This window comes from Artibeus jamaicensis, unplaced genomic scaffold (genome assembly GCF_021234435.1).
Source record: "Artibeus jamaicensis isolate MK-2021 breed Jamaican fruit bat unplaced genomic scaffold, CSHL_Jam_final contig_648, whole genome shotgun sequence".
Taxonomy (NCBI): Eukaryota; Metazoa; Chordata; class Mammalia; order Chiroptera; family Phyllostomidae; genus Artibeus; species Artibeus jamaicensis.
Genome location: NW_026521912.1, coordinates 584,762 through 696,681, shown reverse-complemented (window position 1 = coordinate 696,681; position 111,920 = coordinate 584,762). Strand labels below are relative to the sequence as shown.

Below are 111,920 nucleotides of genomic sequence, written 5' to 3'. Positions count from 1 at the left end.
CCGTAGCTAGCTCGCTCTCGATCAGCGCTTTCGGCTGCTTGCGCGCTCACCTCGCACCACCCGGGAATTTTTTCTTGCTAACCTGTTTCGCTGCTGGCTTCGCTCCTCATACTGGTCCAGCTGAGTGTCTAGTTGTCCTTTGGACTCCGTATTGTCGATTTTCCGTGTGGCTTGGTTGTGACTGCTGTTAAAAATAGTTGTTCTTAGATTTGGTTGTGCACAGAGGCAAGGTGGTTCCTCCACCTACGTCTCCATCTTGGCGGAATTGAGTACAATTTTTAATTGTGGTAAAAAATATAAAACATAATACTTGATATTTTAAGTGTATAAGTTGGTGGCATGAATTATATTCACAATATTGTGTAATCTTTGCTATCTATTTTCAAAACGTTTTCATCATCCCCAAGTAGAAAGATTAAATAGTAACTCCCCATGCTTCCTCCACTCAGCCCCTAATAACCTCCATTTCTACTTTCTGTCTCTGAATTTGCTTACTTTAGGTAGCTCACATAAGTGGAATCACACAATATTTGTCATTTTGTGCCTGGGTTACTTCACTGAGCATAATGTCCTTAAAGTTTATCTGTACTATAGCAAGTATCAAAAGTTTATCCCTTTTTATGACTGAATAATATTCCATTTCCTGTATTTTTGTTTCCTTATTCGCTCATCTGTCGATGGACTCTTGGGTTTTTCCCACCTTTTGGTAATTGTGAATTATGCTGCTGTGACTATGTGTACAGAAGTACTGTTTGAATACCTGCTTTCAATTCTTTTGATTTACACCTAGGGTGGAGTTGCTGGATCCTGTGACAATTCTTTGTTTGGTTTTTTGAGAAAATTTCAAACTATATTCTTGCAGGGGCTGTACCATTTTACATTCCTCCCACAGTGCACAAGGGTTCCAATTTTTCCACATTATCACTAATACTTGTTAATTTAAAAAAATTATAGTTATTGCTCTGGCTGGAGTGGCTCAGTGGATTGAGTGCCAGCCTGTGAACCAAGGGGTTTCCTGTTGGATTCCCAGTCAGGGCACATGCCTGGGTTGTGGGCCAGGATCCCAGTAGGGGGTTTATGAGAGGCAACCACACACTGATGCTTCTCTTCCTCTTTTTTCCCCTCCCTTCCCTTCTTAAGAGTAAAAAGTAAATAAATCAAACTTAAAAAAAAATAAAATTACAGCTATTCTAGAAGGATGAAGGTGTTATCGCATTGTGATTTTGATGGACTGATAATGTTGAGCATCTTTTCATGTGCTTATTGGCCATTTATATGCCATCTTTGGAGAATGCCTACTTTTTAAACTAAGTTGTATGTCCTTTTGTTGTTGCTGAGTACAGGAGTTCTTTATATATTCTGGATTCGGAATCCTTATCAAATATATAACTTGCAAATATTTTCTCCCATTCAGTAGGCTGTCTTTTCACATTTTTGATAATATTCTTTCATATACAAAGTTTTTATGAAGTTCAATTAACCTGTTTTTTGTAGCCTGCACTTTTGATTCCATTTTAAAAAATCCATTGGCAAATCCACTGTCATGAAGATTTACCCCTATGTTTTTTCTACTAGTTTTGTAGTTTTAGCTCTTATATTTAGAGTGTTCATTTTCAGTTATTTCTTGTATATGGTATGATGTAGGGGTCCAATTTTATTCTTTTGCATGTGGAAAGCCAGTTGTCCCAGCCCCATTTATTGGAGACATTACTCTTCCCTGTCCTGCCCACTGAGTGGATTAGGCACCATTATAAAAAATCAACTGGTCATAGATGTGTGGGTTTATTTCTGAAATTCCATTCTATTCCATTGGTTAGACATCTATGCTTATTCCAGAACCATTCTTTTTTGCTTACTGTAGCTTTGTATTAATTCTTGAAATTGGAAAGTGTGAGTCCTCTGACTTTGTTTTTTGTTTTTAAAAAAACATGATGTTTGCTGTTAGACAGAATAAGAGCCTGTAAAAGAGGCAGAGGAGGAGCAACCTGGAAGGTAGGAAGAGTCCTAGATGACTGTGGAGTTCAAACAGGGAGGAAGAAGTGGCCACCCCTATCATGAGTGGACCAAGACAAAAGTGAATTTGTTGGTTTTCTCAGGGGGAAGGTATATACTGTCGTTGGTCATTTTTTGGAGAGTGGTGGGAGGTGGAGCAACCAAGAAAGGGGAATAGGGAGATGAAGGCAGAAATGACAACAACCCTTTCTGAGATATTTGGTGACACCTACAGAACTGAGAAGGTTTTCCCCCCAAGATGACAGAAGCATATCTACGTCCCTGGAAGTCTCCTTGTTCCAAGACATGAGGCACAGCTCATCTGCAGCACCAAGAATGGAGCCTTTGAGGCTGAAACAACAGCTGACCCAGGAGCAGAGCAGGACTCTGGGAAGGCTCCCCTTCCCTGGGGCACTCAAGGGCAACAGTGACTAGGAGGGGCTAAAGCTCAAGATGAGGAAAGAGTGTAAACCTGGAGGACCACGATGACACTCTCAAGAACCTATAAAATGTCGGAGAGATGAGGGAAGGTCAGGATCCAGGCAGAGGGTCTGGCCAGTGCAAAGGCAAGGAGGCAGGAAGGTATGCTCTGTTCTGTAAACCCATGTAGAAGACACCTTGAGCCCCTAGGTGGCGATGTCCAGAAACCCAACGGGCTATCTAATTTTTTAAAAAAGATTTTATTTATTTATTTTTCAACACAGGGGAAGGGAAGGAGAAAGAGAGGAAGAAAAACATCAATGTGTAGTTGCCTCTCAGGTGCCCCCCACTGGGGACCTGGCCTGAAGCCCAGGCACATGCCCTGACTGGGGATCGAACCTACTGCTCTTTAGTTTGCAGGCCGGTGCTCAATCCACTGAGCCACACCAGCCAGGGATGCTTTATTTTAAGGATTTTATTTATTTTTAGGGAGGGGGAAAGAGAGGGAGAGAAACATCAATGTGAGACAGACACATCAATTGTCTATGCACCTCAGCTGGGGACCAAACCTGCAACTCAGGCATGGGCCTGGGATCAAAGGGTGATCTTTTGCTTTGCTGGATGGCACCCAACCACCTGAGCCACACTGGTCAGGGCCAGGCTGCCTGATTATTGATTCCTGCCCAGTCCATGGGGATCTCCTTCCGGTCTGTGGATGTTAGCTGAGATTCTGGAATTCTATTATGGGCAAGTTTCTGAGTGACCAGTCCAGCCTGGCCCACATTTCAAAGTAGGAGAGACATTCCTCTAAAGCAGCAGGTGGTGCTTGTCTAAGAAAATTGGGGAGGTAAGTGGGGTATGACCTGGAGCCCATTTTGGGGGAAAACCTCCTGCTGCAAATGAAAGCTTACAGAGTGTGGACCGGAAGTGGCCAGGACAAATGCACAAGCCTGCAACCAGGGAGAGTGCACACTGAGGAAGGCCCCCTGTGCTCACACCCATAGCCCTGGGGAGAGTTTGAACCTGAACCTGCGGGACCAGAGGTTGCTGGGAAACTGGAAGGCTGAGTGACTGCCAATCAAAGGGAGAAAATCGAAGCCAATCACCCCTCAGCCTTCTGCAGCCAGGAAGAACAGCAAAACTAGCTTGGCCAGTTTGAAGCCAGCAGGAGGCTTTTTTAAATAAAGTAATTCTTTATTTATTATTATTATTTTTATCTTTTAACTCCTTTTCCTCTCTTCCCTTCTTTCTTGTTTTGTTTCTTATTCCTTTCTTTCCTTTTTCATCTCTTCTTCCTTCCTTCTTTTTTAAAAAATAATTCCCACAAGAGACAAAAAAACCTGGAACAGTGAAAAGACCAGAGTTGGGCCTGAAGAGGGGGCACCCCAACAGCTGAAAAAGTGAGACAAATTTCACTTTGCTACTACAGAGAACTTGCAAGTTATTGCGTATTTGTATTATTTTCATTATTCTTACATCTTTTATTTTATTAGTATTTTTGTATTCCTCTTCTTTTTGTTTAGTCTTCTTTGCTTGGCTGGTTAAATTGCATTGTCTGACTGGTTTCCTGTGGCAGATCCTGGCTGGAAAGATCCGTGTATGTTGTGGCTGCTCATGAACAAATACACATGGACTACAGGAATCCTGTGGGAAAAAAGGGATGGCACAGCCTCTCTCTAAGTCAGAGAGAGAGTGTCCCGACCTTTGCCTGGGCAGGCTTTTATTGTTTCCCTGGGTATATTACATGGAGGGTGGTCCTCATTTACTATGCACAGGTTTGCATTAGATGGTTACCTTTTACAGACAACAAAGGAGAGGATGTTGCTAATTACATCAAAGAAGAAGGATATTTGCAAATGTAAAGGGAAGAGTGGTTGGATTGTTAACACTCCATACTTGGGAGGTTTAGCTCAGATTTTAGGAAGTTGCAGTAAACCCTTTCTCCTCAATCTAGGGTGAGGGATTTTTAGCAAAAGCAAGCCTTATAGCAGCCTAGGTACAATGCAGGCCTGATTCCCCATGGGAAAACCTATCCATGGGCATGGTCCTGTGTGCTGACTCACACCGCACTGGTTTTTCAATATAAGGGCTGAACTACATTTCCATGACACGTGAAACAGTTCCCTATAGTTTCTCTTGGTTCTCTTTTTCATAGTGTATTATTAATTTACTGTCTTTCACTTCACTTGTGTTCCATTAGCACACTACTCTAGGTCCTATACTTACTATTCTGGTTATCCAGATCACATAGATTCTGTCATATAATTGTTGCTTCATTATTATTGTAAGTAATAGCTGTTACATACAATTGTAAATACTACACAGCACCTCTCCAGATCTTAGCCCACTTCATGGTTTCCTGAACTCTATTACTGTTGTGGTTAACTCTATTCTCTCACATACTACACCTATTTTTCTATCCTTTACTCTCACTTCACCTTATAATCTGACCTTCCATAAGCTCACTGCTTTTTAGATCCAACTCACAATCATTCCCCCCCCCAACAAGAGTCTTATCTCCTTTCCACCTTTCTTAAAAAATGGCTAAGTGGGTGAAATATCATGGTTAACACTATACATATCAAAAAGATCTCCTATCTCTTCTCTATGCATTGGTACTGTAAACATCATAGAATAGATACTTACTGTCTTAAACCATTTTGCCTTCCCCCTCCAAATGATCACAAAAAAGAGTAGGTGGAAGCTGTGAACACCATGATACCTGCTGAAAGAGGAAACCCACCAACAAAGGAACCACCAACAGATAACAACAGAAGAAAATGAAGGAGGGAGTGGAAACCACATTAACTCAACCCAGGACCTATCTAAAAATACAACTAAATAGTACAGAAATTACCCAGAACAAATGACTGAACAAGAGCAAGAGAGAATCTTCAAAACCTTGTACACACAGAAGGACCAACTTCATCACAACCTGCCCACACCTGCACAACAAAATACAAGAGGTGGTAGACAGAGTGATCCTCAGTTAACCAGCTGGTTCAAAGGACCCACCAAGGAAAGATCCAACAGCAATCAAAACCAAAGACATACACAGAGCCAGCCCAAGACCAGTGAGCTCAGGAGATGAAGGAGAGAGCACCAATCAATCTCATAGGTATTCTACCACAGAAGTTCACACCATAAACCCAGGGAGCCAGAATAGATAAATTTAAGAAGCAGAGGCTAACAAGAAGAGTCTCACAAACAATGGGAAGATGAAGAAGCAATTCCCTAGTGAAAGGAAAGGAGGAAGTCTCAGAAAAAATGCTAAATGAAATAGAGGCAAGTCAACCATCCAATATTGAGTTCAAAGCAATGGTTAACAGGAAGCTCAATGAGCTCACAGAGAATTACCAAAAACTACAGGGAAACTACAATGAACTCACTGCAAGCTATATCAACATGAAAAAGGAAATAGAAACTATCAACAAAGGCCAAGAGGAAATGAAGAATACAATGTCTGAACTGAAGAACACAGTAGAAGAAATCAAAAGTAGGCTTAATGAAGCAGAAGATCAGATCAGTGAGCTGTAGGACAAGGTAGAAAAAAACACCCAGAATGAGCAAGACAAAGAGAAGAGGCCCAGAAAGAATGGAGTTAAGGGGAATGCGGGACAACATGAAATGTAATAATACCCATATAATACAGATACCAGAAGGAGAAGAAGAGCAAGGGATAGAAAACCTGTTTGAAAAGTAATGATGGAAAACTTTCTGAATTTGATGAGAGAAAAATTCACACAAATCCAGGAAACACAGAGAGTCCCAATCAAGAGGAACCCAAAGAGACCCACTTCAAGACACATCATAATTAAAATGGCAAAATTCCAAGATAAAGAGAGAATCTTAAAGGCAGCAAGGGAAAAACAGGAAGTAACATACAAGGGAGCTCAGATAAGACTAGCAGCTGACTTCTCAATAGAAATGTTCCAAGCCATAAGAAAATGGCAAGAAATATTGCAAGTAATGAAAACCAGAGGCCTGCAACCAAGACTGCTTTATCCAGCTCTCAATCAAAATGGAAGGCCAAATAAGGAGCTTCACAGACAAAAGAAGCCTTGAATAATAGACCTCCTCCAAACCAGCTCTGCAGGAGATACTAAAGGGACTCCTTTAAGAACAGAAAGAAAAACACTGAAATAGAGAGGAACACAGGTATGAAAATATGGCAATGAATAAGTACCTATCAATAATAACCTTAAATATGAATGGATTAAATGCCCCAACCAAAAGACACAGAATAGAAGAATGGATAAGAAAACATGACCCACACATATGCTGCTTACAGGAAACCTACCTCAGAATAAAATACCTACACAGATTGAAAGTGAAGGGATGGAAACAAATATTCCAAGCAAATGAAAAGGAAATAAAAGCTGAAGTAGCAATACTCATATCAGACAAAATAGACTTCAAAAAGAGAACCATAAAAAGAGACCCAGAAGGTCACTTCATAATACTCAAGAGAAGAATCCATCAAGAAGACATAAACATTGTAAATATATATGCACCCAACATAGGAGCACCCAAATACATAAAGAAAATCTTGGAGGACTTCAAGAAAGATATAGACAGCAACACAATTATAGTAGGAGATTTTAACACCCCATTTTGCTTGGAAGATGGGCAGATCCTCCAAACAAAATATCAACAAAGATATTGTGGCATTGAGCAATGCCCTAGATGAAATGGACTTAACTGATATATATATATATATAGAGAGAGAGACTTTCATCCCAAAGAAGCAAAATACACATTCTTTTCAAATGCACATGGAACATTTTCAAAGATAGACCACATGATAGGACACAAAACAAGCCTCAACAAGTTCAAGAAAATCAAAATCATATCAAACATCTTCACTGACCACAAGGGACTGAAACTGGAAACCAACTTCAAGGAAAAAAACCCAAAACTGTCAAAATCATGGAGATTGAATAGCATGCTATTAAACAATGAATGGGTCAAGAATGAAATTAGAGAAGAAATCAAAAAGTTTCTGGAAACAAATGAAAATGAACTCACAATAATCCAAAACTTATGGGACATAGCAAAGACAGTCCTAAGAGGGAAGTTCATAGTGATACAGTCCTACCTAAAAAAAAGATATAAACATTTCAAATAAACAACCTAATCCTACATCTACAAGAACTCGAGGAACAACAACAAAGACAGCCCAGAGTAAGTAGAAGGAAAGAAATAACCAAGATCAGAGAAGAATTAAATGACATAAAGACTAAAAGTACAACTCCAAGGATCAGTGAATCCAGGAGCTGGTTTTCTGAAAAGATAAACAAAATAGACAAGCCTTTAAGCAGGCTCATCAAGAAAAAAAGAGAGGGGATCCAAATAAACACAATTAGAAATGATAGCGGAGAGGTTACAACTGATACCACAGAAATACAAAGGACTGTAAGAAATTACTGTAAAGAACTACATACCATGAAATTTGAAAACCTAGGTGAAATGGATAAATTTCTAGAAAAATATAATCTTCCAAAACTCAATGAAGAAGAAGCAGAAATCTGAACAGACCAATAGCACCTGATGGATTGAAACAATAATTAAGAAGCTTCTGACACCCAAAAGCCTTGGACCAGATGGTTTCACAGGATAATTTTACAAAGCATTTAAGGAAGAGCTAACCCCCCTCCTTCAAAGATTATTTCAAAAAATTCAAGAAGATGGAAGACTCCCAAACTCTTTTTATGAAACCAACATCATCCTAATCCCCAAATCAGATAAAGGTATAACAAAGAAAGAAAATTCAGGCCAATATTGCTGATGTACATAGACACTAAAGTCCTCAACAAAATATTGGCAAACTACATCCAGTAATATGTTAAAAAGTTCATACACCATGACCAAGTGGGACTCATCCCAGTGGTGGTACAATATTCACAAATCAATAAACATAATACATTACATAAACAAAATGAAAGGCAAAAATCACATGATCATATCAATAAATGTGGCAAAAGCATTTGATAAGGTACAGCACCCATTTATGATAAAACACTCAGCAAAGTGAGAATAGAGAGAGCATTCCTCAACATAATAAAGGCTGTATATGACAGACGTACAGCCAACATCATATTCAATGGACAAAAACGTAGAGCTTTTCCACTAAGATCGGGAACAAGACAAGGATGCCCACTTTCACCACTCCTATACAACATAGTACTGGAAGTCCTAGCCACAGCAATCAGATAAGAAAAAGAAATAAAAGGCATCCAGATTGGAAAGGAAGAAACAAAACTGTCACTGTTTGCAGATGACACGATAGTGTACATAGAAAATCCTATAGACTCCACCAAAAAATGACTCAACCTAATGAATGAATATGGCAAAATAGCTGGTTACAAAGTCAATATTCAGAAATCAAAGGCATTTTTGTACACCAACAATGAAACATAAGAAACAGAAATCAGGAAAAAAATCTCATTTGATATAGCAACAAGAAAAATAAAGTACCTAGGAATAAACCTAACCAAGGAGGTAAAAGACCTGTACTCAGAAAACTGTACAACACTGAAGAAAGAAATTAAGGAAGACACAAACAAATGGAAGCATGTACCATATTCATGGATTGGAAGAATTAACATCATCAAAATGGCCTTACTACCCAAAGGGATTTATAGATTCAATGCAATCTCTATTAAAGTACCCATGACATATTTCACAGATATCTGAAAACAAACATTTCAGAAATTTATATGGAGCCATAAACAATCCCAAATAGCTGCAGCAATTTTTAAGAAAGAAGAACAAATCAGGAGGGATCACAATACCTGATATCAAACTGTATTACAAGACCACTGTAATCAAAACAGCCTGGTACAGGCATATGAACAGGCACATAGACCAATGGAACAGAACAGAGAGCCCAGAAATAAACCTAAGTCTCTATGGTCAATTCATATTTGACAAATGGGGAAGAAGCATTAAATGGAGCAAAAATAGTCTCTTCAACAAATGGTGTTGGGAGAACCAGACAGCTACATGCAAAAAAATGCAACTTGATCACCAACTTACACCATACTTAAAAGTAAATTCAAGGTGGATAAAAGACTTAAATATAAGTTGTAACACCATATATATCCTAGAGGAAAACATTGGCAGGAAAATCTCAGACATTCCATGCAGCAACATCTTCAGGGATATGTCCCCTGAAGCAAGGGACATAAAGAAAAGAATAAACAAATGGGATCTCATCAGAAAAGCTGCTGCGTGGCTAAAGAAAACAGCATTAAAATGAAAAGAGAGCCAACCATATGGGAAAACATATTTGCCAATGACACCTTGGACAAGGGCTTGACCTCCAAAATATATAAAAAACTCACACAACTCCACTCCAGGAAGACAAAAAACCCAATTATAAATGGGCAAAAGACTTGAACACACACTTCTCCAAGGAGGACATACAGAGGGCCCAGAGACATGAAAAGATGCTTGGCATCACTAGCCATCAGAGAGATGCAAATTAAAACCACAGTGAGATATTACCTCACACCAGCATGGCCAACATAGACAAATAAACAAGTGTTAGAGAAGATATGAAGAAAAGGGAACCTTAGTGCACTGTTGGTGGGGATGCAGCCTGGTGCAGCCAGTGTGGAAAATAGTATGGAATTTCCCCAGAAAACTAAAAATAGAAATGCCTTTTGATTCAGCCATTCCACTGCTGGGATTACACCCTAAGAGCCCTGAAACACCAACCAAAAAGAACCTATGCACACCAATGTTCATAGAAGCACAATTTATAATAGCCAAGTGCTGGAAGCAACCTAAGTGCCCATCAGCAAATGAGTGGATAAAAAAACTATGGTACATATACACAATGGAATTCTATGCAGCAGAGAGAAAGAAGGAGCTTATACCCTTTGCAACAGCATGGATGGAACTGGAGAGCATTATGCTAAGTGAAATAAGCCAGGTGGTGAGGGACAAATACCATAGGATTTCACCTTTAACTGGGACATAATTGACAAAAAAAAAAGCAAACAAAATAGAATGAAAGTCACTGAAATTAAAAACAATCTAATAATAGCCAAATGAGAGTGGGGAGGGGACAGTTGGGAGAGGGGTTTTCAGGAACTACTAGAAAGGACACGTGGACAAAACCAAGGGGAAAGATAGAAGCAAAAGAGGGAGGTGGGTTTGAAGGGGGTAGGGAGAAAATATGGACAACTGTAATTGAACAACAATAAAATAAATTAAAAAAAAAGCTTACAAAGTGTGACAAAGTCTGTGCAGCCCAACAAGTCTGGGAAGGAAGGCTTACTGGAGGAGGTAATATTGAAAGATATGACTGTGTGTGATGCAGAAGTTAAACTGGGCAGTGGGATGAGCTAACATTTGCTCACTTACTTTATTTGTTCACTAGACATTTGTTGAACTCAATGTACTCATGTGGAATTCATAGTCTAGAGGGCGAGACAGATGTAAAGCATCTGGTTTCTGTATGCCATGTAAAGATGGGGTTAGGGGAGCCCAGATGAGGCACTGACCCAGTGTGGAGGAGATCTATGATAGTTTCTGTGATAATAAATACACATGATTTGGTCTTTGTGTTCAGTTCCTGGCTTGGAGTTTCTGAAACCCTAGTAATTACCTGAGTGATAGAGTGTCTTTTGTTATTCATAAGAAGGCTCTTTTGATCACACCAGAGTTCATCATGAGATGGCTTAGAGTAGGGCCCCTCTATGGCCTCAGGTCAAGTGATTTGAGGGTTGGAGGTTAAACTCTAAAAATTTTTGAACAATGAGTTGATGAGCTGGTTGGCAATGAAGAGGGTAGTGCACCCACAGAGCTCTCGTGGTTGGGACTCCTCTGGACCTCAACCTATGTACCTCTTCATCTTGCTGTTCATCTGTATTCTTTAGCATGCCCTTAGTAATAAACCAGTAAATGTAAACTTAGTGAATGTTTCTTTGAGTTTTGAGAATTGTTCTAACAAATTATTGAACTCAGGTGAGTGTCATAAGAACCCCTGATTTATAGCTATTCTGTCAGAAATATGGGTGGTCTGGACTTGCAATTGGTGTCTGAAGTTGGGGACAGTCTTGTGGGACTGAGCCCTTAATCTGTGAGATCTGTTAAAGACAAGGCAACAGTCCCAAAGTGGAGTCACTTATGCTAGGCCTTATGTCACCAAATTGAGACTTAAATTAATGATAGTTTTGGCTCTCCCAGAAATGGCATTTTTCAGTTTTTTAATTGTAATTTTTTCCATTACCATTTAGCTTCCTTATACTCCCTCCACCCCTACAAGCACCACACTGTTGTCCCTGTCCATGAGTCCTCTTTCCTTTTTACTCAATCCTTCCTCCTCCTACAATCCTCCCCTTAGATGTCATCCTACTCTCTATGAGTCTGTCTCTATTTTACTTGTTAGTTCATTTTGTTCATTAAATTCCACATAGAGTGAAATCATATGGTATTTGTGTTTCTCAAATCATAGGGTAATTGGTTTACTTCACTTAGCATAATGTTCTCCAGGTCCATCCATGCTGTTGCAAAGGATAAAATTTTTTTCTTTTTTATGGCTGAGTAGCATTCCATTGTGTAAGTGTCTCATAGTTGTTTTATCCACTCATCTACTGATGGACACTTGGGCTGTTTCCATATCTTGGTGATTGTAAATAATGCTACAATGAACATAGGGATGCTTATGTTCTTTTGAATTGGTATTTTTGAAACAGAACCTCTCATTATATTCCTCTGGGTTCTATTGCCCACCACCAGAAAATCACGACTCCCAATGCCAGAGTGTTTTGAAAAGGAAAGAAACTATTTATTCAAAAGTTAGATAGATTTAGAACAATGGCAGAATTCTGCCACTAAATCCCACTCCCTTTAGAAACAAAAAACACCCATAATGACACAGTCCTGCCTCCCCTTGCCAAACTAGGGCAGTCAGGGGTACTGTCTCTCAGGAAAAGAAATAGAAGTCTGCAGCTTAGCTGGGCAGATTCCTGTCTGTATTCTGGCTTCTTTCAGTGGTCTGTGTTTGGCCAGGCTCCTGCTTTTAATCCAAAACTGTATGGCCCCTTCTCCTGGTGAACTGGTGGGGGTCCTTCTGCCTCCTTTCAAACCTTGTGGCTGCCCCATGCAGGAGTTTGAATTCCAACATGGATATTCCTCCGTAACCCTATTTCCAACTCCTCCCACACTGGGTTACATCTGCCTTTCCCCATATCTCCTGCCCTTCTTGGCTGCCATTGTTAGGTCTGGGCAGGCATGGCCCCATGACATAGGAGCCACCTTCAAGCCTCTCTCACAGGCACAGGAAGCACTTCCTATACATCACAAGTTAGAGTTGTAGGAGGGTGCAGCCAGGGGGCCCTCAAAAGAAGGATTTGTAAAGGGGTCCAGAACTCAGAGTGTCCAGGAAATATTAAAAATATGGGATGTCCTCACCCCCGCAAGTCTGAGCTGGGGGCATGGGATACATGGAGCAGGGCCATTGAGTTATTTTGCATAGCAACAGTTTCACAGATAACCTGTAGAATGGTCATTTAACATATCTGTAACTTTTAATTGGTTTCGTAGATATGTTAAATAGCTGTGCCCATGCTTTGAGCCAGCGAGAAAGGAGTGACTTCAATGAAAGATGAAACTGGGAGGCAACTCCCAGTCCCCGTTACATCACCTGAGAGCAGGGAGATGATTGGCTCCATGCCATGGGGCCACGCCTGCCCAGACTCACTATGGCAGCCCAGTAAAGCTGGAAGAATATGGGAGTCTGGCAAGTGTAGCCGATTGTGGGAGGAGTTGGAAATGGGGCTGCAGAGGAAGATTGGCATGGGGATTAAACATAGACAGGCAGTCATTGAAGAAAGCATCGTTCACTTTTGGCCAGAATGGGGACTCCCGTATCCACGTGAGAGAGAATCACCATGCTGTTACAGAAAACAACTCAGCTGCTTTCGGGTGTACGGAGTGGAAGTTCATTTTCACGTGCGCAGACCCAGAGGAGTCAGTCTCCAAATTCTGGGCCCCAATCAGTGGGGAGTAATGGCTTATATAGGGTGAGGGGGCAGTGTGTCACTCAGACCCTTACTTCTGGCGCGAAAGCAGGAAGCAGCTTACAGAAGCAAGAAAGCAGAACTGCTGATAGGAGTTAATATGAATTTCTTTGTTCTTACTCCTCAGTTACTTAGTTACTTGCTTTCCCTGATCCTGTGGACTCACCGGCTAGCTCCCCTCCTGGGCAGGCCATTAGCCATTACATTTATCTTATTGATTCACTGGCTAGCTTTCCTCCTGGGCAGGCCACTACATTCCCCTCTTTTGATGCTTGACAGTGCTGTTGACTGCTCTAGCATCACTTTATGGTTATTCTTGTAGGTCAGGGAGCTGTTGTAATATCTGATAATCACTGGAGGGACAGGATCCTGGCAGTTGCCCTGCAGGTAACTGTTGCTTCTAAGTTCTGGACTATGATACACAGGGTACAGGGGACGAAGCTTAAACCTAAGAAGAAAATAATTAGGGGTCCTAGAAAGGGAAATAGCTACTGGAGCCAGGCTTGAGGATTTATTCCTCAATTTCTCTAATTCTAACTTTCTGTTTCTTTGGTGCAGCGGTTTATATTCTCTCTGATTTCTTTAACTTTCTTAGCTAGGATCCCTGACTGATTTACATAGTAGCAATATTCCTCACCTAGGAATGTACAGGTCCCCCCTTTCCCTGGATTCAGAGTATTAATGAGGTTTCTTTCCCTTCTGGAATTATATACAGGACAATGGACGAAGGTCTCATCTTCTTATAACTGCTCCCGGATGGACATGGATGTCGTCCTACCTACCCTTGGGTCAGGGGTGCCCTGAAAGAGGCGGCGGTGCAGCACGGAGGGAGTCCTTCCTGCAAGGGGAAGGACCTTACAGGGTCCTGGTCAGTTGGCTGTCACCTGAACGTCGAAGGCTTGGTGTCCAAAGGCTGGCATTACTGGACCGCTGGCATCCTGGTCAGGTCATATTCTGGAGGTGACAGATTAGGCAAGAAATTGGAAGCACAATTAAATTATAACTATTAAATGACAAAGGCAGGGACTTCAGTAAAGAATGGCTTATCTGGAGGAAGGTGTACAAGGCATGCTACACCTGTCCCAGACTCTTGTGGCCTACTATACTTTACTCGGGCTGAGGGGAATACATTAGGATTTCCCTCCTTTTAGATTTCTGAGCCCTTTCTGTCCAAGCTATCAAGACAGAAAAGGGAAAATCAGTTCTAAAGTAAAGCCCACAGACTGACCCAACCCTTTATCAACTTAACTACTTAGTTCAACCAAACTGTTGAGTCTCAGGGGGCGATGACAAAGATGGGCTCCTTAAGTGAGGCCTATATTGTAACTAATTACTCATAGGCATAGGCAGGTCATAGGCATATGCCCTATGAAAACAGAAGAACACACAGGTTAATTCACATAACAATCTATAAACCAGTCTCTGCACCTGTGAGACTGTCTTTTGGGAAGACATTCCACTGCAAGGTCCTTCGTGCAATGACATTTAACAGTGGCAATTTGACAGGTCTTTTGCACCTGTAAATTGTACATTTTCGGTGACATCACAAACCTGGTTTCAACTCTAATGAAAACAAATTTTCAAGACAGCTGTGCCATTCTGATGTCCCATACTGAGCATAGTGATTTTCCTTGAACTACAGTTTTTCTCCTTAAGATCACCCTCATTTTATTACAGGGACTCCTTTGGGTCCCGCTTTTGATTTCGACTGTTCATTTGCATAAACACACTAAGAGCAGCCTGGATCACTTATGATCCTTAAGTCCACTTTGCTGGAATTCACAGAGGGAACTCTTAGATTGACTTCTCAGTCTGCCCCTCAGGGCACAGAAGCAGAGCCACACATCTGCCATCTGGCTTCGCCTGTACCAGTTGTTTCACTCAAATCCTTGAGCCTCTATTGTGCCTACAGGTTCCTTTTTAGCCACCTTTCAGGAAAGCAACCTTCGTTCCTTCCCTGAAAAGATTGGCATGAACTGCACAACCAGCCAAAGTACCAGGCTTTTCTCGTGGGCTTTCACTAGCTTCACAGGTCAATCCTAGTTCCTCAGGGCTTTCTGGTAACGACCAGAACCCATACATGCCTCCTTCGGGCGTGACATTCCAGTCAAAGTCCTGGTTAACAAAACCACTATTAATGACTGGTCTTATTGGTTTTATGCAAAGAAACCTTATGTTATCATTCATTCCTTCAGAGTGCCAAATTTTGGAGGGATCAGGTAGGGAGAAAAAAAAAACCCCACAAAGCGTGATGGAAAATCTTTTTCCTTCTGATACCCACTAAGATTGCATCTCCGTGCCTTATACCTTCCATTACTAACCCCACATAATTTCTTTCCAAAACTTTTGCAAACTTCTATAACCTTTTACACACCCTCTTCTATCTGCACAGCTTTCCACAGACCTTCAGCAACAGCCAAAAACCTTTTACATCCTTTCATATACTTCTTTATTTACATATCTTATACTTTCTGTTGTTCATTTTCTTACAGAGTATGAAGTTTCAAACTTTTCTGGAATCCTCAATTTCCTTTCTCAGAGGAGGTACAGAGCCAAACCTGAAACACAGAGTTCTGAGACAATACACAGGTAGAGGCATTCTCTTGCACCAATGCGTCCACTGGTGCCTGACAGAGACATGCTCCTTCAGACCCAGTCTCATGGCAGAGACATGCTGCTTTGCCTCAGGCTGAAACACTTATCAGCCCCAAATGACCCTTCCTGGGTCCCGGGTGGCAAAGGCATCCTCTCCAACTGGCTACAGTGACCTTTTCTAGGTCTTCAGTTACACAGGGTTTCTGATCAGAAATAATCAATGGCAGAGAAATTCGCTCTTTTCCCATAAAACCAGAAAACAAGTATTTAAGGTTTCCTTTACTTTAGGTTTAAAACTTTCATATGCTTTATACATATTTCTACTCATCTAGATTTAACCATCATTCTCTTTTAATCTTGGTCCTTTTCCCACACTGAGAAGGACTGTACTTAAACTCAGTATGTGGCAGCTAAAAGTCCCTAGCGTTATAGGTACCTTCCACTAAATGTCCCAAGATTCACAAGGACATTTTGCACCTTTCTGAAGCTTAGACCTTGCAAATACCCTATAAATCAGTTGGTCACTCTTGGACCTCAGTTCATGACCTTCAAAACCAGAGCCATTACTATTAGAACCAGTTACACAGAGAACCTGACTACTGCAGTGCCCACATAGCAGTAGCGTGCAGCCTGTAATCTGAAGAGAAGCCTTATCCAGTTCCAAGATGGCAATGTCTGTGCATGCTCTGTCCTACAGGTGGGGTACTCATGTGGCTCATCTATTTTACCTACAATGGCAGTGCCCCAACTCTGGTTCTGCCCACCTGCGAAGGTTCCAGGACTCTGGTTTCAGGAACCCCGGAAGCCCCTGAGGCCCTTTCCACCTGTGGGTGTGGAGGCACCACAAAGCCACTCTCCACCCATTGGGGTGGTTTACTGAGGCTGCAGTCACCAGTGGAGGCGGGGCAGAGGTCCCGCCCACCTCTGAAGGTGGGGGCCCTGTGGCTCCATTTTTGGGAGTCAAGGAAGCCCCTGCCAACCCCTGGTTCGGCGGGTGAGCAGAGCCTACTTGCAAAGGCTGCAAATCTATGGTAGAGACTTCTTCCACTTGCAGGGCAGGAGAGGCCATAGTGGGTCTCATCTCCCTAGAAGGCAGTGTCACCACCAGAGTTCCCACTCTCTGAGGTCCCCCATTGTCTATTCTGAGGATGGGAGGAGGTCTCCCAAAGACTAACTCATACGGGGTGTAGCCTGAAGGGTTAGTGGCATTTCTAACTCTAAGTAGTGCCAGCAACAGCAAGTCAGTCTAAGGCAGTCCAGTCTCCTGGTGGAAATTTGTTAGAGTTTCCTTGAGAGTCTGGTTCATGTGCTCTACTTTTCCCGAGCTCTGGGGTCAGCACGCAGTGTGCCCACCCGGCCCCGACCTGTGCCCCTTCTTCATGGACATCCGACACCCTGTCTTGGTTAGCAGTTCAAACAGCTGGCGAGGGCCCTCCCAGTGCCAGTCTCAGGTTGATGTGGCTGAAAGGAGGTTATCTACACACCGATAACACTGAGTCAGTCTCCTTCTCGGTAAGTGATTTTAGATCTCTGGCCAGGGCCTCTCCGAGGGGAGTGGGAGAGTTTCTGAAGCCCTGTGGCAGTCTGGTCTGGGTCTAAGCCAGCTAACCTGAGGACTGTAGGCGCTTGTAACCCTGGTCTTTGTCGCCCGCCAGTGGGCTTTTTTCTTTTTCTTTTTTGGGGCACTCTGTTTTCTAGTACCTCTTCTCTCTGTAGTAGGCGCACTGGTCTTGTTTTATGCTCCGGTGTGCCAGTCTATTCCCTTTCTTAGGCAATCTGGTGGCTCCCTGCTCCCGGGAGGTATCTGGTTTCCTAAAGGACCCACTGCCAGGGCCTCCAGCATAGGCCCAGGAGGCCTTCACAGCTCGCTCCTGGCTCAATCACGGGGTCTCGGCTGGGGCAGCCCTGCTTGTCTCCTTGGCAACCTGTTTAGCAGGACCAGGGTCAGGGGGCCATGTGGGCCTCAGCCACCTCCCCTCCCTCCGGGGGCGGGGATGGGGTGTGTGTGTGTGTGTGTGTGTGTGTCACTGCCTGCTGCCTCACTGCTCTGTTATACTGGGGCATATTTTAGAGAGGCCGACCCCTTTAACAGGGTCTCTACTCTGCCGCCAGAGACCGGCAGGAGCCGGAATCTTGGTCGCAGATGAGGGTCTTTGCTTCCCCAGGTCTGGTTGAGAGTTTCCAGAGCATATAGGGGAGGCAGACTGATAGGCGGCTCTTCCTCTGGCTCTCCTTTGAAAATGGGGGGGGACGGGGACGGTGGAAACTCAGAAAAGAATTTCTTTGTTTGGAAAAGCGCGCACCCGGAGCAAGGGCTGCGCGACTCCCTCCCCTTCCCCCCACCCCCCACCGCTCCCCCTCCCAAATCCCAGAGACAGGGTAGGCGGCGCGGCTGGGGGCAGGGTGGACTGTCCACAGTGTGCCCTGGCTGGTCGTGCTGTGGGGCCCAGAGGAGGAGAAGGTGGTTTCCTGAGGGCAGGTATGAGGCGGTGGCCGCCACTTCTCCGCCTCCTCCACCTTGCGCTGCACGTGCCCCCCCCCCCCCGCCGGGGTCAGCTCACGCCAAGGCCGAGTCTGGAGTGCACCGTGCAGAGGCATTGACTCTGTTGTCCTAATAGCTGAGACTTAAGGTGTGTTTCTTTCTGAGGCAGAATATAACAGAATCTTAGTATCTTGCCTTCAAAAAAATTCTATAACTTCAGCTAACATCCACGTACTGGTGTGTAGAGGAGAGAACTCTTCCCAACTCAATTTGGGAGGCTAGCACTATTTATTTATGACTAGAAGTAATTCTATGACTTCCAGTCAAGATGGTGGTAGGTAAATGTGGTACTTGGAACCTCCCACAACTACATCAAAATTGCAACTAAATTATTGAACAACCATTATTTAGAATGCCTGAAATCTAGCAGAACAGAATCCTATAATCAAGAATATAAAGAAGAAGCAATGTTAAGCAAAAACGTGGAGGAAGCTGTTCTCAAATTAAAAATTGGGAGAAATACGTTGGCTCCAGAGTCCCCCGTGAGGAGCAAGGGGTCCCAGCCCTAAATCAGAGCCCCCAGCCCAAGGTTCCAGTGCCAGGAAGGGAAGTGCCCAAAGCATCTGGCTATAAAAACCAGTGGAGATTGTGGCTGAGTGAGATAGAGACTTCTAGAGTTCCAAGTGTTTCTCTTAAAGGGCCCATAGATGAATTTATTCTGATACACTTGTCCTAAGCTCTAGTGCTAAGGCAGCAGTTCAAAAGTCAGTAGGGGCACAGAAGAGGAACTGAATTGTCTGGCTTCAGGGTGCAGGATGTAGGTTGAGCTTTCTCCCAGACAGAAGTGCTGACAGAGGCCATTGTTCCTTTTCTGAACCCTCCCCTTACAGAGCCAGCAGGTGGGCACTATATCTGAGTCTGTATCAACTTGGCTAGCCCTGTTCACTCCACCTTGGTGATTACCTGTGACTCTGACCCACTTAAATTGTGGGCCTATCCAAGACATTTCCAGTGGCTTTTCAATGCAAATGCTCTTTCCTGGCTTGGTGCACAGCCTGGTCTTTTCAACATGCACCCAAGCCCAGTAGAGGGAGCCACATGCTGTGGATCACTTACAGTTCCAAACAAGTTGCACACGGCCAGTCACAGGCAGGGTCTGACATAGATCTGAATTAGAGTCCTTGCTGATCTCCCCAATACATAGGAACAAACACAAAGAAACAGGCCCCAAATGAAAGAATGAGAGAATTTTACAGAGAAGAGATAAATGAAATGGAGGCAAGCAATTTATCAGATATAGAATCCAAAGGAATGATTATAAGAATGCTCAACAGCCTGAAAAATGATATAAAACCATAAAAAGGACAATTACAAATAAAAATGTAATATCTGAAATAAATAATACACTTGGAGGAGTAAAAAGTAGGTTAGGTGAAGCAGAGGATAGAATCGGTCATTTAGAAGACAAGGTAGAAAAAACCCTCAATCAAAGCAGCAAAAAATTTTTTTAAATGAGAATAGTTTAAGGGACCTTTGGGACAACATTAAGGCTAATAATATCTGCATATAAGGGAAACCAGAAGGAGAAGAGAGAGCAAGGGATTGAGAACTTATTTGATGACATAATGACTAATAATTTTAACCTGGTGAAGGAAAAAGACACAAATCCAGGAAGCACTGAGTCCCAAACAAGATGAGCCCAAAGAGGCCAACACCATGACACATCATTATTAAAATGGCAAAACTTAACGACAAGGATATAATCTTAAAAGTCATGAAAGAAAAGCAGTTAATGCCCTGACTGGTGTTGGCTCAGTGAGTTGGGCACCATCTGGCAAACTGACACATCACAAGTTTGATTCCAAGTCATCACACATGCCTGGGTTGAAAGCCAGGTTTCCAGTTGTGGGTATCCAAGAAGCAACCAATTGATATTTCTCTCACACCTTGATGTTTCCCTCTCTTTCTCCCTCTCTCTAAAAATAAATAAATATTAAAAAAAAAGAAAAGCAGTTACCTACACAGGAGCTCCCATAAGACTGACATTTGATTTCTCAACAGAAACATTTCAGGTCAGAAAGTTTGGCATGAAGTATTCAAAGTGATGAAAGCAAAAACCTACAAGGCTATTTCTCCAACAAGGATATCACTTAAAATTGAAGGAGAAATAAAGAGCTTCCCAGACAAGAAAAAGCTAAAGGAGTGTGTTGCCACTAAACAAATATTACAACAAATGTTAAAGGGCTTGGAAGAAGAAGAAGAAGAAGAAGAAGAAGAAGAAGAAGAAGGAGAAGGAGAAGGAGAAGGAGAAGGAGAAGGAGAAGGAGAAGGAGAAGGAGAAGGAGAAGGAGAAGGAGAAGAAGAAGAAGAAGAAGAAGAAGAAGAAGAAGAAGAAGAAGAAGAAGAAGAAGAAGAAGAAGAAGAAGAAGAAGGAGGAGGAGGAGGAGGAAACAGAGGAACATGGTTAAAAAATAAAATGGCAATAAAACATATCTTTAAACAGTCACTTTAAATGTTCTGATTGAAAGACATTGGATAGCTGAATGGATAAGAAAACAATACCCATATACATATTGTCTTCAAGAGACCCATCTCAGAATAAAAGATGCACATAGACTAAAAGCGAAAGAGTGGAAAAAGATATTTCATGCAAATAGAAGGAAAAAAATCTGGGGTACACACACACACACATATATATATATATATATCTGATAAAATAAATATAAAACTAGGCTATATAGTAAGAGACAAAGAAAAGTACATAATAATAAAGGGAAAAATCCAACAAGAAGATATAACCATAGTAAACATTTAAGCATCCAACATATGAGCACCTAAATATGTAAAGTAAATCATGATAATCATAAAAGAAGAGATTGAAAAAAATACAGTCTTAGTAGGGGATTTTAACATGTTATTGACTTCACTGGATAGATTTTTCAGGCAGAATATTAATAATATGGTGGCCTTAAATGACACACTAGATCAAATAAATTTAACAGATATCTTCAGAGCATTTCATCCCAATGCAGCAGAATATACATTCTTTTAAGTGCACATAGAATGTTTTCTAGGATAGCCTACATGTTAGGACTGAACAATGTTCAGTGAATTTATGAAGACTGAAATTGTATTGAACATCTTCTCTGACCATTATGCTATGAAAACAGAAATTAATCATGAGGAGAAAACTGAAAAATACACAAAGACATGAAAGCTAAATAACATGTTATTAAACAATGAATGGGATAACAAAGAGATCAAGGAAGAAATAAAAAGATACTTGAAACAAATGAAAACAAAAACAACCCAAAATCTGTGGGACACAGGGAAAGAAATCCTAATAGAGAAATTCATAGTATTACAGGCCAATCTAAGAAACAAGGAAAAGCTCAAATAAACAATCTAACTTTACACTTAAAGGAACTGGAAAAAGAGCAACAAAAAAGCCTAAAGTAAATAGGAGAAAAGAAATAATAAAAATCAAAGCAGATATAAACAAAATAGAGTCTCAGAAAACAATATAGATGATCAATTAATCCAAGAGCTAGTTCTCTGGAAAGATAAACAAGATCGACAAACTTTAACCAGGTTCATCAAGGAAAAAAAGAGAGGAACCAAATAAATAAGAACAGAAATGAAAGAGGAAAAGTAACAACTGACACCAAAGAAATACAAAGAACTGTAAGAAAACAGAACAACTATATGCCAACAAATTAGATAATGTGGATGAATGAATTAATTCCTATAAAGACACAATCTTCCAAAACTAAATCAGGGAGACTCAGGGAATCTGAATAGAAAGATTATACATAGTGAAATTGAAGCAGCAATCTAAGAACTCCCAATTAACAAAAGCCCTGGACTGGATGGTGTCACAGATGTATTTTACCAAATATCCTGAGAAGAACTAACTGTCTTTCTCAAACTATTACAAAAAGTTGAAGAGGAGGAAAAATTCCAAAGCTCATTTCCAAGGCCAGCATTATTCTAATTCCAAAACCAGATAAAGACATTACAAAGAAACAAAATTATAGACCAGTAGCTCTGAAGAATATAGATGCTAATTTCTACAACAAAATATTAGCAAATCAAACATAGCAATACATTAAACAAATCATACACCATGAACAAATGGGATTTATTCCTGATTTGCAAGGTTGGTACAATAGTCACAAATCAATAAATGTGGTATACTACATAAACTGATGAATGATAAAAATCACATGATCATATCAACAGATGCAAAAAAAGCATCTGATGAAATCCTGCACCCATTTACAATAAAAACTCTCAGCAAAGTGGGAAAAGAGGGAACATACCTAAACATAATAAATATGGCAAAACATATATATGAGAAACCCACTGCCAACATCCTACTCAAGGGGCAAAAACTACAAGTGTTCCCCTTAAGACTGGAATAGCACAGGGATGTCTACTGTCATCACTTTTATCCAACACAGTACTGGAAGTCCTAGCCACAACAATCAGAAAAGAAGAAATAAAAGGCATTCAAATTGGAAGGAACAAGTAAAACTGTCATATGTGCAGATGACATATACTGTATATAGAGAACACTAAGATTCCACCAAGAAATTACTAGAACTGATAAATAAATTCAGTAAAGTAGTAGGATACAAAATTAATATCCAGAAGTCAGTTTCATTTTTATACTCCAATGATGAACTATCAGAAAAGGAAATTAAGAAAATGACTCCATTCACAATAGCTTCAAAAAGAATATAACACCTAGGAATAAATTTAATCAAGAATGTTAAAGACTTGTACTCAAAAAATTATAAGACACTGAAGAAAGAAATTGAAGAAGTTACAAATAAGTGGAAGCATTAATATCATTAAAATGTCCATACTACCCAAAGCAATCTAAACATTCAATGCAATTCTTATCAAGATATCAATGGTATATTTCCAAACTATAATAAATAGTCAAAAAATTCATATGTAACCACAAAAGACTATGAATAGCAACACTGATATTGAGAAAGAAGAACAAAGTTGGAGTAATCATGCTACCTAATATCAAACAATACTATAAGGCCATAGTAATCAAAACAGCATGGTACTGGCATAAAAACAGACATATAGAACAATGGAATATACTAGAGAGCCTAGATATAAGTCCACGCCTTCATAGTTAGTTACCATTTGACAGAGGAGTCATAAACATACAATGGACTAAAGATAGTTTATTAAGTACATGGTGTTGGAAAAACTGGGCAGATATGTGTAGAAAAATAAACTAGACCTCTTTTTTAAAAAAAAGATTCTTTATTTATTTATTTTAAAAAAGATGCTTTATTTATTTTTAGAGAGAGGGGAAGGGAGGGAGATAGAGAGGGAGAGAAACATCAATGTGTCATCAATGCGAATGCCTTTCACATGGTCCCCATTGGGGACCTGGCCCACAACCCAGGCATGTGCCCTGCCTGGGAATTGAACCAATGACCTTTTGATTCGCAGCCTGAGCTCAATCCACTGAGTTACACCAGCCAGGGCTAGACCACTCTCTTATGTCACACAGGAATAAATTAAAAATGGATTAAAGACTTAAATGTTAGACTCAAAACCATAAAAATCCTAGACAAAAACATAAGCAGTAAAGAAGAGGTTGGTGGGTGGTGGAGGGATTGAACAAAATGGAAAAGAATTTTTGGACATGGACAGCTGTGGTAATGGCCATGAGGGGGTGGGTGAAGGTGGAAAAAGGTATGGGATGATAACTGCTAATGAAAAAATACAATAAAAGTTAAACTATTTAAAAGAAAAAAACAGGTCCCCAATTAAAGAAAATGAGAAATCTTCAGAAAAAAAAAAACTCTATGAAAAGGAGGCAAGTGAACTACCAGATGCAGAGTTCAGAACAATGGTTATAAAAAGGCTCAAGGAACTTAGTGAGAACCTCAACAGCATACAAAAGGACATGGAAACCATGAAAAGAACCAGCCAGAAATGAAGAATACGTAAACTGAAATAAATGTTACAGAAAATCAGCAGTAGAGTAGATAAAGCGAGGAATCAAAAACAGTGATTTGAAATATATGGAAGCAAAAGACAGCCTTTTAGAGCAGCAAAAAGGGGAAAAATGAGGATAGTGTAAGGAGCCTCTGCAAGAATTTCAAGCATACCTATAATTGTATGATGGGGGTACCAGAAGGAGAAGAGAGAGAGCAAGAAATTGGATACCTATATAAAAAAATAATGAAAGAAAACTTTCCCAACTTGGTGAAGGAAACAGACATACAAGTCCAGGAAACAGCGTCCCAAACAAAATGACTCTACATAGAGACACATAATTAAAATGCTAAAGGTTAACATCAAAGAGAAAATCTTAAAAACAGGAAGAGAAAAGCAGTTAGTTATCTACAAGGGAGCTCCCATAAGACTGTCAGCTGATTTCTCAAAAGAAACTTTGAAGGACAGAAGTGATTGGCATGAAATATTCAAAGTGATGAAAAGCAAGGACCTACAATCAAGACTCTACCCAGCAAATTATCATTTAGAATTGAAGGACAGATAAATAACTTCCCATACACAAACCTAGAAGTTAATCAGCACCAAACTAGTACCCAAAGAAGGAAACTTAAATAATCTTTTTCCTTCCCTTCCTTCCTTCCTTCCTTCCTTCCTTCCTTCCTTCCTTCCTTCCTTCCTTCCTTCCTTCCTTTATTTCTTTCTCTCTCTCAAAAGATTTTATTTATTTATTTTTAGAGAGGGGGAAAGAAGAGAGAAAGAAAGTTAGAGAAACATAAATGTGTGGTTGCCTCTCACGTGGCCCCCACTAGGGACCTGGCTTATAACCCAGGCTTGTGCCCTGACTGGGAATTGAACTGGTGACCCTTCGGTTTGCAGCCTGCACTCAATCCCCTGAGCTATACCAGCCAGGGATCCTCCCTTCCTCTCTTCCTTCCTTCCTTCCTTCCTTCCTTCCTTCCTTCCTTCCTTCCTTCCTTCCTTCCTTCCTTCCTTCCTTCCTTCCTTCCTTCCTTCCTTCCTTCCTCAGAAAAGAATGGAAGGAGAAAGAGAGAGAGAGAAACATCAATGTGTGGTTGCCTCTTATGTGTCCCCTACTGGGGACCTGGCCCACAACTAGGCATGTAACCTAACTGGGGATCAAACACACAACCATTTGGTTTACAGGCCAGTGCTCAATCAACTGAGCCACACCAGCCAGGGCTAAAGAGTCTAATTTAAGAAGAAGAAAGAGATAAAAATATGAGTAATAAAATGGCAATATCTGTCAACAATTACTTTAAATGCAAATGGATTAAATGCTACATTAAAAAGACATACAGTGACTAAATGGATTACACAATAAGACCCTTACATATGCTGTATACAAGAGACTCACTTCAGATTGAAAGACACACACAGACTAACGTAAAGGGATGGAAAAAGATACCTCATGAAAATGGAAACAAAAGCTGGGAGTATTAATACTTATAATAGCCAAAATAGATTGTAAAACAAAATCTATAGCCCTGACCAGGTAGCTCAGTTGGTTAGAGCTTTGTTCCAATATGCCAATTTTGTGGGTTCAATCGCTGGTCAAGGCACACAGAAAAATCAAACGATGGCCCTGACACGTATAACTTAGTTAGTTGAGCATTGTTCCACAAAGCTAATGGTCACCAGTTCAATCCCTGGTCAGGACACATACCTGGTTTGTAGGCTTGTTCCCTGGTTGGCATGCATATAAGAAACAATCAATCAATGTTTCTCTCCCTCTCTTTCTCCCTCCCTTTCTCTAAAGATAAATAAATATAATCGTTTAGAAAAGAGAATCAAGCAATGAATGCATAAATAATTGGAACAGCAAATCAGTGTTTCCCTCTCTCCCTCTTCCTCTCTCTAAAATCAATAAATAAAAATCAAACAATAATAACAACAACAACAACAAAACCCAAAGACAATAGTGAAAGATAAAGAAGGAACTCCAGCAACTCTACCTCTGGCAAGTCTACTTCTAGGTATTTATCTGAAGAAACCCAAAACACATATGTTGGTTGCAGCATTGTTTACAATAGCCATTAATAGAAGCAATGTAAGTATCCACCAATAGATGATTGGATAAAAAAGTGGTGCATATATGCAATGGAATATGATTCTTCCATAAAAAGAATGAAATTTTGCCATCTACAACAACATGATGGACCTAGAGAGTATGCACTAGGTTATTTTTTAATATGTGGAATCTAGAAAACAAAATAGACAACAAGCAGAACAGAAGCAGACTCATAGATGCAGGAAGCATTTTGATGTTTGTCAGATGGGAGAGGAGTTAGGGACATGGGTGAAAGAAATAAAGAAATTCATATGTTAGATCATACAGTATTTTTCTCTGTCTGACTTATTTCTTTTAACATAATGCCTTCAAGTTCTATCCATGTTATTAAAAATGGTAAGATTTTCTCACTTTTGAAAATTAAAAAAAAACATTTTATTTATTTTTAGAATGAGGGGAAGGGAAGGAGAAAGAGTGGGAGAGAAATATCAATGTGGGGTTGCCACTCATGTGTCCCCTACTGGGGACCTGGCCTGCAACTCAGGCATGTTCCCTGACTGGGAATTGGACTGGTGACCCTTTGCTTCACAGGTCCGTGCTCAATCCACTGAGCCACACCAGCCAGGGCAGATTTTCTCATTTTTAATGGTTGAATAATATTCCATTGGAGGAATAGATACATAGATACATGGATAAATAACCTCACAACTTCTTTTTTCACAGTTTTTTAATACATTTTTATTTTATTGATTATGCCATTACATTTGTTCTATTCCCCTCTGTTCCCTTCCACTCTGCACACCCCTCCCCCACTATTCCCCCCTTTAGTTCATGAACACGTGTCTCAAGTTCTTTAGATTCTATATTTCCTCTACTATTCTTATCCTCCCCCCTATCTATTTTCTACCTACTGTCTATGCTACTTATTTTCTGTTACTTTTTCCCCCGTACTTATTTTCTATGCTACTTCCCCCCCTTTTCCTTCTCCCACTCCCCTGTTGCTAACTCTCCATGTGATCTTCATTTCTATGATTCACTCCTGATCTAGCTGTCCTCTTAATTTGCTTCTCTATTAGGTGTGGTTGTTGATAACTGTGAGTTTGCTGTCCTTTCACTGTTCATCTTTTTTATTTTCTTTTTCTTAGGTAAGTCCCTTTAACATTTCATACAATAAGGGCTTGGTGATGATGAACTCCTTGAATTTGATCTTATCTGAGAAGCACTTTATCTGCTCTTCCATTCCAAATGAAAGCTTTGCTGGATAGAGCAATCTTGGATGTAGGTCTTTGGATTTCATGACTTGGGATACCTCCTTCCAGCCCCTTCTTGCCTGTAAGGTCTCTTTTGAGAAATTGGCTGACAGTCTGATGGGAACTCCTTTGTAGGTGACTGTCCTCTTATCTCTTGCTGCTTCTAGGATTCTCTCCTTCATTTTAATCTTGGCTAATGTAATTATGGTGTGCCTTGGTATGTTCCTTGTTGGGTCCAACTTCTTTGGGGTTCTCTGAGCTTCCTGGATTTCCTAGAAGTCTATTTTCTTTGCCAGAATGGGGAAGTTCCCCTTAATTATTTGTTCAAATAAGTTTTCCACTCATGACTGTTCCTCTTCCCCTCTGGTACCCCTATAATTTGTATGTTGGAGAGTTTAAAGATGTCCTAGAGGTTCCTAAGTCTCTCCTTATTTTTTTGAATTCTTGTTTCTTCATTCTTTTCTGGTTGGTCATTTTTATCCTCCTTCTGGCCCGCTCCTTTGATTTGAGTCCCAGTTTGCTTTCCATTACTATTGGTTTCCTGTGCATTTCCCTTCATTTTAATTAGTTTAGCCTTCATATGTCCCTCCATTTTGTGACTAAAATCAACCAGTTCTTTGAGCATCCTGATCATCAGTGTTTTGAACTGTGCATCTGAAAATTTGGCTATTTCTTCATCACTTAGATTTATCAGCTCTGGGGCTCTGAGTTGTTCTTAAGCCATGTTTTGATCTGTTTGTGCCTGTTACATATGAGGAGAGGCACCTTAGGTGTTCACCAGGGCAGGGCCACCCAGGTCACTGGTTTGCGATGCTGTATGTGGGGGCGGGGTCAGAGAGGGAGCAATGGCGGTCCTCTCTGCTTGCCCAGTCCACCTCACCACTCGCCCCAGCCTGCCTGTTTATCGGAGCGCAAATGTGTGAGCCCGCAGCCCTGCATCGGCTGCCAGGGCCTGCCCGATCTGTCTCAACGCTTGCCTCTGCACTGGTTTATCTGTGTGCAAATGCGCGATGGACTGCAGCCAGCCAGCCACGCCTCTTCTCTGGGTTCAGCCAGTAGGTAGCCCGCACCTGGGATCTGCGCCCTAGGCTGCTATGCACCACCTGGGTCGGGGGATGTTTTTGGCCAACCCATTCTGCTGCTGGCTTTGCCCCTGTCACCGGTTTAGCTGAGCGGTTCATTGTTTTTGGACTCCGTATTCGATTTTCTGTGTGGTTTGGTTGCGTTTATTGTTAAAACTTTGTTGTTTTTAGATTTGGTTGTGCGAGGACGCAAAGTGTTCCCACCTACACCTCCATCTTGGCAGAACTCACAACTTCTTTATACATCCATCCATTGATGGACAGTTAGGTTTCTTTTGTATCTTGGCCATTATATATCTAAATCAAACCATCATACTGTATTCCTTAAACTTATACAGTGACATATGCCCATTATTCCTCAATAAAAGTAAAAAAATTGTTCTATAGTACAATAAAGAAATGAAGAAATTCAGAAGTGCAAATTAGTGATTGAAGAATGACTATGGTGATGTAGATTAAAGCGTAGAAAATGCACATATAGTCAATAATATTGTAGTGACTGTATGGTGTCTGATGGGTTTTACCAAGTGATCACATTGTAGGTTATATAAATGTTTAATTACAGGGTTGTACACCTGAAACTAATATAATATTGTACATCAACTGTAGCTTAAAAATAAAAAATAAAAATAAATAAAAGGATCCCAATGAATAAAAAAGGGGAAAAAATAAAACTGCTAAATTCTACTGAAAAGAGAAAGAATCCAGGAATCATTTTGGCTCAATTCAGTTAATGTTGGAAAAGCTTCTCCCAACACAAATTCTTCTGGTAATTATGAACATTCCAATGATCAGTTTGTGTTTGCAAATATGGAATTAAGATATCCCCATGATAACTTCCAGCCTAGATGGATTTATTCTCCTGCTTGAAACAAGTAACATTCAAACTAGATAAAATGTCTGAAGCATTATTTCAGGCACTGGAAATCAGTGCTATTCTGTGGTCCTTGAAGGAGAAATGGCAGAGGAACAACTCAGGCACAGACTCAGTAGAGCCTCTGCATTGAGTAAGGGAAAATCTTTGACTTAGGAAAATGCTGGGATGCTTCTATTTGACTGTACTGTGAAATAATTTTAGAATTATAAAAATGTTGGGAAAATAGTCCAGGAGTTCTTATACATTTCCTTTGATGTTAACATTTTACAAACATGGTCCAATGATCAAAACTAGGAAGCACATTGATACACTATTATTAACCAAATTACAGACCTTGGTTGTCCATTGTTTTCTGGTCCAGGATGCTACATTTAGTGGTCACATGCCTTAGTCTCCTCAAATCTGTGACAGTTCAGCCTGTTTATATATTTTATGTCCTTATTATTTTTTATGAGTATTGGTCAATTATTTGGAGACAGTCCACTAATTTAACTGATATTATTTCCCCCTGATGATTAGATTGAGGTTATTCTTTTTGGCAAAAGCACCACACAAGTGATGTTATGTCCTTTCCAGTGCCACATCTCAAGGACTACATGATGTCAATATGCCTTATTATTGGTGATGTTAATTGTTAATTAAGGTGGTATTTGCCAGGTTACTCCATTGCAAACTTAATGTTTTCCATTTGGTAATGAATAAATATCTTGTGAGGAGATATTTTGAGATTTAGAAAATAATCTATTTCTCATCAAAATTTCATTCATGAATTTTGGCATTTATCAATGCATCCTGCCTGTGGCAATTGTGGTGTTTTTTTTAAATGATGATTTTCTATTTCCCTAAATTATTGTACATTTATTAACTGGAATTCTTCTGTAATGATGAGGGGCCCTTCTCTCTCATTTATTTATATGTTCAGTTATTTATTTAAATCAGTATGTACTCAAGATATTTATTTCAATTCATCAATTATAATCCAATACAACAATTATTTACTTATTTTGTTCTAATTGTTCCAGGTTTGGGCCTTAAAAATTTCTTCAGATTGACTACTGTGTCTATTTAAAATGCTCCCATTACAAGATGGTCCAGGTTCATTTTGTGTTTTTCCTGTCACAGCTCTGGATCAACCAGTTCTCCAATGAGCTCTGGTTTCTTTTATTAGAAGACAGTACTGAGAACATTGTTTTGTCTTACCATTTTAAAATGCACAGTTTAGGACCATTAGAAACCAAGATCAGTAGGCTAGTTAATGTTTGTTTTAGCATTTTATTTTATTCTTTCCTTTTCATTGAATTTATTAGGATGACACTGGTTAACAAAATTTTATAGGTTTCAGGTGCACAATTCTACAACATGTCATCTATACACTATATCGTGTATTCACAACCCCAGGTCAAGTCTCTGTCCAACAACATTTATCCCCCCTACAATATACTCTTTTCTCTCCTGCACCCCCATCCCCTGGGCTATCACCACATTGTTGTCCTTGTGCATGAGTTATTTCTCTCTTTTTTATTTTTTGCTCAATCCCTCTACCCCCCCCCACTCAGTTCCCTCCCTGATGGTTGTCACCCTGGTCTCTGTCTATGAGTCTGTCTCAATTTTTCTTGTTAGTTCATTTTTTCATTAGATTTCACATATGAGTAAAATCATATGGGTTTCTCTGACTGGCTTAGTTCACTTAGCATAATGGTTTCCAGGTCAATCCATTATGTTGCAAAGGGTAAGATTTCCTTCTATTTAATGGCTGTATAGTATTCCATTGTGTAAATGTACTATTTTTTAAAGTACATGTTGTTATTGTTTTTTCTTTCTTTCTTTTAAGTCTATTTTAAAAATATTTTTTATTGATTATGTTATTGCAGTTGTCCCATTCCCAGTCAGGGCACATGCCTGGGTTGCAGGCCAGGTCCCCAGCTGGGGGTGCTCAAGAGGCAACCACACACTGATGTTTCTCTCCCTCTCTCTCCCTTCCTTCCCCTCTCCAAAAATAAATAAATAAAGTCTTTAAAAAATAAACGAGGACCCTCAAATCTGAATGCAAACAACTACTTATTCAATAAATGGATCTGGAACAACTGGCTACTCATTTGGAAGAAAAAGAGTTTTGACCTTCACTTCAATCCTTACAACCAAATAAATTCCAATTTCAGATGGATAAAAAAGTTCAGTGTAAAAAAATCTGGAATAACATACCAGAAGAAGAAAATAAAGATGAATATTTACCAAAGGAGACAATATCATACTCAAGGGGCAGAAACTAAAAGCTTTCCCACTGAGATCAGGAATAAGACAAGAATATCTGCTTTCACCACTTTTATTCAACATAGTATTGGAGGTCCTAGCCACAGAGATCACACAAGAAAAATAAATAAATAGCATCCACACTGGAAAGGAGGAAGTAAAACTGTCATTGTTTGCAGAAGACATGTTAGTGTACATAGAAAACCCTATAGACTCCACCAAAAAAACTACTTGACCTAATAAGTGAATTTGGCCAAGCAGGGGGATACAAAGTCAATATTCAGAAATGAAAGGCATTTTTGTACACCAACAATGAAATATCAGAAGCAGAAATCAGAAAAAAAGTCCCATTTGCTACAGCAACAAGAAAAATAAAGTACTTAGGAATAAACCTAACCAAGGAGGTAAAAACCTGTACTCAGAAAACTACACAACACTGAAGAAAGAAATTAAGGAAGACACAAACAAATGGAAACATATACTGTGTTCATGGATTGGATGAATTACATCATTAAAATGTCCGTACTATCCAAAGCAATTTATAGATTCAGTGTAATCGCTATTAAAATATCAATGACATATTTACAGAAGGTATCAATAATTTCCTGTGTTAGTTTTTTGTTTTAAGGTTTAAAAAATATTTTCAACCCCTGGTAGTAAAAATAGTCTTATAAATTCCTTCAAAGATTTTTATTAGTTTTGTTGTGTTTTACATTTTATCCTTAGCTCATCTTGAAATTTTGTTACTTCGGCACGAAAATATTTCTCTCAACCACACCTGTATCTGTGTCCCACACCCACATCCCTCACTAACTCAGGCCTTGGCCTGCCTTCTTAGGCAGCAGGGTGCTCCGTCCCTGGCCTGGTTTTTCTGTTTGTTGTTGTTGTTGTTGTTGTCGGTCTTGTTTTGTTTTCTGACCTGTGGTTTTAGCTTGGCTGCAGAAGTCTTGGAAAAGCTGTGCCCTCTGATGGCCATTGTGGTAATAGCAGCTACAATCTGAAGGAAAAGCCATTTTTTAGCTTAAAATTCTCCAGGGGTATATACCCAAAAGGATTGAAATCAAAGACTTGAACAGATATTTGCACACTCATATTCATAGCAGCATCATTCACAATTTCCAAAAGGTGTAAACCACCCAAGTGTCCATCAACACATGCAGGGGTAAATAAGGGAGGTCTGTCCATACAATGGAATATTATTATTTTTTAAAGAAATTCTGATACTTCCTACAATATGGATGAATATTAGGGACACAATAGTCAGTAAAACAAAACAAAACAACAAACAGACACAAAAAGACAAATACTGTGATTTCACTACTAGGAGGTTCCTACAGGAGTCAGATTTATAGAAACAGAATGTAGGGGCTGTGGGAGGCCGTAGGAACAGAGCATCAATTTGGGAAGATGAGAGAGTTCTGGAGGTAGATGGTGGGGATGGCTGCACAACATCATCGATGTGCTTAATGCCGCTAAGCATTATGGTCCATCTCAGCACTTAATTTATACCTGGTAGTATATGAGAAATGTATTACTCTGTTTATTAACTGTTTCCTCTCACCAAGATTAAAATAAACAAGGGACAGTGCCTTTAAGTTTACTTCTGAATCAGACATTCGGTACTCAGTTTGGCACATGATTGGTGCTCTATAAATGAAATTAATTTTTTTCCTTCAAACTGGGCCAACTTGGGTAATAAAAGAGATAGAATTAATAATTATGCCAGGACAAGAGGAATAAAATGAAACTTATGGTCACCTTTCTGAAAACACCTGCTGAGGACAGAAAGGAAAGATCTGGGAGGAAAGGCAGAAACGGGACTCGGCCAGGGCCAGAGGCAGGACAGGCTCTGCAGGTAGGGCGCTGCCTTAGCTCTCCTTTCCCGGACGGCTAGAGCCCCTAGGGTGGGCTGGAAAGCTGCTGCTTGGACTGAAATAACTAGTTCTGGGTCCACTTGGCCCGCCAGGCTCCCCTGCTCTCCATGGTTTCCTCCTTTGCTTCCCCCACTTCTGGGTCCTCCTTCCGACAGGGCACCAGCAGACTCTAGGTCGAGAGTGGACTTCGTGGAGCAGCAGCGCGCTCCGGGCTCCAGTGAGCACAGCCGCGGGATGGGGCTCTCCCAGCTTGGAGGTTGCTGGGCTGTTGTCCCCACAAGCGACTGTCTCTCCAAGGCTCCCCGCCTCCGCCAACAGGTTGGGGACTCCACCCCCACCCGCCCCTCTAGAAGCTGTGTCAGGGCCCCAGCCACCCCTAAACCACTCCAACTCGGAAACAGGAGTGAGAGCCCTAAGCTGAATCCCAGGACTTCATTTCTTCTGGGAGCTGAGCGACAGCATACCTTTTCAAAAAATTTTTTAATTGAATTTATTGGCAACATTGGTTAATAAAATTATATAGGTTTTAGGTGTACACATCACCTGTATATTACATTGTGCTGTTCATCACACCAAGTCTTCTTCCGACACCATTTATCCCTCTCCCACCTTCCCTCTGGTAATCACCACACTGCTGTCTGTGCTTTATTCCTTCACCTTTTACACCCAGCCCTCCCAACAACCCTCCTCTCTGAAAGCTGTCAGTTTGTTTTCTGTGAGTCTGTTCCTATTTCCTTTGTTAGTTTGTGTTCATTACAGTCCACATATGAGTGAAATCATATGGTCCTTGTCTTGCTCTGACTAGCTTTTCTCATTTAGCAACTTAGGTTCCTATCGATAAACAAATGATAAAGAAGATGTGAAACATATATACAAAGGAATATCACTTGGCCAGAGAAGAATGAAATGTTGCCACTTGAGACAACATGGATGGAGGGTATTATGCTCAGTGAAACAGAGAAAGACAAATATTGTATGATTTCACTTATATGTGAAACCTAAAAAACAAAATAAATTAACAAACCATAAACAAATTCATAGATACAGAGAACAAACTGATGGTAGGAGGATGAGTGGAAAAGGTAAAGAGGATTAAGAAGCCAAGTGCTAGTTACAAAATTAGTCAGAAGGATGTAAAATATAGCACAGGGAACATAAGTAAATAACATTGTAATAACTATGTATGGTGCAGGTGAGGACTAGACTTATCAGGGTGATCACTTTTTAAGGTATATAAAAATCTAATACTATGCTTTATATGTGAAACTAATATATTGTATGTCAACATACATCTGTTTTAGAAAAATGGAATCTGATTTATCGTAAGAAATATACTTGCAGTCAAGGTTTTTTAGGTAAAGATTAATTTCACTGAGGTACGATACTTGATAGTAATTAAACAAAACAAAACAAGGCCAAATACCCTGTAGCCACATCTGGATTATTCATTTAAATTCAGTTGCACAAGATCACCTGCTTCAGATCTCATGTGTATACTTAGCTACATACTAAAGTTTACAACCAACTTAACTGTAAACTTTGCTAGTATTTTTAACAAATAGATTTATTGGATAATATAAGCTATGGAATACTTTAGTTTCATTTTACAAGATGATTAATGTAAAAATGTAAATCTTATAGTTATGTGAAAATAACAAGTGTAAATTTTTTATTTTTCAATTAGTTTACATTCAATAATGTAATTGAATGTAAATTACATTATTGAATGTAATTTACATTCTGTATTACATGTAAATTATACAGATGTTATTCTGTATTAGTTTCAGATATATGGTATAGTGGTTAGACAATTAAGATTGTTCTTTACAGAGTGGTCCCCCCAACATTTCAAGTACAACCTGGCCCCATACATAGTCAATATAGTCATCACAATATTATTGACTATATTCCTATGCTGTACCCTGTCTGTGGCTATTTTGTAACTTCCAAATTGTACTTTTTTAAAAAAGATTTTATTTATTTTTAGACAGAGGGGAAGGGAAGGAGAAAGAGAGGGAGAGAAACATCAATGTGTGGTTGCCTCTTGAACACCCCCTACTGGGGACCCAGCCTGCAACCCTGGGGTGTATGGTGACCGGAAATTGAACCAGGACCATTTGGTTCACAGGCCCATGCTCAATCCACTGAGCCACACCAACCAGGGCCCAATTTGTACTTCTTAATCCCTTCACCTTTTCACATAGTCCTCCAGCTCCCCTCCCCTTTGTCAACCTACAGACTATTCTCTGTACCTATGAATCTGTTTCTATTTTGTTTGTTTATATATTTTGTTCTTCAAGTTGTACATATAAATGCTATTTGCCTTTCTCTGTATGATTTATTTGATTTAGCATAATACTCTCTAAGTCCATCCATGCTGTCACAAAGGGTAAAATTTCATTCTTTTTTATGGCTGAGTAGTATTCCATTGTGTAAATGTATCACAGATTTTTTATCCACTTGTCTATTGATGGGCACTTAGGTTGCTTCCATACCTTGGCTATTGTAAATAATGCTGCAATGAACATAGAGGGGCAGTTCTTTCAAATTAGTGTTTTGGGTTTCTTCATATATAGTCCAACAAGTGGAATTGCTGCATCATAAGGCAATTTCATTTTTAATTTTTTGAGAAACTTCCACAATGTTTTCCATACTGGCTGTACCAGTCTGCATTCCAACCAACAGTGTACTAGGGTTCCCTTTTCTCCACATTCTCACCAACACTTTTTGTTTGTTGATTTATTGATGGTAGTCATTCTGATATGTGTGAAGTGGTATCTCATTGTGGTTTTAATTTGTATTTCTCTAATAATTAATGACATTGAGAATCTTTTCAGTAGTTTATTGGCCATCTGTGTACCCTTTTTGGAGAATTATCTATTGAGGTCCTTTGCCAATTTTTAAATCATATTCTTTGTCTTTTTGCTGTTAAGTTCTATGAGTTCCTTATGTCTTTTGAGTATTAACCCATTAATGGGCATTATCATTAAAAAATATTTTCCCCATTCAGTAGGTTATCATTTTGTTTTGCTGATCATTTCCCTAGCTGTACAAAAACCTTTTGGTCTGATGTAGTACCATTTGTTTATTTTTATTTCCCATGCTTGAGAAGATGTGTCAGAAAAAATATTGCTGAGTTTCAGCCAAGATGGAGGTGTAGGTAGAAACACTGCACTTCCTTGCACAACAAAAAGAAGGATAACAACTAATTTTAAAACAATAAAAAACCAGAAGTGCCAGAAAATCAAACTGCACAGAACTCCAACAACCAAGTAGTTAAAGAAACACTCACCCAGACCAGCAGGAGAGATGGAGATAGGAGATGGGCAGCTGAGCAGAGAGGGCACATGGCAGGGTCGTGGACCATGTGAGTGAGGTGGAGCTGGCTGAAAGGAAAACTAAAGACTTAAAGCTAGTTAGTAAAATACTGAGGCAGTTGCCACAGAGGGAGAAACTCCCAGTGTCACAGGAGAGTTCATTGGAAATTGGGGATAGAGCAGAGCAATCAAGTGGCATTGTTTCCTCTCTGACCTCTTCCCCACAGACAGTGCCACAACATGGCAAAGAAGGTTGCTCCACTCTGGTGAATTTTTAAGGCTCTGCCCCTTACAACATAACAGGTGTGCCAAGGCAAAGAAATATGGCCCAAGTGAAAGAACAGATCAAAGCTCCAGAAAAAGAGCTAAGCGACGATAAGATAGACAACCTATCTGATGCAAAGTTCAAAACACTGCTAATCAGAATGCTCACAGAACTGATTGAGATTGCTTGCAAAATGGAGGAAGAAATGAGGACTATGCAAGCTGAAATGAAGCAAAATATACATGGAACCAAGAGTGAAGGAAAGGAAACTGGGACCCAAATCAATTATTTGGAACAAAAAAAGAAATAAACATCCAACTGGAACAGAATGAAGAAACAAGAATTCAAAAAAATGACGAGAGTCTCAGGAACCTATGGGACAACTTTATGTGCTCTAACATCTGAATCATAGGGGTGCCAGAAAGAGAAGAGGAAGACCAAGAAATTGAAAACTTACTTGAAAAATAATTAAGGAGAACTCCCCCAATGTGGTCAAGGAAATAGACTTCCAGGAAGTCCAGGAAGGCCAGAGAGTCCCAAAGAAATTGGACCCAAGGAGAAACACACCAAAGTACATCATAATTACATTACCCAAGATTACAGATAAAGAGAGAATCTGAAATGCAGCAAAAGTAAAGACTTACCTACACAGGAGTGCCCATAAGACTATAAGCTGATTTCTCAAAAGAAACCTGACAGGCAAGAAGAGGCTGGAAAGAAGTATTCCAAGTCGTGAAAGGCAAGGACCTACATCCAAGATTGCTCTATCCAGCAAAGCTTTCATTTAGAATGGGAGGGTTGATGAAGCGCTTCCCAGATAAGGTCAAGTTCAACGAGTTCATCATCACCAAGCCATTATTATATGAAATGTTAAAGGGATTTATCTAAGAAAAATAAGATAAAAAATATGTACAGTAAAATGACAGCAAACTCACAGTTATTAACAACCATACCTAAAATAAAAACAAAAGCAAACTGAGCAAATTAGAACAGGAACAGAACCAGAGAAATGAAGATCACATGGAGGGTTTTCAGTGGGGATGGGGAGGGGATGAATGGGAGGGGGAATAGTACAGGGAATAAGAAGCATAAATGGTAGGCATAAAATAGATGGGGAGAAGTTAAGAATGGCATAGGAAAGAGAGAAACCAAAGAACTTACATGTACAACCCATGGACATGAACTAAGGCCAGGGATGGGGTGGGCTGGAGGGCTGGGGGCTGTAGGGCAGAAGGGGGATAAAAGGGAGAAAAATTAGGAAAACTGGAATACCATAATCAATAAAATATACTTAAAAGAAAAAATTGCTAAGAGGAATGTCAGAGATTTTACTGCCTTTGTTTTCTTCTAGGAGTTTTATGGTTGTGTGACTTACATTTAACGTCTTTAATCCATTTTGAGTTTATTCTTGTGTGTAGTGTAAGGAAGTGGTTTAGTTCCACTTTTTGCAAGTATCTGTCCAATTTCCCAACATCATTTATTGAATAGACTATCTTTACTCCAGTGTATGTTCTTGCTTCTTTTGTCATAGAGTAGTTGACCATACAGGTATGGATTTATTTCTGGGCTCTCTGTTTGGGTTCATTGATACGTGTGTCTGTTTTTATGCCAGTACCATGCTGTTTTGATTACTGTAACCTTATATATATTTTAAAAGTATATTTTATTGATTATGCTATTAGCTGTCTCAATTTTACCCCCCTTTCCCCCCCTCCATCTGGTGCCACCCCTTCCCTCCAGCAATCTCCCCACTTAGTTCATGTTCATGGACTGTGAATTTAAGTTTTTTGGCTTTTCCACTTACTATATTATTCTTAATACCTCCTGTCTATTTTGTACCTACCAATTATGCTTCTTAAATTCTATACCTTTTTCCCATTCTACTCTTCCCCCTCCCAACTGATAACCCTCCAAATGATCTCCACATCTATGATTCTGTTCCTGTTTTAGTTGTTTGCTTAGTTTGTTTTTGCTTTTTATTTTTTAAAATAGATTTTATTGATTATGCTATTACAGTTGTCCCATTTCTCCCTTTATTCCCCTCTGCCCAGCACATCCCTCCCATCCACATTCCCCCCTCCCTTAGTTCTTGTCCATGGTTCATACATATAAGTTATTTGGCTTCTCCATTTCCTGTACTATTCTTAACCTCCCCCTGTCTATTTTCTATCTAACATTTGTGCTACTTATTCCCTGACCTTTTCCCCCATTCTCCCCTCCTCTTCCCCACTGATAACCCTCCATGTGATCTCCAGTTCTGTGATTCTGTTTCTGTTTTACTTGTTGATAGTTGTGAGTTTGTTGTCATTTTGATGTTCATATTTTTTATCTTCTTTTTCTTAGATAAGTCCCTTTAACATTTCATATAATAAGGGCTTGGTAAAGATGAACTCCATTAACTTCATCTTATCTGGGAAGCACTTATTTGCCCTTCCCATTCTAAATGATTGCTTTGCTGTATCGAATAACTTTGGATGTAGGTCCTTGCCTTTCATGGCTTCAAATACTTCTTTCCAGCCCCTTCTTGCCTGTCAGGTTTCTTTTGAGAAATCAGTTTATAGTCTTATGGGAACTCCTTTGTAGGTAACTGTCTCCTTTTCTCTTGTTGCTTTTAAGATTCTCTCCTTATCTTTAATCTTGGGTAATGCAATTATGATGTACCTTGGTGTGTTCCTTCTTGGGTTCAACTTGTTTGGGACTCTCTGGCCTTCCTGGACTTCCTGGGAGTCTATTTCCTTTGCTAGATTGGGGGAGTTCTCCTTAATTATTTTCCAAGTAAGTTTTCAATTTCTTGGTCTTCCTCTTCTTCTGGCACCCCTATAATTCAGATGTTGGAACTTTTGAAGTTGTCCCAGAGGTTAACTAAGCCTCTCCTCATTTTTTTGAATTCTTGCTTCTTCATTCTTTTCTGGTTAATGTTAATTTCTTACTTCTGGTTCAAACCATTGATTTGAGTTACAGTTTCCTTCCAATCACTGTTGGTTCCCTGTACATTTTTCTTTATTTCTCTTTTCATAGCCTTCACTTTTTCCTTTATTTTGTGACCATACTCAACCAATTCTGTGAGTATCCTGATTACCAGTGTTTTGAACTTTGCATGCGATAGGTTGGCTATCTTTTAGTTGCTTAGTTGTATTTTTTCTATAGCTTTGAACTATTCTTTCATTTCGGTCTTTATTTATGTATTTTTTGTCTCAGTGTGCCTGTTACGTATTATGGGGTAGAGCCTTAGGCATTCAGTAGGGTAGGTCTACCCACATAGTTGGGTTGTTGCACTGTATGTGGGGGAGGGGTCTGAGAGAAAACAAAGCTTCTTGCTTAGCTCTCTGGCACCTTTCAGTCACTTCTGCTGCCACTCACAAGCAAATTGGGCCTTTCTGGTGCTGATTCCTGGGTGGGTGGTTTTGTGTACATTCTAGGTTGCTGTGGGCTCTCCAATGAACTCCCTTGTGAGGCTGGGGGTTTCTCTTGCCACCTCAACCTCCACAGATTTTTTTCAGTTAGCCTTGGGTTGCATGGTCTGTCTTGCTCCTAAGTTGTTCCTCCTGGTTTATCTCAGGTGAATGTGGGACCACTGGCTCCACCAGCCACAACCATGCCACTAGTCCTCTATGCCCAGTTGCCTGTCTTCACCCCTCTTACTGGTCAGGATGAATGTTTCTTCTTTAAGTCCTTGGTTGTCAGACTTCCATACAGTTCAATTTCTGTCAGTTCTGGTTGTTTTTTATTTTTAAATTTGTTGTCCTTCTTTTGGTTGTGCAAGGAGGTACAATGTATCTACTTACCTGTTTTTGCTTTTCAAATTCAGTTGTCGATAGTTGTGAGTTTGTTGTCATTTTATTATTCATAAACACTTTATCTGCCCTTTCATTCTAAATGATAGCTTTGTTGAATAGAGCAATCTTGGATGTGGGTCCTTGCTTTTCATCACTTTGAATAATTCTTGCTGTTCCTTTTTGCCTGCAAAGTTTGTTTTGAGAAATCAGTTGATAGTTTTATGGGAACTCCTTTGCAGGTAAACTCTGCTTTTCTTTTGCTACTTTTAAGATTCTCTCTTTATCTTTAATCTTTGGCATTTTACTTATGATATGTTTTGGTGTGGTCTTCTTTGGGTTCAACTTGTTTTGGACTCTCTGCTTCCTGGAGTTGTATGTGTACATACAACTTTTTGTATGTGTATCTTTTGCCAAATTTGGGAAGTTTTTTTAAAAATCTCATTATGTTTTCAAATAAGTTTTCAAGTTCTTGCTCTTCCTCTTCTTCTGGCATCCCTATGATTCAGATGTTGGCACTTTTGGAGATGTCCCAGAATTTTCTTATACACTCCTCATTTTTTTTTTGAATTCTAGTTTCTTCATTCATTTCTGGTTGAATATTTATTTCTTCTTTATGTTCCAAATTGTTGATTTGAATCCTGGCTTCATTCCCTTCACTGTTGGTTTCTTGTGGATTTTTCTTTGTTTCTCTTTTTAGACCCTTCATTTCTTCCTTTATGCTTTTGTTGTACTCAGTGAATTCTCTGAGCATCCTGATCACCAGTATTTTGAACTCTGCATCTGATAGGTTTGCTATCTGTTTTGTTTAGCTCTTTTTCTGTGGTTTTATTCTGTTCCTTCCTTAGGCCATATTTCTTTGTCTCCTCAATTTGGTAGCTTCCTTGTCTTATTTCTGTGTAAGGAACCACAGAGCTGCTTTGACTCCCTGTTTTACCACATCTGTTAAGTTGCAATGGACAGAGCTTTAGATAGTCACCAGGGCAGGGTTACCTGCTTCACCACTTTGTGGCTCTGTGTGTGGGAGAGGGGTCAGAGAGGGGACAGTTCCACTCCTTGGCTTCTGGAGCATTGTCTAGCACTTGCCCCATTTCCAGTCACTTTTCCCACTTCCCCTATGTGACTGGCATCCTTGTAGCTGTTGCCCTGGTGGTGTTTCCCAGAGTGGGTAGGTTTGCATATATTGTAGGTCCATGTGGGCTCTTTAAAAATACTTTTCTGAAGAAGCAGCAGTTTTTCACTGCCCCAACCCACTCTGGCTTTTACAGCCAGAAGTTATGAGGGTTAATTTTACTGGTGCTGGAACCGTGGGCTGTGCAGTGTAGCCTGGGCTTGAAATAGCTCCCTCCCTCCCAAGGTATCCCTCCTGATTTTTATCCACCATACGTGAATGTGGGACTGCCCATTCTGCCACATCTCTTGTGCCTCACTGTGTCCTCTCTATCCCAGCTCCCCATCTCTGCCCTACTCATCTGGATGAAAATGGCTTCTTTAAAACCTTGGTTGTTGTACTTCCATACAGTTTGATTTTCTGGCAGTTTTGGTTGTTTTTTGTTTTGAGATTAGTTGTGATTCTTCTTGTGGTTTTGTGAGGAGGCAAAGCATGTCTGCCTATGGCTCCTTCTTGACCAGAAGTCTATCTTGTAGTATACTTTGATACCAGGTAGTGTGATACCTCCCACTTTGTTGTTTTTCAAAATTTCTGTCACTATTCAGGGCCTTTTATGTTTCTAAATAATTTTTTGGATTATTTGTTCTAGTCCTTTGAAATACATATTGGTATTCAGAAAGGAATTGCCTTTTAAATCTATAGATTACTTTGGGTAATATGGACACTTAAAAATAGTTCATTCTTCCTATCCATGTGCATAATATATGCTTACATTTATTAGTATCTCCTTCAATTTGTTTCTTCAATGTCTTACAATTTTCTGGTTAAATTTTATTCCTAGGTATTTTATTTTTTTGATGCAACTGTAAATGAGATTGTTTCTTACATTCCCTCTCTGATAGCTTATTATTGGTATATAAAAATGCAGCCAATTCTGAATATTAATTTTATATCCTACTTTACTGAATTATCAGTTCTAATAGTTCTTTAATGGAATCTTTAGGATTCTCTCTCTATATAGTATCATGTCATCTGTAAATAATGGTAGTTTTACTTCTTCCTTCCCAATTTGGATACCTTTTATTTTTTTCTTCTTGTCTGATGTGGCTTCTTGTCATGGCTGTGGCTAGGACTTCCAGTTCTACGCTGAATAAGAGTGGTAAAAATGGACATCTCTGTCTTGTTACTGATCTTAAGGGAAACACTTTTTCCCCCCTGTTGAGTATGAGATTGACTGTGGGTTTCTCTTATGTGGCCTTTATTATGTTGTAATGTGTTCCCTCTATTCTTACTTTGCTAAGAGTTTTTTAAAATATATTTTATTGATTATGCTATTATAGTTGTCCCATTTCCCCCCCTTTATTCCCCTCTGCTCTGCACACCCCATCCCACCCACATTCCCCCCTTTAGTTTATGTCCATGGGTCATACATACAAGTTCTTTGGCTTCTACATTTCCTATACTATTCTTACCCCCCTGTATCCCCCATTTAGTTTCTACCTACCATCTATGCTACTTATTCTCTGTACCTTTTTCCCCTCTCTCCCCACTCCCCTGTTGCTAACCCTCCACGTGATCTCCATTTATGTGGTTCTGTTCCTGTTCTATTGTTTGCTTTTGTTTTTGTTTTAGGTGTGGTTGTTAATAACTGTGAGTTTGCTGTCATTTTACTGTTTATATTTCTTATCTTCTTTTTCTTAAATCCCTTTAACATTTCATATAATAGGGGCTTGGTGATGATGAACTCGTTTAACTTGACCTTATCTGGGAAGCATTCAACACTGAACTGCTAATGTTGTGTTGGCTATTGTCATTTTTTAATTTGACAATCTAAGGGAAAAGAGGATGGTGTCCCTGACTAAATAGTCGGGTATTACATGTTTTAAAATTTTTTACAGCACATCAGTCAAAAATCACTGGCTTATGAGAATGTTGCAGCTGGTTTGGGCTTGCATCCAGATCACTCAGACTTTCTTCATATCAGCAATAAGGGCTTCACTTTCTTACCATCTGTGTGTTTACTGGAGTAGGACCTTTAATTTCCTTCAAGTTCTTTTTCTTTGCATTCATAGCTTGGCTGACTGGTACAAGAGGCCTAGAGTTCAGCCTCTCTCAGCTTTCCACATGCTTTCCTCACTAGGCTTAATCATTTCTGGCTTTTCATTTAAAGTGAGAGATGTGTGATTCTTCCTTTTAATTAAACACTTAGAGGCCACTGTAGGATTATTAATCGTCCTGATTTCAATATTATTGTATCTCAGGGAACAGGGAGGCCTGGGGAGAGGGAGAGACAGGGGGAATGCCATTTGGAGCAGTCAGCACACATTTATCAATTAAGTTTGTAGTCTTATATAGCTGTGGCACCCCCAAACAATCACAATCATAACATTGAAGATTGCTGACTAGCATAACAAATAAAATAATGAAAAAGTTTAAAATATTGGAAGAATTACCAAAATGTGACACAGAGACATGAAGTGAACAGATACTGTTGGAAAAATGGTGCCTGCAGACTTGTTTGATGCAGGGTTGCCACAGACCCTCGATTTGTAAATAACTTCAATATCTGCAAAGTGCAATAAAGTGCAGCACAATAAAACAAGGTGTGGCTGAATGGGAAATCTCTGTATCCTCCTTTCAATTTTGCTGTAAACCTAAAACTGCTCTAAAAAAATAAAGTGTTAAAAACAAACTAGTCTTTGCAGACTGGTTCTGTACTACAGCAATCCTTCACTAACTAATGCTCGCTTGACAGCCTAGGAGCCAGATGAAGGAGAAAACCTAAGATCTTCTTAGTCTTTTGTGAATATGCATCTTGGTTAGACCTTATGTTGCTTTTTCAGCTGCTTTTAAATGTCTTGATTTCCAAGAGTCTCACTGCAGCCTCTCCTTGGGGCTTTTGATAGTCTGTCTTATGTTTATACCTTAATTTTTCATTGCAGGTGTCAGTGGAAGTATAGTTTAGTACAACTTTCTGGAACAGTGCTTCTCCCCACCTGAGATCCCAGTTAAGCAAGACAGAGCCCATTATTTCTGGCAGCGCCCAGACAGGCTAGCATTTTACATATAAAGGCTGCTCCCTGTTGGGGAGAGGGAATTGGGAATTCAGCTGCCTCATCTCCAGACCAAGATCTATGTGAAGGAAGGAGTGGGGCAAGGGAACATGAAAATGCCACAAAATTTCCCACAATTTCGTATGTGGTTTATACTTCGTTTGTTTGGCTGCTGTATGTCTTTTATTGTTTTCCAGAACTTTTCAAAGGTAACCTTAGTTAGTTGCACATTGTTTTTGATGTTTCCAAGGAGGGTTGAGGGGTTGGAACTTTTCACTTTGCCATTTTGCTGATTGTCCTCCACTTTAACTAGAAATTATAGATCATGCAATATGGTGATTACTGGAAAGTAAATATATAAACAAAAGAAGTAGAACTGTCATTCATATGTTGTATATTACATAAAAAAATCCGAAACAATTCATTATTGGAACTTAGACTTTAGACAGCATGCTGTATACAAACCCAGTACTTCATAAAATAAGTTTAAAAAGAGATATCATTTACAATAGCTTAAAAAACAGGAAACATCCACAAATAAAACTCACAACAATATGCAATACTATGGGAAATATATGGAGAGTTACTTCACCTAAACAAAAGGTGAGATATATGATGGTAATGGAGTGTTAGATTCAATATTATGAGGTTATCAATTTTCCCCAAGCTGATTTATAGAGTCAATGAATCCAAAGTCTCCGCATATTTACTTACAGGTTGGCATAGTGATGGGTTATTCATGTCAGTTGATTATAGCCAAGATACTTGAACAGAACTGATGGAAGGATACTGATTCTACCTTAGGAAGATTTGGTTTGATAAGGTATCAAACCAAACCTTATCACCATCCGGTATTCGTGACCCTATTCCTTACTGCAACCTGACCAACACACCTCAGCCAGATACCTCTGATCCTGCTCTTTGGCTCCCCCCCCCCCAACACTAATCTTCCAAAATGCTGTGTAATTGCGTCCTTGGTTTATTGCCTGCTCTCTACCCGACCCGTTTTTTATCACTGACATATTTCCAACATTTTACAACAGAACTTAGCACATAGTGGGGGATCGATACTTTAGTTTAACGATTGAAAGAGAAATTGGTTTATTCTTGGCGATTGTCTACTTGCCCTACTGTTATTCATTCAGCTGTGGAGCTGCGAGATACTGCACCGATCGCCCTTGGCGAACCTCCCTTTCCTTCCTGGTGAACGGAGGAACTGGGAACCTAGGGGCCTACAGTAACTGCAGGGCAGCAATCATTTAGAAAGTCGGGTCTGGGCAAGTGACAGAGTAACCATAGATGAGCGCAGAGAACTACACTTCCCAGAACCCTCAGGTCCTTGTACATCCCACTGGCTTTAGCGCAGCCCCTAGTCCCCCGCCTCCCTCCTCCCCCCAACATACAAGGGGCGGGTGGGGGGCAGGTTGCGGCTTTTGTGAGCCGGCTGCTGGCCCAAATCCTGTGAGGAATCCTGACCCAAGGCTGCGGGCAGGCTGGGCAGTCCTGGAGCCTCCCTCCTGCTGAGCGTGTCTCTTGGAGGCACGCCCCCATCTCCGCGGCCTGGGCGAAGTGAGTGGCTGAAGGTCGGCTGGATGGGGCCTCGGGAGGATGGGCACGTGGTACAGGCCGGATCTGCGCTAGTGATTTGTAGGCGCAGGTGGGCCAAGGGCCGGGCTCCGGGATTTTGTCCGCCTGTGCCCCAGGAGCCGCTCTACAGACGTGCCCGGCACTTCATCCTTGTTTCCCCAAGGCCGAGCCCCCCTCTTACTTCCTCCCGACCATTCCCAGCGAGCTCCCTGCCAGGCCCCTACAGGCCTTTGAGTCAGCTACCTGCCATCAGTGAAAGAGAGGAAAGGCGTTTCCTCCCCTCCAGGCTGCCACCGCTGCCCTCTGGAGTTGGGGGCGGGGGGCCTGGGTGGCAAAATGAGAAGTGAGTTGCCAGCTTCCCGCAGTGGCAGAGTCAGGACCTTGACCCGGATCTTCATTTCCTGTGCCCACTCCTCAGAGAACACCCCCCTCTCCACCTTAGCGAAGCCGATGTTTACCCTTTTCAAAGCAGTTTTCCCTAAATGTCTAGAAATTGATTCCTTGACAGGAGACGGGGGTGGGGTTGGGGGTGGGGAGCTGGGTGGGAAAAGCTTGCGGTGGAGAAAGTTGTCACAGGCGTGCAGTGATTCCTGATGGGATGCGCTGGAGCCGTGTCGGGAGCCCTTGGCACCCTCGTCGGCTTGTGAGAGCGCGCAGCTCCCACTGTGCCCTCAGTATCCTGGTCTGTAAAGTGGGGGTGCGGACGGTGCCCTAGGTGCTGTGGGACTGAATGACATGGGCGGGGCATGGCTCATGGCGAGGCTCCAATTCTTTGCTGCTGCTACTGCTGCTGATCCATGCCAGGTCCTTTCAGTGCCCCTGGTTCCTTCTGACTTCTTTCTCTGAGGGCACATGGGGCATTCTTAGGTGGCCTAAGGATTTGAGAGCTGCTGATTCTTGGGGTGGAAAGTAGAAGGGGCTTCACTATCTTCGCTCCCATTTTCTTTAAGATCTGTGTTTTGGAGACTCTGCCCGCCCTCAGGGGGAAGAGCAGGGAAGGAGGACATGGCTCCTGAGCAAAGGGAAGCAAGCTGTCAGGTGAGTTCACTGTATCTCAGATCTTAGGGACAGATCGCTGTTGTTCTTTATTTTTGTTTGTTTTCTGTTTTCACTCAAACTGAAGTTCTCTACCCAGTGCATTCTTCCCCAGGGTTTGGAGGCCAAGTCCTTTTCCTTTGGAAGAGTTGGTCCACCCTGGTTGATGGTGGATTTTGTAGCGAATGCTTGCCTCCTCCCCCAATCCAGGTCAAGTGGTCCCCTTTTCTTTCCCTAATAGACGTACTTTTATTCGTTAATCTCAATTCACTGTATGGATCCTAATTTGACAGGTAAGATGCTGCACATCTTATATTACTTGGGGACAGAACAAACAAACATCACTCTTGGCCAAGTTCCTTTGTGGCCCTGCCTCCTTGCCTCACCAACATCTCCCTCCCTACCCTTGGCAAGAATGCTTTCTTTTTTCTTTTCACCCCTAAGAGTCCTGGTGATACCCCTCCCCATTCCCCCCTTCTTCCACTCCTGGCTTTTCAGATCTATGGTTTTTAGTTTTCTTTCCCTCTTAGCTCTGGATCATGTGCCTTGTTTCTACCACGCTCTTGAAAATTGGTCTTCACCTGCCATTTTTATCTTTATGTGTGGGAATGAGGGAGGTATCTCATACAGCAAGCCTGTGTGTGAATACAGGATAGCCATGTTGGAGGGGATATAGTTGGAAAGGTCCCTTGATTCCAAGGGCAGATAAAAAACTCCTCAGGAAGCAGCAGGGAGGGTTTTGTGGGATATCATAGTGGAAAGGCAGTATATACAGTGGTTAGGAAGTGGGGCTTTTGAGCCACATGGCTAGGTTTGAACCCATACTCTCTGTTGCCCTTTATGGGCCTTGGAAAAATACCTCCACCTCTCTGTGCCTCTGTCTACTCATCTATAAAATGGGAACAATAGCTGTGCCCACCTCATAGGTTGGGTGAGAGGATCATGTGAGTTAGCTCTTGGAAAGTGTTTTGAGCAGGGCCGGGCATAACATGTGGTTGTTGATGTAGCTGAACAATGTTTTTCTAGTAATAATAATATTAGTGTTAGATACAAACTGTTATACAATGTTCCTAGGACCCAGAAAATACTTGTCCTTTCTTTACTCATCTTCATCTAACAATAACAGGTAATGTTGCTGGGTAATGTCCTGAGGGCTTTACCTTTGTTCTCACTCTCATAACAGCACAACAGTTATTATCCCCAGTTTACAAATGAAAAACTGAGCCTCAGAGAAGTCAGGTAACCTGAATTCAAACCCAAGTGTATGGGACATCTAAGTTCCTGCTTGTTATCACCAAGCCATTGCTCTGGGAATCTTTCAGAACACAGGGCACACCCAGCCACGTATTACCAGGGCTCTTCTGCACTGTAATCTTTTGGACCCACAAAATGCTGTGGTGTTTGGTATTCTGAGGCTACAGCTAGGGTCTCCCATTGCATATGTGGGCTGCTTTTCCATTTCATTACAAAAGAGCCATGTTGTTTTCTTGCCCAGAATCTTCTCCTTCCTGTATATAGATCCTTTGCAGCATTCTCCCTGACCTTGCTTGCTGCCTGTATGTCAGTACTGCATGGGCCTGTGTGTAAAACTCACTAACAGGACCTTTAAGACCAGAGGGAGAGTATACCAAGGACTGGGTTAAAAGAAAACTTTAATTATTGTCCTACATCTGTTGCTAATAAACTATGTAACCTGGGGTTTTGACTACCCTGGACCTCGTGTTCCTCATCTCATAAATGAGGTTTGAACTAGGAGATAGTGTGTGGTCCTGTTGAGCTATACTTTTTTTTATTGTTCAAATTATTTCATGCTTTTTTCCCATCTGTCAGTTGAATTGTAAATTCTTTAAGATCAAAGATCATTTCTTGTATCCCTCCCCTATATACAAATAATTCATTACTTTTCTTATAAAATATTGTACAAAATGGTAAAAACATCAGAGGATAAAATATACACATATACATAGGGACTGTCCAGAAAGTACCCAGCCATGTAATATGAAAACTAGAGATGTTTATTGAATAAGACACAAGATACAAGAAACATTGTACATAGGACAGTGATGCCTCAGTCCCCTTCAAAGTTATGACCTTCTTGAGGAAATCTGGTTCATTAGTAGCAGTTTGAATCAAGTGATTAGCAACTGTACCACAGTGTTCCTTCTGCCTTGGTAGCAGAAGCTGTGTAACACATTTTCCACAACACGTTTCATGCCAAGATCCTGTATCAAAATCTTGGACACAGTAGTTTTTGGAATCTCCAGATCAGTTTCTGGTTCTCATACTGTCAGTCACTGATCTTTGTCGATTGCAGCCTGTGCACATTCAACATACTCAGATATTCCGCTTATTGAAGGCCTTCCAGAATGTGGATCACTTTCAACAGATTTTCAACCATTTTTGAAGCATTTGTACCACACTTTTATTTGTGCTGCACTCATTGCATCATCCCTGAAAGCCTTCTGAATCATATGAATAGTTTCCACGGAGGAATGTTCAAGCTTTGATGCAGAATTTGATGCAGATTCTTTGCTTTACTTGCTCAGTCATTTTGAATGCGATGGCCACACAGTACACATGCTCACTGAATGCGTCCATCATCGCTACTGACTAGTGCAGTGAAGTTGTCATTGTTCACGCATGTGCATTCCACTCCACTCTCCATGGCTGCCAGGTTACGCTGATGTTGCACAAACTGTTCTTGTTTTTTTTTCTTTTTTTCATTGATTATGCCATTACATTTATTCTATTTCCCCCCCTCCGTTCCCCTCCACCCTGCACACCCCTCCCCCACCATTCCCCCCCTTTAGTTCATGAACACGTGTCTCAAGTTCTTTAGATTCTGTATTTCCCCTACTATTCTTACCCTCCCCCCATCTATTTTCTATCTACTGTCTATTTTCTGTACCTTCTCCCTCTTTCTCCTTCTCCCACTCCCCTGTTGCTAATCCTTCACATAACCTTCATTTCTATGGTTCACTCCTGATCTAGCTGTCCTCTTATTTGCTTTTGTTTTAGGTGTGGTTGTTGATAACTGTGAGTTTGCTGTCCTTTCACTGTTCATCTTTTTTATCTTCTTTTTCTTAGGTAAGTCCCTTTAACATTTCATATAATAAGGGCTTGGTGATGATGAACTCCTTGAATTTGATCTTATCTGAGAAGCACTTTATCTGTCCTTCCATTCTAAGTGAAAACTTTGCTGGATAGAGCAATCTTGGTTGTAGGTCTTTGGTTTTCATGACTTGGAATACCTCTTTCCAGCCTCTTCTTGCCTGTAAGGTCTCTTTTGAGAAATCAGCTGACAGTCTGATGGGAACTCCTTTGTAGGTGACTGTCCCCTTAGCTCTTGCTGCTTCTAGGATTCTCTCCTTTATTTTAATCTTGGCCAATGTTGGTGTGTTTCTTCTTGGGTCCAACTTCTTTGGGACTCTCCGAGCTTCCTGGATTTTCTGGACCGGTGTAAAGTGGTATCTCATTGTGGTTTTAATTTGCATCTCTCTGATAGCTAATCATATTGAGCATCTCTTCATGTGTCTCTGGATATTCTGTATGTCCTCCTTGGAGAAGTGTCTGTTCAGGTCCTTTTCCCATTTTTTAATTGGGTTAGATGTCTTCTTAGAGTGGAGTAGTGTAAGTTCTACCAAAAAACTGCTCAAACTAATTAATGAATTTGGCAAAACAGCAGGATACAAAGTCAATATCCAGAAATCAAAGGCATTTTTGTATACTAACAATGAATCAGCAGAAGCAGAAATCAAGGAAAAAATCCCATTTGATATAGCAAAAACAAAAATAAAATATCTGGGAATAAACCTAACCAAGGAGGTAAAAGACCTGTATGCAGAAAACTACACAGCACTGAAGAAAGAAATCAGGGAAGATGCAAACAAATGGAAACACATACCTTGTTCATGGATTGGAAGAATTAACATCATCAAAATGTCCATACTACCCAAAGCAATATGCAGATTCAATGCAATACCTATTAAAGTACCAATGGCACATTGCACAGACATAGAATAAACACTTCAAAAATTTATATGGAACCATAAACGACCCTGAATAGCAGCTGCACTTTTATGAAAGAAGAACAAAGTAGGAGGGATCACAATACCTCATATCAAACTGTATTACAAGGCCACTGTAATCAAAACAGCCTGGTACTGGCATAAAAACAGGCACATAGACCAATGGAACAGAACAGAGAGCCCAGAAATCAACCCAACTCTCTACAGTCAATTAATATTTGATAAAGGGGGCAGTAACATAAAATGGAGAAAAGATAGCCTCTTCAACAAATGGTGTTGGGAGAACTGGACAGCTATGTGCAAAAAAATGAAACTTGAGCACCAACTTACACCATACACCAAAATAAATTCAAGGTGGATAAAAGACTTAAATATAAGTCGTGACACCATTAAAGTCCTAGAGGAGAACATTGGCAAGAAAATCTCGGATATTCCACACAGCAATATTTTTACTGATATGTCCCCTAGAGCAAGGAATATAAAGGAAAGAATAAACAAATGGGATCTCATCAAAATAAAAAGCTTCTGCGTGGCTAAAGAAAACAGTATTATCAAGACAACCAACTGTATGGGAAAACATATTTGCCAATGATACCTCAGACAAAGGTTTAATCTCATTTATTTATTTTTAGAGAGAGGGGAAGGGAAGGAGAAAGAGTGGGAGAGAACTATCAGTGTGTGGGTGCCTCTCATGTGCCCCCTACTGGAGACTTGGCCTGCAACCCAGGCATGTGTTTTGACTGGGACTCAAACCCGCAACGCTTTGCTTCACAGGCCCATGCTCAATCCACTGAGGTACACCAGCCAGGACCCTACACCTTCTCTTGGCCAGACGTTCTAGACTATTTTAAACTTTGTGTGTAGTTTTCTCTAAAAAGAGAAAAAATATCTTCTCTTTTTCCTTTATTCTTCTAGTTACATCAAAACTATACCTAACAATCTCTCCAAAATTTTACACTATTTCTAATTTTGTTCTAAGAATTATTTTTTTGTTCCTTTGAAGTCATATTTTAAATTATGCTTTGTATGTTTTGAACAGCATGTTAGGTAATTTAAGTAGAAAAAGGTATAGTTTGATTAGGCAATCAATTAAAGGTGAAAACTTTTAATATTTTCTTTGTTGGCTGCAAAAGAAAACCCAGTCCTAAGAAATAGTTTAAAGAACTTATCACCTATGGCAAAGTTTTGAAAAGGAATCATTTCCATGAAATAAAAAATTTTCTGGACTTCCGCCAAGATGGAGGCATAGGTGGATGTGCCGTGCCTTCTCACTCAACCAAGATTAGAGAAAACTAAATATTAGCAACAGAAAACACAACCAGAACACGGAAAATTGAACTTTTCGGAAGTCCGTTAACAACAAATTCTTCAGCCTGACCGGTAAGGGGTGAAACCAGCGGCTGGCGGAGCAGGGTTGCACAGGAGGACTCGGCCAGACGGACTCAGGACTGCGGAATCCAGGCGCAGGGTCGAACCTAGTGAGCGACCGAGCGAGCGACCAGGCGAGCGACCGCGGGGGAGACAGTGGGGCAGCGGGGCTGCGTGTTGACTGAGGTCGAGCATTTGTGCGCGGGTGGACAGGCGAAGGAGTGGGCGGTTGGACCGGGCGGCAGGTCCCCACAGCAAGCGGCAGTGGAGGGCGCTGCCATTTCCCTGCTCTGACCACACCTCCACATACAGCGTCATAACCCAGCGACTCTGAGTGGCCCGGCCCAGGTGAACCACCTAAGGCACTGCTCCACACCCAGCTGCACAAAACAGCAGAGGAGGTCGCCATTTCCCCGCTCTGGCCACGCCCCCACATACAGCGTCACAACCCAGCCACCTGGGAATCCAAGGCGCCGCTTCTCACACTTAAAGGGCCCGAACAGACCAAGAATGGCGCAGGAGGATCTCAGAGCCCCAGAGCCAATAGATCTAAGCGATGAAGAAATAGCAAAACTCACAGACGCACAGTTTAAAACATTGGTGATCAGGATCCTCACAGAACTGGTTGATTATACGGACAAATTAGACAAATATATGAAGGCGAAACTAATTGAAATGAATGGAATTGCACAGGACACCAATAGCAATGAAAAGGAAACTGGGACTCAAATCAATGGAGTGGACCAGAAGAAAGCAAATAATGGCCAAACAGAAAAGAGTCAAGAAGCAAGAATTCAAAGAAATGAGGAGAGTCTTAGGAACCTCCAGGACATCTTTAAACGCTCCAACATCCGAATTATAGGGGTACCAGAAGGGGGAAAGGCACAGCCACCAGTGGAAAACTTATTTGAACAAATAAGAAAGGAGAATTTCCCCAATCTGGCAAAGGAAATAGACTTCCAGGAAATCCAGGAAGCTCAGAGAGTACCAAAGAAGTTGGACCCAACAAGGAACACACCAAGGCACATCGTAATTACATTAGCCAAGATTAAAATGAAGGAGAGAATCCTAGAAGCAGCAAGAGCTAAGGGGACAGTCACCTACAAAGGAGTCCCCATCAGACTGTCAGCAGATTTCTCAAAAGAGACCTTACAGGCAAGAAGGGGCTGGAAAGAGGTATTCCAAGTCATGAAATCCAAAGACCTACAACCAAGATTGCTCTATCCAGCAAAACTTTCATTTAAAATGGAAGGACAGATAAAGTGCTTCTCAGATAAGATCAAATTCAAGGAGTTCATCATCACCAAGCCCTTATTATATGAAATGTTAAAGGGACTTATCTAAAAAAAAGAAGTTAAAGAAACATGAACAGTGAAAGGACAACAAACTCACAGTTATTAACAACCACACCGAAAACAAAAGCAAACTAAAAGGACAGCTAGATCAGGAGTGGAAACATAGAAATGAAGATCTCAAGGAGGGTTAGCAACAGGGGAGTGGGAGGAGGAGAAGGGGGGAGAAGGTACAGAAAATAAGTAGCATAGACAGTAGATAGAAAATAGATGGGGGGGCAAGAATAGCATGGGAAATATAGAATCTAAAGGACTTGAGACACATGGTCATAAACTAAAGGGGGGTAATGGTGGGGATGAGGGGTAGGGTGGAGGGGAATAAAGGGGGAATAGAACAACTGTAACAGCATAATCAATAAAAATAAAATAAAATAAATTAATTAAATAAATAAATAAATAAAAGAAAAAAATTTTCTCACTTGAGGTCGTCTAGTTTTTATTTTTATTTTTTTGTGGCTGTTATTGAGCATCTGATAAAAATTACTTTTTCCACTAACCTCCTTTATCACTTTTTTCCTTTTTATTGATTTATTGGGGTGACACTGCTCAACAAAATTATGCAGGTTCCAGGTATACAATTTCACAACACATCATCTGTACACTGCGTTGTGTGTTCACCAGTCCAAGTCAAGTCTGTCCATCACCATTTATGCCCTGTATACCCTACTATACTTTCCCTCCAACTCCTTTTCCCCTGACAATAACCACACCGTTTTTCCTGTCCCTGAGATTTTTCCTTTTTCTTTTTTGCTCAGTTTTCACTCCCCCAACAGCTGTCCACCTGATCTCTATCTGAGTCTATCTCTATTTTACTTGTTTATTTAGTTCATTAGCTTCGACATATGAGTGAAATCATATGGTATCTGTCTTTCTCTGACTGGCTTATTTCACTTAGCATAATGTTCTCCACGTCTGTCCATGCTGTCATAAATTAGGGTAAGTTTTCCTTTTTTTATGGCTGAGTAGTATTACATTGTGTAATGTAATACTACCTTTTTTAAATGTAATACACAGCTTTTTAACTTACTCATGTGTGATTGGGAATTGGGCTGCTAGTTTTAACAGATTTCAGATTGTGAAGGAAAAAGAAAGAAGGGAAATCATTCTAATCCCTGGAACTCGTTTATCCAGTAAATGTTTATTACCAGGTTTGAGCCAGGTTCTCTCCTAGGCACCAGAAATTGTACAGAAGAAACAAGCCCTGACTTGAAGAAGTCATGAATTGAAGGGGCAAGAGGATAGCATTAAAGGGAATGACAAATGAGTAAGCAGAGTATGTGTTAAAGTATTTTCACAAGGAAATCAATGTTATTGTGATACTATGTTATGTAACATAGAAATTGTAGAGATTTGTGCAGGATGCAGAAAGGAGCTTAGCCAAGGGGGCCTGGAAAGACCAGAGTTAGTGTTCCAAACAGTGATGCTTAAACCCAGTTTTGGAAAAATAATATAAATTCTCCAGCATGAAATGAGTAGTTCAAAATATGCAAAGCTGACAGCATGGTGTGTTTGTAGGACATCTGTTAAGTGATGAGAATGACTGGTATTGAAGCTTGAGGAGGCAGAGGTCAGTTAACCAAAGGTGTTATTTCCTGTGCCAAAGAATTGATTTTGCTTCTGAAGTTTATGGAACCAGTGAAAGATTTTATGTGGGCAAAATTGTTTTGGCATGATGTGTAAATCATGAATTCAGGAGGTTGAAGACTGCTGTGAAGACTGAAGCCTAGAAGTATGGGCTGTTACAGTAATTTGAATGGTAGGTAAATGAAGCTCTCCACTCAAGGAATGAAGACTCTGACAGATGTTAATGGGGTAAATAGGGCTTGGTTTTTGCAATCAAGTGATTGGGAGAGGTGATGTGAGAAGAAAGATAGGTTTCTGCCTAATTAACTGGGTGGATGGGATGGTTGTGCCATGAGCTAAGTAGGCAATACAGGGGATGAGCAAGTTTAGTTTTACACATGTTAAAATGTTCATACAGATCTTAAAGAAAATCATGAACAAGATAACTAGCATTAAGGATAATTAAAATATAGGTGCAGTCAAAACCATGGTACATGAAACTGGCCAACAGAGTGTACAGATTAGAATCAGAAACAAAGAAATCACGGATATGACCCAGGAAATCATCAATATTATAAGGAGTTGATGTAAGAAAAGGAATTGAATTAAGATGAAAAGGAATGGTTGTGCAGGTAAGAGTGAAGCCAGAAGAGTGATGGCACTGAGCCCAAAGAAGAAATGAATCTAAGAAGGTCATTAGTGTCACATACCACAGATAAGTAATAGAGTCAATTGGAATTTGTAACTAGGAGAACATTGGAGACATTGGCAAGAGCAATTTCAGTGGATTAGGGTGAACAGATTATGATAAATTAGATAATTTTTAAAGGAAAATTATTATTTTAAATATATTTAATTGATTATTATCATTACAGTTGTCCTATTTTTCCCCCTTCATTCCCCTCCACCTTACACAGCCCCTCCCACCCACATTCCCTCCCTTTAGTTCATGTCCATGTATCTTAAGTTCTTTAGCTTCTACATTTCCCACACTACTCTTGCCCTCCCCCCATCTATTTTCTCCCCACCGTCTATGCTACTTATTCTATGTACATTCTCCCCCCTTCTCATCTTCCCACTCCCCTGTTGCTAACCCTCCATGTGATCTCCATTTCTGTGGCTCCACTCCTGATCTGTCTGCTTAGTTTGCTTTTGTTTTAGGTGTGGTTGTTAATAAGTGTGAGTTGGCTGTCCTTTCACTGTTCATATTTTTTAACTCCTTTTTCTTAAATAAGTCCCTTTAACATTTCATATGATAAGGGCTTGGTGATGATGAACTCCTTGAATTTGACCTTATCTGAGAAACACTTTATCTGTCCTTCCATTCTAAATGAAAGCTTTGCTGGATAGAGTAATCTGGGATGTAGGTCCTTGCCTTTCATGATTTGGAATACTTCTGCTGGAAGGGACTCTTTCCAGCCCCTTCTTGCCTGTAAGGTCTCTTTTGAGAAATCCGCTGACAGTCTGATGGGAACTCCTTTGTAGGTGACTGTCCCCTTATCTCTTGCTGCTTCTAGGATTCTCTCCTTCATTTAACCTTGAGTAATGTAATTATGATGTGCCTTGGTGTGTTCCTTCTTGGGTCCAACTTCTTGGGACTCTGAGCTTCTTGGACTTCCTGAATTCTATTTCCTTTGCCAGATTGGGGAAGTTCTCCTTTCTTATTCGTTCAAATAAGTTTTGCACGTGTTGCTGTTCCTCTTTCCCTTCTGGTACCCCTAATTCGATGTTGGAACATTTTAAGATGTCCTGGAGGTTCCTAAGCCTCTCCTCATTTTTTTTGAATTTTTGTTTCTTCATTCCTTTCTGTTTGGTTGTTTCTTTCTTCCTTCTGGTCCACTCCACTGATTTGAGTCCCAGTTGTTTTCCCATCACTATTGGTTCCCTGTGCATTTCCCTTCATTTCACTTAGTGTAGCCTTCATTTTTTCATCTAATTTGCAACTAACATCAACCAGTTCTGTGAGCACCCTGATCACCAGTGTTTTGAACTGTGTATCTGATCGGTTGGCTATCTCTTGGTTGCTTAGAAGTATTGTCTCTGGGGCTTTGAGCTGTTCTTCTTGAGCCATAATGTTTTGGTCTGTTGGCACCTGTTATGTATGAGGGGCAGAGCCTTAGGTGTTCACCAGGGCGGATCAACCCAGTCACTGGGTTGTGATGCTGTATGTGGCGATGGGGTCAGAGAGGGAGCAATGGCACTTGTTCCACTCTCTCGGATTTTGGTTCACTCTGCTGCTTTCCACAAGCAAATTGGGACTTTCTGATGCTGGTTCCTGGGTGGGTGGGCTTGTGTACATTCTAGGACCCTGTGGATCTCTCCAGCGAAGTCTCCTGTGAGGCTGGGAACCTCTTCTGGCACCTCTACCCCTGAAAGTTTTTTCATTTGGTGATTTTAGGCTTTATTTACTGTCGCTGGGACCCTGGGTTGCATGGTCTGTTTATCTGCACACAAATGTGTGTCTGCAATCAGCCAACCGCCTTCAGCGCCTCACTGGATTTGCTTGTTTTCTCCTTGCACCTGCTTCTGCTAACCACTTCTTCCTGCCACGATCCCTTTCTGCCAGCCACCAACTCTGCCCCTCTTACCAGTCTGGATGAGTGGTTCATTGTTGTCAGACTTTGGTATAGTTCAGTTTTCTGTGTGTTCTGGTTGTGTTTTTGTTTCTAAATCTTTGTTATCCTTAATTTTGGTTGTGCAAGGAGGTATAGTGTTTTCACCTATGCCTCCACCTTGGCCGGAAGTCCTGATAGATTAGATTATTAATAGGAAGGTGAGAACTAGTAAACTATTTTAGACTATGTTTCAAGAAGTTGAAATGAGGATTTCCAGCCAAAATGGAGGCGTAGGTAGAAACACCGCCCCTCCTTGCACAAAAGAAGGACTACAACAATTTAAAACCAAAAAACCAACCAGAACTGACAGAAAATTGAACTGTATGGAAGACTGACACTGAGGAGTTAAAGAAGACACACTCATCCAGACCGGTAGGAGGGGCAGAGATGGGCAGCCAGAAGGAGAGGACTTGCGGAAAGGCAGTGTGGCTGGAGGACTGGGGTGTGCAAGGCTGCAGCTGGTGGACCCAGCAAGGTTTTGGGTTGTGGAGTGGGGTGGGCAAGGCTGCAGCTGGACAGCAAGATGGCAACAGGTGGAGAAGGAGGCCCCACAATCGTGCACAGATAAACTGGGAAAAACAACTGGGGAATGGGCACACTGTGCAACCTAGGGTCCCAGTGTGGGGAAATAAAGACTCAAACCACAGATTGAAAACACCTGTCGAGGTTGAGGCAGCAGTGGGAGAAACTTCCAGCCTCAAGGGAACTCCCAGTTTCCCAGAGTTCACTGGAGAGAACCACAGAGTCCTAAAATGTACACAAGCCCAACCATGCAGGAATCAGCACTAGAAGGGCCCAAGTTGATTGTGGGTAGTGGGGGGGAAGTGACTGAAATCTGGCAAAGAGTGGAGCAAGTGCCATTGTTCCCTCTTAGACCACTTACCCACATACAGCATGACAACTCAGTGACATGGGTTGCTCCACCCTGGTGAACACCTAAGACCCTGCCCCTCACTATGTAACAGGCTCATAAAGACAAAAAAAATGGCCCAAAGGAAAAAAACAGATTAAAGCTCCAGAAAAAATACAACTAAGTGACGAAGAGATAGCCAACCTCTCAGATGCATAGTTCAAAACACTGGTGATCAGGATGCTCACAGAACTGGTTGATTTTAGTCACAAATTAGAGGAACATATGAAGGCTAAACTAATTGAAATGAAGGGAAATACACAGGAAACCAATAGTAATGGAAAGGAAACTGGGACTCAAATCAAAGGAGTGAACCAGAAGGAAGAAAAAAATGACCAAACAGAAAAGAATGAAGAAACAAGAATTCAAAAAAATGAGGAGAGGCTTAGGAACCTTCAGGACATCTTTAAATGTTCCAACATCCGAATTATAGAGGTACCAGAAGGGGAAGAGGAACAGCAACAAGTGGAAAACTTATTTGAACAAATAATAAAGGAGAACTTCCCCAATCTGGCAAAGGAAATAGACTTTCAGGAAATCCAGGAAGCTCAGAGAGTCCCAAAGAAGTTGGACCCAAGAAGGAACACACCAAGGCACATCATCATTATATTAGCCAAGATTAAAATGAAGGAGAGAATCCTAGAAGCAGCAAGAGATAAGGGGACAGTCACCTACAAAGGAGTCCCCATCAGACTGTCAGCTGATTTCTCAAAAGACATCTTACAGGCAAGAAGGGGCTGGAAAGAAGTATTCCAAGTCATGAAATCCAAAGACCTACAACCAAGATTGCTCTATCCAGCAAAACTTTCATTTAGAATGGAAGGACAGATAAAGTGCTTCTCAGATAAGGTCAAGTTCAAGGAGTTCATCATCACCAAGCCCTTATTGTATGAAATGTTAATGGGATTCATCTAAGAAAAAGAAGATAAAAAAATATGTACAGTAGCCCTGGCGGGTGTAGCTCAGTGGATTGGGCGCGGGCCTGCAAACAGACAATCACGGTTTGATTCCCAGTCAAGGCACATGCCTGGGTTGTAGGCCAGTTCCCTGCAGGCCAGTTCCCAGCAGGGGACGCACAAAAGGCAACCATACATTGATGTTTCTCTCCCTCTCTCCTTCCTTTCCCATCTAAAGATAAATAAATAAAATCTTTAAAAAATATGTACAGTAAAATGACAGCAAACTCATAATTACTAACAACCACACCAAAACAAAAGCAAAAGCAAAAGCAAAGTATGCAAACAACTAGAACAAGAACAGAAATGGAGATCACATGGAGGGTTGCCAACAGGGGATTGGGAGGGGAAGAGAGGGGGAAAAGGTACAGAGAATAAGGAGCATAGACGGTAGGTGAAAAATAGATGGGAGGAGGGTAAGAATAGTATAGGAAATGTAGAAGCCAAAGAACTTATTTGTATGACCCATAGACATGAACTAAATGGAGGGAATGTAGGTGGGAGTGGGTGTGTAAGGTGGAGGGCAATGAAGAGGGAAAATGGTACAACTGTAATAGCATAATCAATAAAATATATATATATATATATATTTAAAAAAATTTATTTAGTTATTTTTCAAGTACAAGTTTTTTGTCTATTTCTCCCATCCCAGCCCCCCTTGCCGGTCCCCCCACCTCCCTCCCACTTCCTCCCCCTTAGTCCTCATCCCTGTGTCTTTCACACTTGCTCCTCAAAATCCCTCCCCTTTTTCCCCCTTAAATTCCCTTCCCTCTCCCCTCTGGTCACTGCCCACTTATTCTCTATTTCAGTGTCTTTGTTTTTATTCTGTTTGCTTGTTTGTTTTGTTGTTTAGCTTCCTGTTAAAGGTGAGATCATATGGTATTTGTCTTTCAATGCCTGGCCTATTTCACTCAGCATAATGCTTTCCAGTTCTATCATGTTGTTGCAAAGGGTAGTAGCTCCTTCTTTCTCTCTGCTGCATAGAATTCCATTGTGTATATGTACCACAATTTTTTGATCCATTCATTTACTGATGGGCATCTAGGTTGCTTCCAGCTCTTGGCTATTGTAAAATTGTGCTGCTATGAACATTGTAATGCATAGGTTCTTTGAAATTGATGTTTTAGGATTCTTAGGATATAATCCTAGCAGTGGAATTGCTGGGTCAAAAGGCAGGTCGATTTTTATTTTTCTGAGAAAATTCCATACTGTTTTCCGTAATGGTTGTACCAGTCTGCAATCCCACCAACAGTGAACTAAGGACCCCTTTTCTGCACAACTTCTCCAACATTTGTTGTTTGTTGCTTTGTTTATGATAGCCATCCTGACTGGTGTAAAGTGGTATCTCATTGTGGTTTTAATTTGCATCTCTCTGATAGCTAACGATATTGAGCATCTCTTCATGTGTCTCTGGATATTCTGTATATCCTCTTTGAAGAAGTGTCTGTTCAAGTCCTTTTCCCATTTTTTAATTGGGTTGGTTGTGTTCTTAGAGTGGAGTCTTGTAAGTTCTTCGTATATTTTGGAGATTAAACCTTTGTTTGAGGTATCATTGGCAAATATGTTTTCCCATACAGTTGGTTGTCTTTTTAATTTAATGCTGTTTTCTTTAGCCATGCAGAAGCTTTTTTATTTTGATGAGATCCCATTTGTTTATTCTTTCCTTTATATTCCTTGCTCTAGGGGACATATCAGTAGAAATATTGCTGCGTGGAATATCTGAGATTTTCTTGCCAATGTTCTCCTTGAGGACTTTAATGGTGTCATGACTTATATTTAAGTCTTTTATCCACCTTGAATTTATTTTGGTGTATGGTGTAAGTTGGTGCTCAAGTTTCATTTTTTTGCACATAGCTGTCCAGTTCTCCCAACACCATTTGTTGAAGAGGCTATCTTTTCTCCATTTTATGTTACTGCCCCCTTTATCAAATATTAATTGACTGTAGAGAGTTGGGTTGCTTTCTGGGCTCTCTGTTCTGTTCCATTGGTCTATGTGCCTGTTTTTATGCCAGTACCAGGCTGTTTTGATTACAGTGGCCTTGTAATACGGTTTGATATCAGGTATTGTGATCCCTCCCACTCCGTTCTTCTTTCTCAAAAGAGCAGCTGCTATTCAGGGTCGTTTATGGTTCCATATAAATTTTTGAAGTGTTTGTTCTATGTCTGTGAAATATGCCATTGGTACTTTAATAGGTATTGCATTGAATCTGCATATTGCTTTGGGTAGTATGGACATTTTGATGATGTTAATTCTTCCAATCCATGAACAAGGTATGTGTTTCCATTTGTTTGCATCTTCCCTGATTTCTTTCTTCAGTGCTGTGTAGTTTTCTGCATACAGGTCTTTTACCTCCTTGGTTAGGTTTTTCCCAGATATTTTATTTTTGTTTTTGCTATATCGAATGGGATTTTTTCCTTGATTTCTGCTTCTGCTGATTCATTGTTAGTATACAAAAATGCCTTTGATTTCTGGATATTGACTTTGTATCCTGCTGTTTTGCCAAATTCATTAATTAGTTCGAGCAGTTTTTTGGGTAGAGTCTATAGGATTTTCCATGTACACTATCATGTCATCTGCAAACAGTGACAGTTTTGTTTCCTCCTTTCCTATTTGGATACCTTTTATTTCCTTTTCCTGCCTGATCACTGTGGCCAAAACTTCCAAAACTATATTGAATAGAAGTGGTAAAAGTGGACATCCTTGTCTTGTTCCTGATCTTAGTGGAAAAGCTTTTAGTTTTTGCCCATTGAGTATGATATTGGCTGTAGGTCTCTCATATATGGCCTTTATTATATGGAGGAATGCTCCCTCTATTCCCACTTTGCTGAGTGTTTTATCATAAATGGGTGTTGTATCTTATCAAAAGCTTTTTCCACATCTATGGATATGATCATGTGGTTTTTGTCTTTGCTTTTGTTTATGTGATGAATTACATTTCTGATTTACATTACTGATTTGTGAATGTTGAACCATCCTTTTCTCCCTGGGATGAATCCCACTTGGTCATGGTGTATAATCTTTTGGATATATTGTTGGATGCGATTTGCCCATATGTTGTTGAGGATTTTAGTGTCTATGTTCATCAGTGATATTGGCCTGAAGTTTTCTTTCTTTGTTGTATCTCTATCTGGTTTTGGAATTAGGATGATGCTGGCTTCATAAAAGGAGTTTGGGAATTTTCCATCCTTTTGGATTTTTTGGAATAGTCTGTGAAGAATAGGGGTTTGCTCCTCCTTAAATCCTTTGTAGAATTCTCCTGTGAACCCATCTGGTCCAGGGCTTTTGTGTGATGGGAGTTTTTTTTTTTTCCCCAGTGGAAGTGTCAAGGGGAGGTTGTAAGTACAACCCCCCTTTTTTAAAAAAAATTTTTATTGATTATGCTGTTACAGTTGTTCTATTCCCCCCTTCATTCCCCTCCATCCTACCCCCCCATCCCCACCATTACCCCCCCTTTAGTTTATGACCATGTGTCTCAAGTCCTTTAGATTCTATATTTCCCATGCTATTCTTGCCCCCCCATCTATTTTCTATCTACTGTCTATGCTACTTATTTTCTGTACCTTCTCCCCCCTTCTCCTCCTCCCACTCCCCTGTTGCTAACCCTCCTTGAGATCTTCATTTCTATGTTTCCACTCCTGATCTAGCTGTCCTTTTAGTTTGCTTTTGTTTTAGGTGTGGTTGTTAATAACTGTGAGTTTGTTGTCCTTTCACTGTTCATGTTTCTTTAACTTCTCTTTCTTAGATAAGTCCCTTTAACATTTCATATAATAAGGGCTTGGTGATGATGAACTCCTTGAATTTGATCTTATCTGAGAAGCATCTTATCTGTCCTTCCATTCTAAATGAAAGTTTTGCTGGATAGAGCAATCTTGGTTGTAGGTCTTTGGATTTCATGATTTGGAATACCTCTTTCCAGCCCCTTCTTGCCTGTAAGGTCTCTTTTGAGAAATCTGCTGACAGTCTGATGGGGACTCCTTTGTAGATGACTCTCCCCTTATCTCTTGCTGCTTCTAGGATTCTCTCCTTCATTTTAATCTTGGCTAATGTAATTATGATGTGCCTTGGTGTGTTCCTTCTTGGGTCCAACTTGTTTGGTACTCTCTGAGCTTCCTGGATTTCTTGGAAGTCTATTTCCTTTACCAGATTGGGGAAATTCTCCTTTCTTATTTGTTCAAATAAGTTTTCCACTGGTGGCTGTGCCTTTCCCCCTTCTGGTACCCCTATAATTCGGATGTTGGAACATTTAAAGATGTCCTGGAGGTTCCTAAGACTCTCCTCATTTTTTTGAATTCTTGCTTCTTGACTCTTTTCTGTTTGGCCATTATTTGCTTTCTTCTGGTCCACTCCATTGATTTGAGTCCCAGTTTCCTTTTCATTGCTATTGGTGTCCTGTGCAATTTCATTCATTTCAATTAGTTTCGCCTTCATATATTTGTCTAATTTGTCGGTATAATCAACCAGTTCTGTGAGGATCCTGATCACCAGTGTTTTAAACTGTGCGTCTGAGAGTTTTGCTATTTCTTCATCGCCCCTTACCAGTCAGGCTGAAGAATTTGTTGTTAACGGACTTCTGAAAAGTTCAATTTTCCGTGTTCTGGCTGTGTTTTCTGTTGCTAATATTTAGTTGTCTCTAAACCTGGTTGTGTGAGAAGGCACGGCACATCCACCTATGCCTCCATGTTGGTGGAAGTCGTGATGGGAGTTTTTTGATTACTGCTTCAATTTCTTTTGCTGTTATTGGTCTATTCAGGTTTTCTACTTCTTTTTCATTAAGTTTTGGGAGATTATATTTTTCTAGAAATGTGTCCATTTCCCGTAGGTTCTCAAATTTCTTGGCATACTGTTCTTCATAGTAATTTCTTACAATCCTTTCTATTTCTGTGGTATCAGTTGTAATCTCTCCTGTTTCATTTCTGATTGTGTTTATTTGTGTCCATTCCCTTCTTTTCTTGATGAGCCTACTTAAAGGCTTGTCTATTTTGTTTATCTTTTCAAAGAACCAACTCCTGGATTCATTGATCCTTAGAATTGTGCTTTTAGTCTCTATGTCATTTAGTTCTGCTCTGATCTTGGTTATTTCCTTCCTTCTACTTGCTTTGGGCTGTTTTTGTTGTTGTTCCTCGAGTTCTTGCAGGCGTAGAGTAAGGTTGTTTGTTTGAAATGTTTCTATCTTCTTTAGGTAGGCCTGTATTGCTATAAACTTCCCTCTCAGGACTGCCTTCGCTGTGTCCCATAAGTTTTGGGTTGTTGTGAGATCGTTTTCATTTGTGTCCAGAAACGTTTTGATTTCTTCCCTAATTTCATTCTTGACCCATTTGTTGTTTAATAGCATACCATTCAGTCTCTGTGATTTTGGGTGTTTTCGGTTTTTTCCTTTGAGGTTGGTTTCCAGTGTCAGTCCCTTGTGGTCAGAGAAAATGCTTGGTATGATTTCAATATTTTTTAATTTGTTGAGGCTTGTTTTGTGTCCTATCATGTGGTCTATCTTTGAGAATGTTCCATGTGCATTTGAAAAGAATGTGTATTTAGCTTCTTTGGGGTGAAGAGCTCTGTATATATCAGTTAGGTCCATTTCATCAAGGGTGTTGTTTAATGCCTCAATGTCTTTGTTGATAATTTGTTTGGAAGATCTGTCCATTTTTGATAGTGGGGTGTTAAAATCCCCCACTATAATTGTGTTGCTGTCTATATCTTTCTTGAATTCCTCTAAGATTTTTTTAATATATTTTGGTGCCCCTATGTTGGGTGCATATATATTTATGATGTTAATGTCTTCTTGGTGGATTCTTCCCTTGAGTATTATGAAGTGACCTTCTGGGTCTCTCTTTATGGATCTTTTTTTGAAGTCTATTTTGTCTGATATGAGAATTACTACCCCAGCTTTTTTTTGCTTGTCCATGTGCTTGGAAAATTTGTTTCCAGCCTTTCACTTTTAGTTTGTGATGGTCTTTTGTTCTGAGGTGGGTCTCTTGTAGGCAGCATATGTGTGGGTCATGCTTTCTTATCCATGCAGCTATTCTGTGTCTTTAGATTGGAACATTTAATCCATTTACATTTAAGGTTATTATTGATAGGTACTTATTCATTGCCATTTTTGTACCTGTGTTCCTCTCTGTCTCTCTCTTTTTCTTCCTTTCCTTAAAGCAGACCTTTTAGTATTTCTTGTAGAGCTGGCTTGGTGGCAGCAAATTCTTTTAGACTGCTTTTGTCTTGGAAGCTCTTTATTTGGCCTTCTATCTTGATTGAGAGCCTTGCTGGGTAAAGTAGCCTTGGTCCTAGGTCTCTGGTTCTCATTACTTGGAATATTTCTTGCCATTCTCTTCTTGCTTGGAGTGTTTCCATTGAGAAGTCAGTAGCTAACCTTACTGGGGCTCCCTTGTATGTTACTTTTTTTTCCCTTGCTGCCTTTAAGATTCTCTCTTTGTCTTGAAATTTTGCCATTTTAATGATGATGTGTCTTGAAGTGGGCCTCCTTGGGTTCCTCTTGGTTGGGACTGTGTCTGATTCCTGGATTTGTGTGACTTTTTCTTTTATCAAATTAGGGAAATTTTCTCTCATTACTCTTTCAAATATGTTTTCTATCCCTTGTTCTTCTTCTTTTTCTTCTGGTATTCCTATTATTCGGATATTATTACATTTCATATTGTCTTGCATTTCTCTTAATCCCTGTTCATTCTTTTTGAGCCTCTTTTCCCTTTCCTGTTCTTTCTGTGAGATGCTTTCTACTTTGTCCTCCAAATCACTAATCCGATCTTCTGTTTCATCTACCCCATTTTTAATGCTTTCTACTGTGTTCTTAAATTTAGAAATTGTATTCTTCATTTCCTCTTGTCCCTTGCTGATATTTTCTATTTCCTTTTTCATGTTGATGTAGTTTGCAGAGAGATCATTGTAGTTCCCCTGTAGTTTCTGATAGCTCATTGTGAGCTCTTTGAAGTTCTTAATAACCAGTGCTTTGAATTCACTATCTGATAGTTGATTAGCCTCTATTTCATCTAACATTCTTTCTGAGGGTTCCTCCTTTCCTTTCATTTGGGGATTGTTTCTTTGTCTTCCCATTGTTTGTGAGACTCTTCTTGTTAGCCTCAGCTTCTTAGATTAATCTGTTTTGACACCCTGGGTTTATGGTGTGAACTTTTGTGGTGGAATGCCTGTGAATTTCAGTGGTGCAGTCTCTTTTGGTTATCCTGATGTTCTCTGCTTCCACCTACTCAAATATGCAACAACTTTTGGCTTCTCTCCTACAGCAATGTGCAATTTGTCTCTCTGACTCTACTATTGTGAGGCCTCTTGTATGGGTCTAGCTCTGGTCTTTTCATATTTTCAAGTTGATTGTGACTCTTGTGGGTAAAAGAAAGAAATGACAAGGAAAGAAATAAAAGGAAGAAAAAAAAATGGTAGGGTAATGGAAGAAAGAGCAATAAATTTAGAAATAAAAGAAGAAGGAATAAAGCAGAAAATCTGGGAAAAGAGGGCAAAAGTATGGAAAGATGAAACAGTAATAAAATTTAAAAGAAATAACAGATCACTTTAAAAAAGCAAAAAGATAAAGAAAAGGAATGGAGAAGGAAGAAAAGTAAAAAAAAAAAAAAAAGAAAGAATAAAAATAAAATAAAGTAAAATAAAAAAAAGAAGAAACAAAAACCAAAAAACTGAAACAAAAAAATCCCCCAAAATCAACAACAAAAAAAGAAATGTCACTTGTTGGCTTCGAACTTGCCGAACCAGTTTTTCTGGTTGCAGTTTGCTGAGGGTCAATTGTTGTGATTTTTTCAGCCAGCCCCTCTCAGGATCCAGACACTTGTCACCTCTCCCCAGCTCCCTACAATGGGAAACTAGGATTTCCTCACAGCGCTCCCCTCCCAGGGGTTACCACCATGGGCTGGTTTGCTGTGTTTGCGGGCAACTGCACCGGGATTGAGCACATTCCTGCCCCCATTCTGTTGGGAAGCTCTAGGCCCTCTGCCCAATCTTGGGTTTGCTGCCAAGCTGGATGTGAAGCAGACCAGGCTGTTGTGTCTATTGGGTTCAGAGCCCCACGCTGTACCTCTCAGTTCTCCTGGGCTGGCAAACACAGAGTCCTTGGTTGGGGCCCTTTTTCCTCAGCACCCTCTCCGCAAACTCTATCAAACAAGTCTCTCCTGGCCCCCCACCTTGCTTGGCCAGAAAGGGAGGGCGTTGAGGGTCTAAGCTCTTTCCCCAGGTCCTCTCAGCACCCGGGCCTTCCAGATAGTCTGAGGGAGGTGGACTGGAAGCGGGGAGCCAATCTGAGGACTAGGTGCCGACCTAGAAACTCTGTGCGCACGTCATGGCACACTGTGTGGTATGTATCCCTTCTGCTCCTGTGTTTGTCTGGGTCCCCTGGCCAACCTCAGCCGAAAAAACCTAGGGATGGAGCAGCACCACGCTGGGCGCTGGACCCAGAACTGTGTGCAGGCTGAAATCTCCTCTGCTACCCTCTGGTTGGGTCTCTTGGCAGGTCCCGACCCAAAAATCCTAGGAAGGGAGCTTTCTGGGCGCTGAACGTTGGCCTAGGTGCCCTCAGGCACTCGCCCTGATACACTGCGTACCAGGCGACTAGTCCCCCAAATTGTGCACAGGCTGAAATCCCTTCCACACCTCTTTGCCTGGGCCACTTGGCCGGCCCAGCCGAAAAATCCTAGGGAGGGAGGTGTGGGCGCTGAACGCTGTCCAGGTACCGTTAGGCACTCACCCAGACACACTTCCCACCAGGTGCAGGACCCAATAAAATATATTTAAAAAAATGGAAAAAAAGGTGGAAGGGAAGAAAAATTTGTATTTAGAGAAAAATAAAATAATTTAGGGAGCATTTTTGTATTAATGACTGGGGCATTTACATGCATATACTGAGGGTAAATTAAGAGCATTTAGTGGGACAAATTTTCTGAGACTTAATGATGGATTTAGGGCATAGATGGAGGAGTTAACCTTAACTTTGGCTGGTGGGAAAAGTCTATGGAAAGATGGAGATGCAGATAAAATTTCTGTTTGATTTGGAGGTGATGAGATTTGTGCTTACTGACCTTGTTTTCTGTAAAGCAGGAGAAAGACCTCATTTTCTTAAGTTGTTGATTTTAGTAGAAATTTTGGAGGTTTATGGTTAATAAAGAAAATGTTAAATAATTGAGTTTCAGTTTGAGCTTTGGAGATTTTACGAAGTTGTTGTCTGAGTTTACCTTATTCTTTTATTTTGGTGAAAAAGCTCTACTTTAGTCAGTTTTACATGTTTTGTATCTGTGTTACTTTTCTTTTTAAGGAAATAATTTCTTGGTAAGTTAAAGATTTAAAAACAACTTAGGAAGAAAGAATGCTTTCACAGAGTGATAGGCATGAGCAGACACTGGAAAAAAATATAAGAGTTCAATAGTTCACATCAGGGGAAAAGTTTGTGAAGGAATGGCAGGGAGGCAGGAGAGAACATGATATACTCACTGCTCTGTGGGAAATAGTGTTTTTAAACTTCACTTTCCAATTTGTTATCAGTACATAGAAATACAATTGATTTTTGTATATTGACCTCATATACAGTAACCTTTGAATTTAGATTCAATGTTTTGTAACAGGTGGTTTGTAGATTCTTTGGTTTGGGATTCTTTGGGATCTTTTGCATAAACAATCATATGTAAAAAATGGCTGTTTTATTTTTCTTTTCTACTTGTAATACTTTAAAAATTATTTCTTATGTTATAGTACTATATAGATAGCACAGGCAAGTCCAATGTTGAATATGAGTGATAACATTCTGTTTTTGAAATCATTTAATATGATGTTGGCTTTAATTTTTGGATATCTGTTATCAATATAGGACATTTCCTTCTGTTTCTAGAGTGCTGGGTATTTTTGTCATACATGGGAGTAGTATTTTGCATTCTTTTTCTCCACTGACTGAAATGATCATACTGCTTTTCTCTTTTTACTTTTAATAGAGAATTACCAATGTTGTTTCTGAAATGAATCCTACTTGGTCATGATGTATTTTATGTATGTATGTGTGTATAAGATCAGATTTCTTTATTAATAAATAGAGGCCCAATAAAATAATGAAGTTGTGTTCTAAGAACCGAAAGAATTTCTTTGTCATCTATATTTGAAGAATGGATGAAATTGTGATACTTACAGGGTATGGGGAAGGCAAGGACCAGAGTACCAAAGGAGCAAAATGCTCAAAGGGGAGAGTAAACACGCTATTTGTAGGGACAGTAGGGAAACGAGCCTTGTGTGTACAAAGGACTTCTGATAGGAGAAAATAAAAAATAATATTGTCAGGGTAAGCTAGAGCTAGGTTATCATATACTATATACTTTCTGAGACTATACAAGTTTAGATATGATTCTTTAAGGTATTAAATCACCGTATATTTTCAGAGGAGCAAATGGCCAATGTGAAGACTATTTTGCAAAGAGTGTTTAATGGAACATAAGGTTCAAAGATGACTTGATAATTTCTGGCTTGAGAAACTGACTAAATGGCTGGTCCTTGGAAGGAGAAATTTGGGAGAGTCTGTGAGAAATGTTCTTAGTGAGAAGTTAAAAAAGAACAGATATTCCGCCAAGATGGAGGCATAGATGGAGATGCTGTGCTTTCTCACACAACCAAGTTTAGAGATAATGGAATATTAGCAACAGAAAATACAACCAGAACACAGAAAATTGAACTTTTCGGAAGTCTGATAACAACGAATGCTTCAGCCTGACTGGTGTGAACAGACCAAAAATGGCTCAAGATCTCAAAGCCCCAGACTCCATAACTCTAAATGATGAAGAAATAGCCAAACTTTCAGATGCACAGTTCAAAACACTGGTGATCAGGATGCTCACAGAACTGGTTGATTTTAGTCACAAATTAGAGGAACATATGAAGGCTAAACTAATTGAAATGAAGGGAATTGCACAGAAAACCAATAGTGATGAAAAGGAAACTGGGTCTCAAATCAATGGAGTAGACCAGAAAGAAGGAAAAAATGACCAAACAGGAAAATATGAAGAAACAAGAATTCAAAAAAAAAATGAGGAGAGACTTAGGAACCTTCAGGACATCTTTAAACGCTCCAACATACGAATTATAGGGGTACCAGAAGGGGGAAAGGAACAGCCACCAGTGGAAAACTTATTTGAACAAATAATAAAGGAGAATTTCCCCAATCTGGTAAAGGAAATAGACTTCCAGGAAATCCAGGAAGCTCAGAGAGTCCCAAAGAAGATGGACCCAAGAAGAAACACGCCAAGGCACATCATAATTACATTAGCCAAGATTAAAATGAAGGAGAGAATCCTAGAAGCAGCAAGAGATAAGGGGACAGTCACCTACAAAAGAGTTCCCATCAGACTGTCAGCTGATTTCTCAAAAGAGACCTTGCAGGCAAGAAGGGGCTGGAAAGAGGTATTCCAAGTCATGAAATCCAAAGACCTACAACCAAGATTGTTCTATCCAGCAAAACTTTCATTTAGAATGGAAGGACAGATAAAGTACTTCTCAGATAAAATCAAATTCAAGAAGTTCATCATCACCAAGCCCTTATTACATGAAATGCTAAAGGGATTTATCTAAGAAAAAGAGGATAAAAAAGATGAACAGTGAAAGGACAGCAAACTCACAGTTATTAACAACCACACCTAAAACAAAAGCAAACTAAAAGAACAGTTAGATCAGTAGCAGAACCATAGAAATGAAGATCTCAGGTTAGCAACAGGGGAGTGGGAGGAGGAGATGGGGGGGAGAAGGTACAGGAAATAAGTAGCATAGACGGTAGGTAGAAAATAGATAGGGGGAGGGCAATAATAGTATGGGAAATATAGAATCTAAAGAACTTGAGACATATGGTCATAAACTAAAGGGGGGAATGGTGGGGGGGTGCAGGGTGGAGGGGAATGAAGGGGGGGAATAGAACAACTGGAATGGCATAATCAATAAAATAAAAATAAAAAAAGAACAGATATTTTGTTGAGTATTTTAGCAAAAAAAGTACAACAACAACTAAAGAACAGAGGATAGCTCTAATATTGGTGCCTGACAGTTGTTCTGGTCTTTTACCAAATACCACAGATGCTAAAATATTTAGAGCTGACAATGTTATAGTTTTCAAAATTAAAGTGTAATTATGGTTTCAAATTCAGAAAATGTAGTATTCTATGTCAGTACACTTCAGGTTATAATATCAGTTGTTTGAGGAATTTGATTTCCACAAGCTATAGTTTTTTTTTATTTTGAGAGAAAACTGTCTATGAGAACATTTGACAAAGAGTCAAAAGAGTTGTGTGTTTTCTTGCCCCCATTCCACTTCAAGTTACACAGTTTCTGGTGTTTTTAACTCTAGAGGTTCCACTGCATTGTTTCATACCCTGCTTTTGGTTCCTAATGGTGTAGATCTATTAAAAATTTTAAATGTTTCTCTTACACCCTTTTGTATAAAAACACCAAGGTAAGTTGAGATAAGCACAAAAAGAACTAAAGAAAGTCTACTATTTCTGTCAATCATATTCTTAGTAACAATATTGGCTTATAGTGTTGGATAAAATAAATAATTAGGTTCTCCATTATGAACTCAAATTATTAACATAAAAATCAAATTGTTCTAGGAAAATGGAATAGACAGATAGACTTTTTCCTATTTCCTACTAATACATATAAAATTCTTGTGTGATATTGATAGAGAACAAACATAAGGAGTCTCTGAAAAGTGGAGAGAGGAAGATAGGCCAGATAGGAACCTCAGGACAGAAGAAATAACATGGCAATTCTCTTTGCCTCACATATCCCAAACTTGGAGCTGAAGAAGCTGGGAAGCCAGAAACCCCAATAGACACAGACACACAGACAAAATCAGAAACGCCTAACAAGAACCAGGTTTTTTCTTTTAAAAATGTATTTTTAGCCCTGGTTGGTGTAGCCCAGTGGATTGAGCACAGGCCTGTGAAGTATAGGGTTGCTGGTGTTTGATTCCCAGTCAGGGCACATGCTTGGGTTGCAGGCCAGGTCCCCAGTAGGGGGCACATGAGGGGCAACCACACATTGATGTTTCTCTCTCACTCTCTCTCCTTCCCTTCCCTTTTCTCTAAAAAAATAAATAAATAAAATATAAAAAATACAAAATATATTATTGATTATGCTATTTACAGTTGTCCCGTTCTCCCCTTTATCTCCCTTCCACCCACATTCCCCACCTTTAGTTCATGTCCATGGGTCATACATATAAGTTCTTTGGCTTCTACATTTCCTATACTATTGCTAACCTCCCCCTGTCTATTGTCTACCTACCAACTATGCTCCTTATTCTCTGTACCTTTTCTCCCTCTCTCCCCCTGCCACTCTCCTGTTGGTAACCCTCCATATGATCTCCATTTTTGTAACTCTGTTCCTGTTCTAGTTGTTTGCTTAGTTTGTTTTTGTTTTAGGTGTAGTTTGCTGTCATTTTAATGTTTGCATTTTTATTTTATTTTTCTCAGGTAAGTGCCTTTAACATTTCATATGATAAGGGCTTGGTGATGATGAACTCCTTTAACTTGGCCTTCTCTGGAAAGCACTTTATCTGCCCTTCCATTCTAAATGAAAGCTTTTCTGGATAGAGTAATCTTGGATATAGGTTCTTGCCTTTCATTACTTTGAATACTTTTGAGTATTTCTCTTTTGAGAAATCAGTTGGCAGTCTTATGGGCACTTTTTTTTATAGGTAACTGTTTCCTTTACTCTTGCTGCTTTTAAGATTGTCTCCTTATCTTTAATCTTGGCTAATGTAATTTTGATGTGTCTTGGTGTGTTCCTTCTTGAGTCCAGCTTCTTTGGGACTCTCTGAGCTTCCTGGACTCCCTGGAAATTTATTTCCTTTGCAAGATTGGGAAAGTTCTTCATTATTTGTTCAAAAAGTTTTCAATTTCTTCGTCTTCCTCTTCTTGTGGCATCCCTGTTACTTGGTTGTTGGAATGTTTAAAGTTGTCCCAGAGTTTCCTAAGCCTCTCCTAATTCTTTTGAATTCTTGTTTCTTCATTCTGTTCTGATTGAATGTTTCTTTCTTCCTTCTGTTCTATACTGTTGATGTCAGTCCTGGTTTCCTTCCTGTCACTGTTGGTTTCCTGTACATTTTCCTTTATTTCTCTTAGCATAGCCTTCATTTTTCAATCTAATTTGCCAGCATATTCAGCCATTTCTGTGAGCATCCTGATTACCAGTGTTTTGAACTGTGCATCTGATAGGTTGGCTATCTCTTCGTTGTTTAGTTGTATTTTTTTCTGGAGCTTTAATCTGTTTTTTTTCTTTGGGCCATTTTTTTTTTTGTCTTGGTATGCCTGTTACATAGTAAGAGGCAGAGCCTTAGGTGTTCAATAGGGTAGGGCCACCTGTGTTGCTGCGTTGTGATGCTGTATGTGGGGGAAGTGTCTGAGAGGGAACACTGCCATCTACTCAGTTCTCTACCAGTTTTCGGTCACTTCCCCTGCTACCCACAGAGAAATTGGGCCCTTCTCATGTGATTCTGGGGTGGATGGGTTTGTGTAAGTTCTAGGACCCTGTGGGTCTCTCCAGTGAACTCTCTTGTGAGGCCGGGGGTTTCTTCTGCTGCTGTCTCAATCCCCACAGATGTTTTCAATCAGAGCCTTGAGGCTTTATTTCCCCATACTGGAACCCTGGGCTGCATGGTCTGTGTCACTCCCCAGTTTTTTCCTCCTGGTTTATTCGCATGTGAATGTGGGGCCACCCTGTCCAGCATAATAAAAGACTTTTGTTATACTACGAACCAAGATGATCATTTGAACAATAACAATAATAAAGACAGCAGACATCAAGAAATTGATGACAAGATGTTAGAATAATCTGACAAAGGTTTTAACATGGCCATCAAAAAATACTTCAATTGAGCAACTACAAAAGCATTTGAAATAAACAAATATTGTCCCTGCAAAGAAATTAAAGAGATAAAGAAGAAACAAATGGAAATTTAGATCTAAGAACATACAATAACCTAAATTTTTAGATTATTGTATGGGCTCAAGAACAAAAATGAGTGAACAGAGAATAATATGTATGAACTTGAAGATAGCACAGTATAAATTATTCAATCTTAATGACTGAGGAAATAGACTTAAAAATGAACAAAGCTTTAGATACCTGTGGAAATATAATAAAATATCTAATATTCATATCATCCAAGTTGAGAAGGAAGAGGAAAAAGAAGATGGGCCTGAAAAGTTTTTGAAGTACCGATTGAAAATTTTTATGTTTAGCAGCCATCAACTTACAGATTCAAGAAGCTGTGTAAATTTAAAGTAGAAATGTAAATAAATTCTCACCAACACACCTAATACTTTTAAACTTTTGAAAACTAAAGTCAAAGACAAAATCAAAAGAGGTTAGAGAGAAAAATAACGCCTTATGTATAAAGGAAAAAATAATTTGAATGAAGCAGACTTCTCAAGAGAAACTACAGAGGATTAATCATTTTCAAGTGCTGAAATGAAAGAACTACAAGCCCAAGATAATGAGATCAGCAAGATGGTGGACCAGGAAGACTCAGGCCTTCAGTTTCTCCCACAGAAACTTCAACTAAACAACACAATATGGACCAAATTGCTCTTGGAGAACTTCTGGAAGCAGGTAAGTGGTTCTAACTTCTCAGGTAAATCCAAAGCCAATAAGAATTGCATTATAATGAAGTACCCACCTTAGCCACCCTCCTTGCCCAGCAGTGGAAAGTGCATTCCAGACAACACTCCCAACTTTCAACTTCTCCCTCAGAGGGGAAGAAGAAAAATGGACTGTGTCCAATATTCTGGCTTTTGGAGAGCTGGACTGAGGAACTAGATTCTGTCTCACCTGACTCAGAGCACTGATTGGAATGGCAGGTTGACACCAAGTTGGTCACTGCTGAGAAGAAAGGTGAGTGCTGTGGCTTATTACAGTACCAACGAGATACCACAGACAGACACCAAGTAAATCAACAGATTACAGTCTCTACAGAATAAGCAGGCAGACCTCTTTTACTTGGAAGTTATACACACTATTCCAGAGAAAATGAGTCTCTGGAAAAGATTTGAGATGTCCTCAGTATCTCTAGCTAAGCTGATTGGTGAAGGTGTTCCCCTGTATAAAGCCAGTCCATAAAGACTGGGAGAGGGGCCTGTTTTTTCAAATGACCAAATTTCAACAAATGGTCACTGGCTAAACACACACACACACACACACACACACGCATAGCATAATCAAAGGAACAAACTAATTTTCCAGAAAACAAGTCTAAAGAAGTAGAAGTCTAAGAATTACCCAAAAATAATTAAAAATAAGCTTTTAAAAGGTGCTCAATTATCTAAAAGAGAACACAGACAACTAAGTGAAATTAGGACAATAATGCATAAACAGAATGAGAAATAGAAATAGTTCAGCAGAAATAGAAACTTTAAACAAAAACCTAATTCTGGAGGTGAAGAACATAGTATCTGAAGTTCAATAGCATGCTTGGTCAAATAAAAAAAAGAACAAATGACTACAGCTCATTTAAAATTATTGAGTCAAAGGAGCAAAAGTTAAAAAGAGTTAATAGTGAAGAGAGCCTAAGAAATTTATGGGTCAACATGAAGAGTGCTAATATACATATTATGTAAGCCCTGAAGGGACAGAAAGGATCTGAGAGCCTTTTTGGTTAAATAAGTGTCAAAACTCCATAAAGATGAGGAATAAAATAGACATAGAAAGTCAGAAAGCTCAACAACTCTAGGTAGGATTAATCCAAGAAGACCTACACCAAGACACATTATAATCACACATTCAAAAGTCACAGGCAAATGTGGAATCTAGAATGTAGCAAGACAAAAGTGATTTTTAAAGTACCAGGGAGCTCCTATGGAATTTTCAGCAGATTTCTTAGCAGAAATACTTCAGATGAAATGTGAGTGGGATGATACATTCAAAGTGGTGAAAGAAATAATAAACTACCAACCCCAAATACTGTATCTGACAAAATGCACTTCTTTATTTTTGTCGTTAAAAATAAAAAAAGTTAAGGGACTCCTGGTCAAGCATAGGTAGACACACTTTGCCTCCTTTCACAACGATATGAAGGATTACAACTAACCTCAAAACAAAAAACAACCAGAACTGCCAGAAAATCAAACTATATAGAAGTCTGACAACCAAGGACTTAAAGAAGTCATATACCCATCATGATGGGTAGGAGGGGTGGAGCAGGGGTGGAGAGGACGTGGTGTGGCAGTGATGAGTCAGCAGCAGCAGCTGGGGGAATGGGAGGTCCCACATTTATGTATGGTGGATAAAAATCTGGAGGGATACCTTGGCAGGGAGCTATCCCAGCCCCAGGCCAGACTGAGCAGTCCAGGTTTCTACCACTGGGAATATAAAACCTTATAACTTCTGGCTGTAAAAACCAGTGGGGGTTGGGGAAGTGGAAGAAACTGCTGATCTTTTAAGACAGTCCATTTAAAGGGCCCATGTGGTCCTAGAACATATGCAAACCCACCCACTCTGGGAATGACGACCAGGGCAACAGCTAGAGGTGTGCCAATCACATATGGGAAGTGGGTGAAATGACTGGAAAGGGTGCAAGGGCTGAGCAAGCCACCAGCAGCCAGGCAGCAGCATTGTTCCCTCTCCACTCCCCCCCCACCCCTGCATACAGAGCCACAAAGCAGTGAAGTGGATTGCCCTGCCCTGGCGATTACATAAGGCTCTGCCCCATACAATGGAACAGGTGTGCCGAGACAGGGAGTCAAAGCAGGTCTACCTAATACATAGATACAAACATAGGTAGGCTGCCACATTGAGGCAACAAAGAAATATGGCCCAAATGAAAGAATAGAACAGAACCCCAGAAAAAAGAACTAAACAAAATGGAGATAGCCAACCTATCCAATGTAGAGTTCAAAACACTGGTGATAGGGATGCTCAGAGAACTCATTGAGTACTGCAAAAGCATAAAGGAAGAAATGAAGGTTCCACTAAATGAAATAAAAAGAAATCCACAGGGAACCAACAGTGAAGGGAAGGAAGCTGGGATTCAAATCAACAATTTAGAATATAATGAAGAAATAAATAGTCAACCATAACAAAATGAAGAAGCAAAAATTTTAAAAAGTGAAGAGAGAATAAGGACCCTGGGACATCTCTAAAAATGCCAACACCCGGATCATAGGAATTCCAGAATGAAAAAAGGAAGAGCAAGAAATTGAAATCTTATTTGAAAAAATAAGAAAACTTCCCTAATTTGGTGAAGGAAATAGACATACAAGTCCAGGAAGCAAGAGAACAAGTCGAACCCATGGAGGACCACACCAAGACACATCATGATTGGAATGACAAAGATTATAGGTAAAGAGAGACTCTTAAAAGCAGCAAGAGAAAAGGAGAGAGTTACCTACAAAGAAGTTCCCATTAGACTTTCAGCTGACTTCTCAAAAGAAACCTTGCAGGTAAGAAGGGGCTGGAAAGAAGTATTCCAAATCATGAAAGGCAAGGACCTACATCCACGATTACTCTATCCAGGAAAGCTATCATTTAGAATGGAAGAGCAGATAAAGTGCTTCCCAAACTAGGTAAAGGTGAAGGAGTTTGTCATCACCAAGCCCTTGTTATATGAAATGTTAAAGGGACTTATTTAAGAAAAAGAAGATCAAAACAGACTATGAGCATTAAAATGACAATAAACTTGTAACTATCAACAACTGAATCTAAAAAACAAACTCAGCAAATGACTAGAACAGAAACATAATCATAGATATGAAGATAATGTGAAGGGTTATCAGAGGGGAGAGAATGGGGGAAAAGGTACAGGAATTAAGAAGCATAATTGGTAGGAACAAAGTAGACGGGGGTGTTAAGAATAGTATAGGAAATGGAGACACTAAAGAACTTATATGCATGACTCATAGACATGACCTAAGGGTCATAATGCTGGAGGGAAGGGGGTATTGGGTAAAAGGAGTCAAAGGGGGAAAAATCAGGACAACTATAATAGCATAATCAATAAACTATACTTTAAAAACAAAACTGAGCAAGTGAAGAAAATAAAGAAGTTAAGACTTTTTCTGATAAATCAAAGCTGTGTATTACAGTGTTTTGATACCCCTGATAAAAATCTTTCTGGCTAGGAGGAGACTGCCCTTGCTGGTGTTAATCAAGTCTTATAGATAGCAAGTGGTGCAGCTGGGAGAATGCCTTTGATATACAAACTAACCAATGCAGAGCCATTCTTTTTTCTAGCTTGTATACCACAGAGGGCAATATTTCTCTTATAATTCTTCCAGGGCCAGGTAGGCAACAAGGCCTACTCCTATGGCCCAGAGCCTGCTGGAATTACCCAAACCAGCCAATGCTAAACTGTTCACCCTTCCCTGCCTTGCCTTTCCTACAACAACTTCAAAAAAGGAAAAAACAAACAAAAAAAAAACGCTTGGCTTATACCTTTCATTCTGTTCTGTCTTCTGCCTCCTGACCATCCTTGTGTCTTTTCCATGTGGGCTTGCATGGCATGCTATGTCTCCTGTCTATAGGCCTTCTGAGTACAGTAAACCTTGTATTTTTTCCTCTGAGCCCCTCCTGCATCTCTTCTTATAGTCACATCTGACCAACCATTTCATAAAGAAATACAAAACAATGAACATTTCTACACATTTAAAGCTGACAATTTAGATGATATAGATCAATTCCCTGAAATGCAATATGTATTGTTCTGTATATTAAGGAAATTATATTCATAATTTAAAAATATCCCTCTAAAATACCCCTAGGTCCAGACTATTTTACTGAATATTCTAGTAAACATTTAAAGAAAAATTAACATGAATTTTATATATTTCATTTCCCAAAACTTAAAAGGGAACACTTCTCAATTCATTTTATAAGATAGTATTACCTTGATGTGAAAACCAAAGACAGTAGAAAGTAAAAAGAAAACTGATCAATACAGTTACAAAATTCCTCAATGAAATAATAGAATCTAATAACATATAAATGTATAGATAAATATATAAAAATAATAGAATCCTGTAATATACAAAAAGATTTATTCACCATGACCAGGTGAAATTTATTTCACTAGTTTGAAATTTGAAAGCCAATGAATGTAATTCTCTACATTAATATGCTAAATAAAGAAATCACATGATATCATTTAATACACAGAAAGCATTTCACAAAATCTCTCATTTATAATAAAATCTCTCAGAAGAATAGGAATAGAGGCAAACTTCTTCAACTTGATAAAGAACACATAAGAAAAAACTCCAGCAAACTATTAAGTTTGCTTAATACTTAATGATGAAAGTCTAGATGACTCCCACCTGAGCCCGAAAAGAAGACAACTACCACACGGCCTTGCATTTGCATTCTGTGAGTTTATTAGAGTAATAAAATCTAATGTTTGCTTAGAAATTTGTATATTAATTTTTAAGCTTTATTGGGATATAGTTTGCATACCTTACAATTAATTAACTCATTAAAATACAACAATTCAGTAGTTGTTGGTATGCAGATATGCACAGGCAAAGTTCCACAGGCAATTTTGGAACATTTTTGTCACCTGAAAATCAAACCCACACACTTTATCACTGTCCTGTTACCCTATTTACTCTCCAACCCTAAGCAACCACTCATCTTTTATGGCTCTATATATTTGTCTATTATGGAGATTTCAAATGAATGGGATTATATATGTGGTCTTTTGTGACTTAGCATAGTATTTTCAAAGTTCATTCCATGTTATATCATGTAACATTTTATATCTTTTTGGTATCCATTTTGTACCCTTTTAATATCATTGATTTTTATATCTTAATATTCCATTGTACGCCTATACCATGTTCTCTTTTCCCATTCATCATTTGATAGACATTTGAGTTTTTTCCACCTTTTGGCTATTGTCAATAGAGCTACTGTAAACACTGTGTATAAAGTTTTGTGTGAACATATGTTTTCATTTTTCTTTGCTATATACAAGTTGTGGAATTGCTGGACCATATGTTCGCTCTGTTTTACCATTTGAGGACCTACCAAATTATTTTTCTTTTTATTTATTATTATTATAATATTTTAAAACAGTGTATGAGTCTTCCTATTTCTTTACATTCTTATCAACACTTTCCTGACATTTTTATTTTGCCATCCTAGTGGGTGTGAAGTGAAATCACACTGTGGTTTTGATTTGCATTTCCCTGATGGCCCATGATGTTAAGCATTTTTTCATATGCTTTTTTCCATTTGTATATTTTACTAGGAGCAATGCCAATTAAGGTCCTTTGCACATTAAAGAAAATCAAATCAGAAAATGTAGAATTATTTTTTTTATTTAAACTTAAAAAATTCCACTCTTTGTCTATATTTAATAGGGTTATTTATCTTTTTATTATTGAGTTGTGAGTTCTCTATGTTCTAGATACTAGCCTCTTGTTATATATATATATAATATATAAATATACTAGTCCCTTATTTTAAATATATGAATATATATAAATAAATATATGAGTTGAAATTATTTTTTCCAATCATGTTATTTCACTCATTTGATGGTATACTTTGAAGCACAAACATAAATTATTTTCTAATATTTAAAAATTGTTCTCTGACCATTGATTTTTAATTTTTTAATTTTAAAAAGATTTTATTTATTTTTAGAGAGAGGGGAAGGGAGGGAGAAGGAGAGGGAGAGAAACATCACTGTGTAGTTGCCTCTTGCACACTCCCTGTTGGGGACCTGGCCTGCAGCCCACACATGTGTCCTGATTGGGAATCGAACCAGGGACCCTTTTGTTTGCAGGTCTGTACTCAGTCCACTGAGCCACACCAGCCAGGGCTGACCCATTAGTTTTTTAAAGGGATGTGTAGGTTAATATCCACATATCTGTGAGTTTTCCATATTTGTATATTATTGACTTTTTGTTTCATTTCACTGTGGTTGGAGAACATACATTGTATTATTTCAATATTTGTAATTTACTGAGGGTTTTTAAAAATTGTTACTGCCTAGCACATGGTCTAGCCTTGAGAATTTTCCATGTGCCTTTGAGGTTATATAACCTGGTTGGGGGAATTGTTTTATAGATGCCTATTAGATTTAATTGGTTATAGTGTTTTTCATATCTTTATTTGTATTGAGTTTAAAATAGTTGACACTATTACAGATGTCCTCATTTCCTCCTCTTTACCCATTTCCATGAAAACTCTGGCCCCTTCCCTCTGGCCATCACCACACTGTTGTCTGTGTCTACAGGTTATGCATATTTGTTCTTTGGCTAATCCCTTCACCTTCTTTCACTCACTCCCTTCTTTCCTCTCCTCTCTGACAGCTGTCACTTGGTTCCATGTGTCTATGCCTCTGTTTCTATTTTGTTTGTCAGTTAGTTTTGTTCATTAGATTCTCCCTATAAGTGAGATCATATGGTATTTGTCTTTCCCCAACTGGCTTATTTCACTTAGTATAATAATCTCCAGGTCCATCCATGCTGTCGCAAAAACTAAGATTTCCTTCTTTTTTATGGCCACATAGTATTCCGTTGTGTGATGTACCACAATTTTCTTATCCACTCATCTACTGATGGGCACTTGAGCTGTTTCTGGGTCTTGGCTATTATAAATAATGTTGCTTTGTACATGGTGGTGCATATATTTTTTGAATTGGTGTTTCAGGATTCTTCAGATATATTCCTAGAAGTGAGTTGCTGGGTCAAAAGGCATTTCAGTTTTTAATTCCAGTCATACTTCAGTACTCCTCAGCTTCAGAACCCATCAAACCCTGTACTCATTGCATTTTTATGAGAGAAAAAGTTTCAGTACTTGGTGCTTGAAGGGTCTCATCACACTTGCTAGAACTTGTATGAGTCGTGATGCTACACTGCAAGAGAAAATGGTTTATCACCTGTTGCTTGCTTGATGCTCATTGGTTTCATCACACGTCACAAGTTCTGGAATGAGTTAATGATGAGCACTGTATTTGAGGAAACTCCATACTGTTTTTGACAGTGGCTGCACCATCTACTTTTCCAGCAACAGTGAATTAGGGTTCCTTTTCTCCACCTTCTTGCCAGCACTTGTTGCTTGTTGATTTATTGATGATAGCAATTCTGACAGGTGTGAGGTAATATCTCTTTGTGGCTTTAATTTGCATCTCCTTCATGATTAGTGATGTTGAGCTTTTTTTTTTTTCATTTGTCTGTTGGCCATCTGTATATCCTCTTTGGAGAAATCTCTATTCAGGTCCTTTGATTATTTTTTAATTGGATTGTTAGGGTTTTTTGGTGTTGGATCGTATGAGTTCTTTATAAATTTTGGATATTAACCCTTTATCAGATGTATTGGCAAGTATGTTCTCCCATTCTGTAGGTTGTGTTTTTATTTTGTTGATGGTTTGCTTTGCTGTGCAAAAAGGTTTTAGTTTGATGTAGTCACATTTGTTTATTTTTTCTTTTGTTTTTCTTGCCTGAGGAGATATATCAGAAAAAATATTGCTATGAGCAGTGCCAAAGATTTTACTGCCTATGTTTCCCTCTAGCATTTTTTTAATGGCTTTGAGTCTGACATTTAAGTCTTTAATCCATTTTGAATTTATTCTTGTGTGTGGCATAAGAAGGTGGTCTAGTTTTATTTTTCTGCAAGTATCTGCTCATTTTTTCCAACACATTATATTTAATAAACTATCTTTAGTCCACTGTATGTGCTTGCTTCTTCTGTCAAATGTTAATTGTCTATAAAGGCATGGGTTTATTTTTGGGCTCTCAATTCTATTTTATTGATTTGTGTATCTGTTTTTATGATTACCATGCTGTTTTGATTACTATGGCCTTATAGTATAGTTTGATGTTAGGTAATGTGATTCCCCCAACTTTGTTTTTTTCTCAAGATCACTGTTGCAATTTTGGGTCTTTTGTGGTTACATGTAAATTTTGGAAATACTCATTCTAGTTTTGTGAAATACGTCATTGGTATCTTGATGATACTTGTATTAAATCTATAGATTGCTTTGGGTAGCATGAATATTTTAATGATATAAATTTTTCCCATGCATGACCATATGTGCTTCAAGTTATTTGTATATTCTTCAATTTTTTTCTTCAGTGTCATAATTTTTAGAGTACAGGTCTTTTACATCCTTGGTTAAATTTATTCCTAGGTATTTTGTTCTTTTTGAAACAATTGTGAATGGAATTGTTTTAGAAATTTCCTGTCTGATGTTTCATTATTGGTATATAAAATGCAACTAATTCTGAATATTAATTCTGTATTCTGTGAGTTTACTGAATTTATTTATCAGTTATAGTAGTTTCTTGGTGGAATTTTTAGGGTTCTCTATGTACAATATCATGTCTTCTGCAAATAATGACCATTTTACTTTTTCCTTTCCAACTTAGATGCCTTTTATTTTTTCTTCTTATCTCCTAGCTGTGGCTAGGACTTCTGGTACTATGTTGAATAAGAAAAGTGACAGCAGATATTCCTGTTTTGTTCCCAATCTTAATGAGAAAGCTTTAGTTTTTGCCCATTGAGAATGATTCTAGCAGTGAGTCTCTCATATAGGCCTTTATTATGTTCAAGTATGTTCTCTCTGTTCCTACATTGCTGAGAGCTTGTATCATAAGTGAGCGTTGGATTTTATCAAATGCTTTTTTGCATCTATTGGTATGATCATGTGATTTTTTATCCTTAATTTTGTTTATGTGGTGTATCACAGTTTTTGATTTGTGAATATTGTTCCAACTTTGCACCCCTGAGATAAATCCCACTTGATCATGGTGTATGGTCTTTTCAATGTATTGCTGTGTTCAGTTTGCTAATATTTTTTTAGGATTTTAGCATCTATGTTCATCAGAGATATTAGGCTATAATTTTCTTTTTTCGTAGCGTCTATATCTGGTTTTGGCATTAGGATAATGCTGGCCTCATAAAATGAGCTTGAGAGTTATTCCTCCTCTTGAATGTTTTGGAATAATTTGAGGATAGGTGTTATTTCTTCTTGGAATGTTTGGTAAAATTTACCTGTGAAGCCATCCAGTCCAGGGCTATTGTTTGTTGGCAGTTTTTTTTTTAAATCACTGGTTCAGTTACAGTATGTGTAACCTGTCTATTCAGATTCTCTGATTCTTCCTGATTCAGATTTGGAAAATTGTGTGATTCCAGGAATTTACCCATTTCATCCACATTGTCCAATTTGTTGGCATACAGTTGTTCATAATATTTTCTTACAATCTTTGGTGTTTCTATGGTGACATTTGTTCCATCTCATTCATTTCTGGTTTTTATTTATTTGGGTCCTTTTTTTCCTTATTGATTCTGGTTAAAATTTTTGTCAATGTTGCCTATTTTTTGAAAGAGCCAGCTCTTGGATTCTTTGGTCCTTTTTATTGTTTTTTCCAATTTGTAAAACTGGGCCATATTAATGTTCCTTACAATAAAATAGTTCTCTTAATTGCTGCAGACATATAAACCATTGTAATAATTGTAGTATGCAGAAACATCACAGTCAGCTTTTCCTGATTGGTGCACAGTCTTCAATAATTACAGGGAGTTACTTGTACAAAACTGCTGTCAAACCAGTAAGACTGCATTTATACATTTATTATTTTCAATATTATTGGTAACCTGGGCATATTCTCCCCAAATAACCTTGCCTCCCTGGGTCACAAGGCCTAACTTGCTTACATTCACCTTGGTGACAGTATGTTTGCTAATAACTCCCAAAGTTGTATAAAGAGGGGATGAGGGATTCTTCTTTACACCAAATACTGGCAGGCAAAAGGTGGCTTTCGGTTCAGGATGTGTTACATGGGCCTTCTTGAAACATAAGCCAATTGGTCTAATGAATTTTTCATATTTAGGTGGTTTTTGAGTAAAGCCATCTCCAACAAAGCAGACTTTAGTAACCATCCTTTTCCTTGCTTTTTTTCTCTCTGTTTCCTGTTTGAATAACTTTTAATACCCCTGTTTCTCCCTGGGCACAAACTTTGGGCAGAGGAACTTCCCATTTTCCCGCTTTCTCTTTTCGTTTTGTTTAATCATATTGGAAAGTACTTTAGCTCAGGACTGTCCCTCTCTGTCCAGTAGGTAGGCAGGTACTACTCCTTGAGCATTCTTTTCATCATTCTTTTGTTTGGTGTTTCTCTTTTCATGCATCTTGATAGTCTTCATTTTTGCAGCACGGTGCTGTTTATGGTAGACCTTAGCCTTTAGACCAGTCATCTTTTTTTTCTTTCTTTGAATGTTCATGAGCCTCTTGACCTTCCTTTTTTCTCTTTTTCTCATGGTAATCCAAATGACATCCATGGTGCTTACAGTGTAACTAAATATACTCATTTTGTGGCATGGTTATAGCTGGCAGGCTGACAGTGCAGTCCTCCACATGTGAAGAAGTGGTCAACTTTCAGGTCTCAGAGATTCGTGAACCAAATCCACATGCCCCTCGACAGGAAAGGAACACTTCTTCAAGGACCATCTCCAGTGAAAGCGTGACATACTCGTTCCAAGTTTCTGTTCTCAGCTTCTCTTTTTATTATTTTTTAAGACTCTATTTCATTTATTTCTGCTCTGATCTTTATTGTTTCCTTCGTGTTACTCTTTTTGGGCTTCCTTGCTGTTATTTTTTTTTGGTTCCTTTAAGTGTAAAGTTATATATTTTATTTGAGTTTTTCTAGTTTCTTGAGATAGGCCTGTAATGCTATGAACTCCCTTCTTAAGGCTGCTTTCCCTGTGTCCCATAGATTTTTGGTTGTTGTGTTCTCATTTTCACTTGTTTCAAGGTATCTTTTGATTTCTTCATTGACCTCATTGTTGACTCATTCATTGTCTAATAACATTTAACTTTAATTAACTTTAACTATATTTAATATAAATATCAATATTTAATTATTTATATTTATTATTAACATTTAATACTAACGTTTAATAACAATAATTATTTACCTCCCATGTATTTGTTTCAGTTTTCTTCTTGTGATTGATTTTTAGTTTTATAGAATTATGGTCAGAGAAGATACTATGATTTAAATCTTCTTAAATCTGTGACTTGTTTTGTGTCCTAACATGTGGTCTATACTAGAAAAGGTTCCATGTGTACTTGAAAAATATGTATATTCTGCTGCTTTGGGGTGAAATGCTCTGAAGATACCAATTTGATCCATTTGAACTAGTGTGTCATTTAAGGTCACTGACTCCTTGTTGACTTTCTGTCTGGAAGATCTATCCGCTGAAGTCAATGGGGTGTTAAAATCCCCTACTGTGACTGTATTTCTTTCAACCTCTTCCTTTATGTCTATCAAGATTTGCTTTACATATTTAGGTGCTTCTATGTTGGATGCATAAAAGTTTACTAGGGTTATAACCTCTCTTTGGGTTGTTCCCTTTATGTGGTGTTCTTCTTTGTTTTTTACTATAGCTATTGTTTTAAAGTCTATTTTATTCAATATAAGCATTGCTACCCCAGCCCTTTTCTTTCAATTTGTATGAAATATGTTTTTCCATCCTTTTACTTTTAGTTTGTGTATATCTTTCATTTTGAGGTGGGTCTCTTGGAGACAACATATATATGGGTCCTGTTTTCTTATTGATTCAGCTACCTTATGTCTTTTGATTGATGCATTTAAACCATTTACATTTAAAGTGATTACCGACAGATACATATTTATTGTAATTTTATTTTTAACTATTTTCCTCTGGGATTTTTCTTTTCTTTCTTTTTCTCCTTCCCCTTCAAATAGTTGTTTCAATATTGATTTGGTGGTAACAAACTCCATTAGTTTTTCTTGTCTGGAAAGCTCTTTATTTCTCCTTCAATTTTAAATGATAGCCTTGCTGGGTAAAGAAGCCTTAGTTGGAGGTTCTTGCTTTCATCTCCTTGAATATTTTGTGCCAGTCACTACTGGTCTGAAATGTTTCTCTTGAGAAATCAGATGACAGTCTTACGGAAGCTTTCTTATAGGTAACTAGCTGCTTTTCTCTTGTAGGTTTTAAGATTCTCCCCTTGTGTTTAGGATTTCCCATTTTAATTATGATGTACCTTGTTGTGGGCCTCTTTGGGTCCATCTTGCTTGGGGCTGTCTGTGCTTTCTAGACTCTTGTATCTTTTTCCTTCACTGGGCTAGGGAAGTTTTCAATAATTTCTTCAAGTAGGTTCTTGATTCCTTCCTTCCTTTCCTTTCCTTCTCATATCCCTGTGATGTGGAAGTTGTTATGCTTCATGTTGTCCTAAAGGTCCCTTAAATTATCCTCATTAAAAAAAGGTTTTTTTGGTGCTCTGCTTAGTTTTTTTCACCTTGTCTTTTAAATCACTATTTTAATCCTGTGTTTCTTTGAACCTACTGTTTATTTCTTCCAGTGCATTATTTATTTCAGATATTGCATTCTTTATTTCTGACTGGTCCTTTCTTATGATTTCTATGTCTTTTCTCATGCTTTTGAACATCCTTATAATCATTATTTTAAATTCTATCTCTGATAAATTGCTTGCCTTCAATTCATTTAGTTCTTCCATTTGGGGTCTGTTTGTTTTCCCATTTTGGCTGCCTTTTTGAGTTTGTTCCTATGTATTAGGTTGATCTGCAAAGACTCTTATGCAGATCGATGTTAGACACTGCCTGTGACTGGCTCTGTTACCTGTTTGGAGCTGTCAGTAATGATCCACAGCTTGTGGCTTCTTTTGCTGGGCCTGTGTGTGTGCAGAAAGAACCAGGCTGTGCTCCAAGGCTGGCTTTTGCCAGCACTGGGCTAGGGAGAGGGTCAATTAATGTCTCAGAGGTCCCACAAATTTGCCTTTGCCTGCAGGCTTTGTGTTAGGAGCCTCTTGGGCTCCTATTGGCAGAGGTGACTGGTCCTGGGAGAAGGTTAGGTGTAGCTTCCATTTACTCCTCTGCCATTTTGGGTCTCCTGTTCCTGTAATTTCTATTGTTAGAATGTCTTTGTAATCCAAGAGTAACTGTTTGGTTCAAAGTTATTTGTGTTAGTACAGTGATATATTTTTTACTTAGTTTGGTGCTATTTGGGTTACTTAGCTTGATTAAATGAATTGTGAAGACTTTCATATTTTCCAGTATTTTGAAATAGTTTAAGAGTTGGGCACTAGTTAAAAACGATAATAACATATTTTATTTAGTACTATTGCAATAAGGAAGAGAGGCTTCAGTAAAACCAAGCTCAACTCCCAGTACAGCAAAGACAGCTGGGGAGTAATAGCAACCAAGGAGGTTAAGAGGGGCAGTGGATCGAAAATTACCAGAAGTATACAGCAAGTTTGGGGGATTCTTGCTAAACTGATCTGACAGGATTGTTATAGGTAGATCAAGGACTTAGACATCAAGAATAGGGGATTAGGAATTGAATATGAAGAACAGGGATTCTACTAAACTGATTTAGTAAGGTTCTTGCTAAAACTGGCCAAGAACAGGGCTCAGGGCCCAGGCCTAGTAGAAAAGAGGGCTCAGAGAAATCTGTCTAAAGTTTGGTCAAGGGTTAAATCTTTGTCACAGCAATAGAAACCCGCAGAGGAAACCAGCATGATTTTTGGAAAACCAAATATTACACTCTCGGCTACTATACTGATCTGCCCCACAAGGAGTGTACTTCAAGTTTCAGCAGCAGAACTGGCTGGATGTACCAACTCTGGCCACATATTTAATTAGAGATTTTGTCCTCATTCTATATGGTGATAATTCTGAAGCTCTTACCACCTGACACGGAACTAAGGAAACGGGCACTGTAACCACTATTCATGGAGTGCACACTAGGAACCCCAGATACTTCTACTTTTTCTACTCCTTTTGATAACTGCAAAGGACTCTTCAGCGTTCCCTCTATTGCAGAAGAGGAAAGTGACGCTCAGCAAAGGCTGTTAGCTCCTTCTCTCCCCGCGGATGAGGCATCTGGAGGTACTAAGGAGGGGCTTCTTTAGGGTAAGTCCACGTAAGGTCTCGGCACAGATCTTTCCGGATTGATGGGCCGTAACGCTACATCCACGGACCCGTTCTCGGAGCCAACGCCGTCCACTCCCCTTTTGAGCTGCTGGAATCCCCCCCCACTGTCCCTCCTTAAACCCACTCGGGCACCAGCGCGACATCGCTCTGTTCAGATCTGCGCTTGCGCACCCAAGCGCTTGCTTACACCCGTTGGGGGCTCCAGCACTTTCGCTAAGGCCCTGCAGCCTTGTGGGAAATGTAGTCTACAGTCTCGGAGAGGTGGCGGACGGGGTGGGGTCAGCATTGGCTCCTCCAGCTGGTGCTTGGTGCTGGGTGAAAGTGAGTGCGGGGCTGGGGGTGGGCGCATTGGTGCTGGCAGAGTGGCGAGCATGCCGAGGCCGGGGCCGGACCAGCCCTGACGGCCTGCGGGCTGTGCAGGGGCTAGGGCCGCGTTCTGCGGAGTAGTGCGCAGCTCCCGACCGCCTACTCCTGGCACCGAGACCCGAGGGCCGCCGGACGCGGTCCTTTCACCACTTGCTTCTGGAGCTGCGAGGGCGATTCTGGCGCGGAGGCCCGGATCCGTGCGGCAGTGAGGGACCCTGGGTTCCTCCCGCCGTGGGCTTTCGCCGGTACGTGCTTGGCAGTCGGGGATCCTGGCCCTGTGCCGGGCTCCAGACTCAGGTCCTTGCTCTTTGTATAAACCGCACTTCAGTGCGTGCCGTGGATTTCCGATTCCGAGGGGCGCGACGCGAGCTCGCCTTGACTCATTTCTCCGTCGGAATGGGAGGCCGACCCTGTGCGGGTTCTCGGACTCTGGGAATCCTTTCCTTTTCCTTCTAATTTCTTGAAAGCATTTTTTTCCTTTCTTACAACAACAACAACAAAAATTCACTACAGAACTAGAAAATCCAGTGGACAAAAAGGAAAAATTATTTTCATGTCGGAGTGTATATGTGTATGAATGTACTCTTTTGTCCACTTGTTTTTAAAATTGAGTTATGAAATACATTTGGTAAGGGATTTAAAATGCACAAGTTTTAAGCTTTGTGGTTTAAAAAAATAAATGTTCTTATCCATGTAAGTTAACACTAAGTCAACATGGAGGATAAACCTTAAAAACAATATTTTGAAAATATCTGCTTATACCAATTTCTAAAAATTGCTAAGTTGTAATTTTAATGAGTGTGAGGAAAAGTATGTGTCTGCCATATTTAATCATTTCTTAGGCGTTTGTGTTCTTTCTCAGGTTTTGTTCTGATTTGTTCTCAGTATTATGAACAATATAGGCCACTTGGCTACATGTATCTTTGCATTCTTGTCTCATTTTATAAATCTCTTCAAGTGAAATTTCTGGGTTCTACTATAAGGCTTTTGATACCTCTTGTATTCCATCTAGAAAGGTAGTAGTTTATAAAATTTGCAATATAGTCATGCCTGATTTACTGGTTTACTTACTATTTTCTAACTTTCTGAGAAGTGCAAGTGATAGGGTTGTTCAGATATGCATTTTGAATACTAGTGAATATTTTTATGCTGTTTGCATTTTGTTTTAAATGTGTTCATCTGATACACGGGTGTGTTTGTTTACTATGCAGAAATGTCAAATTTTTATATGGTCAGACATAAAAACCTTGCCTTCATGTTTGGGCCTTTTGCATCATTATGACTTTTAGTCTATTATGATGATCACAGAAATGCTCAACTGTATTTTCTTCTAGTTCTTTAGTTGCATTTTATGTGCAAATTATTCTTTTCCAAATGGTAAGCCCTGTGCCAAGTTGTTAGATAATTCATCTTTCTTCACTGATGTGAAATTCACATTTTTAATGTCCTGAATTCTAATATATAATTTTTTTCTGAACTATTTGTGTTGGCAGGATATTAACTCATTCCTTGGACTCTTTTTCCCTTTTAGACATTAACATCCATGAAGGTAGAGAGATTACCCTCTACTCTCCTGGGTCGTATCTGTTTGCAGCTGTGTTCACCCCTTCCCACACACAGGTAGTTGCAGGGCCAGGGTCTCTCAGGGAACAGAAGTCACATCTCTGTCAGGTAGTCACAATGATTGCACATCAGTTTGTTAATTTGAACAGGTGCCTGATACATAGTAGGTGGTCAACAATATCTGGTGAATGAGTGATTCTACCATTCAGTAACAATGTGCTCTCATTATAGTAGCTTCATAATATCTGATGGGCAAGTTCTTGTTCACCACTCTTCCCTTTCAGAAATTTTCTGGCTGTTGTTATGCAACACAACTTTAAAAAATCATCTTTTTCATAATTAACTTTAAAATATTATTAGTTTGGTATAATTTGTATGTCTCTTGCTGTGGAGATACATATGCACCAAATAAGCTTAGTAAAAACAGCTTACTAAAGAAAAATCATACCTTTGTTTATGTAGATCATGTACACATGTTATTTGCTTTATCTGTAGATATTTTATTTTGGATGTTGAGGAAGTCTCCTTTCTCATGGCTTTTCCTTTTGTCAGCTCTGCCTTCTCTTCCTGCCCATCCCTTAGGAAGGACCCCACAGGAAGGAAGGAGAAGGCAATGGCTGCTGGGCTGCTACCATGGGGGGCTCAGGTGAGTTCGTTTTTCAGTCTCTGACCTCTCCCTCATTTCTTACCTCTGTACTGCAGGAGGGCTGTGCTGCAAGACAGGGCTGTTTCAATCTCTCAGTGTGGGCTATTTTTCACAAAGCTCCCCTCAGTTTCTCTCAGCTTTGTTTTCAGCTGTCACTTCCTCATTCAGCTGGTCAGTTGAGCTCTTGGTTGCTGTTCAAGTGTCAGATAAGGAACAAACATTGTTTGAGAGATGGTCCTGGTACTTGTAGGGGTAGGGCTTCTCTGGGAACACAAGTTACATGTCTGTCAGGTGCAGTCGTGGTGACTGCATGTGAATCTGATCGTAAGGACAGGTGTGGTTGGTACCTGTGCCAACACTGACAGGGACAGTGTTCCAAAGGACAGTGTTCCAAGACCTGGGGAAGGAGAAGACCAGTGTGGAGAGGTCCTAGGGTTAAGAAAGGGTAACAGGAGAGGATATGCTGTAATGCAGTCACAATGGCCCAAGTTTCAATCCTGACTTTACCATTTAATAACTGCATTTTCTTGGGCAAGTGACTTGAGTTCCCTGAAGCATTTGTACCTCATGGTGATGATAAAAATAACATTAACTGAGTATTTGCTATATGTTTGACATTGGTAAGAATTTCACATGGCATATTCCATTCACTAATACCTACTTCATACATTTTTTGAAAGTTCAAATGAAGTAACATAAGTGAAAAGTTCCCAGCATGGTTCCTAGGATGTTGAAGCAATAGATGGGTGGAGGCACTCTTAGCACCACTGCAGCCAAGAGCTCGGTGTTTAAAGTTTACAGGTGGAGTGGAACGTAGCCTTGACTGGTAGTGAAGAGTCAAATGCACAGTTTGGGGTCAAGTGCCAGGAAGGAGGAATTTGTGTGTCAGTGAGGTAGTCGGCATGGAGTGGCAGGAGTTTTGATAAGGGAGTTGGCATAGAACTTTCCAGGGAGAAGTGGTATCCATTCACTGAAGGAAATCATGGAGCAAAGACAGTGAGTGAGGAGAACAGCATTCAGCTGTTTTGCCCTGATTGCTTTAAAATAAAAACTGCTAGAACTGCTAGTTTTTACTAGAACCTGGAGTTATTGCTTCTCTACAAAGGCAACTCAGGCATCAAGGGGTCTTGGCCCAGGAGATCCTACGTTTTATTTAATGTTTTTTTTTTTTTTAAGGTTAGGCTGTCTTCACTGTGTCTGTAGTCCTAAGGGACTGTGGTCTTTGTACTCGTGAGATCATGCGTGAGGCTTCTCTTACATGTGCCGCTTGTTTATTCACTGCAGGAGCCGGTTTTAAGAAGGCTTCTCAAAGACAAGTATTAACTGATATGATTTCTGTTTGTATTACTTTCTCTCCCCAATATCATCAAGCTCAGTTATAAAAGGCAACATAACTTACAAAAATAGGTGTTAGAGAAAGGAAGTTTCTAGAAGGGGGGGAGCCTTCAGAAGATTTTGGTTGATGAAGGGTTGTAGTTTCATTGTCACTAGCCTTGGTTTTATTTTATTTAGTTAAAATAGTGTTAATGCAGTTTTAAAATCTGCTTTATTTCAAGTATAATTTGTATAAAATAACCCATTTAGAGCTTATACTTAATTGAGTTTTGACAGATATATGTACCCTGCCTGTGGAGCTGTGGAACATTTTCATTACCCCAGAAAGAGTGCTCAGCCCCTTCCAGTCCATGCCCCCCAATCAGGCAGCCACTGGTTTGATTTCCCAATACTTCACTGTGCCCTGAAAACAAGGCCCTTGTTTTACACAACCAAAATACAATGACCAGAAGGATGAAACTTACCATGATACAGTACTGTTACCTAATCTATGAGTCTTACTCATATTTTGCCCCAAACATCCTTTTTCTAGTTAGGGTCTAATCCTGATCACAACTGACATTTAGCTGTCCTATCTCCTTAGTCTCCCTCAATCTGGAGTAGTTCCTCAGTCTTTGTCGTTGGTGACTTTAACACTTTTTTTTTGTAATCCTCACCAGAGGTTGTGTTTGTTTATTGATTTTAGAGAGAGACAGAAGGAAACATTCATTGGTTGCTTCCTGTATGTGCCATGACCAGGATCAAACCCGCATCCTAGGTATGTGCCCTGACTGGGGATCAGACCCGTGGCCTTTTTGGTGTATGGGGCAGTGCTCCAACCAACTGAGCCACCCAGCCAGGGCACCTAAACACTTTTGAAGAGCACAGTGATTGATCTGGGATGCAGTGGTGCAACATTAGAGCTGCTTTCCTTTCCTCATCTTTCCTCCTATTTATTAACTGGTGATGTGACTATGAATTCTTCAAGTATTTGCCTATTAGTTATATATGTATTTCTCACCTGAGAACATGTTTTCATTGCTTTTAGAGAAAGGGAGAGAGTGAGAAAAGGTGATTAGTTGCCTGCTCATATGTGCCCAGACAGGGGATCCAGTCCGTGACCTTTAGGTCTACCAGATGTTGCTCCAACTGAGTCGCACTGGCCAGAGCAAATATCATCTTTTTCTGACTGTAAATATTGGGCATATAGTTGTAAAAATACTTTTAAAGCTATAAAATATACTTCTAAGCCTCAAATCCTATAAATAACTGTGGATGTACATTTTTCTACTTCTTTTAAATACCTTTCTTACATCTTTTGCCCATTTTTGTATTGCGTTTTTTATATGTAAAAAAAAAAGCCTTTTCAATAATATGGGTATTAATCCTTTGCCATAAATTGCCAGTATTGTTCCTTGTCACTTTTCTTTTAAATTTGTTTATGACATCTTCTGTTATAAATAAGGTTTGAAGTTTCATTCAGTTAAACTTTCCTTTTTCTCTCTTTGGCTCTGGAATCTTGTGTGAAAGTCTTTCTCCACTCCAAGATTACATATAAATATGTTTCAATGCTTTCTATTTGAAGTATTTGATAAAACAAATACTTCACTGTGTCCTGAAAACAAGGCCCTTGTTTTACACAACCAAAATACAACAGTTTCCACAATATATGTGGAAACTAAACAGTATTCCTGTTACTTCTGTGTTCTCCCTATTTTTTACACTTATATCTTTGCTTGCTGGAATTTACTGTACATGATGTGAGGTTGGAACCTAACTTGAACCTAGTGAGGTGAGGCATTCATCCTCCACCCTTTCATTATACAGATATCTAGCACCTGCTCAGCAGTGTTTTGGATGCTGGGAAGATAGCAGTGAATGAGCCAGGAGAGGCCCCTCTCTTCCAGATCTTCTGGAAGGGGGAGGCAGCAATGAAGAGGAGACCTTACTGAAGTCATGGTTAAGCTGTACTGGCCACACAGCAGGGTGGTGTGGTCAAGGGTCACATGGTGGGTGGGAACCGGTTAGTTTGGCAGAGGGCCGAGCTGGAGTAGCATTTGTTTCTGCTATAGTACCACGGCTATTCTCTTTGTTTAGAATTCATTTTCTTATTCCACAAAGCAAATCTTTTGTTTTTCTCTTCAAAATTTTGTTTACTGTACTATTGTTACACATTTATCCTTATTGTTGAATTTTATTAACTGTCAAACCTTATTAACTTTATCAAGTTCTAAAAGTAACAGTTAAAAACAAAAATATACAGTTTTGATTTGTGCTCCATTAAATCTATGTTAATTTGAGGAAGAGTACCATCTTTACAATGTTTATTCTTCCTACTTATCCTTCATGTTACTGAGATCTTCATTATGGCTTCTATTAACTTTGATCATAAGGATCTTACCTATTCCTATTAAGTGTATTTCCCCATGGTTCATTTTTTGTTGTTGCTATTGTGATTGTTATTTAACCATGATTGGGATTTTGCAAAAAAAGAGAAAAAGTAGATTGCTAAGAATTCTATCAGAAGACATTTTGCTGCTATGGTGCCTCAAACCACACACTTGTATCTTCTTTATAAATTATGCTTTCATCATTTAAAGTACCCTGTTTATTTCATTTGATACTCCACCTTTTTAAAGAATAACACTCTCCAAAGGTCTGTGTTTTTAGGTTATGTGATGAGGTAAAATCATGAAGCCGCTTTTTTTTTTAAGTCACCTGGGCTTCATGTAGAGCTGGGATAAAATGACCCAGACCAAGTGAAAAGGAGAAAAGGAAAAACTGCCTTGGTGGATCAACAACAGATACATTTTATGAACAATAAAGGATTAACAACATATTTTTTGAACAGTATTGTCAGGTTTCACTTTAGCCTTTAAGATGCCTTTTTGTGCTTCCCTAAATCAGTGCTCTTGAGCCCATGGCCAGCATGGGCCCACAGGACAGGTCATAGTCGGTAAGAGACAAGCTGCAGGGCCTCTAAGGGCTCTGCACTCGGGTCACGGGAGTCTGGGGAAGTGAGAAAGACAGTCCATTTGAGTCCGAATTTGGGCTTTTAATCTTGTCTGCTATATTTGGCTAACAAGGCAGTTGATTGAAAAAAGTGGATTAATTTTTGGAGAGAGAATGTCATGTTTCTGATCTGTATCTTCTCACAAACTAGGGGTTCCTGTTTTGTTTCCACATATATTCTGCCGTATCTGTTACTTCTGTGTTCTCCCTGCCTATTTTTCATTTGCAGTTGCCCGCTATAGCTTGTCTTAACCCCCGCCCCCCGCCTGTTATTTTAGCTTTTTGGTTTGTGTTTTAGATCTGTCTCTTACACATGCCATATAAACTGGATTTTCAACCAATTTTAGAGTTTTTGTCTTCTACTATGGAAAGCCAACCCATTTGTGTATGAGGGTTTTTTTGTGTTTACTTAATGTTTCTGGTTATTGTGCTTTCTTGTTTCTTTTTGTTAACAAAATACATTTAGGCTATGATACCAAATAGGGTGTTTATTTGAGCAAAGGAGAGATTGCACTCTGCATTTCAAGTAACAATCTTAGCAGTGCTTAGTCCCTCTGATTTTCTTCATCTCACCTTCTCCTCCTTCCTTTACATTTGTTGAACTGATGATTTTTCTTGGTTTCTTTTTTCCTTCTTATAGTGGAAATTCTGACATGTATTTATATCCACTATAGTAGCTACCTTTACTTTTCTTGATAATATTTGTCAGTGGTTTTTAACATTTTTTATTTTGATCTATTGTTTAAATAAATATTCAAAGATATTTGTAGAGGTGGTAAATAAATATTCAAAGATGAGGTGGTAAGAAAGATAACAAACTTGTGCCTCAGTGCTGACATTGTCCCTGGAGTTCATAGCCAGTAGGACGTAAGCTACACAGGTCAGAACTGGTTTCATCCCATCTCTCCTTTCTCTCATTCTTTCTCCTCACTGCACTTTCCCCCTTTGCCCATTTACATATTGTAGTATTCTCTGTCAGTAAATGAAAACCTTTTCTAGTACTTTGTTTCTATTACTTATTTTCTGAAGTCTTGTTGTCCTCTCTTTTTCACGCCTGGCTGCTTCTGATTTCTAACCTTCCATTTATTCTTTTATCCACTACAGGGGGACTCCTGCCTTCACCACTCGGCTGCAATTAGCTCATTTTCAAGTCAGCAGCTCTCCTTTAAGTTGTCATGCTGTTCAACCCACTCCAGCATCTGAGAGTGTTGACCACTCCCTCTCCTTGAAACTTTCTTTCCTTGCCTGTGGATCCTCAATCTCCCTTCCGGTCTGGCTCTCACTCTCTTGCTTGCTGAGGGTGCTAGCGTTCTTCTCTTGGCCGCCTTCTCATCTTACAAGCACTGGAAGTCAGGTGGCCTTGGGTTCAAGTCCCAGCTATGTGACCTTGGAGAGGTTATATAACCTTGACCAGATTTCTCATCTATAAAATGACCTGTTCCTCCTTGTATTAGTCAGGGTTCTCCATAGAAACAGAGCCTGTAGCACATGTGTGACTATTGGAAAGAGGTTATGAGGAGTTGGCTCATGCAGTTACGGAGGCTGAAAAGTCCCCATGATCTGCTGTCCACAGACTCATGAGAGCCAGTGCTGTAGTTCCACTGTAAACCTGGAGGCCTGTGGTCCCAGGGACCCATGGTGTAAGTCCTGGTCTGAGCCCAAAGATTCATGAACTGGGGGCACTGGTGCCTGAGGCAGCAGATGTGGCCTTCTCAACACAAGCAGAGAAAATTCACCCTTCCCCATCTTTCTGTCCTCTTTGGGTCCACTGTCTCTGATGAGGACTGAGCATCTTTCCTCAGGCTGCCCATTTGAAGCCGAATTTCCTCGCAGAAACAGCCACAAGTACTGCTTTACCAGCTACCTGGGCACACCATAGCCCCATCAAGTGGTCCTAAAATTAACCATCACACTTGGTAAACAGATACTGCATGCTGATGGTGTTTTATTTCCGAGCCTAAGGGCTAGAGAGCAAGGTTGAAATGGTCATGTAAATCTGAAATGCCATTCACGTCAAGCTGGGTTTTATTGGTTCTCTCATAGACCAGCCTGTCAAGATTTGTTCTGTTTGCATGCTTTTCCCTAGTAAATGGGATTCCCACCTCTATTGTAAGGCCTGCAGTTCCATGTGCTGTCTTGGCATCTTTGAGCCTCAGTGGGCTCCAGGGACCTACCAGAAGTTCCCCTGCTCTTGCTGAATACACCCCTTCCAGCTGCAAGGCTCTCCACCCAGCTAGTGTCTGTTGGCCCTATCAGGGGCACTTCTCCCAGTCCTCAACCTAATGGGTTTCATCTCCCAACTCATGAAATTATCCCAGTAATCATGTCTTCCCCTGGTAACCGAAGGTCACATCACCCTCTTGTCATTGTCAAACCTGCCTTCCACCTCCCTGCTGGTTCATGGCTCCTGAGTGCATCTTTGTGGTGTGTAGTATCTTTATTCTTGGGCTATTGGGAGTCTCCTCTGCCCAGGCCAGGCATGCGTGCTCAGTCATCCTGTGCTGTCTAGGGTGGGAACCCCATGGGAGGATGGGGTGGATGGGAGGCAGTCAGGACAGTGGTGACTGGAGTGGCCTCGGGGCCATCCCCATGGCTTGTACCTCTGCTCCTTGTCCTTATGTGCCTTAGGAGCACTTTCTCTTTGTCCTCATAATGTTGCAGGTGTTTAGTTTCTTTTGGAGAATGACATGTTTTTTCTCACGCAGGTCTCTATCCTGTCCCTTCCGAGGCTGCTTGTTTTTACTTGCTGGGAGGGTTTTGTTCGCGTAATCCTGTATTGAGCAGGACTTTATAGTTTCAGGAGTCAGCGACACTCAAGGATGTGTGTGGATTTCACCTGGGAAGAGTGGATTCCTCTAGCCTGTGCTCCGAGGAAGTTGTGTGGGAACAGGACACTGGAGAACTACAGGAGTGTGCTCTTGCTGGGTAAGGACTTCCCCCTGTACCTCGCCTTCCCCCACCGCTATTGACCTCTTATACAACCTGGGAGATTCATGCATTTAGACTGGAAATCCTGTGTACTGTGGGGCATTGTTTTAGGGTAGCTGCTTGGTGTCCTCTCTTTCCAGGTGAAAAGTATTTTTTTTGTAGAGAATTGGAGAATGGGAAATGCAGCAGCCCACCTCCCTTTGATTCAGAAGCCCTGAAGGGGAAGGGATAAGGACTTGTGCTGGAAGTGGCTTTTATACTCACAGGAAAAAAAATAAATAAATAAAGCTATTGGAAAGTTAAAAAAAAAACACCAAAAAACAAAAAACACAAGTTTAGTGTCTTTCCTCCTGAGCAGGGCATCACCTTTCCAAACCAGATGTGATTTCTCAGCTGGAGTGAGAGGGACTGAGCCTGATGCAAAAGACCTTCCAGGGGCGTCTCTGTAGGTAAAGTGTCAGTCTTGTTACTTGAGTGTGTCACTGGGGAAGAAGTCATGCCTGAGATCGCTGGGAGTCTTGGGGAGACCTGCATGTTTGATGTGTGTTCTCTTGAACGATCTCCCATGATTGGTACCATGCCTCCTCCCCAGTGTGGCATGTCCTTGCTTTGGTGACACTATGTGAGATTAATGAGTGCTACACTGCTTAGGACATCCCAGAAAGGAAGTAAATATTAGTGATTGTTTCCCTTTTTTCTCTCACTCTGCTTTATTCTCTTTGTTCTCTGGCATGGGTCTGTCTTAACCATGATCTGTATCTATAGCTTTCCTTCCCAGATAACTTACCATTTCTCTTCCTCTGTGTTGTATCGGTGCTTTAGGGTCTTCATTTAAAGACCAATGCAAATGACTTCAGCTGTGTTTTATTACCAGTAATATTACATTTTCTATATTTTTGTTCTCATTTCAAAGTTTGTAATCTGCATCAATTGCCTATTCAATCCCATTCCTCTCTAAAAACTTAATCTTTATTATCTGGTTTCTAATCCCCTTCATAACTGAAATGTCTCTTTCAGATGTTATTACTCACTTTCTGTGAAAAAAATGTGTTCTACACCTTTATATGTGCTCTGCTCAGTGTGAAAGTGTTGGTCACCACTTCTCTTTATATATTTTTAAAATTATGAGGTAAGCAAGTAATTTTTGATCTCTGGTTAGTGTACAGCTATGAATATATAATGCAATTAAAAAGTCAGTGAAAGAACATATTGATAGGAAAGAAAATAATCTAATGAACATTGTTGCTGGTTTCCAGTGTGCTTTCTAAGGAATGGGATTCTAGAAGAATCACTGGTCAAAGGATACTTACCTTTTTAGGGCCCTTGCTACGTATTGCACAGCTTTGAATACTATGCTTTTTAATGCTAATTTATTAGGTATAAAATGATCTCTTCATGAGTGTTAATTGCCTTTATAACAGATCTGTGTGGATTTGATTACTATTGCTATTTGTACTTACTCTTATATAAATAATCTATTTATTCAGCTGATGTTTTTTGAGCACTAGGCCCTGTTCCTAGCAATGCAGACACAACAGTAACCAAAACAGGCAGTTTCCTTGTGGAGCTTATAGTTTAGTGAGGGAGACAGTAAATTACTAAAGGAAAACAGCAGGGAGGGGGAAGGGGCAGGAGAGGGAGGCAAGGTGTGGGGAGGAAATGAGTGTTGCAGAGTCATGGTGCTGCAGGGAGAGACACAGCAGCATCAGGAACGGCAAGTGTTAACAGTGCCACGCGTGCCTGTGTGTGTAATATTTATAATGTATAAATACATATTATATTTATATGATAAATAAATAAATAAATACATTTATTTCAAGGAGGTCTTTCCTCTGCGGTGACTGATGGGCCCTGAGAGGAGCACTGTAGGCACAGGGGACAGCAGGGACGAAGACCTGCCTGCAGGGGTTACGTGGTATTGTTTGAAGGGAAAAGTGCAGGGAGATATGAAGATTTTCTTAAACTTTCTTTCCTTCTGTGAAAAAATTTATTTCTACGGTATTTTTTTTTTTTTTTTTTACATTTCTGTGAGCCTTCTCATTCTCTGTGTGTTCCTTCTTTCTTTTATTGGGTTGGACAAAAAGTTTTAGTAAGATGGCTCTGGTAGTGCTTAGTTGTCTTTAACTTCATTAGAAACAATTTTGTTAGATTGTACTATGACAGCTGTCATATCAGCGTGCATCCAAAAAAACTTATACCAAAATTGGTGAATTTTTGTGCAGCCATTTTAATACCAAACATGGGAGAAGATACACATTTTCAGTGTATTATGTTTTATTATTTCAAGAAAGGTTATATCCAATGCACCTGAAATGCAAAAAAAAAAAAAAAAAAGATTTGCGCAGTTTATGGAGAAGGTGCTACAGCTGATGGAATGTGCCAAAAGTGGTTTGTGAAGTTTCTTGGTACTATTGACATTTTGGTCAAATAACTCTCTATGGGGCAGTCTTACCCATTGAAGATGTTGAGCAGCACCCCTGGCCTCTATCCACTAGAAACCAGTAATGGGAGATAGCCGACATACTCAAAACATCCAAATCAGCGAAGTTACTGGTGAAAATGAAAAGTGTCTTTTATTTTATGGAGAAAGCCATATGGACTTTTTGGCTAACCCAATAAATAGCTGTCTGTTTTAATGCATTCATAAACTTCTCTGTATGAGGATATCTAAATTATTTGGGTTTGTGCATTTAGCATTTTTTCCCTTGTTTCCTACATTTTGATGGGCTTATATAGGCTTTTTTCAGTATTCCACTGTCAGGAGAGGCAAACACATGTAGTCTTGGTACTTTGTTTTCCTGTCCCATTTCTTTACCTGTCTTTAGACTTCTTCATCTGGCTGGATGCTACAGATTCTTCACTTGTTTGTGACTGCATTTCACTCTGTTTTCCTTGTCTCTTTGGAAATCTGCATAGCAACTAGTATGTAGGCTCACAGAGTTGTCATGATTAAGCTTACTTCTCTTTGTAATCTCTATCTAGCACATTTCCTGCCAGAGGTGGTTACTGTATGTTTGTTGAGTGACTACTGAATGACATCCAGTAGAATTTTTAGAAACCAGGTGAAAAGACAGATTTGAGAGTTATATGTGTGACATTTATATCAATTTGTCTTGTTAATTATCAGAAAGAGTGAATGATAGGGCAAAACAGTGAGGACGAAACCCCAGAGAACAGTAATGTTTGGCTGGGAGCTAAGGGTGCTTTACCAAAGGTGACAAAGAGTGGTCAGAGGAGGAGGGAATTTGGGGAGAGCTGGACCAAGGAAGAGAGAAAAGTAGAGGGTGAGTGTACCAGTGCCAAGAGGGAAAGAGAGGTGGTCCGTGACCCTGGGAGGAGCACTTCTGGTGTGAGGGAGGCATGTTTTGGTTGAGAGCAGACTGTCATTTCAACAAGATTAGTTTTGAGGAAAAGGAAGAAAGGGCAAGATCTTAAAGAAGTCATAGGTAGGGTGCCTCTGGTTTGTTTTCACCCAGGAAGAGGCTTGAATGTATTTACAAGAGCAGAGGTATGTGTTACAAAGGAGACACTGAGTTTGTGGAGTAGTACATACAATGGTGTGCAAACTGCAGCTCTTCCTTCCAGAATTTCTTCCATGTTTCTGTTGGATTAAGCCACCGTTTCGTCTCGCTGTGCTGTCCAAAACTGAGACAAGAAAGCATTGCTTGAGTGCTGCACTCGGCCCTTGCCTGCCATCATCTGATGTGTTCCTCACAGCATTCCGTGGGGTAGGTATCTCAGCCCCTTTCTCAGGGGAAGACATAAACTCAGAGAGGCAAAAATCACATGCCAGAATCTGAACACAGGCTTTTTTGATTTGTTTGTTTTTGTCTTGGAGTTTAACACTAATTTTTAAAAAATCATTATTTTCTTTCCTTACCTTGCTGAGACTTCTTGTTTCCTAGTGTATTTAGTAAAAATAGGCCACTTCCTGGCCTGATACTCTTTTTAGATGATTGTTTTCTGTTCCTGTGCTAGTTTTCATGTGTACAGTTGTTGAATACTTCATTAGATTTTGCTGTTTTATCAAAGGTGAGTACAAAATGTAAATTTAGAAGTGCTATTTTTGGAGACAGTATTATTGCTAGTAAACTAGTTCATGTTGAGATAAAGATGGAAATTATTAGTAATGTAGAAAACAGTAAATTTTTAGCTTTCAGTCAGTGGTCATTAGAGTTAAATCAGTTGAGGCTCATTTTTGAAGGAAACAAAAGTTAAGAACATGTATAAAAATATATTTATGTTAGAAATCTATTATCAAACATCATGCCTAAAAAATAAGGTGCAGTTAGAGTCTATAATATTTAAAGCTCTCCAGGAAGCTACTGTTAACTACCACTGCACCCAGAAACTTGTTGTTTATGTTTCATAAACAATATTGTATCATCCTTAGAGATGTACTGGATTACTATGTGTATGTGTGTGTGTACGTATGTATGTGTGTACACAACACAGAGAATTTATATCCTGTTACAGAGACCCTGTCTACCTCATGCTAACATGAACCTCACTAATGTATAGTAGACACGTCTTTGCTTCCATTAATAGAAAAACTGATACAAAAGACTGTAAAAATGTAGTGGTGTCCAAAAGCTTGTTCATCCTTGCCCAGGGTGACCAGCGCTGCTCCCGAGGCATCCACACTGCATGTCCTCTGTCTGGGTTGCTTTCCTTTCAGTCGGCCTGCGACTCCTCCTCAGCCCCTAAAGTCCTTGCTTCAGTCACTTTTTCAACCCTAACCCTAACCTTTGTGTAAACTGAATACTTAATATTTCAGGACTGCTTTAAGAGTGCTGTAATCACTGAATCTTTCATACATAAGAATGTGCTTCAGTTTTTTCTGTACAAGTATAGAGTACTGGCCAAGTTTAATTCCTGAGTCACATCAGCCAGTTTTTAAAAAAAATTTAGGTAATTGATTTTTTAATTAGGGAGCAGGTCTTCAGAATTAACTTTTAAATTAGGTCTCTAAATTTCATCAAGATAAAATGAATCTTACTACTAAGTTTTCTGTAGTACATGATGATGTTTAAACTTAAAATGATTAATATTTTTCAACATAGAAAATATTTGTTCTTCTCATTTTTTAAAAATATTTTATTTATTTATCTTTAGAGGGGAAGGGAAGGAGAGAGGGAGAGAAACATCAGTGTATGGTTGCCTCTTATGCGTCCCCTGCTGGGAACTGGCCTGCAACCCAGGCATGTGCCCTGACCAGGAATTGAACCACGATCCTTTGGTTCGCAGGCCTGTGCTCAATCCACTGAGCTACACCAACCTGGGCTGTTCTCATTTTAAAAAATGTTATATATGAATAAGAATGTGTAAAATATATATTATTTAACAAAACCTGATGAAACTCTTCCAATATAAATGCTATAAATATTAACTAATTTTTGTTCTTACATCAACACTGTGAGATAGGTACCACTTAACAGGTGAGAAAAACTGAAGTACAGATGTGTTAGGTAACCTGCCCAAGGTCACACAGCTAACAGTGATAGAGCTCAAATTTGAGCCAGCTAGTATGGCTCTAGAGTTATTGTCTTAACCATTCTGCCATACTGCTGCTTCTTATAGGTAATAATGATAAAGGCTAATGAATGCCTAGGACCCTGATAAGAAACAGAATATTACTGGTATCCTTGCCACGCTTTGTGTGCTCCTCATTCACACACTCTCATCTCTCTCCCTTGGATGTAACCACCATTCTCACTTATAAACATTCTTTTCCCTTTTTGTTAAAGTATTGCCATCCATAAATGAACTTGTAAGCAGTATGTTAGGTTTTTTTTTTAAGATTTTATTTATTTATCTTCAGAGGGGAAGGGAAGGAGAGAGGGAGAGAAATATCAATGTGTGGTTGCCTCTCGTGTGTCCCCTGTTGGGAACTGGCCTGCAACCCAGGCATGTGCCCTGACTGGGAATTGAACCGTGATACTCTGGTTCGTAGGCCCACGCTCAATCCACTGAGCTACACCAACCAGGGCAGCAGTATGTTAGTTTTAATCTTTATTTAAGTGGACTCTGTATACATTTATTTTTCTGTAACTTTGTTTAAATTATTTATTCATTTTGATATATGTAGCATTAGTTTATTAACTTCAACTAGTTTTAGTTCAGACTCCTATGACAGAATACCATAACTGGGTGGGTTAAAAATCAAACATTTATTTCTTACTGTTCCAGAGGCTGTAAGTCTGAGATCAGGGTGCTTGCGAGGTTGGGTTGTTGGTGTGGGCCTTCATTCTGGTTGATGGACAGCTGCACTTCCTGCTGTGTTCTCACATGCTAGAGAGCAGAGAGACAGGAGGCAAGTTCTCCCATCTCTTCTTATGAGGGTATTAATCCCATCACTAGGGCTCCACCCTCATGACCTAATGACCTCCAAAGGCCCCACCTCCTAATACTGTTTTACTGGGAATTTGGCTTCAACATAGGAATTTTGGGGAGACACAAATATGAAGTTCATAACATTCACTGTTGTTAATTATTCCATTGTATGAGTGTTTGACAATTAGGTTATCCATTCTATTATAGCTGGATATTTATATTTCTAACTTTTTGCTATTGCGCAATGCTACTTTTAAAATTACAAATTATGGAATAACTTTGCAAGTTAGATTTACCTAGATGTGTGCACCTAATAGTGGCCTTCCTTTTCTTCAGTACGTATTTGAGTCTTTTGCCCATTTTTCTAGTTTAGTGTTCCATAGACATTGTTTTCCAAGTCTAGGTTCTAGTTCTTTGTGGGTCATTGTTACAAGTATCTTGTCCTAGCATGTAAAAACTGTCCTGCCAGTTTTAAAAAACTTTTATGTCTTTTGATTCTTATGCTGCTTTTTTCTTCTCATTCTGTTATTTTAAAGATTTATTTATTAACCCTCTATAATTCAGGGTGTCCAGCCTGCAGCCCACATACTGCATGTGGCTCAGGACAGCTATGAATGTGGCCCAACACAAAGTTGTAAATTTACTGAAAACATTATGAGATTTTTTTTTATGATTATGTGTCACAGTGTATTTAATTGTGGCCCAGTACAACTTCTTCCAGCATGGCCAGAGATGCAAAAAGCTTGGATACCCTGCTGAGTCTACATAGTTTCTAAACTTGGTATTTTCTGTGTATCATTCATCCTTGGATGGAGGTAATTCTGTCTGGACTTTATATTTGTCTAACAATGTGAGTGAATCATGGGTGACACTTTAAATGTTCTCAGAGACTTCAGTTGCATATGATAGTGAAGTGGGCCAAGTGAACACTTCTAATTCATGTGTTGCCTGTCATCTTCATATTTGATTGGATAGGTCCTTTCTGTGGTAACTTGGTGGTATGTATGTTTTAGAAGTGGAATCTGCTTAGCTTTCCATTTTTTGTTGTCTTTTATGAAAATAGGTCGGGTTGTAAGGAGGAGGTCCAATTAATTGGTGCCTTTTGTTTTGCAGTAAAGCCTCCTGTCCACAGGCCTTTGGTCTGTTGCTTCACTGTTGATATCTGGTCCGTTGACTTTGATCAAAATGGACAGGCATATTCTCAGATTATAGTTCCTGTCCTCTGCCTCTTATTGCCTCCAGGCCATTTTTGTCTGGGATAAAAAGATGGGATCTGAGAAAATAAAGTCTGAGTGGCTACAAGGTTCTTCTTTTAGTCCCCTCTGCAGTTCAGCACTCTCCCTTGCTTGCCTCCACCACTAATTCTCAACTTTAAGGCATGTGTATTTAGGAAAGTGTAGGGCCCTCTAGGATTCTCTTAACCTTTGTGAGAAAATTACAGCCTGCTTGAAATTTAGGATTGTGTTATCCTCCCTTAAGAGTTTGAGTTTCAAGTATGTTCCAGACACGTTTGTTCCCAAAGGGCAGATTATGCCTTATCAGATTGTTCTTATCCTCATTTTACATCTGAAAACTCAGATTTAGAGAAACAAGTAACTAGTTAAGAAATAACTAACTAGTTAAGATGGTAAATATTCATTGCCAGGGTTTGAACCCATTTTTTTGACTCCAGGATTTGCAATCTTCACTGTCTCACACTGTGATATTTTTGAAGATTTAGTATTAGAATTATAGGTGGGAAGAAGTAGCTGGTAGGAACACTAGGTACAACATGGCAGGGCTTTTTTCTGATCTGCTCTTCCAATCCCAGTTCTTCTATATATTTTCCTTTAGTTCCTTCTTCATTATTTATCCTTGTCCAGTTGTCAGTGACTGCAGTGTCTGTCCCTTCTGCATAGGCTCACTCTTTTCTCATCTTTGAAAGCTCTCAAATGTGCCACATATTCTCAACTTTATTCTCATTTCTACCTTATACAGTTTTCAGTCTCCCAGCACAGAGACCAATGTGCATTTGAATTTTTTATGTTTTACAGACTGGCAGACAAGACTTGAAACCAAAAAGACAACTCCAAAGCCCAACATTACTGAAGATTTATCCTATCTGGTAATAATGGAAAGGGAAGGTCTCTGGCATTCTTCTTTAGGGGAGACTTGGGAACATGATAATTGGTTAGAGGGGCAACAGAAAAACCCAGATAGACATCTGGGTGAAGTGGCAATTACCCATAAGGAAACCCTCACTGAGAGGAAGGTATGTAGAGGTAATGAATTTGGAAGATGTTCCAGTCAGGGTTCAATCATTGATATACAACAAAGTATTCCTATGGGAAAAAGGTCCTGTTATCAAAATTCACATGGAAAAGATATTAAACAAAATTCTGAATTAATTAAGATTCAAAGAATGCTGATAGGAAAGAAAATCTATGAATGTAATGAATGTGGGAAAGCCTTCAGCCAGAGCTCATCCCTTCTTAAGCACCAGAGGATTCATACTGGGGAGAAACCCTATAAGTGTAATGTATGTGGGAAGCACTTCATTGAACGCTCCTCCCTTACTGTACATCAAAGAATTCATACTGGAGAGAAACCCTACAAATGTAATGAGTGTGGGAAAACCTTCAGTCAAAGCATGAACCTTACAGTTCATCAAAGAACTCATACTGGAGAAAAACCATACCAGTGTAAAGAGTGTGGAAAAGCTTTCCGTAAGAATTCATCCCTTATTCAACACGAAAGGATTCATACTGGTGAGAAACCTTACAAATGTAATGAGTGCGGGAAAGCTTTTACCCAAAGTATGAATCTCACAGTGCATCAAAGAACTCATACAGGAGAAAAACCCTATGAATGTAATGAATGTGGGAAGTCTTTCAGTCAAAGTATGCATCTTATTGTACATCAGAGAAGTCATACTGGAGAGAAACCCTATGAGTGTAGTGAATGTGGAAAAGCCTTTAGTAAGAGCTCAACTCTTACCCTGCATCAACGAAATCACACTGGAGAAAAACCCTACAAATGTAACAAATGTGGGAAATCCTTTAGCCAAAGTACATACCTTATAGAACATCAGAGACTTCATTCTGGAGTAAAACCTTTTGAATGTAATCAGTGTGGAAAAGCTTTCAGTAAGAATTCATCTCTTACTCAGCATCGGAGGATTCATACTGGAGAGAAGCCTTATGAGTGTGTTATATGTGGAAAGCATTTCACTGGGCGATCATCCCTTACTGTACATCGGGTTATTCATACTGGAGAGAAACCTTACGAATGCAGTGAATGTGGAAAGGCCTTCAGCCAGAGTGCATACCTTATTGAGCATCAAAGAATTCATACTGGTGAGAAACCCTATGAATGTGATCAGTGTGGCAAAGCCTTTATTAAGAATTCGTCCCTTACAGTACATCAGAGAACTCATACAGGAGAGAAACCCTATCAGTGTAATGAATGTGGGAAAGCATTCAGTCGGAGTACAAACCTTACACGACATCAGAGAACTCATACGTGAGGAAAGTTTTCATCAGGCCCTTTACCATGGTTAACTTTTCAGTGATAATTAGATAAGTCATGTAATGTAGAAATTGAATAAATGTGAACATTTTGGGAATCTTTTGGTTGATGTATATTGTATCATGTCAGATGATACAGACCATTGCAGAGAAACCATAAAAAAGTGGAAAATCTTAATTCAGAAAGTAAAACTTTGTATCAGAAGGTTTAATATTCTAAAGAACAAGGATTCATGCTGAAGATAAGTTCTGTTATATCATATTGCAGATTCTCCTTTAGTTATCAGAGACTTCACAGTGGAGAGGAAATGTGAGAGTGCTTCACTGGACAGCTGAAAGATCTGGAATGTACTCTGATCTGTCACTAACTTGGAAAAGTCACCTACTCTTACCAGGTCACAATGTCCTTATTTGGTAAAAGGGTTTTTGGATTTAGAAAGTCTTCAGGATCCCTGTGAGCTCTACAAAGCAACAAACCTATAAATATAATGAATGCTGGGACATCCTTAATCTTTTACCATGTTATATATGTTATTAGATGCCCCTGTTTTACAACCTAGTTTCCCTCAGTGTTGTGTGTTAAAATTCTCTACCTCTACCAAACTTTTTATTTCTCCATGTTCCCCCTTCTCCCTGCATTATTCTGTCGCCTAAAATACAGGCTGGTTGCTAACAGATGCTGGGATACCTGTACAAATCTTAATGCAACAGCATGGTGTTTTGAGTTCTCAACAGCTATTAAATTGTTAAATAAGCTAATTATTTTTAAATATAGTGTTTACATAGGATTCAAATACGTATCTTTGTATCATACTGTATTGAAATGGAAAGAATAGGCTAGACACTAAGACATGAAAAATTGACATATTAAGAAAGTCTTTGTAACTCAAAACATATTCAGAACAATCTTACAGAGATTTTATAGTTCTATAGATATGATAGTAGAACAACTTTTATTTATTTCACATACATTCAATAAGTGCTAAATATGTGCTAAGATGATTAGAAAATCAAAGAATGTGCTATAGCACTGGCTGGTGTGGCTCAGTCGTTGAGTGCCAGCCTGTGAATCAAAGAGTCAAAGGTTTGATTCCCAGTCAGGGCACATGCCTGGGTTGTGGGCCAGGTCCCCAGTAGGGGGTGTGCAAGAGGCAGCCACACACTGATATTTCTCTCCCTCTCTCCCTCCCTTCCCCTCTCTAAAAATTAAATAAAATCTTAAAAATAATATGATATATTCTTGCTTTCTAAGGTTTAAACTGAGAAAATGCTAGTGGGATGGGAAGGGAAAAATTCAAGCGAAAAATGAGTCAATGTAGATAATGTGGTAACTGATTAAATGTGAGCACTTGAATTTCTTATTTGGATGTATAGGCATGCCATAATTAAAAATATAAAGTTGACCAATTTTGTGGGGCAATGATAAGTTCAGTCTGTGGGCATTTTGATGAGTCTGTGGATATCCAAGTGAAGTTTCCCAATAGGCTGTAGAGTAAATAGTGGGGCAGTGATTTGAGGGTGCTCTAAGAGTTAAGTA

The 111,920-nt window shown here is 39.7% G+C and overlaps 1 protein-coding gene and 1 pseudogene across 12 annotated transcripts; one reads left to right on the top strand and one right to left on the bottom strand.

Annotated features, from left to right (window-relative positions):
- The first annotated feature begins 46,806 nt into the window (after positions 1-46,806).
- ZFP2 (ZFP2 zinc finger protein) lies at positions 46,807-111,611 on the top strand. 12 transcript variants are annotated; one of them, XM_053670922.1, is made up of 4 exons: positions 46,807-46,966; positions 47,935-48,022; positions 93,227-93,290; positions 108,911-111,611. In XM_053670922.1, the coding sequence occupies exons 2-4, from the start codon at positions 47,990-47,992 to the stop codon at positions 110,380-110,382; spliced, it is 1,569 nt and encodes a 522-aa protein (XP_053526897.1). In that variant the 5' UTR covers positions 46,807-46,966; positions 47,935-47,989; the 3' UTR covers positions 110,383-111,611. The 12 variants fall into 12 exon arrangements, with proteins under 12 accessions (XP_053526897.1, XP_053526896.1, XP_053526895.1 ...); XM_053670921.1 differs by lacking the exon at positions 46,807-46,966 and adding an exon at positions 100,411-100,541 and having other exon boundaries at positions 48,007-48,022; XM_053670920.1 differs by lacking the exons at positions 46,807-46,966; positions 47,935-48,022 and adding exons at positions 90,983-91,326; positions 100,411-100,541.
- LOC119039545 (ribosome biogenesis protein NSA2 homolog) lies at positions 86,343-87,117 on the bottom strand (annotated as a pseudogene).
- Positions 111,612-111,920: the final 309 nt, after the last annotated feature.

What these genes read in the sequence shown, in the direction of transcription:
- ZFP2 (XM_053670921.1), top strand. Translation starts at nt 100,436, where the DNA reads ATGTGTGTGGATTTCACCTGGGAAGAGTGGATTCCTCTAGCCTGTGCT. An exon ending in CAGGAGTGTGCTCTTGCTGG is followed by an intron (nt 100,542 to 108,910) that starts GTAAGGACTTCC and finishes TATGTTTTACAG; the next exon opens with ACTGGCAGACAAGACTTGAA.